Source organism: Aulonocara sp. 'chitande type north' Nkhata Bay, linkage group LG15 (assembly GCF_057382095.1).
Source record: "Aulonocara sp. 'chitande type north' Nkhata Bay isolate Kocher_YH1m ecotype deep benthic linkage group LG15, A_spYH_male_GT1.1, whole genome shotgun sequence".
NCBI lineage: Eukaryota > Metazoa > Chordata > Actinopteri > Cichliformes > Cichlidae > Aulonocara > Aulonocara sp. 'chitande type north' Nkhata Bay.
In genome coordinates, this window is record NC_141358.1 from 2,164,442 (window position 1) to 2,308,620 (window position 144,179).

At 42.6% G+C, this 144,179-nt stretch overlaps 1 protein-coding gene across 2 annotated transcripts; it reads left to right on the forward strand.

Moving 5' to 3' along the window:
* Window positions 1–34,416: 34,416 nt before the first annotated feature.
* flrt2 (fibronectin leucine rich transmembrane protein 2) lies at window positions 34,417–83,903 on the forward strand. 2 transcript variants are annotated; one of them, XM_086263620.1, is made up of 2 exons: window positions 34,417–34,700; window positions 76,537–83,903. In XM_086263620.1, the coding sequence occupies exon 2, from the start codon at window positions 76,991–76,993 to the stop codon at window positions 78,971–78,973; it is 1,983 nt and encodes a 660-aa protein (XP_086119746.1). In that variant the 5' UTR covers window positions 34,417–34,700; window positions 76,537–76,990; the 3' UTR covers window positions 78,974–83,903. The 2 variants fall into 2 exon arrangements, with proteins under 2 accessions (XP_086119746.1, XP_086119745.1); XM_086263619.1 differs by lacking the exon at window positions 34,417–34,700 and adding an exon at window positions 73,606–74,222.
* Window positions 83,904–144,179: the final 60,276 nt, after the last annotated feature.

Genomic DNA, 144,179 nt, shown 5'->3' on the forward strand with positions numbered 1-144,179 from the left:
ACATGAGCTGCCATCATCATACCTCTGCAAACATCTCGATCCCCATCCCCTCTAGAATGCATTTTAATTAGATGTAGTTATTAATTACTCCCATCCATGAAGACTTCCGTGTAACTGCAAAATGCTGATATGTTCATTCCTGCAGAGGAATGGTTAATAGACACATAAAGTTTAAAAGTGATAGAAGTCAAACTGGGGGAGGCCGGGCTCGTTAAAAGGAGCTAACATTAGCCTGATTGGGGGAAAGCTTGAACCTTATCTGGAAACTTCTGCAGTGAAAAAAAAAAGGGGGGGGGGGGGGGGGGGGGATAATCAAAAAGAAAAAAGAGCTCTGTGTCTGTGCCCCTTGTAGCAATCAAGTCAGTCAGACATGAATAATTCATGCATTTGTTTGAGAGTCAGCTGTAAGATTTAATAAAGGTCATAAGGATCTGCAGATGTGTTCACTTCGATTTACTTTGGTTCTTTATTTTTTTCCTAAAGTGAGATTTAAACTCTTTCACGTCGTCAGTGCCAACACGCAAATAGCAGGAAGAGGTTGTTTCAGGGAGAAGAATAAAGCGTCTCGCTCGCAGATTCACCAAATAAACAAATCTATTTCTGCTGTGAACAGAAAAAAATAGCTTTTATCAGCTGAAACACGGCGTTGTGAGTTTCCCTCCTCAGGAAACTAAATTCATTAAAAATATATATTCCTATCCAATCTCATTTTCATTCCTAAACCTCTTTTTTTTATTTCTATTACAAATGCCTGGAGATAATTACCATTTATTAAATCAGGGCTACTAAAGACAAAAGGAAATTGTAGCTGTGCTAATTTACACAGTAATGAGTACATTTGTAGGAATGTAATTCTCCAATAACTACTCGTACAGAAATATGTGCATGCAGACAGAAAAAAGCCGAGCCGAAACACGTTTTTCCTCCTGGTAGATGAAAATCCATCAACTCATGTGAGTCAGGAAGAGAAAACTGCTCCCGTCTCGATTTCAGCAGCAGTCTAACAGCATGTGAGGAGGATGTGCGTACATCATTCAAGCTCCGGGGATATACATTTTTGAACAGTAGAGTCCGAACAGACAAGTGTTTTCGTTTGTGCGTGACTGGCGAGACAGTGTTGTTGTTTTTTTCCCCTCTCGATGCTTTCATTTTACCCGACCTCACCGAGCTCAGACAAAAGCTACAAAGAAACAAAAAATGTCACAATCAAAGGTGCCGCTGTTTAGATTGTAGCCGGGGTGCTGACAGCAGCGCTGTGTGACTGCAGTCGGATGCACTTTCAGGTTTTCCTTCTGCTGGTGCTTCCTGTCAGTCTGGCCCCGTCATCCCGCCTCTGTCTCTCAGCATGTCGGTTTCATGGCTCCTCTTCTCTCACCATCATTTTTTCCCCTCTTACTGGGTCTCCTGGTCCTCTCGCTGTGTCAGGTTCTTCCTCTTCACACACAGATAATCCTTTATTCCAGTGCAGCCGCCGATTCTTTGAATAGCAGTGGGCGTGCTATTAGGCCCATTAGTCCAATATTCCGGTGCTGAGAGAGGAAGATGAGAAATGAAATAGCAGCAATGCGGGTTGCGTGTACTGATCTCAGGTGTGTGTGTGTGTGGGCTGTGATGAATGTGATGACTGTGTGGTTTAATGGATGGCTTTGAAACCTGTGTGGTGAGAGGAAGAAAGAACAAGATAACAGATATGTCAGTGTTTGTCCAACATACACTAACGTGTACGGTCATGTGGGAAACCCAAGCATCTCCTCGGTGCTTCCAGAGAATGAAGAGGGTAAGTAGCAGCCAGGTGCTGCCAATCAAATACACTTGATTAACTGATTGTCAGCAAGTGTGAGCACCGTTATAAAAGAAGAAATTTGGGCAGTTTGCCCCATTTCAGGCATACGTGTTAGTACAGTCTATCCAGGTGTGTTTCAGCCCGAGGTCAGACTGTGCAGTGCTCAGAGAAAAAGCAGGAAGCCCACGAGCTGCATCTGTGAGCCTCTAGAGGCCTCAGTGAGGAGCTTACATGCTAACGTTCACAACATAAGAATTAGAAAAAGGCTGAATAAGAATGTCTTGTTTGGAAAGGCTGAAGAGACCATAACAGCACAGTCTAGGTGTGCAAAGCTGAAGGTATATCCCCATCGTGTTGTGATCTGTGTTGGGGTCATTGTTCAGAAAAGTACTGTATTATACATATTACATGTTTAATATGTACTTGAACACTGAGTAATGCAGTACAAGTGAGTACTTTACCAGGAGAAAGTAATTCGTTAGAATCGTTCTCTTAGTATTTCTGTATGAACACAAAGCTGACATCAGAAAGCGAAGATGAAAATGAGCTTCTACACCGGAGGCTGCAGCTCAGGGCCCGGCTGCTGTGTTCATGCAATGTATGACAAAACCTCATGGCATCATTGTGACATCATAGGAATCGTACTGAAAAAATAAAAAGCATGTTGGGCATATCTGCCCATGCCCTTACAGTCCTGTGAGTGAGCTGTAAAACAGCCTTGTTTTGTCTCTTGCTCATGTTGAAGCTCGACTTGGAACCTTGTCAAGATCCAACCATGCAAAATAGGATTTTCCGAGTGGTCTTAAACTTTTGATGGGGACTGTATCTGCAGCTGTGGTTTATATAAATGCTTCAAAATGGCTGCTTCACAGCAAACAAGCTAGCTGTACTTACTCGGCAGCATATTTTGCCAGGACGAGAAATTATTCTTGTTAATGTGAGGACAGTTTATTAGAGACCCCTGTGAGGTTATTTCCCCAGTTTCTATCTTACAAAAACAAAAACGTGCTAGAGCCCTTCCTCTTTGATGAGCTTAGCTAAACAGAGTTTGGCTTAACCACACATCATCTTGAATAACTCAGCAGTTATTTGCTGTTTCTGGGTCTAAATGCTCTTTTAGTCCCCAAAGACCAATAAGTACATGATATTGGTATTTAGGGCGCAGTAAGCCACAGTGTACTTAAAGCTTAAAGGTGTGATTCGCATGAATAGTGCTAATAAAAAGCTTTAGGTGCCTAGAATGACAGCTGGATAGGTTTGGGAGGTTCGTGTCTATTCCAAAAACTCTGCAACACATTAAAAGAGATGAGATTCAGCCAACACAGAAGACGCTTGAACATGGAAACACGTATGTTATCACTCAAAAAGCACAGAGTGCTTATAAAAGATGAAACAGTCGCCCAGATGTCACCCATGAGATAATTTGTGGACTTGAAGCCTTGAGTGTGAAATCTTGGCTGATATGATCAAGCCTGGACAGAAACAGAGGAGCTTACACGAGTGCTAGCTGGGTTTAGCTAATGAAGTTCATCTGTAATTCACTGTCACACTAACAGAATGGAGTTTTCAATAACAAAAACATGCTTGATGTGTACTGAAGAACTAAAGTAACGACTCTTTAAACTGTCTTTTAGTAACAAGCTGAAACAGCGTGCATCAACTATTCTCTTTAAATGTGTGAGTAAAGACATATTTAAAACCTGAACAGACACATCTTTACCTAACAAATGAAAATATTACTAGTCATACACCAAGGTTTGGTCACCGCCTTAGTTAGCACGTAAGCATGATAATATTTAATGAGCATTGAATGCAAAGATTAGCTTCTGTTGGTTGGCGGTTACCATGACTTATCACCAGGGTGACTGGGATACATAGTAACATAAGTCTCTATATTTATGCCAGTCAGTCAGACCATGAATGTTGGTAAAAATGCTCATAATTGGTCCTTTAAAAAATAATAAGACAATTTGAACGTGAGCCGGAGAAGCTGGCTGACTGGTGAGCGGCGCCCTCCTTTGAGCCTCGTCTAGTTTAGCTACTAAACAAATCTGACAAAGCGCTGCGAGACAAAGAACGCAGTTTGGTTGGGAGAAACCAAACTAGAATAACTGAACTAAACACCAGAGAAAATATAAGATCTCACAAACGCTGTACCAGCACAAAGAGAGAAACTGGAAGGAAAACTCCACTAACAGGAAGGAATGTGTGTGCAAAATGATAGCGTCTTCATCATCATCATTAGAAAACCAAGATGAAAATCAGCATTTTCCTCAGATGAAAAACACTGAAGAGTATTTCAGATGCATCATCATCAATCACTTATTGCTACAAGCAGCAGAAAAACACTTTGCTTCTAACATTAGCAGCTTCTTACTTGTTTGAAATGGAGTGCAGAGCTGCTGATTTATTCCTTCCCCCATTCCTCATTTATTAAATAAATGCAGTGCCTAAAAGAACAATAATAAAACTTGGGGGCTTGGGAAGACTTTTTGCTAGCACACTCATCAATGCTAACAAGGTTTTTTTTTACAGGAGAAAAAACTCATTTGTTACTGATCTACACGGGAGGTTGTTTGTAGTGAGGGGTGATTATTGTTAACAAGGTGTGGAGGTTCTCATAACAGACCTTATGATACAAAATGTCCTAAGAGAAACAAATGTATCGATAAAAAGCTTTAAACATTTCTGTGTTTGGTTTCAGTAGTTTGCTGTTGGATAATTGTTGGAATTACATGAAAACACACATTTGCTTTATATGGACTGAGACAACATGGCAGATGGCCCCGCCCCTCCCTGAGCCTGGTTCTGCTTGAGGTTTCTTCCTGTAAAAAGGGAGTTTTTCCTTCCCACTGTCGCCATGTATGATCTTTAAAGGGCCTTGAGGCAACTGTTACTGTGATCCGCTGCTATATAAAAAGAATTGAACTAATTTATGAGAAAAAAAACAGTCTGCATATAATACATATTCACATATGTGTAGCACCACTCCTCAGTTGTGTTCAGATGTAGCACTGAGGTAAATATTCATGGAGTCACTTCCTGATATGTTACAGCACCGTCTGATACATCATCCAACCATTTCTGCCACGTATCCAGGTCCTGGTCATACATATATGCCCTGACTCTCCCCCCAGCTACCTGCTCTGGATCTTTTAGGGGAGAAACACCTCACATAGGTGGCATCAAAGAGGCATCCTACTGCAAATCCTGAACCACCCCAGCTGGCTTTCAGTGTAGTGGACTAGTGTCTCTTCTTAGGCTCTTCCTGGCTGACCAAGCTCCTCCCCCTGTCTCTAAGGCTGAGCTCAGCCACCCTTTAGGAAGATGCTAATTTCCACTGCTTCTATCCGTGATCTCTTTTGGTCACTACCCAGAGCCCATGGCTGTAGGCGAGGTGAGAATGTGGATCGACTGGTCAATTGACGGCTTCACTTTTACGCTTAGCTCCCTCTTTATGTCAACAGACTGGTGCAGTGTCCGCATCGCTGCAGATGCTGCAACAATCTCGTTTTAATAAGCTTAGCTTCTTTATTGTCTTCCTCAGTGATAGAAAAATGTGTAAATTTGCTACTTTAATGATGTTTCTCTTTGAAATTCACCCCCCCCACCTAGTCCCTTATTTATTTTTGTCTTTTACCTTCAGTGACCTCAGTAAGCTGCTGTATGGACAGCTGTATTTATCTTACCTGCAGCAGCTGCAAGCGTGAAAAGAAAATGTACTTTTTTAACATGTGAAGGATTGTTGTTACAGCAGAAGAAAAGCAGCTTTGTTACAGCTTTTCTTAAAACTGACCAGTTTTCATGCTGGTGTAAGTATATATGTATGGGGTGGGAAAACATGGCACTGAGGTGACGGCACATGTCGGCCTCCCTGGCCTCTCCAGTGAGCGACTGTGGCATCTCTGTCGGAGTTAGGAGCTCGTACTCCTCACTTCTCCCTAATTTATCACTCCTTACAGCAGTGGAATCTTCCCTCCATGTTCAGACGCATCCTGCAGCTCCATAACTCACTGAGCTGACGCTTTGACAGCTCCGTGCACACAAATATGTGCGTCTCATTGAGTTTTTGGTGAATTTGTGTGGGCCAGCTCTCAGCTGCCTATGGATGCAGGCACTTCTGATTCAGTGTGAATGTCTGCGCGCACACACACACACACACACACACACACACACACACACACACACACACACACACACACAAAGGCCTTTCTGTTCTACTCTGAAAATGTATCACAGTTTCCTTTCCGTGGACGTGACGGGACAGGTGTGAAAGGCTGGTGGCAGCGTCTGGCATGGGGGGGTAACGTAAACACCCAGGAATGTGATCTACATCAGAGCAACTGATTTAGGGGGCGGTTCGGAGGGGTGAGAGGTCGCTCACCGCGCCGCAACAAAAGAAATGAAACATTATCCCCCCGTGACAATCAAACTCTGCCGCTTGCTGCTTTTTCAGCCAAATGCCATTGTCTGTCAACTTTCCAGGCGAGTAATGGGTGCTTTTAGCTTCACTGGATATTTATGTAGACTGACTAAACAGCTACATGAGAGCGAGAGCAAGTACAGAACATAGATGCCCTCGTCAGACACAAATAAAACGCAGCCTAACAGTAACAAAAGCGTATCATGTAGCTATCTCTGCCTGAACTAGTCGTGCTTATATTAGTTTCATTCTGTTTCCTTCACAATGGATCTAAATGGAACTTCATTTTAGTCCTCGGAGTATTGAATGGCTCCGTAATAAAAATGTTCTGCTGTACACAAAATCAAACCAACAATGAGGATTTGGACAATGGCACAACTTTTTCGCAATCTTGCCTTTGCACACCAACAGAATGGATTTTAAATCAATCGAGATGTGATAGAAGGACGGCCTTTAAGCTGCGTTTCAAGGGCTTTAACAAAAGCGCTGTATTAACTGTCTGGGAGTGAAAGCCATAGGAATAGTTGCACCTTTTGAAATGTGTCGTACTCAAAAACATACTTGGTCCTTATGCAGCGGGGGAAATAATTATCCGATCCCCTGCTTAATTTGTAAGTTTGCTCACTTACAAAGAAACTAAGAGTCTCTACGTTTTAGGGGTAGAGAGACTCAAAAATCCAGAAAATAAAGATTACAAAAGCACGTTTCATAAAAGTTAGAAATTGATTTGCGTGTCATTGAGTGAACTCTTCATTTGATCACCCACAAACCAGCAGGAATGATTGAATGAAGCAGATGTGCCACACTGATTACAATCAGTTACACATCTGTTCTATATATTCTGTCATCATAGGGCTGTGCTGTAGGGTCTTTACCTTACTATACAAAGCCTTGAAGGGGCTGTTGTTGTGGTTAGCACTCTATAAATAAAACTAAACTGAATTGAATAAATACTCCTGATCTCAACTCGTTATGTGTATAAAGCACATCTGTCCACCGAATCAGCGTCTTCCATTCCAGCCTCTCCACCACCAAAGCTGTGAAAGGACATCAGGGAAAAGACTGTAGACACGAGGCAGGAATGGGCTACAAGGCCGTCAGAAAGAGGCTCGATGAGAAGGTGACAACTGTTGGTGCAGAAGAAATACACAGTGATCATCAGTCGTCCTCAGTCTTTGAGGAAGATAAATGCTGAGTAGACCCTGATAAAGGCCACAGGCTGAAACACGTTGGTCACTTAGTAAAGTTATTCCCTATTATTTTAAGTGTTGCTGTCATCAGATCTTTGTCTTCTTCATGCACCTTGAAACAGGTGAAGTTGTGCCAGAAAAATGTGTTGCTATGACCTAAGGAAGCCCTTGCTGCTACGGGTACAGGACGACTTCACTGAAGGGCCAATGGACGGAGCCGTGCATCGTAAATTCTTGGGGGGGGACCTCTTTCTGCAGATTGATGGACCGCGTGGGTCGTGAACGGGTCTTCCAGTGTGACACTGAAACAAAACATAGCATCAAGGAAACAAAGGAGTGGCTAAAGAAGAAGCACATCAAGGTCGCGGTGTGGCCTGGCCGATCTCTGCAGTTTGAATCGCACTTTTTAAAAGTTTAAGTTCCTCTTGGAGCGTTAGCTGGTCATTGTTTACATACAAGTCTGTGTCTTCCATGCAAACGACTGACGAACGCAGAAAACGTTAGCGACCAAAGCAATCACGAGGAGGACTTTAGTGACGCATCTTCTTTGCGACTGAGTTCACCTGGATACAACCTGCAAAAGATGCTTGCCACTACAGGGGCTTTTGCCAAAGGTCAAAAACCAGTCTGTTGCCACCGTGCACCACCTCTCTGCAGTGTTTGCTTTCATTTGATCAGCTGTGAATGCAGAGCATTGGTTACAACAACTTCAGTGGTAACATTTTCCCAGTTAGCCCAGTTAACTCTGCACACATAGATTGCTAGGAGAGAATGACTTTAGCTGAACCAGAGTGATTAACAGAGACCGTAGCTTGATGAGTTTCCCTGACCTCATCCGTTTGAACTGACAGACCAAAAGGGCAGCGGCATTCGTTGCTTATGAAGCAACAAATCACTCTGATCTCTGATCCCTGGAGCTGTTTAAGAAACAGAAAAGTGTCCTTATCCCTGCCCCGGCCTACAAAGTGTCGAAATGATCAAATTTCACAAAATCCATTTTTTAAAAAGGAAACTTCAGATGAAGAATTCTTGCTCACTGGTTTTTCAGTCAAATGAGTCTTTGAAGAACAACCGAACGCTCCAGAGAAAAGGACACAAGGAAAACGTAAAGAAGCAAGATCTAATGAGATTAAACACATGAGATATCTTATTAAAAACGTTTTGTTATTGACACATCTGATTCTAGACATGCTTACTAAAACAGATGTTGGGAACTAAGTATAAATGATTATGAGCTTCAGCTAAAGCAACACAAACACCAGACTGTACCAGTGAATTACATGCATTAGAAAGGAAAAGGTTGGGAGAAGAGAAAACTATGAAAAGCGTCCTGTGTTTGTCTCTTAGAAAAGTAGATGAAATATACTATAATGTTTTTTTTTAATGTAATAAGTCAATTAATCCAAAAATATGGCAGATTTATTTTTGGAGAACTGAAGAATAGTGGATATCACCAAAACATAACACAGTTCATTAATTTTAATTTGTTGCATAGATGCAAAAACTGAAAACAATAAATATATATATATATATATATATATATATATATATATATATATATATATATATTATTAAAGTGTTTTACTATTCTCTAGTGTCGCTGCAACCCAGTCTTTAAGAGCAGAAAGGACAGCAATGCCACCCTTACAATTAATTACAATTAATTATCAATGGGGGAAAAGGCATCTCCATGGTGACCTGGTTTGGCACATTTTGCACATTAACTGCTCTGTGCTCAGCTGCAATACCTCATGGTCTATTTATGCTTGTTGTCATAATTCACTTGACAAGTTTGTCATTATTCTTAAATCCTGAGATGTTTTTCTACAACATTTAACATTCTCTGTGCAAGTAATTAGTGACAGCCATCTGGATGCAACTTAACTTAGACTAATCACAGAGGAGCGTGCAGCAGGATGTTTGCTCTGCAGCATCTGCAGCAGTTTGCTAAACTTCCAGAAAGTTACGTGATGACGATTGAATGAATTTTCCTTGATTTCTCATTTGGTTTAAATCGTTTGCATTGTCAGTAGATTACTTCAGAGAGAAAGGTCAAGAAGTGCGATGAGTTTACTCGGGGTTTTAAAAAATTTCATGAGTCGCATGAACGATGTATCAGTCAGTAAAGAAACTTGCTTATGTCATAGACAACAGGATGTGTCTAAATCTTTGCTGAACTTAGATCAGATTTACCCACTTCATGATACACTACATATACCAACATGGTGTATGCGATTCTTCACACTTTGAGGGTTGGGAGTATAGACATAGGCAAAAATATTGAAGGTAGTGCACTCATTAAAACCAGGAACACAACAGGTAACACAACACTCATCACAAAGCTGCAGGGAGGACACCAATATTGTGATATCCTATTGTGCCATGAATATAACCATGCATTCATTTCTGGACTTTTGTTTTGAAGCATTAACTCTAGTTTTTATGGCTGTTACCCAGAAATGGGACAGAAAAACTCCCTTTGAGCAGGAGGAAACCTCCTACAGAACCAGGCTCGGAGAGGGGCGGGGCCATCTGCCACCAAAGAGCGCCAAATCACAACAACAGTCGCCTCAAGGACCTTTATATTGTAAGGTAGACCCTACAATAATACATACAGAGAAAAACCCAACAATCATATGACCCCCTATGAGCAGCACTTTGGCGACAGTGGGAAGGAAAAACTCCCTTTTAACAGGAAGAAACCTCCAGCAGAACCAGGCTCAGGGAGGGGCGGGGCCATCTGCTGCGATTGGTTGGGGTGAGAGAAGGAAGACAGGATAAAGACATGCTGTGGAAGAGAGACAGAGGTTAATAACAGATATGATTCAATGCAGAGAGGTCTGTGAACACATAGTGAGTGAAGAAGAAACACCCAGTGCATCATGGGAATCCCTACGTCTATTGCATCATAACTAAGGGAGGATTCAGGGTCACCTGGTCCAGCCCTAACTATATGCTTTAGCAAAAAGGAAAGTTTGAAGCCTAATCTTGAAAGTAGAGATAGTGTCTGTCTCCTGAATCCAAACTGGAAGCTGGTTCCACAGAAGAGGGACCTGAAAACTGAAGGCTCTGCCTCCCATTCTACTTTTAAATACTCTAGGAACAACAAGTAGGCCTGCAGAGCGAGAGCGAAGTGCTCTAATAGGGTGATATGGTACTACAAGGTCATTAAGATAAGATGGGGCCTGATTATTTAAGACCTTGTATGTGAGGAGCAGTACAGTGACATGAAACAAAGTAACACACGGGGCTCATTTTGAGAACATGTATGTATTCTAGTTTTTGGCGCTGGCTGCTTCTCGATCAGACCAAGTAAGGCTCCAGTAACAAAATCCATAGATGTTTTGCCGAGAAAGGAGTCTGATATATTGTATTGCTTATGCTTTTTATTCATAGACGTAATTCTACACTGTTAACTCTTCGAAAGTTTCACAATCTCGCCCCAAAGGAAGCTGACAAACTAAACTATTAGCAGGAGAATGTGTGGACAGCTCTCAGTGGCATTCTTTGTCTGCCAAATGATTCATAACAGGAGAAACCGCATCCAAGTTCTTTAAAAAACAACAAAAAAAACAAAGACAAAGGTGTGCAGCAGTGGAATTAACATGACAACTTGACAGCTCTTTACTTGCTAAGTTCTTGAGAACTGTGAAACCTATAGAAACAAGGTCAAGGGCCAGAAATAGCTGAGAAATCTCACACTACTCTCATGAACAGTGCAAGCTCAGGTTTTAGGTGTCAGAGCGAACTGCGGCAGGTAGGTCGACGTTGGGGCTAAGTCAAGTTACAACAGATCTTTGCACGGTGGGACTGTATCGTCACTCGTCACTGATGAGAACAGATTGTGCTCGGTTTGGACTGCAACAGCATCCGGCCGGCAGTTTAAGACTTCAAAACACTGATTTTTACGTGAAACTAAAACCGCAGCGCGAGTCTCTGCTTGCTGCTCGATGACTAAGCTCAGCCAGCCATCAGCCTTGACATTTATCTGACAAACTCCTCCTCCGTTTGCCTCTGAGAATGTGGCACAATTGGGAAAAAAAAAGGAAAAAGAAAGAAAGTGTGTTTATCCAAAGCTTTTTGAGTCTTGGCTTTCAGGGCTTTTCGCTGGCCGCACAGTACGGCTGCTTTACCAACACAGCCAGAGGAAGATGGAGGCGAGGACATCATAGAGCAGGTGGAGTGTGAGCAACATAGGGGCAGAGTGGAAAGAAGGTATCACATCAACAGAGATATGAGGCCAGACATCTCGCGCACACCAAAACAATCGCGCCGCACCACCAGGACCCCAACATCTTTCACCTGTTGCGTGTCGAACTTCAAAAGGTTTCGTTTTATCTTTTGTCTACAAAGTGTCGGGTAGTTTGGAGTGTGGAGGGATGTGCGCCGTTTGCAAGCGAGTGTGTGCTTTTCAACCGACTAGATAAAACAAGAGAGACGAAAAGAAAAAAGCCAAGCAGAGGAAAAATAAGGACTGAGCTGGTGTTCCCGCTGAATAATCTAAGCAGAATCTCATTCGCCGCTGGGGCATATGCTGATACTCTCTGCTTTCTGAAGCTCTCTCCCTCTTATTTGAGGTGACTCTGGTGCTCAGAAGCCTTTGAGGCCTGACAAAAGCAACCATCACACAAACAGGATAAGCTTAAAGCTGTGTGTAACCAGATTTGATCCCACGGCTTTGTCGGAGATGCTCGACTTTGTAGGGCGGCCTGAGAGACGCCGTTTTTAGCGTTCTTATGCAAACACTTTGATGTTAAGCGGAGCGGTGTAACAGAATGCTTTGGATCATTTGGAATTCTGACCCAGACTCTTCACGGGTTCATACGTTTGTAGTGGACTAAGCTGATGCTCTCACCTCTCCTCAATCATTAATCACTCCGAGCCTTGCCAGGGAAGATAGCTCAATCTCAAAATGTATTAAGGCTAAAGCCCGGCCTGGCAGCTTGATGAATTAATAATAATGTTCACATGAAGGTCTATTCAAAGTGGGGAGAATCAAGGTCTCCTCGCTGCTAAGACTCATGAGATTTGTGGAAATGAAACATTACTTTGGGAATATTTAGCGAGGACTGCTTATGTAAAAACTGGCTGGAGACACATCAAACATATGGTACTCGAATGCATTTTCAGAGTGTTTCAAGGGTCGTTTCACGTGATTGGAACAACTGCTGCGTTTAAAAAAATGCATCAAATCACAAAGTTTGAAGAGTGTAACTGTGAAAGAATTTTTTATGTTGCAGTGTTTAAACCATCTGTTACTTTTTACCCATCAGCTTTTACCACAACATGATTTTACTAATTGTTTTGTAAGACCAAATTAAAAAAAGAGTTTTAAAAAATGTACATTGCAATATTTTGTTTTTTAATATCATTTGCTCGTATAACTTGAACGTATTAGTACTTTGTTGGGAAGCTGTTAACACAGTGATCATATGCAGAAGTCTGATTTCATTTTGGGAACAGACACAACCTCAAAGAGTCTGAAGTTAGTAAACTTCACAAGCTTAAATGAAAAGGTTGTGTCAGGAACTCAACTTGGCATCAAATCTGTGCCACATCAAACATGTGGATCCAGCTGGTAGGTCAGCAGAGGTGATAAAGTGTGCAGAAGGAAGTTGGTAAAACAAACATGGTGGCATTGCTTTAAATCACTTTAGATTCGGGTGCTGGTTTAGCTCAGTTGGATGAGAAAGCGACCAGATGCCGTATGGCTGAGAGCAGCTGGCCCGGGTTTCAATCTGACCCGTGGCCGTTTGTCTCCACCTCTCGCTTTCCTGTGAGTGTTCACTGTATCTGTCCAATAAAGCCACAAAAAGGCCAAAAACTATATTCTAAAAATCAAATATCTAATTTTTTTGCATTTTTTTTAACAATGATGGGACAAATCAGATACAGTGGATGCAAAAGTTTTTGGCCCCTTGAACTTTCCCACATTTTGTCACATTACAGCCACAAACATGAATCAATGTTATTGGACTTCCACGTGAAAGACCAACACAAAGTGGTGCACACGTGAGAAGTGGAACCAAAATCATTCATGATTCCAAACATTTTTTACAAATAAATAACTGCAAAGTGGGGTGTGTGTAATTATTCAGCCCCTGAGTCAATACTTTGTAGAACCAGCTTTTGCTGCAGTTCCAGCTGCCAGTCTTTTAGGGTCTGTCTCTACCAGCTGTGCACATCTACAGACTGAAATCTTTGCCCATTCTTCTTTGAAACAGCTCCAGCTCAGTCAGATTAGATGGACAGCGTTTGTGAACAGCAGTTTTCAGATCTTGCCACAGATTCTGGATTGGATTTAGATCTGGACTTTGACTGGGCCAGTCTAACACATGGATATGTTTTGTTTTAAACCATCCCATTGTTGCCCTGGCTTTATGTTTAGGGTCGTTGTCCTGCTGGAAGGTGAACCTCCGCCCCAGTCTCAAGTCTTTTGCAGACTCCAAGAGGTTTTCTTCCAAGATTGCCCTGTATTTGGCTCCATCCATCTTCCCATCAACTCAGACCAGCTTCCCTGTCCCTGCTGAAGAGAAGCAGCCACCACCATGTCTGACAGTGGGGATGGTGTGTTCAGAGTGATGTGCAGTGTTAGTTTTCCACACATAGAGTTTTGCATTTTGGTCTCATCTGAGCAGAGCAGCTTCTTCCACATGTTTGCTGTGTCCCCACATGGCTTGTGGCAAACTGCAAACAGGACTTCTTATGGTTTCCTGTTAACAATGGCTTTCTTCTTGCCACTCTTCCATAAAGGCCAACTTTGTGCAGTGCACGACTAATAGTTGTCCTATGGACAGATTCCCCCACCTGAGCTGTAGATCTCTGCAGCTCGTCCAGAGTCACCATGGGCCTCTTGGCTGCATTTCTGATGTAGATATGATGTGTGGTTTGCAAGGACGCCTGAGATAATGTTAGCTATGGAAGCTAACCTTAAATGAACGCAACTGAAAAACCAACAAACACTGGAGACACTTAGCTTGACAAAGCTACCTGACAGTTAAGAGTGAGCTAAGAAAATAGTACAATCTATCATCTTCTTCATATGAAATGACCCGTGTCTATACAACTTGGTGGAAATCAAGGGCTTCTGTTACTCAAGACACTGGAACCCTGTTACTTGATACTTTTACTGCAGTTTTTTGCAGAGACCCCGACTCTAGAGAAAGGTGACGAGTTACATGTGTGGGTATCACAGGCTGTGAATTCATATGTGATTATAACAGCTATTTACTTCATACAGGACGAGAGGAGCCTGCTGTCTCACGGTCACAGTGCAGCAGTACACAGAGTACATGTACCGCTGTTACGTATTTAAAATACAAAATATGAGTAACTATATTCCGTTACAGTTACCGTTTAAAAAGGTGGTATTCAGAATACAGTTACTTTGTTGAAATGGATTACATGGCGGTCTTTTCCTGTTTCATATGTTAGGCTGTCCCCTCTCTAATTTTGGTGATTCCAAACAAACACAAACAAAACACACATTCAGAGGCTCTCATGTCTGTGTCTCAATCTCGCGGCCCATGTTGCCCCTACTTGCGGCCACATAATGACGTGAAGAAATATTTTTAAAAATTATTGTTCAAAATATGATTTAATATGAAGGCAATAGCAGAGTGTTATAGGCATCGCCCTAAAGCATGCAGCCTGATGGGCAGTGTAGTCCGTGCTGCAGGGAGGATGGACTGCCATACCCGTGATGTGTCTGTGAGCGATGGAGGAGAAAAAGGAAAAGTACGAGCTGTCACGGAGCAGAAATGGGAGCTGGAAGCATGTAAATATAATAATAACCACTGCAGCCAAACAGAGAGCCTGACGAGCCCAGCTGTAAGTAAGCTATTAAGACTCGACTGTACGCCGTGTTCCCGTTTTCCTCTGAAACAATAAGCAGCCTTTCAACGCCTCTCTCTGTCTCTGCTAGCAAAGTTGACCCAGACAACAAAGTAAAGCTAGTTTTCAGCTACGAGCCCGACACGAACCCGACGTATTAGCCAGAGGTCCCTTTACTACGGTTCAGAGCCACAGACCTGTTTTATATACGCGTGGAATAGTTTTCTATGAGATCGCTGCAAAAAGTGCAGCCTTACCTAATGTCCACCTACTGTTACTCATTTATATCAAGATTTAAACATCTAGTTGGTGTTGGTGTGGAGAGTAACCTTCAGTAATAGTAATAAATCACACAGCAATAGGACATTCATGTGGTTGTAAAAAGCATGATAATATATTAAGTAATCCAAAGTATTCAGAATAGTTACTCTCATTGAGTAACGTAACAGAATACGTTACAAAATACATTTTGGGGCATGTAATCTGTAATCTGTAGTGGAATACATTTAAAAGTAACCTTCCCAACACTGGCAGTACAGTAGTCCACACATTTGTGCTTTCAGTTGACCTAGACTGTAATACAACTAACTTGGTTGTCATGTTCATGCACATACACAAGTTTTAATGACACTTGTGGTCAGTTTATCTGCTTCACAGTCCCGCTGTGCACCAACAAAAGCAACTGAACCAAATCAAATTAATTTATTGTATTACAGAAAGCAGATGATATAACTCGCAGTTTATTGCAATATAGTTTCGTGCAATTCACGGCACATCGCAAAATCGCTGTATCATTGTATCGTGATTAACGCATCGTGACAACATCTTCCTCGTCTTTTGTGGCAGCTGTGGTAACAGCTCTGTGAAGAGCCTGGTGTTGCTCCTAAAGCTATATATTAATTATAATCAGCACTGTAGGCAGAGCCAGTGTAACATTTTTCTCTCCCTGAGCTGGTCTCTTCCTGTTAAACGGGACTTCTTCACTGCCACAGTCACAAAGTCATTACTTCCAGGGGATTGATTGTTGAGGTTCTCTTGATAACATTGTTGGGATTTAAAATGGGTTGCTTTGAGATACTTGGGCACACCAGAATACTAAGACATATATGCTAACATACTCACATAAGCATGCTAATGTTTAGCATGTATAAGGTAGATGATGTTAATTACTGTTTTTTTTTGTGCGCGTGTGTTAACATTCTAACATTTTCTCAGCAGAACAAAACACAAAAAGACTACAGCTAAAATCAAACTCGTCATCAAGCAGAGGATTCAACGTTTGGCTTGTCAGCACTGGATGAAATCAACTTGTATGGCAATCTACTCAGGAGTTGTCAGTACTGCTAAATACAACTTTCTAAAAATATGTAATTGGGAATAGTACTGCTGAACGTTGTGCCAGTCCATCGAGCAGATGAAGATGACTGAATGTGATTCATCTTCTTGGAACCCTGAATGTGTACGAAATTTCACTGGAGCTCACGGAAGAATTGGCGGAACATATTAAAGCCCAAATGACCAGCTGTCATCCTGCCAAAGCAGCTAAAAATGTGTAGCATTTTTGCCTCCTCTTCTCTTTTTCCCTGATTTTCTTACTCTGCTAGCAGGAAACATCAACATCCTACAGGCTATTAAAGGATATGACTTTGCCCGACTAAAGTTCATGAAGAGGGACACTCGGCGCAGTGGAGCTCTTGCCCTTTAACTTTGTGTCTGTCAAGTTTTTGTACAAACTCGGCTGCGTGTCCATTACTGCAGCTACGGTGCATTCACTCCCTGCCCGGCTCTGAGGCGCTGAACGGTTTGATTCGGCCTCACTGCTTTGTTCAGCAGCAGGTACAGGAGACACAGGGCATGTCTGCTAAACGGTGGGTGACTGACTGTAATGATGCTGCTTTCGGTTTTGCTCTGTGGCCCCCAGCTGCTAAGGCCTGTCTCAGCATTTCTTCTCCATCTGTGGGAGATGGCACTACCTGGCGGGTAAGAGCGAGTTGGCCAGGAAGAGGTAAGTTAAAAGGTCAGGAGAAAAGCATTAGTGTTTATGCCCAAGCTCACAGGATTGCTGGAACAGGTTTGCTGCGTTTTCTTCTTTTTTTTTTTAGCTCCTGGAAAGAAATATGATGATGTCACACTGTCTGATATCATATACTTTTCTTCTTCATTTCCTTCAGGCCTTCTTATTTTTCTCTCTCACTGTCCAGTCAAACGCACAGGTGACAACCAGCACAGGATCTAAGCTATGACCCACGGACACGATGCTGCTGAAGAGATGGCGGCACGCAGCATAACCTGAACGTGAACAGACCTGCTATGTCCACGTTTTTTGGCAGCAAAGCAAAACATTGCCTGACTATATGCCCAAACTTTCAGAGCCATGTTAGGATTCATTTGGAGGAGGCCACCTCATAATTTTACTCTCTTTTTAGCTGTTTACTTCTCAAGAACATCAGACTCTTTAGCTACTATGCCGGGTGGGTTTCCTTCATTAATGCCTCCATGGCACTAATAATCACCAGTACACATACAGTAATGTCCAAAAATCTTGAGGTAGCCTCATTGCTTTATATTTTGTTTGAAAGTCAAATTTTCAACACGCCTGAGCTCTAAAACATCTGAACAAAGGACGCTTTCATCTCATTTCTTTAAGTAGTCTTCAGGAATAGTTCTCCAGGCTTCTTGGAGAAGGTTCAAAGATCTTCTTTAGATGTTTCAGGCTTTTGTTCTTTTCTCTGTCAAAATCGATCGCACACTGCCTCAAGACAATTGAGGTCTGAGCTCTGGGGAGGCCAATCCATGACCACGAGCTATTGCCCGTAGATAGATAGATCCCACAGGTGAAAACTACTGTGTTACAGCAGCAAGATTAAGAATAAAAAATAGTTCAGTCTACAATAAATACACTAAAGTTAAGGAAGAAGTGCCACAGGTACATCGTCAGGGCCTTTTACTGTTGCCACTGATCTTCAGTCCAGTTATTTTGTAATTCAGTTCAATTCAGTTTTATTTATACAGCACCAAATTACAACAACAGTCGGCTCAAGGTGCTTTATATTGTAAGATCGACCCTACAGTAATACATACAGAGAAAAACCCAACAATCCTATGACCCCCTATGAGCAAGCACTTTGGCGACAGTGGGAAGGAAAAACTCCCTTTTAACAGGAAGAAACCTCCAGCAGAACCAGGCTCAGGGAGGGGCGGGGCCATCTGCTGTGATTGGTTGGGGTGAGAGAAGGAAGACAGGATAAAGACATGCTGGGAAGAGAGACAGAGATTAATAACAGGTATGTAATGTGTATACCTTAAACAGGTAATGTGGCATATGTTAGCCTTTTCTCCCTGTTAACAACGACTTCTTCACAGCCACCCTCCAGGGAGACCAAACAGTAGATGGACCAACTGAAGGCCCTGTGTCAAGCCTTTGCTGGATTTCTTTCCCTATTTAAGGACGCGACCTTAGATAGTGTTCATCTACTGTAGATAGTTTTTAGGCCTGACTCTTCTTCTCTTGTCCCCCACTTGTCCAGTCTGCTGAGTGTTTGGCTAATCCCTCTCTGGGAATCATCTTGGTGAAAAAAATACTTTTCCATGTCTCTCATACTCTGTTATCATTGGCATTTTCAGTCTAACTGGTTTTTTGATGTTTGTGTAGATGCAACACTGGTTCATCTCTTGGGTTTGGTGCCTTCCTGCTTGAATGGTTCATAGATCAGCAATAACTGGCTTAACAAACAACAACCAGTCAGAAACAAGGACTTGACTGAAAGTGAAAAATATTAGCAGAAGCTTTGGCTCTTTTGAAGCAAATAATAAAGAAATGAGTGAAGTTATCTGACCACTTGTTCATATGTTGTCTTATGAGTCTTAAACACAAGTCCGTAGCTAATATCACATGACATGAACCAACTCTTCAGTTGACAGCACAAGCTAACTTTAGCTTGCCGTATCTTCCTGTAATAGCTAAATATCGATGTGGTCATGGTGATGTCACCCATTTGCTTCCTTTTTGAAGCCTCGAGTTCCTCGTTTCGGCCGTCTGTATCTGTTATGGTCATATAGCAGTTTGTGAGTCACATGCTAGCAGCACACAAAGTCATACCCGGTTTATATACAAAAGTCATGCTGTTCCAAAAGACTTAAAACCCAATAAAGTCATCAAGAAAATATTTACTGATGTCATACATAACATAAGAAGTTGGGCAATTTAACAAAGACTTCTACACAACTACGTCACCGGCAGGACTCGGTCCATGGGGCCATCGGAGGGGAAAAATGCAGGTTCAAGGCACTTCTGTATTGGCTTCTTTACTTTTAATAAATACAATGTTTTGGCTTTGGGCTCATTCATAGGCACTGATTCGATTGCTTTGGAACATGCATACTCATAACGAAAAACAGGATCCTTTTATTCCTTTAGCAAAGTAATGATTCCTAATGCAGAGCTCAGCAGCGCCATGGGGCTGAGCAAGAACTCAAGCTTTCTAGTTGTATTTGTCAATTATGTATGTACTGCAGACAGAAACTATGGGAGACGCACTGTTGTTCTACAAGTGTGCTGACAGCTTTCAGAACCTGCGGATATGTCCTCTTGTCAGCGATAGAGCCTGAGAAACTGCACACCCTGCTCACAGTTTGAGCTGTTGTGACTTCTTAGAGCTACTTCCGCCGGTAAAAGTGACGCCTGATGTTATTTTATTTTTTTTAAATGCAAGGCAAACACTTTTTGGAAAATTGCACATCAATTCCCAGCAGCAGATAAATAGATCCAACTCAGTTTTCATAATTGTGTTTACAATGAAAAAACTGTGCCATAATGGCTGCTTTTGCAGGAGCGTGCAAATACCCGGACCATGTAATTTGTTCCGATGTGTGTGTGGCACATCCGAGGTTTTTAAATTGTTTATCTGAGTACAAGAGGAAGGGGAGGGGAAAAAATGCTCGATGCAACTTGGGACTGCACGTTCAGTCAATGAAGCGTGATGATAATGCAAGAAAGTCAGCAGGAAGGAGTCGGTGGAAAGATTAAAAAAAAGCAACATGAGAAGCCCCAGAGAAGCCAAAATAAGCGGCTTGCGGCGAGTCTAATGCAGCCCTGCAATAAACAAAATTACAGATCAGCTTGGCTTCGTTTCACATTTGTGGAACCGCAAAAGCTGATTTCCTGTTTATCTAGATGGGGAAGGTAGAGGAGTCTTAAGGCGTAATTTGAATCCATATTTCAGCTGACTTTAACAAGAGACTTTTTACTGACTCTGCATCTTTGCGGTGACACACACCCACACGGCCGGTCGTATGACTCATTAGTGTGTGTTTGCTGGGTTAAAGGGTTACGGTGTGTGCTTGCTGACCTCATGAGCCAACTTCTGTCAGGGTGCGACGTGCGTGCGTCTGTCCACATTTTTGAACACTGGCTCTCAGGGTTTATTGCAGGAACACGTAGACAGGAAAACCTCCGGGGGCACTTTCTCATGCTTGATGAACTCTGTGGGTGTCATTTTAAAGGGGAAAAAGAAAAAAGTACATCCTAAAGGAAATGCCGAGCGCAAGTGTTGACTAAGGTCAAGGCAGCCATAACTAAACCGGGAGTCTCAGTGATGAGCAGGTTAGTGCAGAGGGATAAAACATTTATCGCTGACACCGCGACAGCAGCAGCAGAACTATTCACATCACTTTATTTACCTCCCACTCTCAAACTCGCCCTTGACTTTCAATCAGAGGTTATATTAAATTTCCTTTAAGTGAAACTGCTACCTGAAGCCGGTCTTTTGAAATCAGCGAAAACACCTGAATCGAGCCGAGCCATCCCTCTTTCTGGAAGCTGTTGGAACGACCTTAACAATGTTTATCCATTTTTCCTTGCTGGATGCTTTCAACAGAGTGCCATGTTGTGCAAATACGCATTTATAATTAATTATCTGTGTGCGCCACACCGCGGATTAATATTTGATACATTTGCTACCTTGAGGTTCGTGTAAAAGCAGTCCGCCGAGGCAGAGTCAGAGTTAATTACAGTGGCGGGGACCTCACAGAGCTGCTTTTGTTGTGTGACAGGAGTTTACGCAATCAGTCAGAAATGCAAAAGGTGAGCTTCCCTCAGGCAAAGCCTTTGACAGCTTCAGCTCTCACTGCTATCAAAATACATGGGCTCTCTCCTGAGTGCGGGCCGATGGCAAAACACAAGGCAAAGTCGCCCAGTCTCCCACGTGAAACATTATACAATAGCCAATAAATTTTGAACCTAAGCCTTGGCCTTAAAACCTTTACGCATAAATGTAAAACGACCTCACTTGTCAGGAAACACCCTTTTAGCACCGGCTAGATGGAGTAGGTGGGTGGGAAGGGGTTGTTTAAGTCAATCAAATGGACTTTCCAAGGATCGGGCCTTTCTCAGAAGGAAAGCCGTCGGTCTGCTTAGTGTTCGTTAATAAGTGGATCAGCCGGTCTAAAGCTCTCAGGGCCATTTGGATGTTAGCTGAGACCTTTTTTGTCTGACGTACCCGCCCAACACGTCTTTATCCAGTATTTGGGGCTAATTCTTTTTGGCTTTTTGTTAGTTGTGCTTTTCAGCTCAACTGTTCGTTCCATCATCTGTCCTTGACAGTCATAGCTGCTAGCTTAAATATGACATGCACCATCTACAAAAATCAGCATCACAGCGATTTGTAATCATGCTTGGATGCTGTCCCAAACACAGATACTGTATTTCCTGCTACAAGCTGGTAGCATGCCTGTATTTTATTTTGTTATTATTCTTATTTTGTTATGTTATTTTCTTATTATTATTATTTTGTGCCAGAGGCAGACCTTTGTTTTATAGCTCCCTTGGTTTGAATAGTATAAAAGGTGAAAGATAATCCACTGCTGAAATGCCAAAAAGTGCAGTTTAATCAGCTGCTGACTAAGAAAGTGAAACCTCATTGGCTCCCATGGTCAAATGTCCAACGTCATCTATGAAGGTAACATAGTTACAGCCGGCTACAAACAGCAGTTTCAGTCTCAGCTTATCACTCTTTTCAAGACAACTGTACAATGGGGGAATTTTTTTAATCACTTGTTCAAATTTGTTAGCGATTAAAGTTACAGGTGTGGACACTTTTACTAAGATCCCAGTCACACAGAGCTAGACACTGGTTGGTAACTGCCTGGCACTGGTCTCTAAGGATAAATTTGTATTCTCCCAACTGGTTTGGAGTAGTTGCTGGAAGCTGCTGGAAGTCGCTGTGAAACCGCTTTTACTAAAGCCCCAGTAACCCCAGTAGCACAGCTACAGACTGATTGGTGACCTGCTGGTAACCACCAGCTACTTGGGAAAAATGTGTGTTCTGCAAATGGTAACTTGAGGTTGCCAGCAGTTGCAGTTGCCGACAAAGTCTGCTCGCCTTAAGAGGAAACGGTGAGCCAAAGGACAGCTTTTACTTTGAAGGGGAAATTCTGCATTTCCAGTTTGCATCGCACTTTTTCAAGTTTTACTTCAACATACCGCTCCGTTTATATTTAGTTAAATTTCCTTTAGCAAGCTGAACCTTTACCAGAACTCACAGGTAGCCATCAGCAAGCATCTGGCATGATCCTGGCTGCCTACAAGTTTCACCTGTGTAGCTGCTGATTTCATTATTCCATCTCCTTTCCATCAAATGTACAAAACAGCCAGAGAGCTTGATGCCACCACCGTGTTTGACACTTTCTTTGAAAGCCTCACATGTGTGAGTGCTATAAAAATGTTTATTGATATTATTATTATTCTCAGGTTTTAGCCCAAACACTAATGTGAGGAAAGCAGAACTCAGTGGGTTGGAGGCTGTTTGTTTTTCTCAACAGTGAGTTCAGTCAGACACAGTTTTTAATTAACTGTCATTCTTATTGTTTGAGAAAACATGGAGGGGTTTTTTTATTATTAAATGATATTTTCTCTTTTTATAAATTGAAGGAGTCCTTTCTGTGCCCTCCGTCTGCTGCAGGAGTAGCCGACCCCCTGAGGGGCGCCGCCCCCTCGCTGTGAACTATTAATCCATCCACCAACTGAGCAAACTGAACCCGACTCGGAGCTTCGCCCTCTGGGAGTATTGGCAAAGAGCAGATGACATGAAACCGCTTCATGCCACATGTTCCATGAACTTGACACCGCCGGCTGCTTTATTAGACACAGCCGTCTTTTAAGACCCTAATGTGGGAGTGGTGCCCCCGTATACTGCCACAGGGCCGCGTTCGCTGCGTGTCAACGCCAACAGTAAATCAGCTGCCCGCTCTTTATCTCACCACTGACACGGCAGTTAACGAGATTGGAGAGTGACAAATCCTATGGAGCATAATTACATCAATCTGATTACAAATGATGCTAATCCTATTACAAAAAGTGGTAACTGAGTAAAGAGGAGATACTTAGAGCAGTCAGTGACTCATATTTGGAGCCACAGGCACATTGATTGAGATGTTTCATGGATGCACGTATCGACAGTGTTACTCAGACCGCTGTGATGACTCTGCGTGCTTCTTTTGATAACTCTCAGTTGAATTTGTCCGGCTCTCGAGCTGGATTGATTCAATAACACGGTACCAAATAGTGTTTGAGCAGGTACTAAAGCTACATTTCATTCTGAGAGTGACCTTACCAGATTTGAGCCCAGCAGCTGCAGCCTGTCTGGCTTTTTTTCTCTCTCCTGCTCTGTACCACAGCAGCAGCTGAGGAGCCATTTTGGGGCCTTGATGCATTCAACAGCTGGTGGTGCCAAGCCCGGGGTGGGCGTAGAAGAGAGAAGGAGGAGGAGAGAGAAGAAGAGGGGGAGAGCGAGGTCACCTGCCCACCGAGCCGTGGAAGCACGGGCCTCGGAGCATGTCGGTCGGCAGGCGAGCCGCCAAATGGCAAAACAAGGTTTGCAGGAGGAACAGCGACACCACTTTACCCGCGTCGCTCCTCCTCGGATCCAGCGCCGACCTAAAATCACATTTGTAAGCGTCCCATCACTCAAACGTCTGTGTAATGCATTCCAGGAGAACACTGTGTAACTCGCCCATATGCCGCATGTTTTAGGAACCAAACCCCAGAGCTGGTCTCGGTTCATCGCTCTGTTCCTGGGCCAGGTGTGTGTGTGTGTGTGTGTGTGTGTGTGTGTGTGTGTGGACACAGTGAGACAATGCACTGCTTGTGGATTTTTTTTCTCTTTTTTTTCCAGACTTGAGCTTCACTTAAGAGCAGTGTAAAGAAATCCAAAGTGGATGGTATCCCCCTCTTCCTACAGTCCCAGGATGTGCTTCCATAAATCAGCCCTGGTGGTGTCAAGTACTGGAAAAATCTCCACTGGGCTGAATGTTTACATGCACTGAGGAGAGATACTAGAGAGGTACGACCTCTGTTTTGAAATATCTCAAACCTCTTCACTAGACTGACAGTGTTTCTCCTTCTTCTTATTTCCTTCAACTATTTCGAGTGTGGTGGCGTGCAGAGAGCGCTGGTGCGGTTAGAATGAAGCAGACAGGATGCCACGTGAAGGTCGAGTCTTACTGTTAAGTTGTTTTTTCCTCAAATAAAGATCATTCCTGTGTCCCTGCTGACACCCGAGCAAGATTTTCACTCTTTTTATGTTTTGTTCAATCACACGACCTGCTGTGTATCTTAGAGATTCTCTCCGTCCTCAGAAACAATGAGGTGTGTGTGTGTGTGTGTGTGTGTGTGTGTGTGTGTGTGTGTGTGTGTGTGTGTGTGTGTGTGTGTGTGTGTGTGTGTGTGTGTGGTGAAGCGACTGTGGAGATGAGAGGACAGCTGAACAAATGAAGGAAGAGATAAACATTTGGACAGGACACACCAGGTGGATGATGAGCAGAGTCCAGACGGCACTGTGACAAATCACGGTGCTACAGTTTGATGCATTTCTCAGCATTCAAATTCAGAAAAGCGCTCCAGAGTTTTTCGCGTTTCATCGCAAACTCCAAAACGTCCTGTGTGATTGCTCGGATTCAGGCCTCCCAATCAAAACCTGCGATACGATTACTCGAGCTCACCCCATAAACAGGCGCACGCTCAGCCGTCGCTCATCATTTCTATCTGGTGGAATAACCGTGAAGATCAGGGCAACACTGTGACGAGTACCACGAGCTGTCGGGTGGACGGGTTTAAACAAGCTAGCAGTGTAATCATATATTCGATACCACTTTATAAGGGTCGTAAAATTAAAATGAGCACACCCACAAAGATGGAAATGAAAGGCTTGTTTTTTTGTTGTAGGACAAACACAGGTGCAGTGTTATTTATGGTTCTGTTCAAGCTGTGACTCCATAGTTTTTATTATGGTTGTTGTCATTTTCTTTTCTTTTGTTCTACGAGTTCGTCTTTAATCTGGTTTGGTTTCCACAGTGACTTTCACTCTAATTTTCACTGACTCCAAACGTTCAGTTTGAGCCTAGTTGTTATTATTATAATGATACATGTGAGGTTTAACAACTTCAAGACAGCACAATAATATAATAGGAACACATTCACACGGGTGCTCCACTTTCATTAAAGCAGATGTGCCAGTGTTTCCTTGAGCTGTGGAAAACTGGACCAAACATTCATTCTTCCTCTCCTTCACCCCCCAGATGAGACCCCCTCCCTGAGCCTGGTTCTTTCTTCCTGTTAAAAGGGAGTTTTTCCTCCCCACTGTTGCCAAGCTCACAGGGTTTATTCTGTGTTGTTTGAGGGTCTTTACTTTACTATGTAAAATAAACTGAACTGAAAAAGACTGAAAGTAGAATAATGTGTTATTTATATTTAATATAATCTGTTTGTTTGCTTTACTAAAACATCCTTTGAAACGTTGTATCGTTTTATTTAAACAATAATCTTGTGTGACACTTGAAGGTGTTTTTGACCTTTAACTTCTGCCGGCAGAGGTGGAAACACTGGCGTGTGTGCAGAGCCAGACTATTTTTATAAGAGTTGTTACGATACATAAGTGACTTCATGGTGGCCTTTCTTTCTTATTCTTTTTTATTTTTGCAATGCAAATTGCTACAGTCGAAATATTACATTTTTATAGGTCACTTACTTTATTTCTGCATTTTTAGGAATGACTGCAGAAATACACCAAGAAGACACATGTGGTATATACTATATATACGTTTTTCAGATGAATCCTCTGTAATAGTAGCTAACAGATTATTATTTAATTGTTGATAAAGATATCTCTGTATGGGAAATGTAACCGTGATCTCCTAGAAAATCAGTTGTCAGAAAATGTAACTGTACTTCTGTGTGCTAAGCACACAATCGGGCTTCACCATCAGGTATGCCACAATTTAGTATCTGGCTCCACCCCTTTATTTATAAGTAAATATAAATTAAATCTAACAAAGTGCAGTCGAGACATGAATGCTGCTTCAACATCCACAAAAGCTTCTGCCTCACTGCTGGGATGAAGAATTTTGGCACACACGGAGATGTGGAGATGTGTGGAGCGATGAGAGGAGCACAACTTTCCTCAGATGAAACAAATCGAAATATTTTCGTCATATTTTTTTCTCCATCCTTTGAGGTCTAGCTTTTTTTTTATTGTGTCATCTAATTACGTCTTCTTCTCCTGCTGTGGTTTAATGCCACCAAACTGAAGCATTAGCACTGTTGTTTATCAGTCCAGTCTATTTGCATAGCAGTGAATGAAAAGGTAGATTCTCTGTAGATTGCATTTCAGTTTGCAGTACAGAGTTGGACGGAAACTTACCCTTTGCAATATGACTGGAGGACCTTTGGTCCGGTGTAACCCCGGTGTACGACCCCTTGACTTCTTCAGACTTTCTTCATCTTTTAGTTCTCTGCCCTTGGGCAGCAATTAATTTGGTGAATATAGAGAAGAAGGATTGCAAACAATGCAAATCAGAGATTTTCCTTCAAACGATTCTCAGGTGATTAACTCATGGTTGGTACTTGAAAGCTAATATTAGCTACTTTAGTGAGTAAGGGTAAAATCCACTCTGGCTCTGTTGTACATCAGGCAGCCAAAAGATTAAAACCACTGCTATTAATCATTTTGTTACCTTGAAAAGCACTTTGGCTCCTGGCATGTGAAAGCTACACAGATACCTAAACACTGATGCAGACCTAATACAGCCACAATAGGATAAGACCCCTCGGACGCTAAGTCTCACCCCCAACCAGCCACTGCAGATGGCAGGAAGTTTCTTCCTGTTAAAAGGGAGTTTTTCCTTCCCACTGTCACCAAGTGCTTCGTGCCCTTTTCTCTGTATTATTGTAGGGTCTGACTGCTGCTGTGAGTTGGTGCTATATAATTTAAATCGGTTTGAATCTTTCCTGGCATCGATGTAATATTTGACAGGTGGTCTTAATGTTGTGGCTGATTGCTGTCTACTACTGTGACTAGTTTTTGTCACAGCTGCTTTTACATGGAGGAAAAAAGCCACTAAGTCAGAGTAAATAGTGGCTGTTGGCTTCTAGAAAATACATACCTGTTTCAGTTCCTGCCATAATGTATCCTGTATGAACCCTTTAAGTTGCTCCTGAAAGCGGTGACTAAAAACATAAATGTGAAAGGTATTTTTCACAAAATGCGTCAAACAGATTTCCCTCCATCCTGCTATCACATTCAAAGTCCAATTTTATGATGATTCACCGTGATTAGCCTGCATTTCCACAGGGTTAGATGAACACTGCTGCCATATCCTTATTTGACCCACTATACACCTCCTCCGGTACACCCGAGGTGTGCCAATGAATATTTCAGCAAGTCAAAATGGATATTACTCCTGAGTCAGACCTGCTGGCACAGACTGCAGCGCTACAGGTGGGGCATTATGGTGCCAGGCACGCTCAGAGTGCAGGGCTAATGTATCAAGACATTATGGGCCTGGGTCACTGCAGTTTCTCTTTTATTCACCACACTTGGAGACTTGAGAAAGATTAGGAATTGCTGTCAGAAGCATATTCAGTTCTAATGGATGCAGCAACATACGTTTGGACTTCCATCACTTGGAACGCAAACATCCTGCTAATCTTCGCCTAACATAAGCACATGCTGCTCTGCATTTCCAAGCATGTGCGTGTCCCTCTCGATGACTTTACAAATCGTAGTTGCTTTGCTCAATGTTTATTTAATTGTGTTGTTTTACTCGTTCGACAAAACACTGAAAAGCACATCCATGCATCCACCTGCTTATGTGTGATTAAAATGCGATACAACGGGCATGTTAATGCTAGATTTCAGGTTACTCGGATTCTGGCTTTCAGCTTCATTTATGTGTCATCCAGATGGTTTTGGGCAATAGAGTTCTCACATGGCTCATCAAAAGATAAGCTCCTCTTACAATTGTTGCATTTCAGCTGAGAGCGCGCTTCCCACTGCACAGGAATTGCCTTAAACCAGTCACTGTACAAATACTTTGACGTAAACCATCCATGAAAGAGCCTCATTCGCCCAGCAGCGTTTAAAGAAAGAGAATGCACGAGGAGGAAACATGACACTTTGCTTTTATATAAAACCATATGAAATGTATGCAGGTTTAACAGGCGATAACATTGGACTTGGTGAAACGTGTAGTCAGATTCTTATAAGGAAAGCAAAGCACGGCAGCCATTATTTGGACACGAGAAGCACATTATCATCGGCTCTGAATTTGCAAGAGGCACTTTGACTGCAGCTACAAAGGGGCTACGAGCCCTATTCAGGGTTTTGCTCTCATTCATGACAATACATCTTATCGTCGAGTATCCATCTCCTTTCATGTCTCTCCTCGGGCACCATAAGCGCTGTGCCATGATTCAAGTGTGCTTCTGCCAATTTATTTTTCCATAAGACTATGTCAGTCAGGCTCAAAAGTAATAAACCAGCGCCTCTGGTAAAGACATTTGCAAAGTAAATAGGGCCTCCTTTCTGACAGCAAATGTGTGCCTATAACTGCCGTCGCCATGGTACCGACTGTCAGCATCACTGTCGTCGTGGCGCTATGGGCTGATGTTAATCTTTTCTGCGGGTGTGACACTTTGCGTGGTCAGAGAGGGAGCTCCAGAAGCAGGGATGTGGTAAATGTGTCAGCTACTGTCCAGGCAAAGGACCAAGACAAAGCTGAGGGGGAAGCATGTTTACAAAAAACACTTTTAATGATGCTAAAATGTCAACAACACTGTACTCATGCTCCACAGAGGGTAAATCTTCCTTTAGCACCAGCCAGAGCTGATCCACACGTTCAGAAAGCCGTTCATGGTTGCCTGAGGATACGTCCAGACTCTTCCTGTATTGATTATGTCAACGCACAGAGTGTGCGCTCAACCCACCAATCAGCCAAAGCGTCAAAAGGTAACAAAAGCGGAGACGAACAGGTTCCCCTCACAGCCCAGCTGGCTGAGGCTGGTTCAGATTTCTTCCTGTTAAAAGGGAGTTTTTCCTTCCCACTATCACCAAGTGCTTGCTCATAAGGGCCATCTGATTGGTTGGATTTTTGCTCTATAGTTGTAGGGTCTTTACAAAATAAAGAGGCTGTGCTGTTGTTGTGATTTATTTAAAAATATATGCAATATATATATATAAAACCTGAACTAAACTCATTGTTACAGTCACACTGCTGTCACCGCAGCTTTTGTGCTTTATGGTCTTTCAGTTTTGTGGTAATACACTGTGTGTACAAAGGTACTGGGCCATCTACACCTTACACCTATGGGAGCTGCTGCCATGGAAACTCACGCCAAAAAGCATGAGACTGCAAACACCTGCATTCAAAGTTTAAGTTTGGCCCTGAGGTTTTGTCCATACGATGTACTTTAGCAGGCTATAAATAAACGCTCTTGTAAGTGTGCTTTTTAGAAAAGGGTGCAGACACAACGAGTTTATTGCTCTATTTTTACCCGGCAATCACACAGGCCATGATGGCATGTAACACAAAAGTAAAGAGTAGTGTATTACTTTGTTCAGGGAGTAGATAAAACTAACAACTCTAAAAATGGTGCCGAGCAGCCAAAGTTAGCATGCTCCAATGTTCACAGTAAGAGTATGTCAGACAGCTTGTAGCTGCAAACCACAGCAAACGCCCAAAGCCCCGAGCACGGTGTGGTTGTGGACTGCAGATAAAAGCATGGCTTGTGTAACGATGAAAGAGCCTTGAAATAATTCTGTTCATCTAAAGAGGTGACAAGGTTTATAAGACAAGAGTCCCTTGTAAAGCACCGAGTGTGGTCTGTTCTGGTCTGGAGGAGCGGCGGTGGAATATGAAAGACATTTTTCTTTTCTCCACCTCTCTGTTTGTTCAGTTTCGCTCTCGTGGGGGAAACAGATCAGAGCATGAAACACATCTGGGACTGGCCTGGTGCAGACTGTGTGTGTGTTGGATGGAGGTACCTACTGTAGACTGGGTGCTGGAGAGAATCACCACTGTTTTCTTTCTCAGTAGCGTGCCCCACGCAGATTTACACTGTAGCCCTGCCATACGCTCTACCCAGGAAATGGGCTTTATTAATACATTTAAAAGCACGTCAGGCTTTGGTGACTTATGGTCTATATAAGCCAATGTGAAGGTGCATTGTCGGCACCTTTTCACCAATAACGACAGCGTGAGAGACGGAAAGAAAAACATTCTCTGGGGGCCCGACCGGTTTGGGCCTTGCATGGGGGGAGGAGGCTGTTTTAGCTGAGTGTTCCAGGTGTTGCTTTTTAATTGGCAATTCCACAAGCAATAAAGCATTTCACTTACTTTCGCTTGTAAAGTGCTTTCATTCCATCTCCAAATGATGTAATTACCCAGCCGTCCCAGGCGAGAGGGAGGAAGGAGAGGAGAGGAAGGTCTGCTGGCCTCTGTGCCGCTCGCTCTCTCAGCGAGAACCCTGGCGAAGAGTTTCTGGGAGAATGTTTTCATTTAGGAATCCAAATACCGTAGAGCGAGGTAGTCATTTGCACAATAAACATACGGCGCTTTAATTTCATTTCAAGCTCAGTGTGGGTCTTCTATTAGAGAAAACACATCAAAACAAAAGCAAAAAAAGCCTGAGTATAGGTTTGCAGTTGTGTTTGATGTATGAAGGTCAGCGGGGGATGCTTGTTCTTTGTTCCTGGACACAGATGGCGAGTGATTTTTCTGTGTAGCCAACACTGATTTCTTTTTATTGCTGTTCATAAACCTACAGAAGCGTTTTTTCCCATCACAGTTACAGTTTGACTTCTTAAGTCGGTACGTGGGCACCGCCACGCTCGCCAAATTCAGTGCTGAGATGCAAATGAACCTGTCCACTTCTTCACCCTTTTTCTTCTGCTTCTTCCTGAAAAGGCTTCAGATTACAAATATGCTAATGAAGTCAGCTAACCCATGCGGCGATGTTATCGTTTGAAATTTTATGTGATTTTAAAAAAAAAACCCAAAACACATTTTCCTGTTCAGCTTGTGTGGAATTCCCTCCGAGACACAGAAAGGTCAGAAGCGAAGCCAAGTGTCTGTCGGCCAAGCGTGCAGAGACGTGTAACACTAACCTGAAGTCATTTGACTAAAACCGATCTCGCATCCACCTTGAGGGGGGGATTGTGAACCCTCAACAACAAGTTCAGTCTGTCAGCTTGTGGCGTGGAGCGAGCTCTGAAACACAAGCGCCGTTTGATCAACGATAGGTGGAAGGAAAAAAAACAAGGAAAAAAGTGGAATTCCACCGAAGCCGTGTGACCGAATAGCTCAGCGTGGCTTTAGAAACACAGAGGAGAAAGTCAAAGAGAAAACATTCTTTTCACATAAAGCCTACCTGGCAGAGATTTTGCATATCAGACCTCCCCAGCGCCTGTCAGTATTCCAGCAGTGGCAACACTGCCAAAAACCACAAAAACAAGCTGTTCGCTATCACTGCTGTTCCCATGGGAACAGGCCCGCAGAGGGTGTGCCCGCTCCGACACTCATCTGCACAAACAGTATATGAGCTCAGTCCTCAGCATGTTACACAGACCGGGAGGGGTGTGTGTGTGTCCCGTCAGCCTGTTTCTCTGAGACGCGGGGCCTCACACACAAACTTGCTATCAGTATAAGCGATTAGCTGGACCCCGCTTGTGAAAAGTGCCACAAGGGGGAAAAGGATCAAGACTCCTGAGATTTTGGGCTCATTCGCACACTTCCTCTCCTTAATAAAGACCACACATTCCCGGCGACTGGAGCGGCTTCCAGGGCTGCAGTTCAAAGTTAGCTGGGCCGGCAGAAGAGGGGGGAAAGAGTAAACAGCAGGAAAAACACGCCAGGCTGCATCTGTGATTCACCGTCATTATGATTGTTTTTGTTTTACACAGGAATATAGTTTGATCCTCTCTGAGAGAATTACTTTGCTCTCTCTCTCTCTTTTTTTTTCTGGTGTGTTGTCCATTTAGCTATCAGTGCAACCCCTGCTCACACCGCTGCAGCATCACCGCAGGTGCAGCAAACTGCATGTAATTAGCACAAAGTGTAACGTGCCACCAAACAGGTGCCGGTGATCGTCAGCAGCTCTGCATTTGCATATGAAACTGCACCAATATGGCCAAAGCTTTCACCCTCAAGTTGGCCACAAGCTAAAAGTGGCCTTTTTGTTTTTTATGGCAGCCGAAGAATATGAAATCCTGACAACAGAAAAATCTATTCATTGGCATATTATTGGCATTTACTTACAATATGAGAGAGTTTAAACAGAACATTTCAATTCAGTTCTATTTATATAGCAGCAAATCACAACAACAGTTACCTCAAAGTGCTTTACAATATGATATCAGGGGGTCCTTTGTTTGTTAAGAAAGAATAAAAAAAGGTTAAAAATAGAGTTTTTATGATCATTATGCGAGAGGTGAAAATCAATTCAGGCTCTGTAATTACAAGACAGATTTCATCCACTTGCTAAATATTTCTCACTTTGATTACAGCTTTAATAATTTATTCCCCATTAATTTATTAATGTACCCGGGCACAATATCAGGGACCTCACAGGATGTCAGCTCAGAGGCTTTCACAGAGACGTACACGACTGCATGGCAGCAGCACAGCCAAGAAATCAGGATTATACGTGTGCTTCCTGTAGGAATGGGCAGGGCAGTGGTCCACCTCAGCTGCCTTGTGGATCACCTTAATGTGGCGAGATTCATACCTGCAGCCACGACAGTTCTATCAAAGCTGCAGGTGGATCGATACTCTGGACACATGTGGGTAAGATTTCTCAAACACACGACCGAGTGCACTCTGAACGTGTCAAGGGGGAATTTCAGCCTCCAGGGGTTTGTAAATTAGTCCCATTATGGAGTTTGAAAATAGGGTTTGACCTGATTTCTTACCACGCTCTTAAGTACTCATCAAGACCCAGTGGTTGCATATTTTCAGAAACAAAGTGAATTATTGAGTCTGTAACAATCCCACACCTGACTGTTGTAAAGCCATGTGTGAAAAACAGCATTAACGGGGTTTAGTTCACATCTGGTTAAGAAAATCCAGGGCAGGGACAGAACTGCTTTCTATTTAACCGCACAACATCATTGTGAATTATGGTGGAGTCTTTACAAGCACTGATATGCATTTTGGGCTTATTGGCTAAGCCACGGTGATATTTTACCTGTTCTTCTTAATCTTCGGTGTAGCTGCCTGATCTAGGGGGCACTAGGCGCCATTAAACAAATCCCTGCTCCTCATAATCCTTGCTAAAGTTGCACTATGCAAATGACCGTATTATTCTCCTGATTGTGGTCACACTCGTGCCTCTGACCCAAATCAAAATATGAAAACAGCAGAAGAAACAAAGTGTTTGTCCCGGAGGAAAACACCAGACCCCCTAAGTGAGCAATAAATCTGGCACTTAGACATGAATATGTGTGTATGTGAGCGTGTAAATGTACTCGGTGTTCCTGAAGTCTGTAGCCTCCAGAGATGTCAAATGTTTCAACATCCGTAACCCATGACCCCTGAGACTCCTGTTTTGTTCTCGGCTCTCCGGGGCCCCCCTCTCGAGATATCCATCCGCTGGAACTCCCCGGGATGACGGACTCCCCTGTCATCCCCATTCCTCCGCACTGCAGCCCGGTAGCCTTTGACCTCCCCGCCACCTCTCGCCTCTTCCAGACTGCCCTCGCATTCCAGCAAAAGGCGCTGAAACCTGAGCCCGCGGTGAGCTCATCGAAAATCAAGAGTTAAATGATACCAAAAAACCCTGAGAAATGTGAGAGGGAGAAAAGGGGAGAGGCACGCCGCCGGAGCAGGACAGGTCTGGAACTGGTTGTGTGTGTCTGCTCGCCGGAGCTCCTCGGGGGGGTTAAGTTACAGCAGAGAAAGCGAGGAAGAAGAAACTGCTGGCGTCTTTGAATTCTCTCCGCTTTGTGTCTGCCTCGTTTGCCTGCTCCTCGCCGGCCTGACCGACTTGTGCCTGCAGTTTCCTCTTGACACACTTCAGCGAGCTCTCAAGTTAACGAGCCCGTCGGTGTCTGTGAGCCGGGCTGACATGAGAGCGTAACGCCGTGAGGGCTCCTCGCCTCTGTTCTCCTTTGACCCCGCTACGACCACCGAGTGCTTAGAGACGGTAAGTGTGTGTGTGTGTGTGTGTGTGTGTGTGTGTTTTAAATTGCCCGCTGTGTTCGGATGTGTTTTAGTGTCTGTAAACAAAAAAGAAAAGAAGAAAAATAGCAGATTTCTTCCCAAAGCTTTATCGCAAATGTCACAGCTCTAAATCATTGTAAGTCATGTCTCATATTGGGATGAGTACCATTAAGATGCCTAATCACGGCACACATAATTAAACTAATCAGTGTCTATCTCAAGCTGAGCTCGGAGTACGACTGCATAGAAGTTGGCAAAAAGGCGCTTTTTTCCTTTCATGTGAGAGCATCTTCAGCTGAAAGCAAAATGAACTTTCAGAAGTTGTTGTTGGTTTTTCCACGCATGCATTATTCACGGCTGCCTGTTTCTCACTGGCCGTTGTTCACTGTGCTTCTTCCTGACCTGCTGCACTTGTCTTGTCAACCTTTGGGATGACGAATGGTTTCTGAAGCAAAGTTTTAAACAGGGCTGATGAATGTAATGGGTGGCCTACAGGAGACGCTAAATAAAAGGTTGAGTACACGTTATTACTGTCTTTAAAGAGCGTGATGAAAAGAGTGCACCCACAGCCTCTGCAGGGGTGGCTGAAAAAGAAGAAAGCATTCAGAACAGGGTAAGGGCCGGTTTACGTTGTGTAACCTCACCAGCTCTTCTTCCTTTTCCAGCAGAAAGCGATTGAAAATAATTGTGAGCATACCAGCAATAACTTTTAAAATGTCTGAGGTGAAATAGAAACAATTATCTCTAACATCTTTCGCGATGGTCTCATTATTTAAATGGGTGTGAAGTCCTCCTCTGCCTCTCACAGGTAAACACTCCACGCTTCTTTGGAAATAATGACATCTCTATGATCAAAAGCTTTTCTCCTCTTCTTTACTGGGGAAAGCTGCCCTGATTACACTCCATTTACAAAGCTGTTTTATTCACCGGCTTTTACTTAACAAACCTCCAGAACGCCAAGTCCCAGACCACACCTGCCAATGAACGTGATTAATGAGGAAACATAAGGCTACAGCATACAGAGAGTAGTGACACACACCTCTCCAGCATCCACATATGACCTCTAATATTTCATTTTCCTAACATGTTCACAGTTGTTCCATATTGTGTAGCAGTAGCCTGGATATGTCTGCTGTTTTTGTCCCTGTAGATTTTATTTTCAGAATCATATTGTTCATACAGAGTCATCAAACAGCTCGCAGGAAACACTCCACATATATGCATTTTAACTCACTGCAAAGTAATGCTTTAAAGACAGTCACTGGGTCAAGTTTGCTGCTGAGAGGCTGCGTCTGATTTGGAGCTTTTATTCATCACGCTACTTTTTGCTGTTTTAACTTTTTATCTGTTGGGTTTAAGTGACTATTTTAGAAAGTGTCTGTTTAAAATGCAAATCCTCTCTTAACTGTTTGAACTTGGAGTCTTTACCAGCTCTGATCTGTTATTTTGGGTTAACCATTTAAAACGTCATGTATTACACCAAGTGTTTGAAACGTGAATGCTTTCTTAGCTTACCATTTCAATTATTGTATTTAGCCTATTTTTAGCTAATTATTTGAACTAAATATGAGCTTTAGTGCTCTGTTTATTTTTACAGTTCTATTTAAATTTTTAACTACTTTTACATAAACAATTAAAATTCTTTGCTAATTATTTCAGCAGTTTTTATATATTACCTCTTGTTGTTACATTTAGCTAACGTTTTGTTTCTGGTTTACTAACAATCTTTGAGCCAAACAAAGACGGCACATCTGAAAATACATTTCAGAGAAATCTTATTTCTTTATGATTTATGACGTTTTAACAGTACATGGAGAAAAAAAATCCCTCGAAAAACAAAAATCAAGTAAATAGAATCAAACTTCAAGAAGACAGTTGAGTGTTATTGAGTATTTTATACAGAGAATCAGCTATAACAGAATTGTCTGTCCTTCTGTAGTTTATACAGATTATTATTGAGTTATTACAGATGGCTTCACATGTAACCATGAGTTTCATATTTTACTGGTCAAGGTGGTGTTAGTTCAACATTTTTTCCTTTTTTTTTTTTTTTTTTTTACAAAACATCATTTTTGAGGCTCCATCATTTTTCCATATCATCTTTACACTGTAAAATAACTTGTACGTGATGTCTTTGTTAAATGCAATGAAGCGCAAGTGTAAAGTGTCCGTCTAAAGCAGGGGTGTCAAACTCAAATACACAGTGGGCCAAAATTCAAAACTGGAACAAAGTCGCGGGCTAACATTAATATTTATTGAAATATATTTATTCCTCCAGATATGAGAATGAATCTCTTCTTATGGACTCAAACACGTTTTGCTGAAAAACTGAATATGGAACAAGCAAAGCTTAATACTAAACAATATATATATTAGCTGTATAATACCAGTAGGCCAGCTCTAATAATAATTTGGCATGGCTTCGCGGGCCAAATGTAATTAGGCTGCGGGCCAAATTTGGCCCACGGGCCAGAGTTTGACACCTATGGTCTAAAGGCTCATTTCTGCATCAGTTCTTTAAAGTATGCATTGTGTAATGTGTCAGTTGACAGCTCAGCAGGCACCTTTCTGGAGCTCAGGTTAAAGTGAGAGCTTTCACCTCCACCTATCATTGCTTTGGGGCACAGGCAGAAGGGTTTTACACACCAGTATAGAAATGAACACATTCGACAGCTGCAGTGTGTTTTCTACAACATGGGGGATAAAAGACGCATAGATTCAACCTTTTTTATTTTATTTCTTTAAACATTTTGATACAATTAGTTGCAAAAAAAATAATTTCACATGACTTTGGCATTAGGAATGTCTCACCGTGTCTGAGACTGTTAGAAATGACAGTGAAGAAAAACAGTTTGATCTTTTTTTTGTCTTGAATTACTTTATTTAGACTCTCGTTTATTAACATCCTGACAGAAGACTGAATCCTATACAAGCCCAAACCTGTAGCACTGAAGAGTCAGCTGACGGCAGCGGCCGACTGCTGGACGCAGCCTGAGGGCAGAGCTCAGATATGCAGTGATGGAAGAGCAGGAAAGGACGAAGACGAGAGCGAGAAAGAGAGGGAGGGAGAAGGAAGACCGTAGGCTGCTTCTATGGCCGACTGGGAGATCGGACACAAGGAGAAGCTTGTTCTCGCTCCGTCTCACTGTTCTGGGCATGTAGCAGGAGGACATGGCCTCTCCTGAACGAAAGGAAAATAGAGTCAAATACCAGAGGATAATGTGATTATAGGCAAATAGGAGAACGAAGGTTAATTAGAGTTAAGTGTCTATAAAAAACGTCTCTGTGTATACATCTGCATTTCAGCCTCCGTCCCATCGACGGGCTCGAATTCTTTCTGCCTCCATTAAAACAAACATAACTCGGTAGTTCAGAAAGAATGTTGTGAATGTATATTTTTGGAAGATAATACCTGCGCGCAGTCATTAGGTTATAGTCGACGGCTTAGACATTAACATACCATAAAGACCGATGTACCTGAAAAAAGCCCCAAAAACACAAAGCTGCAACAGTGACCTCACGCACACGTCTGGAGGTCGAACTGAGTCAACATCAGCCATGATGAATCCCACCAATAGCTGTTTTCATCAAACACTCATAATCTCCCACTTGTGACCGCTGGCGCCCCATTAATGTGGGACCTGTCGTTCAGAGAGAGACGCGCTGCAGCCGTGACCTCTGAAAGATTCGACCAGAACTGAACCAATCAGGGAACAGCAGCTGATTTTCTTTTCTTTCTTTGGTGGTGGGGGGCGCTAACATTCGCCATGTTGCATCAAATGTATCTGACGATTAGAGGTGACCAACGCGGGTTGTTTTCTTCACAAAGTGAGCGACTCAACATTTAGCTGCACCTTTGATTGTTCTTTACGGAGCAGTTTAAAGGGAAAATCACAGCTTTGCTTGCTGCAGTAACAATGTCCTGAAAAACAACTCAAACCACTTACGGACAAAGAAACCCCGTAAACACCCAGAAGAGTCAGTTCAGTCTGGCCCTTCTTCCTTCTCTCTCTGTGGCTGAGACCCAGGAGCCGCCACGCTGTAAAAGGCATTTTGAATATTAGTTGTGGAAAATGTGACCATGGATTCTGGATTAAAGCTGATTGGTCACACGCTGTAGTTAGCAAGGAAAAGAAAGACTTATTTTTGTAAGTCCTTCGTTCTATAACCGGCTTTGTTAGTTTTCTTCAAGAGCTGCGATTTTTGGTTGTTGGCTCGTTACCGCCCCTGATGTCTTAATGTGTCTGAGGATACATGTGCCATGCTTAGCGTAGCCCTGAGGGACTGTGGGCTTCCTCGTGCCTTCTTCTTGGACCTAAATCCATCCACCAGCTGACTGTTATTACTGCATAAATCTAATTCTGATGAGTCAGTTTTGGTGGTTTGAACTGAAAAATGTAATTACCATTATACATCCTCACAATGACTTTTTGCGTACATCGTGTAATGCATAACTAGAGTTCAGCCAGAATATGAAAACCTCCCGAGGACTCAGCAAATGCTGCTTTGTTTAAAGCTGGAACCTTCGAGCGTATAGACCAAAGCAGCTCGGACACATCAGGACGGGCCCTTTGGGGGTATCGTGTGGTGGCAATGATACACTGGCAGCAGATCCTGTGGGGCTACAGACCTCTGAGGTGAGACCTCCATTTATTCTGTGTTTTGTGCATCGTGCTGCCAATAGAAACCCAGCAATCTTTAAATGAACGGAGTAACAGAGTGAATGACAAAGCACGCATGTTGCAGCTGACGGCTGTAAGAAAAGCACAACATCTAACTGCAGTCATGGCGACCTTAAGCAAGATAAGCTAATGCTCCGTCTTTCTGAGTACAAACTAGTCTCATAGTTGTTGGAGCGACTCGTATATTTTGAGAGTGAAGTTGTTCACCACAAAATAAGTTTTGATCGGAAAAATTGGACGTTACATCAGTTTTTTCTTGTTCCTTTGCTTCCTTTGTAAAACACTTAACGATGGTTCTAAACTGCAGTATGAGTACAGAGAGTTGGCAGGAAGTCTTCAGACACTTGAAGCTAGTGATGGGACAACATGTGTGCCAGTGCATTCGGTACTTTTGTGGTGCTTACTGCTATATTGGCTTCTGAACAGGCAGTATAGCTATTATGGTATTATGCCACAGACATAAACAGCACAGATCGTATCCCCTGTCTTAACAACAATCTAGTATATTTGGTGCTACCATACCTGATGAATTTATTTTTAAATCACAGATAATGTATAATAATAATAATAATAATGATAATAATAATATATACAGCATTCGGAGTATTGCCTAAACCAGCATCATGATACCTCGTTATGGGCCAAAACAGATACTCCACATTTAAATGTAACTGATAGATTTTCAGCGTATTTGGAAGTTACTGAAGTACTTTGAACATTTTCTTACCCTGTGAGTACAGCGCTGCCTATAATTGAGGACAGGTTTTATGGCGCGTAAGCAGAGCCGTTCCTGTTTGCTTTGGAAACCTCTGAAAGTGGCCAAAAAAGCGCCGGCGAATGCCAGCCAGAAGGGCTGCCAGCAGGCGTACATAACGCAACTCGGAGCTGCACTCCTTGATTTTCTGCTCCAGTCACACTGAACTTTTAACAGGCTTCGTGCTGCTGGCGCATTCAGGACTCAGCCGCCCCCCCTCCACCCTCATGTCCCCCCCTTATCTTAGATTTTATGTTCACACCTCATAAAAACTCAATTTATTCCTCAAAGTTGAGCTTTAGTTGTGAAATCCTTGTTGTCATTTACAAGCGATGTTGCATTTGGTGTTCAGGCATCGCAGAGCTATCAGCATTATTTTTGTGGCAGCAGTGCTGCTACACACACACACACACACACACACACACTGAACAAGTGTGAGAGTAGGGTATTTCTCTCAAATGTAACCAAAACAGAAGGCTGCAGATTAGATGAATACGGGCGATGAATCGTCTCACACCACAGTAGTCGTGGTGATGCGGGTCGTATCAGACACCAGGAATGTTTGTCTCCGTTTCTGCTTCTTTCAACGCCGAGTTCATTTCATTCCATGAAATCTTTTTGCTCAGCTTCATGCAATGGCGTTGGTTCTTTTTCACATTTACTGGGTTGTTTCAGCAGACCTCTTCCCAGAAGGCTTTAAAAATAACTGTTTACATTAGACTCCAAAAATGGACTCACATTTATGCGGCAAAACTTCCTTTTTTGATGACAAAAAATAAAAAATGTTTATATTTCCAAAGAATGTGGTTAAAATCGTCATTCTCCTTCATTCAAACCTCTCTCCTCTGATCTAACAGCAGTGATCCTGCTACAGCTCAAGGCTTTATATTTAAAGTTGTAATAACAAGTTTCAACTGAAACTCGCAAAATGTAGGTTCGTGCTTTGTGGAGAAACTGTTGTTGGCAAGTACAGCAGCAAGATGTTTCTTGTACCTGGTCGACAGTTTTGCACACATATTATGAAGGTTTGGTTCACTAATCTTTACAAACTCTCTAAAGTCTCCAGCTTAAACTCTCTACACAGGTTTTCTACAGCAGCGGTCTCCAACCTTTTTTGCACCTCGGACCGGTTTATGCCCGACAATATTTTCACGGATCGGCCTTTAAGGTATCATGGATAAATACAACAAAATAAAACTAGTACCGGTACTGAAAAAAAGAAGATTTATTCATAACACACGTGAAAAGACCCAGGAAAACAGAGTTAACGATAAAAACGATAACAAAATAACGCTGAAAACGATAAAAACCCTGAAAACCAGACATTTCACACCTGAGCCTCAACTCTCGCGGCCCGGTACCAAACGACTCACGGACCGGTACCGGTCCGAGGCCCGGGGGTTGGGGACCGCTGTTCTATAGGATTAAGGTCTGGAGACTTGTTGGGCCGCTCTATGAGCTCAATGTTCTTCTTCTTTAGCCACTTCATTTTTGCCTGGGCCTCATGATTCGGGTCTTGATGGAAGATCCATCCATGACCCATCTTCATTGCTCTGTCCAAGATTTTACGGTTCATGGCCTCCTTGTTGTGTTTAAGTTGTCCTGTGCCCTCAGTCCTGAAGCATAATAGTTCCACCTTCATGCTTGATTGTGTGGACGTTTGGGCGGGGCCAGTCTCTAACTGGTACTAATGCCATACCAGTTAGAGGCTGTTCATTTCTTTGTAAGTCAGCAAACTTACAAATTCACTCCCAAAATCTCATCGACATCCCATCAGCTCTGGTCGCCACATCGCCGTTTGGCGTTGACGCCTCTTTATCAAAGATAAAGTTGCCCCAAAGTCGATGCCATTGTAACTTTGAGGCTGTTTAGCATCGGCTGAAACCAATTGCATTTCTGGCAGCGTTTTCCAGGGTGTATCCTGTTGATAACCTAAAGACTATTTGCCACTTCACTGCATCATTTGTTTAAAGCTGTTCAAATTGGCTCCATTTCCACCAGTAACATGCTAACGGTAACACTGAGGCACCACTAATAACAATAACACAGGCCCCACTCTGCTTTTTCCTCGATCAAGGAGGCGATTTTACCTGAAGCTGCATGAGCGGGCGAGAACTATAGTGCGCCGTATATCTTAACATCTGGCCAAAACATCACCGCGTCCAAAAAGCTCAACATCTCAGCACAGCAGGGGTCTATTTTGTTGTGTGTATGGACACAGTACACCAAAGGCAGTAGGTGGTTTCCAAGACTTATAGAGATGTATTTTTACTTAAATAAAAGACTCACAGACCTCCTTGGTCTCCAGCAGTGGCAGCCAGGTGTGATGTTACCGTCATGTGTTCTGTGTTAGGCGCTGGCAGTGACGTAAAGGACAGTTGGAAATGTGATTTGAGTGGCTCTGGGCACGATGTCGTTTAAAATTTGATTTGAATCAGATTCCTAACCACCGACAGCGTGACTTTTACAATCTGCAATCTGATTCCAATTTGGATATGCCAAAAAACAAACATAACCAAATCCACGTCTTCACCCGTTTTCTTCACCTCCCACATTTTTATCACCTCTGCCCCCCCCCCCCACCCCCTCCCCCTCATTCTTCCTCCTTACCAGTCAACATGACATCATGTTGTTGTTGCAGCACCCAAACCCTCGACTGGGCGATGCGGGTGAGAACAAAGGTCCAGTTGACACAATACGCCGTCTATCTTTCCAAACTCAACAGCTCACAGGCGTCGCGTCACCACCTTTCTGTTATTACTCACCTTAAAGTTTTGTCTTTATTAAACTTTGTGACCTATGACGACGCTGCAACTTAACACGGCAAACTGAAGCAACCCTGTCGTGTGGGAAAAACACTGAATCATTTTCTTTATATGCAGGAATCACTCTCAATGAAACCAAACCTAGTCTGAGACGCCCCCACCTCCAGCCCTGCTTTCAGTCATGTTCACTTCTCTTTAGATGTGTCTCGATGTTTGCACGTGCGTCTACATAAATTGCTTTTTCCTGTTCGTGCGCAGCCTTCATGTCTGCCGTGTGTCTCTGCGTTGGACCGACGCTCTTCACTTCTGGCACTCTACGCCATTATTTTCCTATTTTGCATGTCGCTTGCTGAGTTAGCGCACGCTGTCAGCTGCCTGCTGAGCGATGCATTCCTCTCTATCTCAAAAGCTTCGCAGTAATTGCTAGGTAATTGTTTGTCCAGTTATGCAGCGTGCAAAAGCCCAGCCTCACATTATGTCAGTTAAACTCTGTCGAAACAATGCACTGCCAAATAAAAAAACCAAACAAAGCATAAAACACTGAGATCTTTGCCCCGTGGCGATGTAGCCTCGCATGCTTCAGAAACTCAATTATTCAAATAAACCTGGACAACAGTGAGGAATAATCTCTCCCAGGTGGCATACAGTTTTCACTTTGTTTTAAAAAAATAAGCTTTTCTGACTGAACGCAGCCTCTGGCGAGCAACCGACCCCGCCGCATTCCACTTTCACATGACCTTCTCGACAGACCTGGCCCGGAGCGAGAGCCGCGCAGCCCACCCCTCGCCACGCCTCCCGTTCGACTGGCCTAGATAGGACGAGGACCTGCTCGTCTTTTCTCCTCCTTCTCTGTGTTTATTAGCTTGACTCAAGTCCAAGGAGGCAATTGGCTTGTAAATTTCATCTATGTATATTTACAGTTGTGTTTTACAAGGACAGATTCATATCCCTCTCAGAGGATGGGAGAGTGTAAAATTGGGCCTGGTGCAGGCGGTTTTCAGCCCGTTTGTGTACATGCATGTTTGGAGAGTATGAGTGCTGCAAAGTGGCCGAGCAGTTTAATTGATTAGATAATATTTAGGGAATGCAGTCGTGTCAGGGGTGATTTGTGACAGAAGGGTAACAGCGAGCGTGAAAGGGAAGGTTTACAAGAGGCTAGTGAGACCTGCTGTGATTTATGGTTTGGCTAAGATGGCAAGTCAGAGCTGAAGATGCTGACTGGGAGGGGACCAGAATGGACATGACTGGGAATGAATACATCAGAGGGACGGCTCAGGTCGAGTGGTTTGGAGACAAAGTTGGAGAGACAAGGCTAAGATGATTCGGACGTGGGAGAAAGAATATATTGGACAAAGGATGTTGAAGATGGAGCTGGCAGGCAGGAGGGAAAGAGGAAGACTACAGAGAAGAAGGACATGCAGATGTGACAGAGGAGGGTGCTGGGATAGGATGAGATGGATGCAGACGATTCGCTGTGGTGACCCCTAAAGGCAGCAGCTGAAAGATCAAGATCGTTTTGTTTGCTTTCGTTCTTTAAGCTCGAAAAATACACGAAAACACTCGGCTAATGAAAAAAGGTAGAAAACCTAAAAGATGGAATAAAAATTCACCAAAGACTTTAAACTGATTTATTAAATCTCTAATTAATCAGTGCAGTTGTGCATGGCAGCGGGATTGTCTCTTTAGATGATTTAACATATCAGTGATAACCAGTGTTGGTCAAGTTACTTGAAAAAAGTAATCAGTAACTAATTACTGATTACTTACCCCAAAAAGTAATCCCGTTACTTTACTGATTACTTATTTTCAAAAGTAATTAATTACTTAGTTACTTAGTTACTTTTTAAAAACACGATTTACAACCTGAAGAGGTGATAAAGTGATAGATCTTTCAGCCAATTCTACTTTTTCTGCATAATCCATCATACAAAATGTAATCAGATGGAAAAGTCTCTTTTTAAAACTTGTTTTATTAGTTTTAATCTTTTAACTTTATGCATCAAGCAAAGATTTAATTATCTGCAACATTCTCTGACTGGAAGAAATTTTTTTAATATTTAAACCTATTTTCTGCACATTCCAGCTCATAAAATTAAATATTTTTTGTGTTTACACTCAGTCTTTCAAATAGATGCAAGTAAACACAGCAGAAAATAAATAAAGTCAAAGACTCAGCGGTCCTGTTGCTCTATTTTCGCCTGTAAAGCAGGAGTGGGGGCAGGCGGAGGGTTACCCTGGTGCAGGTGTGCCGCAGTCAGTGGAAGAATCCGCGAGTTTCTCTGTGAGTTTCCCATTAAAGTTTAGGGGTTTTTTCGCTGTAAAAAGAAGTTTTCTTCCCACGCACAGCGGACACTAATGTTTTTGTCACTTTTTATGGAATCAAACTCAAAGTAAGGTCAGTACTTCCACGCTTTAAACTCTGCACGCTCATACTCTCTCCCGCACTCGATATGTGATCCATTGTTGATCTGCACACAGCTGCTGTCACGAACGTCGCACTCGCTTACGTCACTGTCATGAGACATTCTCGCAAAAAAAATCACAGTTTTAGTAACGCAGTAACGCAGCGTTCCTACGGGAAAGTAACGGTAATCTAATTACCGTTTTTGCAACAGTAATCCCTTACTTTACTCGTTACTTGAAAAAAGTAATCGGATTACCCCATCCCTGGTGATAACCAGCGATTTTATCACCGTGAGGAATCAGTTTAAAGTCTTAACGCTAAGTTAGCTTTCATTTTAGTAAAAACCAGCTAGTTAACTCATCATGTGACATACAAACATCAGTTAAATTATTAGGGCCATGTTAATATCTAATCAGCCAATAAAGTGGCAGGAACACAGCGTCCGAACCGAGCGTCAGAATGTGGAAAAAGTGGGATTTAAGTGACTTTGAACGCAGCATGGTTGTTGGTGCCAGACAACTGAGTATTTCAGAAACTGCTGACCTGCTGGGATTTTCCCACACAACCATCAGTGAGCATTGTTTGAACACCATAGCCTTCCCGAGTGTTGCTGCTGACTCAGATGACCTACACAGTCACCTGATCTCAGTCCTGTACAGCACCTTCGGGATGTGGTGGACTGGGAGATTTGCATCATGGATGTGCAGCTGCTATCGTGTCAACATCGTCCACAGTCTTTGCTGCACTGAGAAGGTGTTCCTGCCTTTGGTTCTCTGGTTCCATATGTGATACCAAGGGATGGGCTAGATATGTTTTGGCACTTTTGAACCCTATTTTGAGGACACGTGTTAAGTATATAATTGTTATTTACTACTATACATGCAGCAGATGCAGCTCCTTGCATGATTGGCAGTTTGCTTGGCTGTGTTGGTGGGGAGGCCACAGGGTTACAGCCCAGTGCAGAGCTGTTTCCTCACTTGTTTCACTTTGACTTTGTTCACCGCTGTTTCTTGGCTCGACTTTGTCTTCAGTAGAGGCCAAACTGGCCCACACTGTAAACATCCTGCACTGAGCCGCTGCTGTAAAGAAGGAAGTGCTTTCTCTCAGCTGACCCTCACATTTACTAACATGATATAACTTCAGAGGCACCAGTGAGCACCGCTCGCTGTTTCTGTCATTCAGTCAAATTTGTAAAACTAGCCCATGAAGCTGTTGGAGTATAATTAGCGAAGCTTTGGAGGTTCTCGGAGGCTGAAGTTGCTCGCTCTTTCTAATCTTCATGCTGTGGCCTTTCATCCAACTCGCTCCAAAGTCTGAAACTTTTCTCCTCAGGCATTCATTAAGAAAAAATAAATAAAAGTAAAACTTGCTAATTCAGCTTCTTAAATGAGAGGATGTTCAGCTTTCTGTAAATGTTACACCTCACGATCTTGGTTAGAAAACAAGAAGCCGTTCCTTTATTCCCTGAAAAAGCGACATGTTATTATTAGCAATAAAATCATCATTATCTGCAGGCCCGCAAACTGCGCTGCGAGTCTCTCACATAATCGAGAAGTTCCTGTCAAAAGTCCCAGTTTATATTTGTTTCTCCCCCCCCCCAAAAAAAAAAAAAAACCAGGAGAAAGCTCCAAAGCCGGTTTCTAAAACAGGAAATGGAATTGGCTTTTTTTTTTTTTTTTGCAAACGACGGCTCGAGTGTTTGTGTTAAGGAGTCAGAGAGACAAAGAGAGAGAGGCAGCACTTTAATATCCTCAATAATGACGCACGGGGGGGGCATCTGTTTGCGAATCCCACATCAAAGCAGGCGCCGTGTCAGCGGAGGGTTATGCATATATTTCCCTCGTTCTTCCCGTGCAGCAGGAGCGAGCGCAGAAGCTGATGACTGGAAGGAGACGCTGTTGTGATCGGGGCTGGAGCGCGAGGACAGGAGAAACCAAACAGAGTAAACACGCGGACGCAGAGTCAAAACAGCTACAAGAGAAAACTTGCAAATCCATTACATTATCAAGGTCTGGCTCTTGTTTTTGCTGCGTTGCGGGGCGGGGGGGCTGTTTCCCCCCCGCGAGGGCATCTGGAGGAGATTACGCTCCAAACTGAAACTGCAGGCCCCGTGAAACATGACTCAGGGATGAATGGAGGCTTTTAGACCGGTGTCTGCCTTCCCACACGCCGCTCTGCTATTCTTTATTTGTCCGTCACCCAATAAAACACGCACGGCATTATCTGATACCCGCACGCTGCATGAGCAAGCAAGGGTCTTTTATTAAGCAAGCCTTTATTGATGCAAGTTGTTTTTGTGAGAGAGACGCAAAAATATGATATAGCTTCCCCTCTGAAGAACAAGATGTTACTGACGGTGTTATTAATCTCGAATCAGCTCTCAGCTCAGACCGTGCCTTATTGTGACAGATTGTGATTTGTAAGGTCGCAAACGCCTGTTTTTGTCTCGTAAAAGCGGCGAACCAGAGCGTAAAAGAGAGCGCGTGGACGGGGAGCGTGAGGGAACGGACAACAACACGAGTTTGGGCCCATCGGAGGCCAAAGTATCTGCGAGAACAGACGGAGCTCCTGGTCAGGGCGCTACGTGGCAGCGGATTGGACGCTTATTATATTCGATCCACGTTTTTACTTGTAGCTCAGAAGAAGCCTGAGGGGGGGGGGGGGGGGGGGGTTGCGCTCACATTTGCTCCTCCATTCTGGGGGCAGGGGGGAACTAATGCATGTCACCGATGCCACCTGCAGTTAGAGTAAACAGAGCTGACCACCACTCAGCCGGGCACTAATGCGCCACACAAAGAAGGCGAGGTTGGAACAGGAGCAAGTCCAATATTAGCTCCACATTACTACGTCAACTGACCCGGGCCACGTCGATGAAAGGGTACATGTATAGAAATGCGAGGCACGTGTGCACATTCATGCATGTTTCAAGTATCGCACGGATTTTATCCAGCAGCCTCCACCCGAAGCCGTTTTGTTGCCTCTATAATTGCCAGACTTGCTGCTGCCGCTGTCAGCTGTATTATTTATTTATTTATTTATTTATTTTTTGCAAGAAAATATGCAAGCCGAGGTAGCGACTTGACACGTTAATCAGTCGGCGATCGTGCTCAGCCTAACAAACATTTTTTTTCGTGGCCCGGAGAATACGCATATTCTCAAGAGGGAGAGATGCAGGGATTCAGGAATTGTTTCCATTTCTTCAACTAGTCAAAGCCAAGACTACATGGCTCTGCTCTCTTTGAGAGTGTGCTGCTGTCCCTGCATAGGTTTCAATTTCAACCCTCTCAGCACATCGGCGATGTGATTGCTTCCTACTGCAATTTATTGCAGGCAAATTGAAAGATTCCAAGGCGCGAGTGGGCTTGCGTTGCTCCGGGCGCGCTGGGCCGGTTGCTTACACCTTTACTCCGTCTCCTCACACACAGACAGAGCTCCCTCCCATCTGGGTTCGTCAGAGTTGGAGTTATTGTAACCAAGTCTTCAGGAAAGAAGGCGGGTTGGGGGAGGAGGGGGGAGGTTTTCCACAGCCTAGAGGCAGGATGGCAGTGGTCCCATTAGCTGACCCCCAGGCAGGCCCTCTGGAGGCAGATAGACTTACCAGCGTCAGAGCGTAATACGCGCTGGGCGGCATCAAAGTGCTGCACCGTGGCAGCTGATAGCTTGTGGTGACATCGTGCCGTGGGACAGAACACTCTCCGCCATCATTACCGTGGATCCCTCACATCAGCTATTTATAATCAATTTTCCATCCCGAGCATATGGTGTTGAGAAAAAAAAAAAGGGGGGGGGGGGGGGCAACGAACAATAAAGGAGAGGGAACAACTGGAAAAATTACACAACAGGGACCGTTCGTATAAATGGACCCAGACATGTAAAAGTAACGAGCGGTTTAGGGAAGCTGTTTCTTTAAAAGCAGCTCTGACAGGAATAAAACCACTCGTTCCTAGTGGGTCGTGCTTCACAATAGTCTTTTTCAAATTTGCCTGTAAACTGTGGAAAGCCGCATCGTTATTCGCAACAAAACGGCCTCATTTTCAGGCACACACATCAGCAGCCGCGGGAGAAGCATTGTTCTGCTGCTCCCATCCTGCCTGTATTTATTATCAGGGGACTTTTTACACTCACATTACTCCGGGTATCACTTTACACTTTTTTTTCCATGTGTACTGAAAACGCACTCATGAGTGGAATTTGTTTTGCTTTGGTTAAATGTCAGTGGAGCCAAACTGTCAAGGGATGAATGCTGTAGAGACCATGTACATCTTAGTATGCCCAGATGACAAACTGAGATGTGTGTGTGTGTTCACTCCCTCCCTGAAAGGATGAGCTGCAGCATTCTTGATCGAGGTGATGAACCCACATCACAGTGACATTCTGTCTAAGTGTGTGTGTGTTTGTGCGTGCCTGCGGTGTGATGTTTTGACTCTGACATGTTGATGTGGTAAAGGAAGGAGTTCAGCTCGGGCTGTGACTGTGACGGGGAAATATGACTAAACCCAGAGACGACGGAGGGTCAAGTGCTGCTCTTCTTTCCCCTACCACTCGACACTTATTCATGCACACAAGCTGAGGTCTGTGGCCCCGTGTGTCACAATAATAAGCCTGGAAGTGTAACTAGGTTCACAACTGATGCAGGTTAGGAGAAACAAATGGTGGTGCTGACCTTTGTGTTAATCTCTCTCATTTTTCAGCTCCGTCAGGCCCATCAGCACCATCAGATACGTGGTCTACAGCCACATTGTTGGGCCTCCTCGTAGATTCCTCGTTGCTCACTGTCATTCATGGGAGCACTGTGCCCGCCCCATCTCATGCTGAGTTTTTCTGCTTGTTTAGTTTGTTTGCCCCACGTGTCATTGATCCAAGGGGTTTGGTTACGTAAAGTGCAGATTTTCACACAAATTTTGTTTTGTTTTTTTTGGTGAGGCTGCACATAGAGGGGTTCGACCTCCAGCTACTCCCGTCTATCTGTTGAGGTGTCCTTGTGAAAGGAGTGCTTAATAAAAGTATAAAAACACTGTGTAAGCACCATTTAATTCATACAGAGTGCCATGTATGAATTATAATGTATATATAATAAACGCCTTCTTTTTTTTAATTGAATTGTAAAAACTTTTCATTCGTTGCCTACATGTTAGAAACGTCACTGCACTGTAACATTATGGTATCAAATTGTATCCATGTGATGGCTTCTTCTTCTTTGTAAAGCAGTGCAAGGCTGAAGTTTCACTCAGTTACACGTGTTTGATACTGCGCTCTTTTTTTCAAAGTTACTAAGTATCAAATATGTGAAAACTGACTAAAAGTATTTCTGGGGAAAAGAACTGAGTTTCCCTTTGCTACATTCTACACACACACACACACACACACACACACACACACACACACACACACACGTATATATTAGGGGTGCAACGATACTCATATCGATATTGAACCGTTCGATACAGTGCTTTCGGTTCGGTACGCATATGTATCGAACAATACAAAATTTGTAATTTATTTTATCAACTTTCCTTCTGACGATGCTGTCTGTGTTGAGCGCTCAGTGGATCTGCGCTCAACTACTCCGCCTAGGCTGCACTGTCGAGCGCAGATCTGCTGAGCGCTCAACACAGACAGCATCGTCAGAAGGAAGAGCGCAGGGCAAGCTAGCGAGACAGAAGTTAAGCTCTCCTTACAACATGAACCTCCCCCACCCTCATTCAGATCTGGCGTTTGGAACTATTTTGGTTTTCATGTGACGTATGACCCTGAAGGTAAGCGAGTCATGGACTAAAGTAAAACAGTATGTTGGATGTGCCACGCAATGCTCAATTACATGGTAGGAGCTAGTGTGTTAGCGCAGTTAGCTCATTAACGTGTTGGCCGTCCAGCCCCACGCACGGGGCGATCCGCGGTAGCTCGTTAACGGAGATTTGCCGTGTTGTGGCGTTAACGTCATTTCAGATTAACGCTGACAGCACTAGTGGGAACACAACGAATATGACTGCACATTTACTCCGACACCATCCTAGTGCAAAGACAAGTGGAAGCAGACAAAACAACAAGTACGCATGCTACAAACTTTACCCGAGTCATTTAGACAGCCGTTAGCACAGGATTCTCCTTATGGGGACCTGATATGTTTAATATGCTGCTGAGAATATAGCCCAGAAGAAGCGTATAGTATAGCTTTTATTTTGAAAGAGCCATTTCTCTGTAATAAACACTCTTTTCCAAAGATGAGAGATTTCTCCATCAGATAGATTTGTTTTTTTATTACTTTGTTGTTTCAGCAACATTCAATTTAAAAACTGTACTTTTGAGTTAAAATATATATTTATAATTTTAATAAATACCAAACTAAAAAGGCATGAACATTTTTTTTTGTATCGAAAAAATATCGAACCGTGACACCAAAGTATCGAACCGAACCGTGAATTTTGTGTATCGTTGCACCCCTAATATATTCTGATTAATTTGTGATGAATTCATTTCACCTTATTTATATGGAATTAAACTATAATTATAAAATTTACATTTTATAAAAAAAAGCTTGTTTGAAAAACTAAGTTTGTGGTTTCCTGTGATCAGAGCAGCTGGTCGGTATGACAGGATGAGCTAACTGCATTATTATATGAAAACAATTTGAAGAGCAATTACTGGAAAAATGATCAGCAACTTTGTAAATGACTATTTTCACATTTATGAGTGTTAATCAGACGTAAGAGACACATTATTTTTTCCCACCTTCTATAATTCAGTAGCTGGGACGATCTGATTAACAGCAAAACTGACAGTAAATTTTCTGCATGGGAAAAATAAAAATAACCATTAATTTGATACAAAGGCAAAATCTGAACCTTTGACTCTGCTTCACGTTGTATCAGTGAAAGTTCAGGTTTTTGCTTAAACAGTGGAAAAATAGCTGTTTATGCACAAGTGCTAAAAACGAGTCTGTTGAACATTACGTCAGCGTGTGAGTGTGAATGAAGCTGGAAGTGTCGGGTGTTTGAATCCTAAATGAAATGATGTCAGTTTGAGGGCAAAAACTGAAAGATGTCCGCTGATTTATAAACACAGCTGTAAAATGAGTGTGATCAGTGAAAAGCAGCTGAAGATGGTGAAAATGTTGGAAATGTAACTGACAGTGCAACAAAAATGATCCTTTAAAACGACAAATTGTTGGACAGTGGTGCAAATAATGATCATTACAATGCAAAAGAAAATAAAGTCGTAGAAACAAAGTCATCAGTGACAGGTGCAGCACAACAGCAGCTGACCTTCAACGACACGGCACCAAACACGCAAATGAGGAAATTAATAAAAAACCAAGAAAAACAAACTAATAAAAAATCTTTTAAGCTTCTTGCAGAAAGACAGAGATGTGAGTGGAACCGCAGCTAATCAATTAAAATCCTGATACATCAGGTTTTTAGACCAAAACAAACTAAAATGAAATAAAAGTTTAAAAAGTGAACTTCACCAGGAATGCAGTGAAAGAAATCACACAAAAACAGCTCTGCTGACCTCTTTTGTATTTTAAAGAATCAAAACAACAGAGAAAAGATGAGAATCGTGAAATTAAACACCAACAAGGATTCCAGTTTACGGTGAATCTTTCCACGTCACGCAGGATTGTTTCAGGTGTTTTTACAAATACTGATTTTTTTTTTTTGCAAAACTCTGCAAAACTGAAATCTTGCAAAGTTTATAACTGAATCTGACAACCTTAAGCAAACAGAGAAAAAGCATCCACCCTCCTCTACCACTGTGGACAGCCATTGCAACCTCAGTGTTACTTAAAACGACAGGACAGTGTCAAAGTTAATATTTGGGACACAGTCCTCAGTATTCATGGATTACATTTGCAATAAGAAGTTAAGTCCCCGCTAAATTAAAAGAAAAGGTTTTTTGTCTTTTGAATAGGACATTATGGAATAAAAAGTTCCAAAAATATTCAGACATTTAAACAACGAGGTTTTTTTAAAAAAAAAAAGCCATTGAGAGAAGCAGCCTGGGATCATTATACGACCCCAACTCTCATCGAGGCTGAGCTTCCAGGACTCAGAGCCCTCCCTGTGCTCTGCCTACACTCTGGAGTTATGCGACCAGTTGATGAGTAGCTGTGTCAAGTTGGAAGGTCCTTGGCAAGAGGCCTTGGGCACCACTGGAAGACTATCAGAGTGCAGAGTCATTAGAAATCCCTCATTCTCGCCCCTGTGTGTAAACGGCCCCGCGGCCTCCATCTGAACGAGCCCCGAGGAAGGATCTCCTCCGTCGGGCTGAAATTGGATCGTGCAGAGAGGAGGGAGCTCTGGGAGCCGAGAGTTAGCGAGAGAGAGAAAGTAATATGCTCCTATTTATTGACTCGGCTGCAGAGATCACTGCACTAAACTGTTTCAAAGGAGGTGTAGTTTGGGGAGTTTGTCCCATAAGCACTGCAGGCATTAGAGGCATGACAAGTTGCCTTCATAAAAGCCTTAAGTGGCTTTTCAGAAGGAAAACTCAATTGGAAATGTACTTAAACAAATACCAGGTCAGCTATATGTTTTTGGTTTGTTTTTCCCGGAAATCGTATAACACGAGCAAAATGTGTCCCCAGGCAGAAACTGTGTGCACGCTGGGCTCTTGGAATAATGATTAAATATATATGTTTAATAAATATCACCTAAATGTCTAATACGAAACCGAAAGAATGAAATCCCAACAACTTCCTCATCGTATTTTATAGAGGTGGGAATCACCATACATCCCACGATACGATATTATCACAATACTTAACTCACGATACGATATTATTGCAATTTTTAAAAATATTTTGCGATATTCAGATTCTGTACATAAAGGTAAACTTTATCAATATTAATTTTATCTAATATCAAAGTCCACACTCAGTCTTTCTCTCATTTCAGTTTTATTGTTGACAAGCTGAACGGTTTGTATTAGTCGAGCTATTCTGAACTATGCAATTTATGATAACTATGCAGCCCCTTCAGCAACTGAAGAATTTGAAAGTAAATTAAAACAAAATATAATTTTACATTAAATAAAAAAGTTTTAAACTTAATTAAAATAAAACATGTCTTAAATTAAAATAAGTAAACTGTCATGTTTATTGCTGCCAAAAAAAAAGTTAAACACATTTGGACAGTGAAGGAATGTCAGGGTTCTTGCTCAGAAAAAGGATCAACATGCTCTGAAGTCAGAGCACAAAAACCTTTTTGTAACAAAATATCGATTTCTGCTGTCCCTGCATCGATACATTATTAGCAAACAAAATATCACGATACTACACAGTATCGATTTTTTCCCCCACCCCTAGTATTTTATCTTGTAAAGGGGATACAACTTCAGAGAGAGAGAACCCCAGCCATCAGATGATCCCTGTGAGCAGGACTTGGTGACAATGGGAAGGGAATAGACCTCTCCCAGAACCAAGCTCAGGGAGGGGAAGCCATCAACCACAGCGGGGGACCAAAAGAAAAAAAAGAAACCACATCAAAGCCGGTGTTCTTATTTCCTCTGAAATATATAAAAATAACACTTTGTGGGTGAAAATGGATCTGAACATGTACTGTTTAAAATCATGCAGAACCAAGACCAATGCTGTCAAACGACTCTTATCGACATCGTGACATCAGACTGAGGGGTTATTTGTCCCCTGCAGATGCAGATATAAGCTAGCTTTGCAGTGGCTGCAGATGGCAGGATGTTCCCTGCAGCAACGCCACTGCTGCTAACATCACACTGACACTCGGAGACGTCCCCACGTTTTGTGCTTATGTTGCCAGTTGGCTGTAAGAACTCCGGCTTCAGGCATTACTGGGGCTGTGGGCATGGTTTGAATGAATGCAGAACCACGCTGGTCCTCCACCACACCAGTGCAGCTTCAGGAAATTCTGGAGGGCAAAAGCCATCAAGAGAGGCCTTTGGCAGAAGTGCCACTCTGTGTCCCTCTCCATTGTTCTCTGACCAGGGGAGGCACAAAGTAACCACCTCACAGATACATTTGAGGTAAATTAGTTTTAGCATTTTTCACTTTTTTCCAGTGAGTTGAGTTGAGTTGGCGCACGGTGCTGCCTTTACATGTTTCCATTAAATCTCAGCTGATTGAAACCAAAGGCCGTCCATCTCGTATAGTGTAAAACATGGACCTGTCTGCTGCAGCATCAGCCACTGATTTGTGTTATGAAACTGGATGTGAGGTGAGTCCGACTATGAAACAAGATACTGATTGGCTAAAGATGTTTAATAAGCAGCTAACAAAAAGTTAGCTTACATGTTTGGTAGCATATACTGAACAACAGATGCTCCTTTAGTTTAAAAAATGTGAAGGTACCCAAACCCTCCACTCTTTCTAATCGACATAATCCCTGAAGGACTCTTAATTAGTAGCTAAAGTTAGCATGTCACTTAAAAGCGTCCGGCGTTTTGTTGTTAGCAAGTCAGCTGAAATGCTCCAGTTGCCGACGCTGACTAAAAGGGAACATTGAAAATTTTGGTAAGGGAACTAACAGTCCAGACTTTAACAAAGGTGATTCATAAATTAAGTCTTCTTGGGGCTAATCAAAGTCCACAAGCATGTGCTCAATGCTGGCACGTGTTTCATTTAGAATTTTGTGGATTGGGCGAGCCTCATCATAGTCACTTCACTCTGACACAAAGCTAACCTGACCCAGACTCTCACTGAACTTTTCATTTTATATCACCTCTTAAAATCAGGATAATCTTGAAATTAAGGTGAAGTGAAGGAACATATTTGGACTAACGAGCGTAATGTCACCACTGGTCCTTAACACTTAAAAATGTTGTTAAGGACAGCAAGTATACCACACCATAATGAGGCGACCTATCTTTGTTGCCATGGCAGTAGTTATAATGTAGCTTACGCTTGATTGTCAAAAGAAATAACGATTTTTGCACAGAGACACGAAAGTGAAAATCTGATTCCCACTTGTGTTTTTATGTATTCTTTCATGAGTGAAGAAAGAGCGGCAGCCGTGTGTGTGTGTGTGTGTGTGTGTGTGTGTGTGTGTGTGTGTGTGTGTGTAATCAGTTCATTTAATTAATTGTTGCAGAGGGATACATGTGGACATTGGCAGAATATCATCTAGACGGTCAAGGACCTGAACATTATGTCTAAGTGCTCAAACAGAAGCACATCAGTTAGAAAGTCTCGTGTGGGTCGTCGTACCTCCCAGAAAACAGGCTCCTGTTCAAAAACTGTTCTGGCCATAAATGTCTAATTTAATCCGTCATTTACAGCATCACATGTACTGTGTGCTGGTGTGGCTTCACAGCACCACAACTGCTGCGCTGAGTTTGCATATCAAACCCACGTCTGTGCTGCAACAATAGAAGTGGAACGAGACGATGCAGAGATTGTGTGCAATCGCCAAACGCTTTATGTTCACCAGACGAACTGAAAGTATGTGCGTCGTAAAAGTGCTCCGCAACGGAACGAGTGAAAACAGTCCGCATTAAATACGATAATGAGCCGTGCGATTAAGTCACATAAAGAAAGGAAAATAGGATACACGTGTTGTTTAAAGAAACGATGGCGTGCGTGAGTGATGGCGGGCGGTTTCTAAACGCTTTCTGAAAACAAAAAGAAACGTGACATCCGGGGTGGAAGGCGCCGAGCGGAACAGATAAAAGACCAAAAGGTTTCTTACAGCAGAGCAGCACCTTTACACGTTTTCCAGCAAAAATAGAGCAGGAAAAGGTATTAGCACCTTTCCTCCACACACACCTGTACTCTTCATTAAGTGCCAGAGTGTGAGTAATGCAGCGTTTGGCCTTGGTGCTTGAGAGTGGTAGCTTTATTTTACACCAGTGTACTTGTGTTTGTGCTGCACGTGGGCAGCAGTCCGAGCTGTGGAAAAAGAAAAATTTTTTTTATTGGCATGAATAAAGAAGGCTGATTGCAGAGGAAGAGGAAGTATGAGAGGTCGGCCGCCAAACAAGTGAGAGAGGAAGAAAAAACAGAGGTTTATAATTAAATTCTGAGAGGAAGCCTTGTCATTGAGGTAGGCCATGTCGAGACATTAGCAGGGCAGCGGATGGCTGCGCACTTTTTCACCTTAAAGGCAGCGGCAGCCAAGGAGGTGACGGAGATGTGCACTCTCCCTGCTTTTACTCCTATTACTCCCGGCAACAGCAGACAAATGTGCAAATGCCATTTGCTTTCCAAGGGTATTATCAATGTGCAAGGACCTTAATGCCTCTGGACACAGCTGGATAGACCAGCTCCGACCAGCCAAGAGCAACAAAGCACTGCGGCTACCTCCACACGCACACGGCTTTTTTTTTCTAAACCAGAATTTTATTTTTTCCGGTTGTTTTTGAAAACACAAAATGACGTCAAGAGCACCAAAATCAGTTTTTCCTTGTCAACATATAAATGCAAAATTTTATGAAAGTTTTCACTTTGGAAGGATTTTCTGAAAAGCTCCGTTTTCACTGGTGTAAAATGGCGTTGACGTTTACACAACAGAGCCACAACACGTAAAAACATAGTGGGGTGCATGTGGACAGCATCACGTCCATCACGTGTATGGTTAATATATAAGCGTGACCTGATCTGTTTCCTTTCTTTCACTTTCACATTAAATATCAACAGTCTCATGGAAAAATGTGAAATAGTCACAAAAAGCAATTATTTGTTTGTGTTGTCGAGAGTCAGCAAGACTTTGAACCTAATTTATTTCAACAGGAAGAATGATTCATGTCATGGCAATGATCATATTTCTTTATTTAACTGAGTCTCTTTCAGTCACAACTAATAACACACTTGAATTATAAAAATTTTATGGAACGGCTGTGTGCAGGCAGGAAAAGGACCCAAAGTGCAGACTCCGGAGACAGACGTGAACTCAAAAAACAGCTTTAATGTTGAACTCAAAGTAACAAACTTCCAAAGTACAAACATTAACGCAGGCAGGGAACCCCAAAACACACAGCATAAGGGAGGGTAGATAAGAGTAGATCACAACACTGACAAACTGAAACACAGGGCTTAAATACACAGAGGGAGCAATCAGGGAATGGGCAACAGGAGGGAGACACAGCTGGGGCAAATCAGGCCTGACGAGACAAAGGAAGCAAAACCAGACACATTAACGTGAGACATGGACTTTCAAAGTAAAACAGGAAACATAACACAGACTCACAGGCAAGCACTATAACAAAGGGACCAGAGACGTGGGACCAGGGCAGACACAGACACTGACTGGACGTGGGGATACAGCAGACAGGGGAGACAGCAACTATGGAACACAGACAGAAAAGCAGAACACTAAAACTCTAACCAAACCCCACCCAGAGAACCTAAACTAAGAATAATCCTAAAACCCGTAAAGCAAAGCTAGATTATAATGAAATAACAAAATCAAAGAACCAAAAACACAAAACACTGGGTCGACGACCCAGGGACCCTAACAAAAAATCTGTCTGTGGGATTCAAACTGAGGTAAACGGCCAACTTAATTCATACAAATCACAAAGCTCGCTCTCTTGTCTCAAACTGTGGATGTTTTTGCCATTTAAAAGTGAAAACCTTTATTTTGTGTGCATTGACACAATTGATTTCTACCAGACTGACAGATACAAACACAGAGGTCGAAGTCAGACGTAGCTCTGTCACAAAGAATCATCCGACTTCAAAAGGTTACATTTTTTTAAGTAAAAAATACTGCAAGCTTCTATGCAGTATTATATAAAGTTGAATATAAAGTTTTACATACAAAACAATATTCACATCTGGGTGCACAGTAAACATCCATGGCTGGAATCACTGAGGCCGTCGATGTTGTGATGCTAGCTCGTCTTTCTAACAGTACATGTTTTAATCTTTGCCGAATTACAACATATGAAAGACATCAATAACTTTTCAACCTTTTTCCCCTAAAAAGTCCTTTTTTTGCCCAAAGCATGAGGTTGTGTTTAGGGTTGGGCACTTTGGTCTCATGGGGTTAATTGTTTGTTCCATCAAGCCCGTCAAGGGTTGTTTTCCCAGGAGAGGAACAGCCAGCTTGTTCTTTGTTCCTCGTGTTATAGTCTTTGAAAAACAGCGGAGGATGGATCAACATTGAAAGTTTCAAGATGACTAAAGTCTCGTTTTAGTATTGACACCATCATTAGGGTAAATAGCAGAAAATGGATCGATCTAAGGCTGTGTCCACCAACAGTACAGCGCATTAGCTACAAACAAAATAACATTATCGGTGGAATTATTTGGCGTTCTGGCTCTGCTATTGCACACTGACCCAAACACTACGACTCCGCTGGTGTAAACTGATGCAAATCTGCACTTTTTGTTACCATTTTGTCTTTTTTGCATATTTTTTTCTAGTTGAAAGATTCAGTTTCACCTCACTGTGTGTGTGTGTGTGTGTGTGTGTGTGTGTGTGTGTGTGTGTGAGAGAGGTGCTGTGATAAAGGGCATTCCTGATGTCCCCACTGTTTCTGTACTGGCAGACTGTGTGTTTGTGTGTCCGTCTGTCCGTGTGTGTGTTTATCAGTCTGAGACCAGTTTATGTGCTCTACTGTCTGTTTGTCTGCGAGTGTATCAGTCAGCTGGGTGTATTTGTTGTGTGTGTGTGTCTTTATTGGAATGTTTGATGTTTGCATTTCTGTGTGTGTTGATCAGGGAGGACGCACATGTGTGTGTGTGTGTGTACAGCAGGAATAAAGCGCCCCATTGATAAGAACAAGTTCTTCTTGTTAATGTATCAGTAGAGCTGGACCCACGCCAGAGCTGAAGTCCCAGGGGAGTATTTCTGCACAGCCCCCGCTGTGACACGGCAGTTACTGTTCACACACACACACACACACACACACACACACACACACACACACACACACACACACACACACACACACGGCTAGATAGCCCAGGAACCAAACATGTGTTAACACTCTTTCCAAGAGATACATTGAAGAGGATATTGAGCAATGTTTCGTCTTACATCTCTCCGGTGGACGCCTGCTCTGCAGCCGTCTAAAATGCTTCCATGTGCAGTCCCTGCATTCCGCCTACCTTTCTGGATCATTCCGAGACTATGCCTGAAGATACCCGATACCCGGGGGAAAGCAGATAGTCATGAGAAATACCTGCTAGCTCTTAACAGTTTTAAATAACACGGGGGGAATTTTTGCCTTCCTTGTTTTTTTGGTCAGGCACATGTGCCAGCTATTGTTTTTCCTCCCTTATACACCAGGGAGATGGAGCCAAGGCTGTTTTATGACAGTCATAATCACCACCCCTGGCAGCTGCATAGGGACATCAGCTCCAATCGGCTGTTGCGGGGCACACCTTGTTGTCAAATAAAAGTGTCTGGATGAAGGTCGGCGGGAGAACAAAGAAGTTCAGTGTGCAGAATAAGCACCTACAAACTCCCACCGGTGCACAGCGAGCATGCTCTGCCTCGCGGCCATTTGTTTAACCGTTCCAGGCCACTGTGGATGTTGTAGAGACGTCCGTGCACGCGGTCTGTGACAGCAGGGGCTATCAGTGTAAATCTGTGCAGAGACACACAATTAATCACATCGGCGTGTTGAACAAGTGGCTCGCCCTGACAAATGCATGCGGGCAGCGGCCGCTGGGAGCGAAACATAGTATTTAGTGTACAAATGACATTCCATCAAGGTGGCGTTTAATAAAAAACAGGCACGCTCTCATACAGGACACAGGGGAGCGTATTCAAAAGAGGCCTGTTGTTTGGTGCGCACACAAGGGTTTAGTGTACTGCAGCCCAAATTTAGCTCGTTAGCATCATCCTCGTATCGTTTGAAATTGTAAATACATTTACACTTTTGTTAACTTGCCCGTTTATCACAAGATAAGTATTTACTGAGCACAAAACGCACTTTTAAAGGCAAGCGGGCAAGTTTTATTTTCCAGATGGCTTTGATATAGATCATAGCGGTGTCACCGCCGAAGCATGCTTTCCATTATTGGGAGCATTTAAAAGCTTTACCTCTTAAGGCTAATGCAAAGTGACAAATCCAAAGGGGTTCAAACAAAGAAAGGCAGCAGATCTTACAAATGGAATTGTCCCCATGGGCAAACCACATAATATTCATATCAAACCCGATACATCCACCATTTGAATTTCTAACCATGCAATCAGGGGCTTTGCCAAGTTAGTGAATACGCCGTGATGAGTGTGACGATAAGAGGGGACCAACGGGGCACTGTGGCTTTTGTGAAAGACTGCGCTCTCATTAGCCATCAAACATCTCGAGTCGGTATAAAATATTAGCTCACAGGCAGTAAACACTTCCTGTGCTGCAGAGCCTGGAAATCTAATTTGATAAGTGGGAATGGTGGTTTTTTTAAACTGTTCGCAAGAGCAGCTTTTCACTGGTGACAGGATGTACATCGCAGTCACACTGAGACCTTACAATTATAAAATATTATCTATCTCAAATAAATGCACTTTACAGTCGAGGCATTTGATGCATTCTGGAATTTTCTTTGGGCGTTCCCATATGGAAAAGATAAATAGAAATCTTATAAAGTTTGTGTCTGTTTTGTGTGAAACTTGTATGAAAAGCATACAAGAGTGAAAACAGATATAAGATCCATTGAAAAATTATATAATGAAACTTGTATGTTTTGGATACTTAGTAAAACAATGTATGAAAGTAATGAGAAAGTGGCCACTTTCATGAGTAAATCATATACGTTTTTACTAGTTCTCTTCCATATGGGTTGACTGCCCGTTTTTGCTCTACATGTTGAGGCCTGGGCTCTGGGGAGGCCGATCCATGACTGAGTTGTTTTTACTCATGTTTTCTGATTATTATTTTTTTAGTTTTAAAGTCCTAAGATTCAGTTTTCAGTAAACATTTTATAAAAATGTGTTTTTCTGTTTTATGTAATTATCTTATTAAAACCACAGCCAATACAGCCTTCGTTCTCACAATATCATATAATTGATTGTCCCAAGAATCAGAACAGAATTGGGGGAAAAGGCTTTTTTCTGCCCCTTTAATGTTGCTCCTAATTTGATCTGTTATTGTTTACAACTCTCAGGATGTTTGTTACATATGAACAGATAGATAATAATACACGTTACAGTATTACTGCCGACAGCAACTTAAAAAACAAACTTACTCGTGTCTGCAGACAAATGAATCCTGTCACCTCGCCTCGATGACGCCTGACGTTTACGTGATCCACCGTGTCGACACGAGTCCGACGCAGCCAGCTGGCAGGACGCTGTGGCCGATGTCACTGTGGTCAACGCTTTCGTATTACTTAAAAAAGGCCGTTGGCGCCTGTTCGCTCCGTCCCTTTCCTTTAGCGCTGTTATTCTGGGCAGTGGGTCTTATAAATAACTAATAAAGACAAATCCGTGATGTATTCATCTTAATGCACAGTGGCAACAGGGGCAGGTGTGCTGGCTTATTTCTACCTTTTGTAGGACAGCGCAATTAATCTGCTTTGTGCCAGGTTAAGAGCAGCGAGAGGGATGTGGAAAGAGACAAATGAAAAACCAAAAGGGAAAGTCATGAATTTTACAGTGAACTCAACCCAACGAGCACCTGACCTCGGTTACCTTTACACTCACACCTCCATCGAGAATCACTTCCTTAGAAAATAAGAGGCACCGGTGAAGTCGCCTGTTCCCGAAATAGAAAAACAATGAAGATAGGTGACGCTAGGCGTGTGTGTGTCGGAGAGAGGGTAAAGTGGGGAGATATTAGCCATGTGTGATTCATTTACAACAGCATGCTTCAATTAATCTGGGCAGGGTGGCAGCACCGGGGTTGGGCCCCGTGCCACCTGAGCGAGAAAGGAGGAGTGATCTGTTGCTCAGCGAGGGATGAGCGATGAAAACAGATCCCTTCGAATCGATCGCTCTGCTCTTCCTCTCTCGCTGAGCCTCTTTGTTCTCCCTCTTCACGGGACGCGAGGCCAGAAGAGGCTCGATGAGACGCTCTGAATCACCGGGCGTCCCTGAAGCACCCTGAGAGGAGTGCTAATTCTCGTGTAGGCGTTCACCTCTAGAGACGCCCTCGGGATGTTTCATGAGAGTGAGGTGGGCAGGCTGCGGCAGTTAGTGGAAGCAGAGCAGGGAGGCAGGGAGAGGAGGCAACCAGACCAAGGGGCAAAAACCACAGCGACCAGATGGAAGTGCAGATTGTTTTAAGGGGCTACTGCCTCAGCAAAACCACGTTTACTGAAATCTCATGTTTGTGTTTTAGGACATAGTGAGCAGCACTTTGGGATCCTGCAAAGAAGAAGATTTAAAAAAGCGGTCATGTGCACATCTCATGTTGTTTAATTTCAACTCCAAAATAAGAGCAAAAGAACACTCGCCAGGCTTTTTAATACCATAACGCATGAGGTTACACTGAAGCTCGCCAAGTCCAATAGTGTGATTGTTGCAAGAATAAATAAAGTGGAACAAAAAAAATGTGATGATGATGAATTAACCAGAGGAAAGAAACGTATATTAAGACACAGGATAAGGATATTAAATTACGGCACTTGATGGGAAAAGACAAGCAAACGGCATCGGCGTGGCAGAGGATTACCGGCTGTAGCTTAGTGGTGTCTGACAGCGTAATTATATTTTTAGCTGACTGTTTTGTGAGCCGTTTCACCTGCCTTCTGATGTAATCTGGATTTATCCAAAGTCCTGCCTCACGCATCGGGGGATTTTTCACACCCAAAGGGCGAGAGGAGGGCTAAAACGGATAATAGGAGCCTTTCGCACATCCACCGCAATGCCTACTTTTTGGACGTACCGCAGGCTGAAGTGTCTCCTCGCTTCCCAGGCAATTAAACATTTCCACGAGGAATAGAGATTGGCAGAGTGTTTAATCTGAAAGTGAAGACGTGGGAGCACATAAGCAAAGAGGAAGTGAAGAACAGCCTTAGCGTGTGCGTCTGTGCCTGGCGTGCGCGACTGTTTGGATAATTTAAGCTGCTGAATTAAAAAAAAAGGAAGCAATGATCGTAATAAGGACGACAACAACAATTATCTCTTCATTTTACTCAGGGTTATTTAAATAAAGAAGGTTTACAATGAAACCCCCATTATATGCTTAGGTAGTGTAATTATCTTTAATTAAAATATAGCAATTAATAAGTGTCTCAGGTCGTGCGAGCATAAATTGTCTCGAGACGTCCTCCACTTGGCTCTAATTTGAAATGGTGCATTAATAAATCAGCTGTCAGAAGAGGAAAAGGTTCAGGGGACTGTGGTGTTTTGGTGTTCCGGGGATTTAGTTAATTAGTTGGAGGGGAAAGCCAAAGATAAACACAGATTGTCATTCAGCACAGGCAGAGCCTTTAAGCAGCTGCTGAGACCTGATCAAATCAAGTTGGTGGTCAGAGCAGTGCAGCGCTGCAGCGCATACTCATCTTCTTAGGTTGCTACCGATCCAGTTTGGCAAAACAGTGTTTTATTGCCGAGTTCCTCGTTTTCAGACACTGAAAGTTTCATTTTATTCACGTGCAACATGAAAAAGAGAAATATGTGCGGGGCTCATTGGATGCGTAGCAGTCCTTGTGTTTCACGACATAAAGTATTTGTCATCTTTACTGTAAACCAAGCTTGTAATTGTGTTTTGGCAGCTCGATGAACTTGTTCATTGGCTTTGCACTCATTTACCGTTGCTGATATCAAAGTCTAGATTCTCTAACTTTTATGAGTCAGCCAAAAAAATTCCTACATTTCCCATAATGCAACCCAATAATATCATTGGTATGTCCACTTCTTTAAAAAACAAAGAGTATGTTTTGGGCGAAGGCCGAGGCGACCCTGAAAGACACCACCCAAGTGTTTTCTCTTATAAAATCAGTGGAGTGGCCTTAACTGTTTTTAATTTTATTGCACTTCTACAAAGTTATTTCTCCGCTCACGTGGGCATGTGTCTGGCTGAAACTGAATCACTAGCAGGCTTTCAGTCCTTAGTATGAAATGAACCTACATTTCCCATAATGCAGTTAAATATTACCTCACAGAGAAGCAGCTCAAACTGTTTCATCAGTGTTGCAACCCTTTGTGTACAGAATAATGTGCACGTGACTTCCTCCTCGCAGGCAGTAAGGCCGTCATGACCCGTGTGATGAAATAAGTCACGAGTTGTACCTTGTCTCTGGTGTGGTAACTGTTGTGATCTTTTGAACCTGTTGAACTGATTGCATCTGTCTTCAGTCAAAACAGGCGTTTGCTAACGTGTCACATGAGTGACCAGCCTGCATCAGTCATCATGGAGTGATGAGCACTGATTCAGGGTCTGGCTATGGGATTGTGCAGTGCCTGGTTCAGTGACTCATAGATGTACGGTACTTAGAAGTGTTTAGCCTGGGAGGCAGGAGCGGCCCTGAGACCCTTTTCCACCCACCCAGAAGACTTCCTCTATGCTCCGTGCAGAAGGGGAAATTTAGCCCAGATGTGACTTCAAACAAAAGAAAAGCTGCAGGGATTGGAGGTGGGATCAGGCCCATCTTTCGCGTGACCCCGAGACCTGCTCCTTCCTGGCATCTGTCTATTTTTCTCCTCTACTGTTCTTTCTCTGCTGATCTCTTGTAAGTTTCTCTCTCGCGGGTCTTTTTACTTTTACTCCTAAACATCCTGGCTGTTTTTAACAAGCCTGCGCTGTGTCAAGGAAATCCTGCGAGGAAGCACATTTTTCACCAAATAAAGTGAAATTCCAGGATTTGTAAAGTTGAACACACTTCAAGCCTTTTAGCTAAAAACAGCTACATGAAGTTGGCCTGCTTTACGCTTTTCAGCCGGGTATTTTATTTCTTCTCAGAAATATCAAACGAGCTGTGGGGGTGTTTAAGAAAAGGTTCAAACGTGAAGATAAAACATATGTAGTCATGAAATATCAGAATAAAAATTCTGCAGTCGTTCTTCTTTATTTCCCTTGTGAAGAAAAAAAGAAACTTTTTTTTTTTACATTAAAATGACAGTTTTTGGCTTTAAATGTGTTTTGAACGCTCTGGTATGACAGTGCACTGTTCTCCTGCCAGTTTCAATTCTTAGTAACTTCCTTACTCCATGAGAGCCTGACGTCATCTTTAAAAATGCAAATACTAGCAGCTCCGTGAGGCTCCGCCTAAACACGAAATGCTAATAAGGCAAAGTTCACATGCGTCACAGTGACAAAGCTAACGTACTCGTGATTACTGTTCTGTTGTTCACACCGTGGATCTGTAGTTTCACAGGGATCGTTCAGAATACATGGAAATGTGACGCATTTTTTTATAAACAGGGTTGAGATGATAAAGTTTAATTTTAATTTTTTTTTATTTCATATTTTTAACAGGTTGTGAAAAAAAAACTAATGATCGGAGCATCAGAATTTCAGGCAGCAGCAACCTGACAGCAATCACCTTTGACCGCTGCAGTCATCTTCTTATACAAAGTTTCTCTGGCTGAACTTCCAACAACTAGTTCTGATTTACAAACGAGTGCCATTAAGGGAGCCGTGTCATAAATCCTTAACTGACCTGTTAGCATAGATTAGCAGAACACTCGCCTTTCAGGCACGTTTTGCCCTGCAAAAAAATGATTGAATATAATTTAGTTTTGTTTCAGTTTTTAAGGAATTACTGGAATAGCTCTCCTAGTTTGGCTTTTAATATGTTCATGGCAATTACAAATGTTTACCTGGAAGTTGAGTGTCCGACACACTCCACCCCTGGCAACTCTGGCTGATTGGGACCCACACCCAGTTTCACACCTTGGCTCAGGCGATTAGAGGATCATCAGGGGGTCCTTTTGTCCCTCTGTGGGGGGAAACTCCCACTGGGTTTAAATCTGGGACTCCCCACCATTTGACCTTAGAACTGAAGAAGCTTCTCAGATGAGAGGTGAAACGTCTTCAAGCAACTTAAAGGAGTCCAGACGCTTTTCTTTGCAAGCTCCTTTGACTCCACCCCTAGGGCGACTTTTGATCTCGAGCTGATTGAAAAGGTCAACCGGTCTCCAAACAATCACGGTCTGACTTGGATTCAATGCTGACACTCTTAGACAGTTTCGTAATAGTTTGCAAATAACTGCAGACATATTGCCAGCCCGTTGCAGTCAATTGGAGTGAGTCTGTGCCGATGAGCCCGAGTCAGCTATATGAATATGATTAATCTTCTAAGGACCATTAAAGTTTGATTGTTTGCTCCAGACAAAAATATGTCAGCAGCTATCAAAGTGCTGGAGCAACAAGGCCATAGCAAGGCCAAAAAAGCAGCAATGATTGGAAAACTACTTATGTCTTTATTGCTCAACAGAATATTTTTAATCGGGATGGTCTTGAAGGCTTTGGAGGATTGAAGAAATAAAGAAAAGTATTTTCACTCTGTGAGCAGATTGCACTGCTGTAGTGCTTTGAGACGCACTGACTGCAACATACTGGCAGAGATAAATATCACAGAACTGTTGTGTAAACTAAAGTAAAGATTTCCCAGGGTGGACGGCACCTTTTAAGATATTTTTCACAGCAGCGAGCAGCACACGTCAGCAAAAAGGCCGCCACTCATCTTCACAATTAGACACTGCACGGCACTCGTCAGTGGTATTAAATCGTAGAAGGGCAGCGATGACATGGCAGCCACATATCAAGAACCAGTCCTCTTTTGACCTCCTTTGATTTCAAACCACTCTGCCCCTTTTCTCCCCCTACACCCCCTCCGCTCCCCCTTCCTCTGCTGCTCTCTCCCCCATCCCTCCCTCAGCAGAACTACAGGGGCTTGCTTGTTGTCAAGTCAGTGTTTTTACAGCCTGGCATTAGCACAGGGCAGCATTCAGTCAGGACCCTGCATTCACTCTGGCTCCCCTATAATTCACATGCTCACGTTGGAGCGCGCTGCCTTCGGTGCTACTCGTGAAACGACCCTGATTGAGCCGCGACAGTTCCGCTGACCATTTTGCTCATTTTATTAAAGCAACTTTTATTCCTCGCCGATAAATCTTTTTACATTTTAAATGCCAACACGAAACAGCCCCCATGACATTATAGAGGCAGATGGAGTGGAGCTGGATTCGTACAGGACGCTGTGCGCTTGACTTTTTCCTCCGCTTTTAAAGAGGGCCTGTTATTATGCTCGTTTCCAGCTCCATAGTTTCATTCTTGGACTGCACCAGAGTAGCTTTGCATGATTCATAGTTAAAAATAATCCTCTTTTTTTCACCTTTTGTTTTTATGATGGGTGCCTGTGGCTAATCGGAAGGTTGGCGGTTCAATTGCTGATCCGGTCTGCATGCCAAAGTATCCTTAGCCAAGATGCTGAGCCCTGATGAGTTCATCCTAGTATGAATGAGTGCGAATGTCATTGATACAAAAAAATACTTGTATGAGTGTGTGTGTGAATTATTGACTGGATAAAGTAGAAACGCTTTATATGAGAAGAAGTCCCATTACCTTATACGAGACCTTGGTGCGCCCCAACATCTGCTATTTAAAAAACAAGCTTTTTTGGTTTCCTAATCTTTCCTTTAATCTTCCAACCTTTGTTCTGATTGGCTGCTCCTGGCAAAGAGAAACCCATGTTTCAGATGTCAGGATGCTCTAAATGACATAATCCAAGGCACAAATTTAAAAAAAAATTTTTTTTGTGTTTGTGCCTGTTAAAAAATCGAAAGATCAAAAAGTTAAAAGTGGTAAAAAAAAGCACTAAATCTGGAGGGGTTAAAGAGTTTGTTCACAGCCCCCTGCCTCCTCTCAGCTCACTCCTTGGCGATATAATATACATCGTGTTGTCGGCCAAGTTATTTCCCTTGGCTGTGAAAAAGCGGCCCTTCTAGGAGTCGCGCCGTGCTGTTAGATGCATGTGGATTGATAATCGACGAGGGCAAACATAATTACATTGCCTGAGAAATTAATGAACGCATTGATCTCCCACTCTAAACCTAATCAGCATATTTTTCTTTAAGCCACTGGAATCTGGAGCGGCGGGCCCCCGATTGCATCACAGCTCGCAATATTACTGTGGTTTCCCACAGTTAGTGCTTTTCAGAGATCCTGCCAATACGTGCACGGAGGTTTTTAAACACTGATGTTGTTGCCACCTTTGAAGTGCCTTTCGGTGTCCAGATGTAAATTCATGCAGGGAGAAATGTGATAAGCTAATGATGTCTCTCGGGGACTGCAGCTAACATAACCGTGGGATAAACATATCTGCATATCTAAGTGGACTTTCCCCCCACGCTTCTCCTTCCTCTGCCCTCCTTTAACACTGTTTGGGGCCCTGAACAGGAGCAGATGGACAGAGCAGGCTTTGATGTGCGCTCGGGTCATGTGTGTATCTGCAGTTTTATCAAGGTACACAAGCGTGCAGAGTAAATACACCACACCAAAAAAACTAAAATCCCTGGGAAGGTCTCTGGGCAAGTGAAGGGGAATTTCCACTTCCAGTATGTTCCTGCATTTGTCCGATATAGTTTCAAACACATGCAGAAGGAATCCTGATGAATTTGATCTGCTGCGACTCTTATTTATTTATTTTGCAGGTAATTTTACATCTGACCTCTGCTCTGTTATTTTGCTTGACAACAATGAGCAAAACCAAATTAACAAGCCAGATAATGGCTTCAGCGTATTTGCCCATAGCCCCCCCCCCCCCCCCCCCCCACCTTCCTTTGCTCATCTAAATGTCTGTCATTTCATCCCCATTTGTGTGCTCGAGAGAGAACGAGACATACCGCCGCGCTGCAGCGACCGTGAACGTAGCACACTGCTGCAAAACACGTCCATCAAGGAGAAAATAAAAATAGGCTGTTTCCTCTAAATTCACTTTATCAATAATTCATGGCGTGCGGAGACGCTTGATTTATGAAGGAATTAAATGTTGTGGACTGGGCCTCGCAACGGCCGCCCATCTGTCTCGGGGACGCGGCGGACAAAATTAAACGTGAAAGGCAAACGCGAGAACAACCGAATCATCTCGTGGAAGGACTGTAGCTTTTAGAAGACTTGAGCGACACGTGCTCACCGGACAGGCCTGACTGGACGATATGACGGGGGTGATTAAGCGGGAGCTGCCCGATTTGTTGGAAAGGTTGTTCATGACTTATGTGCGTTGTTGAAATGGGTCACTGCAAGTCCATCATTAATGCTCTCTGGCAAATGGAGGCAAAGATCAAAGGCAGGCGCACCTGCTGACCTGAACGGCTTCCTGACCCCGGCTCCGCCTCACGCAGCACACAGATCATGACAGCTTTTAGTATTTCTAAGGCAAAAGCTGACATTTAAATGCCTCCTCTTTTGTTAGTAATTTATATTTCTTTCCTGTGAAAGCTAATATAAATTAGAATGACATCCTAGCAGGATCAGACCGGTTTTGCCTCTGACATGTTTGCTAGCCCTCCGAGGCGACGCACTGCAAACCTCTGCCGTTCATGAAAGACACACATCATAGCCTACAAATGCTGTTTGCATGTTTCCCTACCATCTCAGGCACAAATCAGCTGTCAAACCTTTTACGACTTTCAGCGCTCTGCTGTTTAGACTGCAGTTCACTGAGGACGGGGAAACTAGCAAACTACTGCTAGTCAGCCTGCCTTTGCACGGTTGGAGAACACAGAGTTGACACTACAGGATAAATTCCAGTAGATAAATAATTGGAATGTAACATATTATGGTTTTGTATATGTGGCTCAATACTTACATGGGCAAAAGGAGAGTTATAAGCAGGTGTTCCCATCTTACCATCACATGGTAACATAGTAACAATTGTAACAATGTCAGACTGCTGGTTTACTTAGAATATTTCATTCAGAACGGGAGGCCGAGCCCTTGGCTTTCAGGTCCTTCTTCTTTTAATAATAGACTTCAAACTTTCCTTTTTGATAAAGCGCATAGTTATGGCTGGATCAGGTGACCCTGAGTCCTCCCGTAGTTACGATGCAATAGCTGTAGGCTGCTGGGAGCTTCCCATGAAGTACTGACTGCTTCTTCTTCACTCACCTCGTTTCACTCTCTCTGTGTTTAGACACCACTCTGCAGGTAATCATTAGTTATTATAAATCTCTGGCTCCCTTCCTCGGTGTGTCTTTTGTCCTGTCTCGTTGCCCTCATCCCCAACCGTCGATGGCTGCGCCTCATTTTCTTCTTTTTAAAAAGGTGTTTTTCCTTCCTACAGTCTAGAAAGTGTTACCTCACAGGGGGTCGTCTGATTGTTAGAGTCTTTATCTTACCTTGGGATGACTGTTGTTGGGATTTATGTATAAAACTGAATGGAATTCAACTAAAAATTATACCACATATATGCATGTAGTTATATTTTTGTTTAGCTGCAGCCATGTTGGCAGTTGTGAATGCCTAGCATTGTGGCGTTTGCTAACAGTAGCGCAGAGTCATAAAGTCAGCAAATTATTTGGGAGGTTATACAAAGAGGATTGGAGTTGTCTGCGCTTCCTAAGATCAAAACCATTATTGGAGCCTGTCTACGATTATGTTGTCTATGTTTTACGACGCCGTGGAACTCGAGTACATCACAGTTGCCTGTATGCTGCTGCTGAGTGACCGTCTCTGTAAAGTTTCCCATTGGTTGGTTTTTATCTGTACATCTTTGCTGGGGCTGGTTCGTCCTTATCTCTGCATATATGTGTACAAAAACATAAACGGTATAGCCTGCACTCTCCCAGTATTACACAAACATTTGTCCCCAGAGTCAGAATTAGGGAAGAAAAAAAGCTTTTAAATGTGCTGCTGCTGTTTCCTGGAAGGATTTACAGAATGAGCTGAAAGGTCGGATTCCATGACAAAATTCGTATCTTGTACTTACATAAACTACTGTTTAAATATTATTGTTGCTGCTTTTCTTGTCTTCTGTTGACTTAAAGTTACTCCCAACACGTCTGTGAGTTGCCTAACCCGTCCTGTCAAAGCTGACTTGAAGCGAGAGTTGACATGATTCATTTAGTGGCTTCTCCTCGTTTCTGCCGTCCATTATCGTCTTCTGACTTTATCTTTTGGCATCTAACCACAAACCCGAACCATTTAAAGAGCGTTTTGCAGCTTTGCATGTTTTCCTAGCTTCAGGTGCACAACTGAAAAATATATTTGAAACACAGGTAAATCAGGCCTTCTTACGACAATAACACGTGGAGTGATACAAGCTGACTGACACATTTAAATCGTTGCTATTTGTGATACCTTTATTAGTTATCATTAATAATAATAATGATTGACATGGTAGTTGGCTTATTTTCATGTCAATCACTTCACACTGAGTTAGCTTTAAACATATTATGCTAAGTCACATGTCACACATTTGAAGCAGAAAAACATGGAATCGTTTCATGTCTGTGGAAGGTTATTCCCTCTGGTAGCTTTGACATTTCTTTCATCCGAACATAAAAACAGTACAAAAGTTGGCCTTTCACAGGAGAATGAGTCACAACCCTGAATCAGACCTCTTCAGCAAAATGGCGTCAGAAGCTCATCTCACAACAGGACCTGAGTGTGGCAACAGCAGGCCAGCTGTTTGCTAACATTAGCCACTTTAAGCTGTTAGTCATTAACAGCTAGCCAGGCTGCAACACACTCACTGTACTTATGAGTGTGACGTATGAATTTCATATACTTTAAACGTCACGTGAGCAATTAGGCAAAGTTTGGCGCACTGATACACGAGGAGCGTTAGCGCACGCCGGGGACGTGCGCGGGCACGGCAGCAGTGCGCCGGTGAGCCGGTATTAACGCCAGGGTGCAATGTAGTCTGATGAAATTACCGTGGCTGTCAGCGCCTGTCTGGAAGCTTTGAGGCAGTACAAGAGAGTGGCTGCGGGCAAAGATGAAGCCGTACTTTTGGGCTTAATTATCCAGCTTTAAGCTAATTAGAGGAACACTTCACAAAAAGAACAGGGGTTAAAGAAGCCTAAGACATTACAGCGGGCCAACAGAACAGCACAGAAGCACCGTAGCTAAAGAGAAAGCCCCATTTGCCTGACACTGGAAATTAAAATCCAGGATGATATAGAAGGAAAGGCAGATTTTTTTCCTTTTGCTTTTATTTAGCGGGAATGTGACTTCAGGACTAATTTCGGAATTTTGTGATTAAAATGAAAGTGTGTGTGTGTGTGTGTGTGTGTGTGTGTGTGTGTGTGTGGGTGGTTGGGGAGCTCGGATCTGACATCAGTGGCGAGGGTTAAGGTAGGCCGGGCAAAATAGCGTGTGTGGGGATAGAGTGTGTTTGAGAGACAAACTATTTTCTGCAGTGTGAGGGCAGCGGGGAGGATCTGTGGCTTAAAGCCATCACGGAGCCGCTCTGGAGGAGATGCATTCTTTATTCTGAGGAGGGGAGGAGGGACAGGAGAGAGAGAGGGGGGGGAGAGAGAGAGAGAGGTGAGCGGAGAAGGCACGTCGCACTATCAGCTGAATCCATCTAAGAAAACAACTCGCAGGGAGTCCGGGTCTGAGCTGCGCCAGGCACTGAAAGGCAAGTCTGACCTCCCCACCAAAAACAGCGCACAGGACGGACGCAGCTGGCCGTCATGGCCCGTGGCGGATCAGGCGGCGGACAGTTCGGCGAGTGCGTCCTCACCGTTCGGCCAGAGTGTGGAAGGCGAGAGAAGTGCCCCCTGCCGCTGTCTCCGGTGCTTTTGCGCCGCTCACGGTGTTGAGTCGAAGCGGAGGGAGCGCTCCTTTTAGAAGCTGGGAAAACGCAGGAGAGAAAAAAAAAGTACCGACGGCAGTGCGGACGGACTCGCAGCCACATCCGAGAGACACACACGGGGAGGCAGAAGGGGACATAACCCATGCGGGCAAATATGCTCCTCCGTAGAGTCGCCGGGTTCGAGCTGCTCGTAGGAACCGACTCGCACAAACGTCGCCGAACAGAGCTTTACGCACGGGTTTGCAGCAGGACCGCATGAAGGACGGAGGCGTAAAGACGGGGGAAAAGTTGACTGCGGTTGCGGGGTTTGCGATGGATAAAGGCTCAGCAAAGGTACGATGGATGCTTTTCGGTCAATAATGAAAGTGTGTGTTAAAATGCAGCTTTACATCGGGCCCGGGCTGCGTTTAAACGAACCACTTTTCACTCGAAATTCATTATTCCAGCGCAGAAAGCGTAACCGAACCCACATCCAGCAGAACTACGTATGGTAAGGAAAGGCGTTCGGGTTCCCAGACACTTTTAGAGAGAAAAAGCAAAGGAAAACGGTTGTTCAGTTTATATTTGTGCGGTTCATGAGACATTTCATCGAGTTTTTGGCGCTAACAAAACACGCAGCTCCACATTTTTCCCACTCGAGTGAAAACCTGAGTTTTTTTTTTTCTTCTTTTCCTCTTTCTTTTTGTAGAGGGGCTTTCACCCTCTGTGCACTGCACGGTTTTCGACCCCCCCCCCCCCCCCGTTCCCCGCTTTGAAATAATTCATTCAAATGAACACCGCTCACTGGGCAGCCTTTGAAGTGTACCTGATCCGCCTCTTATCGCCTCTTAAATACCTTATCCATTTTTAAACTTTTAATTGCGTTTCTGGGGTTAAATCCAGTTCTAATCGGATTGTCCTGGCCACATATCACAGCGTTCATCTGGTGGTGAGAAACTGTGCTCCCTGGGCTGAAAATTAAATTAAAAAGAAAATCAAGCCGGAAAAAAAGCAGAGTGTTGGTGGGGTAGTTTTTTCTCTCCTTTTTTATCAAGCCACTGCAGCTCATTGATCTGTGTTTCTTTGGTGGTGTTAAGTAAACTCGACACTGTGCTTCTTTGAATCTGGATTCTTGGTGACATTTTATTTATGCACCTATCGTAATCTTGATGCTGCTGCCTTCTGCTGTTGATTCTGTCGCTGTGGCAGCACATTTTATCACCTCATGTGGTTGCTTATCCCCACCACCACAAGCTTATTTGATTAAATTTAGCTCTTTCAATTTAGAAAAGTAGATCACAGATGTGTGTCAGAGGATTGTTTCTCCATCCCTGCCACAAAGAGCCCATGCGGGCTTCCATCTAGTCAACAAACAAATGGAGGAATTTAAGGAAGCGGAGCCATGAAGGCGTATAGATTTCTTCTTCTTTCTTTCCCCCCTCCTTCTACTAAATATAGCTGCTTGTCTGATATACCAAGTCTGGATTTAGTTGTTTAACACGGCCCCTAAACTGAACAGATTCCTCTGAGCTCGCTGAATGATGAGGGGCCCCATAACCCTGCAAGGCTCCTTAATCCACAGTCACGGCCGTTGCAGTGCTTAACATTCAACCAGTCGTTCCCACCGTCGTGTGTCATCCAATGCTGACTTCGGGTGGAGCTGCAGTTAAGCTGAAAGCTCCCTATGGTAAGGAAAGAGGGGGGGGGGCAGGGAAATATTTGATGGCTCATAAAAGTTGGAATAATGGATTTTAGGGAGGGGTGGTCTACTGTAATCCAGTGGCCTTGTGCTTCACTGCAAACCTCTCCGAGGTGGAAAAACAGCCTGTATCGATCATTTGTTGCAGGTGGAGGGGCTAAATTATTTTTCAATCCCATTTCTTTTGACAGCTTGTGCTTGTCACTCCATCCGGGGCGCGAGGGGAGCTGATATGCAGCGCCTCTGTTCCTCGATTGCCTCGTCTTTGTTTTCCAAACATCCACAGCCTCAAAATCTCCAGTTTGGCCACGTTAGGTTCAGGCCTTGCACGTAATAACGAGCTCTTCCTCGGGCCACCGGCAAAAACAATTGGCTGTGTTTACTGTAAGCACTTGTGTGTTTACCCGTGTACCTCTGCTCGAGAATCTGCTCAGGCAGCTGGGAAGCAGAAAAGAGGCTGTTGCAGCTTGTTTTCTGTTCGGCATTGTTTTCTTTTCCCAGGAAATATCCTCCGTGTCCATGTTGGCACACAGACAGCTCATATCTTTATTAACCTCGCCTCTTTTTAGCATGTTTTCCATTAAGCAGCGGTGATGTTGCTGAGAAACCCTGTGAATCCACGAGTGTGTGTCCTTGCAGTGCTCTATTACCGCCTTTGATGGAGCGCACGGGATAAAAGCCTTCTTTATGTCTGTGAAACCGGATGTGCAGGAGCTGTTCAGAATATTTATCAGACTCTTTTTTTTTTTACATAGTCAGTGCATAATTCCACAGTGCAATGTTTTGTGCCTCTGTCTGTCTTGGGAAAGAAGGGAAGAGTGGGAGCAAAATGGAAGTCAGTTGGTATGTGTTTGTATTTTAAATAAAGAGACAGAGGGAAAAGGGAGGCCCCGTATTTTTCTTTTCTTTTTTTCCGAGAACAGGCCACCTCTGAAAATACTCATCTAGCTTCTCTTTGTTTTCCCGCAGGTCTCTGGATCCAAATGTCACCCCCCTTGGACTCTGCCCTGGTCTGGGACCAGCAGTGTGTGACGGACAGGCGAGCGGAGCCTGCGGTGGCACTCAAATTGGCCCTGGCTGAGCTCTGCATGGAGCAGCGAGAGAAGAGTCCTGCTATGGTCTGATGTCTCAGCATGGATGGAGTCAGTCGGAGGCCTGGCCACCACTAATGAGACCATCGCTCTTCGGCTGAGGACTAGCATTTACAGGATTACTCCCACAGTTTCCTGCTCTTTTCCCAGCTAACTGCATCATTACTTAACAATCTTAGTTGGACTTTTTTATATATTTTCATGGGTCTGGTTTTTGGTGGATATATACGTCATTTGCCTCTCTGATTTTCATTTTTTTATTCCCTCCTGCCAGTTTTTTTTTTTTTTTAATTGTTGGTTTGCCTTTTTTCCCCCCTGTTTGTTTTTCCACTATGGAGTTTCTGGCTGGACCCTGGAATAAAGATTGGGCTTCGTTCTTGCAATTTTGGTTGACTGTCATCCTAAGCCTCCAAATGCAATTCAGCCCAGGTGCCTCTTGTCCGCAAGAGTGTCGTTGTGACAAAGGGTTTGTGTACTGCAACGAACGCAGCCTGACATCAGTGCCTCTGGGGATACAGGAGGGCTACAAGGTCCTCTACCTCCACAACAACCAGATCAACAATGCTGGTTTCCCTGTGGAACTTCACAATCTGGTCTCCGTAGAAACTGTGTACCTGTACGGCAACCAGCTGGACGAATTCCCTGTGAATCTGCCCAAAAACACCAAGGTCCTGCACCTCCAGGAGAACAATATCCAAACAATCTCCAAGGCAGCTCTTGCCCAATTGACTAAACTAGAGGAGCTACACCTTGACGATAACTCCATCTCCACAGTAGGGGTGGAAGAAGGGGCCTTCAGGGAGGCGGTAAGCCTCAAACTCCTCTTCCTCACCAAGAACCACTTAAGCAGCGTTCCCATTGGTCTTCCCGAAGACCTGAAGGAGCTGCGGTTAGATGAGAACCGCATTGCTGTCATTGCAGAGGAGGCCTTCCAGAATGTGACACGTCTACAGCGCCTCCTGCTGGACGGGAACCTGCTGACAGATGAGGGCATCGCACCAGGGACCTTCCAGGACCTGGCCACCCTCCGTGAGTTGGCTCTGGCCCGCAATTCACTAACTTTCCCCCCTCCTCTCTTGCCCAGCCAGTCGCTGGTCAAACTTAGCCTACAGGAGAACCAGATCGACCAGATCCCCGTGGCGGCGTTTGCGGGTCTAAACAGGCTGGAAAGACTGGATATCTCCAGCAACCAGCTTCAAACTCTAACACAAGGTGTGTTCGATGGCCTGTCCAGCCTGAGGCACCTCATAGTGCGAAACAACCCGTGGCGCTGTGACTGCACCGTAAAATGGGTGGTGGTGTGGCTCAAATCGCTGCCTTCCTCTGTCAACGCCCGCGGGTTTACGTGCTCGAGTCCGGAGAAGGTGCGTGGCATGACAATCAGAGAGCTCACGCTGGATATTATTGAGTGCCCCATTCAACCCGACCAGCCGCCCTGGCCCACCCTCCGCTCCACACCCCCTCCCCCACCCACCACCACCCCTGTCACCACCATGATTTCCACCCTCATCACTTCATCCATCCCTTACTACTTTGACTCCCCCTCCCCCACGCTGCCCCCCTTACTTAACAACCCTGCCGGACCCCTGCCTCCTTACGAGGACCCTCTTCAGATCTCCTTCCACGTGGTCAACTCCACCAACATCGACGTGAGCTGGGCTTCCTACTTTACTGTCACCGCCTACAAGGTCACTTGGGTCAAAAGGGGCCAAAGCCAAATCAACGAAGGAATGCAGGAGAGGACGGTGAGCGGGGACCTGCGGCGCATCAGCCTCACCAACCTGGATCCCCGGTCTGTGTATCGGATCTGCGTGCACGTCCTGGACACCCTTAATTCCTATAGGCCTGGGGAGGATACTATATGCTCCGAGGCCAGGACCAAGCCGCCAGTGACCACCAAGCCTCCGGGCAGAGAGGAGGCTCCTCAGGACAGCATCAGCTCCACGCTGCTAATGGCTGGGATCATAGGAGGGGCTGTTCTTATCGTCCTGGTTACGCTGCTCAGCTTGTTCTGCTGGCACATGCACAGGAAGAACCGGTCGTCTTCGACCAAGTGGAAATACAACCGCGGCAGGAGAAAAGACGACTACTGCGAGGCTGGAACCAAGAAGGATAACTCCATTCTGGAGATGACTGAGACCAGTTTCCAGATAGTGGCGCTGAACAATGAGCAGCTGCTCAAGGGAGATTTCCGCATCCAGCCCATCTACACTCCCAACGGGGGCATTGGATTTAGAGACTGTCACCTCAGTAACAACAGCATAGCCTACTGCAAGAGCAGCAACGTGCCCAGTACAGAGTTCTGCCACACGTGATGCTGCAGACACTCAGTACAGCAGCATACACACACACACACACACACACACACACACACACACACACACACACACACACACACACACACACACACACACACACACAAAGCAAAGCAAAAAGACTTGCATAAACACACACACACTGTTTGTCTAGACATTGAAAAATATAAAAAATTATAGTGAAATATAACTGTATTATATATATTTCCAAGTTCTGTCTACGATGTAATTTATACTGTGGATAATAATGTGGGATTCTCTGCTATCTTTTTTATTCCTAGAAAAACAGATACAAGTGTTTCTTTTTTTTTTATAACCAGCAGGGTTTTGGAAGTTGTTTTAACGGTCAGTACTGTACATGAACATGGATTTGTACAATCACGGCACCCTGGGTGTAGCTTCTGACAAAAAAAAAATTTGCTGTCAGCCTTGGAAATGTTTTTTGGGGGAGGGGGCGCTTTAGCAGGGCTGGGATCCTTTGCTAACCACAGAAGCAAAAATAGGACCTTTTCACACTTTGAAACCCTGCAAAAAAATCAAAAGAATAATAAAAACACCCTCCCCAGAACAACACAGCAGACGGGGAAATCCAAACACTGCTGATTAGAGGAAATATGGCGCTGGTTCAGTGACGGTGTGTTTAAAAAGGAAAAAAAGAAAACGTGAGAATTGAAGTGCACGTTCTTATTAATGGCAGCAAGGCAGGAAATGAGCAGAGGTAGGCGGTGGTGGCGTGTGACGGGGGTTGTGCACGGCCATGCAGGTTGGGAATATCATCGGTGTTGTTGAAAAGCCTGGGCTGAAAGTTCCTTGACACTAAAAGCATCTTTGTTCTGTTTGTTTCCAGGTAGAATTGGTGGGTTTTGGACAGCTCTGGAAAAATTATTGTTTCTAAAATCATGCTTGAATGTGCTGATTCTTGCTGATCCTTTCCTTTCGAAGAAACATTCGTTCGCTCAGCTTCTTTCCCCCCCAAATGTTTTGGCCAGTGAGGCCACAAGGGGGCAGTTTTCCTCAGCGTTTTGTGTGTGTGTGTGTGTGTGTGTGTGTGTGTGTGTGTGTGTGTGTGGTACATAGACAGGCCAGAGAGATCACTTTACCTCCACCATTTCCCCCGAGCCCATTACCCAGACAACATTACTCATGCTTGAACAGCATTGTGTCGAGTATTTTTGCTCATTGGGCTACTTAATGATGTGGAATCATTTAAAACTAACAGTGTTTCTGTGTTTGCTGGCTAAATGATATGGATTTTCACCACTCCGGTCCATTATGAGATGATTTGTGTGTGTGTGTGTGTGTGTGGAGAGCATGATGAATTTTGATATGGCTCACACATAACACTAATTATACAGCCACTTATCTCAACCTTGTCCCATCGTCCATTAGACTTTGTGATAAATTAGGAAATTACAACAATGGACTCGCACCCCGCCCATCATCGCACACTGCGCTGCGACCGAGCGCTTCATCTACCTTCTCATTATTTATCCTTTTGTCCGCACTTATAGTGTGGCCTTTTTCATTCACGCTTTGCTCAGCCAAAACAATGCAGCTGCTCACTTCACAACAGCATCTCTGAGAGGATGATTGCCACTCTGTCTGCCTTCCCGTGTCAGCGTCCAACTCTTCGCTCCGATCTGTGCACGGCTCAGTTAAAACGCTTTCCCTGCCCTTCAGCTTGTAAGCGTTGGTGGCTTCTCTTTGCATCGAATGTGAGGGTGCCAGTGTGAGGTCTTCATTATGCACCTCTTAAGGAAGCTTTATTTGATTTGACAAGATTTTATTTTGAGGGGCCAGGCTTAAAGAGCTGCTTCCCTTTTCTTTCCCCCCTTCCCATAATCCTCAACCAAAAAAGGGAGAGAAATATGTAGGCCTTATTTTCACATGGCTGCCCGAAGCTCATGCTGAGAGGTAGTTTTTAACTCTTTGCGAGGCACACAGATTCAGCTGTTCAAATGCACTGTACCCGACAGAGTCGGCACAACCTAAGATCACTTTTTACAATTCAGAGATTTTTTTAAGGGCTCGTGCGAAGCGTTGAGATTAAAAGTAAGCGCTCTTCCTATGACTCCAGCAATAGCTCAGTTTGTGATAAATTGGCCTGTTTGCAATTCCAGTGCTTAAAATCTGTTCAACCTTTAATTGAATACTTTAATGAATTAAATCATCCATCTTAAAATGTAATTTAAGGTCACCCTAAAATTATTTTTACGTATTGAAAATTCATTTGTTTTTTAGATGGAAGTGGTAATTTCTTTTTCAAAGATAAAATCTCTGTCATTAATTTTTTTTTAATGACAGAGATTTTAATGACATTTTTTTTCTGAGTGTTTAGCTGAAAAAAAATCTACTAGAGTTTCATCATAAAAACTTTTTGTAACATTTCAGAATATTGTATATTATCATGTAGCCTAATTGTTCTTTGCTGTACAGTTGTTGTGTGTTTAGGTCACAGATTTACTCTTTGCAGCTCTTTGTTCATTTGCACAAAAAAAAGAAACAAAAACCGAAGATATATAATTTGTTTTCTCAGAAAAGCGTTTTAGCTAGCATAGCAATATTTGAACAAGGACCAATAGCAGATATGTTATAGCTATCACAACATTATTTTTGTCAGATCTGTTTTTTTGGTCATGATAGTTGTGCAGTAAAATCTATTAAAAACATCTAATTAACACCACTTTACTGTTAGCATGCTAAAAAAAGGTGCTAGCACCAGCAGCCAGCTAGCCTAACCTAGCTTGGAAAGTAAAAACATGAAAACAGCTTGTAAACAGCTTGTTTGCACTCGCAAACAAGTCTATGAAGTCTTCTACGCTGTAAAACCACAAGGTCATTTTTAGACTTCTAATTTTTGTACAGATTGAACAAATGTGATCTAATGTAGATATTGGACATAGCGAGATTAGCCATAGCCCTGTCTGTTTCAAGCTAAGCTCATCTGCTCTTGACTACGACTTCGTGTCTATGGCATCAATCTTCTCCTTACTTTAGTAAGAAACCACCTATTATTCCCCAACTTCTCAATTAATATGCAGGTGGTTTAGATAATTTATTTAAAGCTAAGGATGATTGATAGCGATGATTGATTTGTCGGGTTTTTTAATTTCTTTTTTGCCATCATATCCAAATGTATTTTTTTTTTGTGAATATTTTTAACCAAAATAATCACAATATCAATCATGTGAAAAAGGAACAATCATACTACTCTGCTCACTATAAGGGACACTGTCACTGGCTGCCTATTATCCTAGTTGAGCTTCAAGTCTGAAAACTGGAAAATAGCTAGTGTGCTCAGGCTAATGCTAAAAAACTTTACTATAAAATGTTGTTTTTAGACTTCATATTTTTGCACAGATTAAAAACAAATGTGAACTAATGTGCTCATTAGTGGTGTTGGCATTGGTGCTGGTAAATGGTGAGTTGAACATAACAGTTTTAGCTTATCACTGAATTAAGCTATACAGACATGAAAGTGATGTGAGTCTTCTCATTAATCTCAGCAAAAAAAAGTGAACTTTGTAAAACGGCAAACCCCATCTTTCACTCCTCAGCTCCTATTCAAGTATGTAAATCATTTTTAAAAATTATCTCAAGTTGTTCTACATCTTCTGTGGTTATCAAAGTATCTCTACTTTTTGTTTAATTCTTTTTCTACTAATACACATATCAGCCAACCCAATACATGCTGTCCATCGAGACACACCAGGCTGCCCTGACCTGTGCTCGGCTTTCCCCTGCTGGGTACCTAACCGACAGTTCACCATGTACTGTTCGCTACATGCTTTAACAGCTGACCATAATCCCACGCAGCACTTGAACATGCTACCACTGGGATTTTTTTTTCTTTCATTTTAGATATAAAGCCCTATTTTAGTCCCACGATCAAGCAAGCCAGGTGAATCCATTGCAACATTTAGCATCTCCCCCTGTCTGTGAATGTGTAACGGAGACAGATATTTGCCTTACCTTTTATGCAGGAATGAATAATTAACGAGAGGGAGAGAGAGCGAGGGAGTTAAGTGGGAGGAAGAAAGGGGAGTAGAAAACATGAGACATAAAGAGACGGCAGCAAGAACAGAAAGCACATTTCTCCGATCGACTGCAGTAACAATAACGGCGTTAACAGGAAGCGTGACACACACACTAGCTAACGAAGAGACTGTTCATCCATAGTGCCAGAAATTAAGCGGTGCACTGCTAATGATTCAGCCAGACTGGGAAGAGGCTTTGGTGGTTGTTTTGCAGCATACATTACTCTTAATTTCGATCAAGAGACTGCAGTGCCATAGCCAATGGAATTTACACACGGCTGCGAATGTCGTCTTATTACAGTTTCAGGGTGCCGAGAAGCTCATTGATTCACGTTGGAATAATTATGTTTAATCATTGAGAGGTCACCTCAGACAGAACACGTGAAATTGAAAAGGTGGAAAGTCGCCCGTTTCTTCCTGCAGGCAGAACCTTTGCTGCAAATATCTATTAGCCAGTGATGTTCATTCAAGAATTTTTTGCATGTACTGTATTTAGCTTGTTATCACACCGAGGTTTGGACTTTCAAATATTTCTTCTTCCCAGTCGATCGCCACACGCGGTTGAGATGCAGCACGCAGAGATTTTCTTTGGTGTAGAGGAAGTAGGCTGGAAACTTACAGTGCATGTAAAATGGCTATGTTGGGATACGTCGCCATCCTGGCTTCTGGCTTCTCATCCAAGACACAGTGTTACGTTAGCCATCCACACCGAGACGTTTTCTTAGGAACCAAAGTTAAATTTCTGTTCTCATGATGAAATATTGATGTTGTTCCATGTATGTGCCTTGAGGTTGAACTTACAATGTAAAGTCCTTGAAACCTTTAAATGTTTTTGCACAAACTGTAAATACTTAAGTGAAGCTTTTTGAAAATAAAAGAGCCATTGGATTTGAGCGATCACTCGTTTCCTTGTATCCAGCAAAGAAGTGAATGTGTTCTTTGGAGTGATCCTGCATTCTTGTTGCTCTACATGTTCCCCAAAAACACACTCGGAGCGAAATCTATTTTGGGTCAGACACTGGCAATACTGTGTCAAAGATTTGTGCCGTGCACAACATGCCAAGTTATCCTCTTATTTCTATATGGGAAGCTTGTGCCGTCTTAGCGTAGCCACTGCAGCTTAGCATTCAGCTGGGGAGAATCCAGGAGACTCTCTTATTCTGCTTGTATGGCACAACTAAACCCCAGGATGGGCTCGATCTCGAAGTCCAACTTTTTTCCCTCCACGTGACCGCATCCCAGAGTGGCCTCTGTAACCTCCAGCCTGCTAAGAAGCCCACGTTAGCAGAGTCTTAATTCACTATGACAATTAACCACAGCTGAAACAAAAGGGTGTGCCACTCTGGTATTTTGAGCTGGAAATGGGTATATTTCTTAAAATCCCCAAATGTCAAAATGTGATTTGTTATTGCGGAATTGTCGGCTTTACGTGGAGGCCAAGTGGTTAAAAGAACCGCTGTCTGTTCCTCCCTCTTTCTGTGTTGTGCAACTCTTGCTTTGAAAGATTTAGTGTATAATCTCCCCCCTGTGCATTTTCCAGGACTGGCTTCTTCACTGAGGTGAAGCTAGTCATAAAGAAATTATTCACGCAGCTTGGATTAATCATTAAAATCTTTAGTGATGTGTACAAATGTTTGCAAGAAAATCAGAACTGCCATCAAGAAATGTAGCAAACTGTAGCAAATGTTTAAAAGTACAATTTCAGGAGGGAAAATTATATGTTAACAGAAACGTCCAAACCATGTAAAGTATTCAAAGTTAAGAAACAGCTTTTCAGAATAAATAAAAATGGAACCGAGAACTGTCAAATTTTGCTAAGCTAATTAATTTTGGCTAATTTTATTGTTATATATCTTAAAACAGTTTACAGTTGTTACAGTGGTCTGGTTATGACATTAAATGTCAGGTTCCAGACGCATCAACCACATGACCTTAAATTTGAACCTGGTCAAATTAGCTAACGATACTTTAGCTAGTTCGTTGTGTTAGTTACACGTTACTCGGTGCTTCATCCGTTGTCAGTGTTGGAGCTTAAAACCTACATTTAATCGAGCAGGTATATTTGAAGTATTGACTTTATTGTTTTCTTGCTGCTTTATATTTTACATTGAAGTATAAAATAGATGCTGCTAAAATTAGCAACACACATAATTAAGTGTAGAAATTAATCTGATTTTTAACCACACGATTATCACGTTAGGCTATGCAAATGAGAACAACAATATCCTGAATCTGTTAAATTCGCTAACTTAATTATATGATCTCTTATTTCCCTTAGCTGTCAGCTAATTTCAGTATTGCTCTGCATTATAGAGGGACGTTTATATGCATAAACCTATAACATGTATTATTATGATAAAGTGCTGCTTAACCATTAGTTATAATAATTAGTTTATAGGGTTGTAACACTTGAATTTTTTAATATTAGTGCTGCTTAAGAAGCATTTCACTGTTATATATTTCTTTTATGCTCCTATGTATTGTAAGTAAAGGACAGACTATTCTGCGTACAGTCTGGTGAAAACTAATCTCTTGTTAAAAACTCTTATTTGTGCTACAACCCATCTTATCTATTGATTTGGTAAGCTCTGCTGAGTAGTCACCTACCCAGTGAGTACTTATCTGAAAACTCAGAGATAAGTCCTCACTAAGAACAGAGTTGGTACGCTCAGTTTTCTAGAACATGTTTTTTGTGAATGCTGTAAATCATTTCAAAGAAAGTGGTTTGTCATATTCCATATGGCTGCAACTAATCAAATGTGAATTTCCGCCTTTGAATCGTTCCGTGAACAGGTGTTAGCGCCGAGTAGCTTTATTTTTTTCGCTCCCCTAAAGGAATTTTCAATTTTGTGCCTTGTAAAAGCTCTATAACAGCCTTACTTTGTGATCCACATTTAAGCATCTTCTAATCAGCCTCAATATGGTGGAAAAGTCATTAAAGCAATCTTATTCCAGGTATTACAAACGTCGACATCTGGCAGAATTAACATTGAACTGATTGGTTTAAAGCTGCGTTCCAGCGTTATCCCGTCTTTCATTGCCCTCAGTAGTGTTTAATTAAAGCCTGAATGCAGGTGAAGCCTTTGCCTCTTTCACAATATGTCGGGCTAATTGTGTGTCACAATGGGTCACTGGACTCCGCCTATTGGTTGCCAAGAGTGGACACAATGAACATTAAGTAAAAACCACCCAAATCAATTTAGGATCACCTTGCTGTGTGATGAAATTATATGGAAAGTAAATGAATGGAAAATTGGTCTGAACAGGCAGCACTGTGTGTGATTATTCCTGCGTGAAGGTGAAGGAGGAAAAAAGGCCCGGCGACTTTTCCCTTTCACGAAGTGACACTGTTTGCTGAAGGTGCTCGCCCTTTTTGATGCCGGCCATTAAAATGTGATGTTCTGAGTTTAAAGCAAACACAGCACTGACACTGCAGGAATTCCTCTGGCAGTGTTTAAGGGTTGAACGCGGGGTGGTCTTTTCAGCGGTTGTCGATCAGTGGACCGTTTTGAAATGTAAATTCAATTTGTCCTTCTGAATTTAGATTTTTCGGCGACAGATTGCCATGTGAGCTGCGAACAGCCTTTTTTTTCTTTCTCTGTATCTCAGCACAGAAAATGTGCTCGGCACCATTAAAATAAGAAAGATATTTTCAGCACTGAAATGAGTGCATTAAATCAGGCCTGACAAGCTGTTTAGTGTCTGTGAGGAGACTTGCCTTTAAAAACTGCAGCACTCTCCATAATATGAACTGTTTTCTTCCCTTTTACAACTTATGAAAAGTTGCCCACCAGCTATACTGAGCACTGTAATTGGTGACAAGATAAGGGGTTACACTGAAAACTGCTGTGTGGCTGCCTGACCTGGGTGGTGTTTACAGGTGCAGACACACTAAAAAGCAGCCCCCGCTGTTTACAGTGTGATGCAACCCACAACCAGACAACAATTGCAACAAATGGTGCAATTGTGAAGCTTATAATGGTCAGCTTGTGTTGCGGCAGTTTCCTGGAGGCAATAATAGAGCTGACCGGCCAATGGTAGCAGATTGCAGTGAACTGTATCTAAGGTATGAATCAAGATGGTTAGTAATCATTTTAATAGGTTTTGCCATCTACTAATATTATTTGTCTTATTTTGGCCTCGTGTTAAATCTACTGTTGCCATAATCTGGACACTTTGTGCATCAATAGAAAGTATAATGTTGCACATTTTACAAACGTAGGCCCACTTTATCCAACCCCGTCTTTTAAAGTGGAAGTATTAATGATGCATATTGTGTGCTGAGAGGTTTGAATGCACTTTTAACTCACAGTCTCAACTTTCTATAGCCAACTCACTTGCACCCCCCTCAGGATGTGCGCCTCACATGAAAGAAAAACATGTATATTTATTGAGATCTATGAAGTGTAGCATGTTGGTTTTAATGTTTCATAGAAAGATAAGTAACCTGCCATGCTAGCTCAATGAGTTTACAGAGATTATTACAAACTGCAGCATCCACAGTATTTGAAACGCTGCCTAAACTGCTTTTGATTGGACGCCTGTAACAGCACAGCTCTGTGTCGTACTGCCAGGTAAAAACTCTCACGTTGACCTGCTAATTTAGCTTGTTTTTCAAGCTCACAATATATGTACATGTCCTCACTGTCTTTTTTCCATGAAGCTGTGCAGAGTGGAACTTGTGCGCATTTGTATGCTAATTGGTGATTTCTCTGTCTAGCTTACATTGCGGTGTTGGCTTCCTCGGGGAGCCTGTTATCATAAGAAAGGTGATGTCTTCTAACACAAGTATAGAGGAATAATTGGCTTGGACCTGAACAGCACTTCGTCTCTGTCTGGTTTGCTTGATTGAAAGGAATTGTGCGTCTGGCACGCTTGAAATAAAAAAAAAAAAAATACAATATTAATGATGTTGAGCTGGATGAGTTTTTTTTAATAGAGAAGATGTTTATGCATGCGCAGCAATCACAACAAGGAGGAAGGGCGAAATGGAATAAATTGGTCGTTCTGGCTTCGAGTTGTTGTTCTTCAGAAGTCATTTGTGGCAAGACTACTAAATGTGAACATTTTAAATAATTAAAACGCCACCTGCCAAGGAAACTTTGAGCAAATTCCCCAGTAGCCAGCCAGATTAAAGTTTAACTTTCTCTCCTGGAGCACACGGAGCAAGATAGCACTTCCATATGCCGGGCCAGTGGGTCAGAGGAGTAGCCGTTCCAGGTGGGACGGAGCAGCTGTGACCTTGAGCGCTACTCGCCGTCTGGTAGTGCCCATAATGAATGGAGACTGTGATGAATAGTGAAAGCAAAGTTCTCCCAGCTTTCTGGAGGTGACCAGGAGGAAATGGTCTCTCTCTCTTTGTTTTCATGTTAGATCTAAGTTCAGCATGTGCAAGGTCTCAGCCCAGAGAGGTTCACCGACATCACTGAAGCTCTGCTGAGACGATTGGGTGAAGTTTTGCTTTAGAGAAAGCAAAAGAAAATGTGTTATAATTATTCTTTTGCTTACATTTAGAAACATCTAAAAAGAAGCAGAAAATCTAACCTCTGTAGGGTTGAAGCGTCTATGAGGGTGAATATCACCAATGGAAGGAAATCCTGAGACTAAACTGGCTGTTCTTTGAGTTTCACCTCAGCTGTGTTTATCTGACCAATCAAAAGACAAAGAAATAATATTAGCCAGTTTGCGCCTTTCTGGAGCTATAATAGGTTCCTCAGAACAAGATTTAAAATATGATAATTATCCATCGTCCCCAGCCGAGTGTGACGTGGGTCAAACCTCACCACTGCTTTGAAATGGTCCAATAGTGATATATAAAACGTCAGCAACCAAACTGATTTAACTGGCAATTAAGCTTGGTGAATGACTAGCAACCTGTGCTGGTTGTGTTTCATTTCATCTTGTCAGCTTTCTACTTTTCTACGTACTTTATCGAATAAGCAAATGTAGGTTTGCATACAAAGCTGCCTCCAAGTTTCACCACAGCGACATGAGAAAGTGCTCAACTGCGATGCGAGACCGCAGCGAGGATCGTTGCGAGTCACGTAATCTCCCCGAGTCATGAACTCCTTGTTCACAGCTGCATTCTTCAGGCCGAAGTCATAAATACCCTCCTTGGAGAAAGTAAAACCCGTGGTGCTGCAGTACTGCTGGCCCAGAAACACGGCTTTGATGAGCAAAACATTCCCCCATTTGTGATGGAAAGAGTGCTGAGTGGTTGTCGCCAGGCAAACATCTGCAGTCGATGTAACGCAGGAAAGTTGCTTTTGATGTGCGCTCATTTACAGTCTGTTAGAAATCACGAGTTGCTGTGCACGTCCTTAATCGACTTCACTGAATTGATCCAAAACTGCATCCAAAGAAGGGATTCTTAAATAAATACAGTTCACTTGATTTACCTTTGAGAAATTCTATTTATGTTTAGCTGCGAGAGTGCTGTCATCGCTGACGCTCTCTGTGGGATGGCAGCTTGGTTCTGACTGGCAGGGTTTGTTTTCAGTATATAAAAAAATGATGAATCATTAAGGAGAACATGTGGAATATGTTGTGCAGGAGTCTATAGGTCTTGACCTCTCTATGCACTGTCTTGTGGAGGTTATGGGCTCAGTCTCTCATTTTGGGTTCTACTGAATAAAAAAAGTAAATCTCTTTTGTAAATCTTGATCATGCCGTGTTTCAGATTGGAGGATTATCTGTGGTATAAAGACGAACATTATTGGCTAACAGTTTGTAACACCTGTCCGCATCACGTCCACTCTCGACGCTCTACTCCTATCGGCAGCAGTAGCAGTTAATGATGCAAGCTCGCGCTCTCTGACTCCTTCATGACACCCTTGCTGTTTGTGAATCAAATTGTGGATATGAACAAAAGGTCATGGTTACACTTCTTAGCCTTTCCTGTCAGCTTGGACAATGCAGTCACTGAGCTTACAGTAAACATTACATCACACCCAGGATATTTATGCTAACACCTTGCAAGTGGGCGCTAGGTAGCCAAAAGCGCACAAGCTTATAAATACATTCATCTTGTTGAAATACACCTGTAGGTTACGTACAGGAAAACGCACTACAGCTAGCTTTCTTAATGTAGACAGTAAAAACTATGGACGGCGCCACCATGATCTCACGCACTGGTTACTGACGACCCAGTTTGAAGCGTGTTCTCCATTCCCATTGGGCGCTGATCTGATCTAAAATCAAAGTGTACACTGGATAGCCCTCCTTTCTGATTCTAAAATGACGCTAATTTAAAAAAATGACACTCAGGTTTTATTCAGGATTACCTGGAAACTAGGTGTTGAGCCCATAAAGCTGTAAAGGAAGTCACAGAGCAGGGGGCGGAGTTCCGTTTGTCCATATACTTCTAAACAATCAGAAGTCTTTTTTAATGCCCCCTGCTGACCATTTCAAAGAATGCAGGCTTAGACACCTATACTTTTATGTCTCTTAACATTCATAGCATGAACAATACAAATATATGAGTCTCTCCAATATTCAACATTATCATGTAAATCTCTATAAGACACATCTCCAACTTTAGGCAGTTTTTTGGGGGAGGGTCTTAGGGTAATCCAGCAATCCTGGCATGTAACACTGTTGCCACAAATACTCTGTATCCCTAATTTGACCTCATACTCTTTTGAATACCAGAGTTTATATTTTCTTCCCAAAGCAGAGGGAAAAAGGGAAAAATCCAGACACTTGTTTCCAAATATTTATCTCTTCGTGATCATGTTGATTCTAAATCATGTGGAAAATTTTGGTTTCCACATAATTGAAGAATATTATTTTTGTTCATTTCCTGTCATGCAATAGTTGTTTTCTTTTTCCCCGGAGCTTGCAGTACCTAATGAGCTCTAAGCTCTTCACATGATTTTTAACAAAGTATGTGTGTCGCTGTGTGCGTGTTAGCTACAGTGCATGTTTTTATTGATGATTCCTGTAGCATTCGCTTTACTTTGAGGAATACAGTAAATGTCCTGCTGAGGTTTCCACCACTCTTTAACTACCTGCACACACAAAATATCTAAACCTGTTGGGAATTAAAGTGCCTGTTTTATTCTCTTAAACGCCTTTTTATTTATTTTTTGGTCTTTTCCCTGAACCTGCCTACTTCCTCTCAAATTTTTCCAGCCCCAAACAAACATTTCAGTCTAAATTGGGAGCTCATTAGGGTCTCACACATCCACTCAAAGCACAGAACAGCGAGATATTATGAATTGATTTTCTCTATATCTGGACTATAAAAGCTGAGTGCATTAGCATTAGAGAAGACAAACGCTGCATTTGAGGCCGGCCGAGGGGTGAGAGTGGTGTTGAATTAAACAGACATGTTTAACAAGCTGTTAACAACTCTGGCTGTTCCCCATCCTCTCTCTTTCCTCTCCCTTTTTTGCTGTAAATAGCAGAGACAAAAAACAGCCGTGGCCCGAACGGGAGTGCGATCCCACGAGAAAACGCAGTGAAAGGAGGCTTTCGCTGGGGGAGAGGTGGTGACAGTTCACACGGCGATACTGGCGAGGAGACTGCACGACAAAAAGCAGAAGCTCTTTGTCTCACAGCTGGGGGAAGTGCGCCTCAAAACTGTTTAAATGTTATGGCGACTAGGAATGGTTCTTACGAGCCCCGGGTCCGGAGTGCACATTACATGTTAATGACTTGGAACACACAGCAGAGCAGAGGCTCAAACTGCCAATTAAGCATATGCTACAGACGCCACTGGTGTTCACACACAAGCATCTGATAGCGTTCAAGCTTGGCCTGCAGATCTGAATCTCTCCATGGGACGTGGAGGCACTCCAATGGTGAGTCATTAGCCACAGACAACCCCTGAAAACCACAGAGGAATAAAAGCAGCTGCTGATTGGATACCGCTCAATCAGCGCCGTCCTTTTATGACGGGCTCACTGTTCGTCACTCATCTGCTTAGTCAAACACTTGGTGGTGATGATGATGGTGTTTGCCTGTAAACATGTAAGCAAACAACACTCCAGCGCCTTACCTCTTCAATTGCTCTGCAAAGTGCTGAGTGGCTTGTGATTAAAGAGGTGTTAATACTGATGTGGAGGGAAAATACTGCACTCTAATATGGATTACCTTTAGAAACATTGATACTCTTTCAGAGTTTTCTTGTGTGTTTTTGCAGCTCATGTATACAATCAGAGTAGATTTAGAAACTTTTGAATTGAGGTTTCAGCCTGAGGCACCGTTTTAACGAAGAGCTGTCGATTTATAAACTGCATACGAGATAAGCGGCGGTTATAGCTAAATGCTGTATTATTAATAAATACATTGCATATAAAATGAAATATACAGCTTCAGTTATTCTACTGTCACAGTTTAGGCAATACAGAAAAACATAAACCTGTTTTGGTCCTCAGCTCTGGTATGACAGTTATTAGATTAAATGATGTGCTATTAATACAAATATCTCACAGCCACGAACAGATTATCCAATTAGGTGCTCCAGGCCACAGGCTTCCAAAGGGTCCTCGCCCATCTTAGGATCAATGTGAGGCTGTATACCCCCTCCAAGCACCAAACTTCCACTAGCACAATGCATGAATTGAGTGCCTGGATCCAGACAGATATCTAAATTTGGAGCAGTTTTTGGTATTTTTCTTAAGAAGATGAAAACAGTGGGGCTCATTCACTAATACCGTGTTTGCCCCCGCTTCATTTCCTATTTGTTTGGTATGTTTTTCACACTTAAATGTTTTAGATCATCAAAAAAATCACATCTTCACACAGGACATTGTAGGTTTGGATCTTTGTCACATCAGTGTATATGTATAGATATGCTCATATCTTGTGCAGAAAATAAGGACATAAAACAGCTTAGTTCTTATCTTTGTGTAGCTGTTAGTGAATCACAATCATTCTAAATGGATTGTGGACAGCAAGTATCAATCAAAAGCCGGAACATTTTATGAGTGAAGAAACTGAAACGACAGCGTCTGAGGTGAAATCCTAAAAAGGCAAATAGAGCAAATACTCCATTTGATCAGTTAAAACAAGGAAGTGTTGACGTCTAATAATGTTAAAACGTAATACCAGTCAAGTCACGTGGCTTTGTTGTCATTCAAACCATGTGCAGTGGCACAGTACACAGTAAAATGAGACCATGGTGCTACATATGAAATATAACAGACAATCAACACAGGACTACTGAAGTGCAAGTGTGCAAAAAGTGCAAAACAAACAAAGACAGTGCAACAGCAGACAGAACAGAACGATACAGACACAACAGTGCAATAGAAATGTGCAAAACACTGAGCGTTGTGCACCATTTTGGTCCAGAGCACCGCCGCCGTGCCGCCTGAGACATACGCCTACTAGTAATAATAATAATAATAACGAAGTTTCATTATTTCTGGTCACATTTTCTACGACAGGACTTCATCATCTGTAGGGACACATAGTAGTATTTGTTGGTATTTGATCAGGGAGCCATTGTGGTTGCTTAGATCTCCTTTTGATGTTATTTAGTGCCTCTTTGTGGTCATTTAGAGTTTTATTATTGCTATTTAGTGCATTTTCTGTGTTTGTTTAGCAAGTCGTACCAAGGCACGTGGTTGTTTTGATCTCTTCTGGTATTTATTGTATCTTTTAGTTGTTTAATGCATTTTCTGGTGTTTAGTTTGTCTCTGTGGCTGTTTTGAGCTCTTTGTAGCTATTTAGTGTGTCTTTTGGGGTTGTTTAGAGTATCCTCGTTGCTGTTTACTGGATCTTTGTGTCTATTTACAAAGTCTGGAGTTTTGATCCCTTTGTAGTTCCTTTGTAGTTTAGTATCTTTGTTGTTTAGTGTCTCTTTGTGGTTGTTTTGATTTGTTTGTGGTTGTTTAGTGTCTCTTTGTTTTTGTTTAGTGTCTCTTTGTGGTTGTTTTGATTTGTTTGTGGTTGTTTAGTGTCTCTTTGTGGTTGTTTAGTGCATCTTTGTGGTTGTTTAGTGCATCTTTGTGGTTGTTTAGTGTCTCTTTGTGGTTGTTTAGTGCATCTTTGTGGTTGTTTAGTGTCTCTTTGTGGTTGTTTAGTGCATCTTTTTGGTTGTTTAGTGTCTCTTTGTGGTTGTTTAGTGCATCTTTGTGGTTGTTTAGTGTCTCTTTGTGGTTGTTTAGTGCATCTTTGTGGTTGTTTAGTGTCTCTTTGTGGTTGTTTAGTGCATCTTTTTGGTTGTTTAGTGTCTCTTTTTTTTGTTTAGTGCATCTTTTTGGTTGTTTAGTGTCTCTTTTTTTTGTTTAGTGCATCTTTGTGGTTGTTTAGTACATCTTTGTGTATGTGTGTGCGCATGTGCGCATCCAAGAAATTGTTACACTGTCTTGCATGGCAGGAGAGATAGGACCGGTGGTGTGCCACTGAGCAGTGTTTACTACATTGACTCAGAGTATGTTTAATTAAGCTTTATTCTAAAAAATTGAAAAAATATCAAAGTGAAAAGAAATCTCTACAAATTGATCTAAATTAAGCCCAAGGAAAAAACACAAAACAATTGATTGCATAATTCACCCACTTTATATCAATACTCAGTCGAGGCGTCTTTGGCAGCAGTTGTAGGCCTGCCTCTGTGCGTATCAGTCTGTCTCAGGTTTTAGCCAAGACGCTGCAGAATTTCCACATTTTTCTTTGCCAAACTGTTCCAGCTCTGTGAAGCTGCGTGAGGCAGTCCATCTGCATTCTTGTGTGCCTGTGTCATGACAGTCGGTGTGATAATGTTTTGCTGTTACTTGACCTTAATTTTTTTTATCTTTTTAGAGACCGATTTGCACACTTTATTATTATTTGTTTTTTAGATGACCTTTTCTTTCACAAGTTGTTCAGAACAAGCTGCAGAGACGCTTCCCCTGCAGCATAATGACTGCCACCAGACTTTGGGGATAGTGTTTTTGCTTATGTAGCAGTCAGTGTGCTATTATCACACAATTCTATTGCTACAATATCTCAACATGGCCTCTTTTAATCGTGCCTTTCTCATATAGACTTTTAACCATGAAAACTTAATCTTAAAACGTGATGACTACTGAAATGTACAGAAAAGAAAAAAACAGACTTTAATTAACTTAAATAAATATAATATATTTAAATACATTAATAAATTTGTTTTTGGTTAGACATTTAGAATTGTGTTCTGTGATCTTGTTACACAGTTTTTTAACAGGGACCGAATGAAGCAACAGTCTCTCAAATGATGTTCGCTCATGTGGTGTTTTGATGTTGAAGAGCGTATTCCTCTGAATTCTTATGTAGGAGTTTAATTGGATTCTGGGAGATTGGGTGACTTTGAAGGCTATAGCATACAGCATGTTTCAGATCTTTTAGCACTCATTAAACCACTCAGTGACACTGTGTACCCTGCATGGAAGCATCTGTGTTCACCACACAAGATAAATAATGCAATATGCTGTACACTAAATTGGTGTATAGGTATAAGAACATATGGGCTATAGAATGAGTTCATTTCTGAACCTTCAGGTGGAATCGTCACTAGAGTGAGGAAGGTGAGACAGTCTGTGGTGCCCCCCTCGCTGAAAAGGAAGAAATCCATATGAATGTCAATTTTACATTTAGATATTCTTCATCTAAATTAAATGAAAAGCAGTGAATACTTTGAGACTTGTTTTCTTCTGTATATGTTTACATGTCATCAGCGTGATGATGAAGAGGTTCATCATCAGACGAAAACAAAGTGGTATACAAATACAAATCTAAAGCTAGCTACTTAATAGCTAATTAAATAAATAAAAAAAATAAATACTGTACTCAAACTTTTTTTTTACTGTTACATTAAGGCACAAATTTGTTATTACAGGTAGTAATTATTGGACTTATTTAGTATTGTTGCAATTATAATAGCCAGCTCGATCACAGTAAGAAACACAGAAAAGGGTTTGCATTTATGAGGCCACAGAGAGGACAGACAAACAATAACTGTGCCGCCACTTCTTGTGTCAACACCACAAGAAGCCGAGCCACAGGAGAGGTCCTCAAACAAGGCAGTTATTCCTGGTAAACAAGCAAATATGAACGAGGTGGACGAGTAATCAAATGCATTAAGGGAGCTTGCTTCAGCGATAGCATTTCCCCCCCCCTGTTTTATCTTTCCACCAGACAGAAAACCTTTTGTATCGATTTTGCTTTTTTCTGAAGGCTCCGTTCGCCGCCACACTCGAATCAGCAACATCATTTTAGCCAAGGTTTTAGAGTCGGGGGAAAATTCTCTCAGGGAAGTGATCAAGAGTCACCACAAGTCTCTGAATGTGAGACTTTGTGGTCCTGCCAACACTCACTTCACTGAGAGGAAATTCTACAGTAAGCACTCTTTCTGCACAAGGGAGCTGCTGAACCTTTCGCCCTTTAGTGGCCACAGATGCCTTTCAAAGCCTTGATGGAGAATTCTACAATGCATGTTTAATGCTATGTTAAGAAAGAGACAAACCGCCGATGCTGCCGGCACTGCTGAGCACTGCTGTGCACTGTGTTACATTGTGTTTCTTTTTTAATTCGACATCCAGATGAAAAGCAAGCTTCAGATTTTTACGTCTTATTTAAAAAAATCATTATTGTTATAAAAGCAAAGCAAAAACATGTACCTGCTCTCAAGCGTACAATGGCAGCGTTAGAGGGTAGCCCCCCAGTGACAAGCTATTGTACCCTAAGAGGTTATTTATTTTCTGAGTATTCTGCAGAATAATTTTAATGTTAATGTTAAGAATAATAACTCCAAAAATGATTCCACTTTCAGGTTTGTTGGTCTGACAATAATTTTGCAGCATTACCTGCCTGACGGTGTAATGGGATGGAAAAGAATCACAGTACTCTGAATAGTACTGGTCGACGTATATACGTGTGATATTTAATTTAAATCCCTCGAATGGTTTTGATTTTTGGTGGCATACAAAACAGCTCTTTGTCTCTTTAACTTTCCAATCAATTTGTTAACGTTATGACTCACTATATGCTACTGTTAGAATAGCTTAACAAAAATATAGCTACACTACAGCTTTCAATACAATTTTATTCATATAGCACCAAATAGTGGTGCAACGGATCACGGTTGATACGTAATCCGAACCGATCCCACTCCACGGTTCGGTACGCACGTGATCCGAAGATTCGAAAAAAAAGAAAAAAAGTACGTGTATGGTATCGTATTGGGTCAGTCCAGCGATAGTTATGGCCAGCGCTAGCGGTCCAAGCAGAGGAGCAGAGGAGTTTGTGGTATTTAAGCAGCCCTTTGCTGCCCAGTCCGACCGGGCTAAAGCTATTACAGAAGCTGCTGGGGTGTTTAGCTGCAGACGGGAGGCCGTATTCTGCTGTGCAAAACAAGCGGTTTAAACTACGATGAACGTGCTTGAGCCACGCTATGATATCTTGTTGCGCGTCCACTTTAGTGGCAAGATCGTTCCAAGCATGTATGAGCAGGAAAAGATTTAAGTTATGGCTGAACTGTCCCAGGCATCTTCTGTTGCCCAACTACTACAAATGGATGGAGCTCCAGGTCAACGGAAAGCTACGTGACCGCTCGTTGTATCACAGCGGAGTGCGATATAATGAGCGGTATGTATTATTGTAGGGTCGACCTTACAATATAAAGCGCCTTGAGGCGACTGTTGTTGTGATTTTTGCGCTATATAAATAAAATTGAATTGAATTGAGTGGTAGATACAAAGACCTATACTGCCCTATATTGTATCATCATTCTTTTTTAATAATTGCATGGAATGAGTCTAGAGTTGAATGTTTTTAACAGGCAAAAAATACTTCAATAAGTAAATAAGTAAATGTTACATTTTTGACTTTTTTTTTTTTTTTTGCTGATCCGAAAATTGATCCGATCCGTGACTTAAAACCGTGATCCGATCCGATCCAAACCGAACCGTGACATTTTTGATCCGTTGCACCACTAGCACCAAATAACAACAAGAGTCATCTCGAGGTGCTTTATGATGTAAGGTACAATAGTACAGAGAAAGACCAACAATAAGGCAACAGAGCAGTTGGCAACAGTGAGGAGGAAAAACTCCCTTTAAACAGGAAGACACCTCTGGTAGATTCAAGCTGCAGGAAACCTTTTCATCTCCCATGAATGGTTGGAGCTGAATGCAGGGAGACAGGACAAAAGACGCACGGTGTAAGAAACCAAAAAAAGAAACAAAACCAACAACAACCAAAAACACTCGACTGAATCTCACTGATACAGGCAGGGCCCATTCTCTCGCTCGTCTTTGTCATCCAAAGTGCAGACCAGGACCTCATATTGTGCTATTGTTGAAAGTTCATTTTCTCCCTGATATGCAAGCAGCAAAATCAACAGTGACAATTCAATTTTCCACAATCCACGAGTGTTCAGCCACTCCCGAAACCAAACCACACACATCTGCTGATAAGCGTCTCCGCACACCGAGGAAAGTTGGTGCCAAAAGCAGTTTGCACAGCATCTCTTTGACCTTGGCATGATTGCCTGTGAGGCACTTTAATTTAATCAGCTTCCCCAAGCTTGAAGCTGTGCTCATTGTTAAGGAGAGCAGGACCAGGGAACACTGTCCACACACACACACACACACACACACACACACACACACACACACAGGCACATGAAGGCATAGTCCTCTTTGTGCTGAGGCAAGGTTAGCGACACACCAAAGCTCTGGGGACCTGGGCCTCACAACCTCACAAAGGCCAACAGACAGAGGAGTTTGCCAGGCATCTCCATCAAACAGGCCCGTCTCTAATTATGTCATCAATCAGGGACAAGATGACGGGCAGGTACTCAATTAATGGCCATTGGAATGCAGTAAAGGGTCTTCGGGCACCGTGCCATCTCTGTCATCTTAGACAGGCAGCAGGACATACACATCAATGCACTTGGAGAATGTGCGAGGTTGGGGCTAGGACAAACACATGGAGCCATTGTACCGGACCCAAAGATTGTTAAGGCTGCATTCTTGGTGCACTGCAGAACTGATCAGCTGCTTCTGAGAGAATTCACATCTTAAAGGTTGTTATGCCTCTTAGCTAGACACAACTGCAATAGCATCTTTCTTTTGTTGTTACTCCAGTTAATATTTGATGGCTTTGGTTACATCTGCATGTTTTTCAAACTCTTTGAAAGACTGCCCTAATATCAGTGCTGTATAATACTCACTACCTGGTGCAGTGTGGGACTGTGCTTTGTTAACACCAACTGCTTCTACTGGGTTGCTAAAGTTAAACAGTTAAAGTCAAAGCTTTGTAGAGTTCTACACCTGACTAGTAACCTGACTAAACACTTTCATGATGTGAGACTCCATATTTATCCTAATGTTTGTTCAAGTACCCTGAACACCAGCTATTAAGGGAACTGGATGTGCCCCAAGGTTGTTCGCCATTGTTTCCAGTATAATTTGCTGACTGCTCACAGGCTTATTTGGTTCCACTGAACTGACACACTTCTTGCTGACTCCTCACACACACAAATGCCTGTACTGATGGCAAACTTTTTAGCTAGGGCAGTTACTCCCAAATGATAATATTATGGCCCCTTTCCACCTTTAAGAAAAGCTCATTCTTTGACATATATCAGTGACATTTTATAATTTAGAATGATTTATTCCCTTTGCTTCAGTCCAATTTTCCTCTTTGCTGTTTACATAGAATTTGCTCTAATGTTTTCCCCTGGGTGCCCCGGCTTCCACCCTGAGTCCAGTGCTTGTTAAGTTATCTGATGGTACTGCATGGTTGTCTGTCTCCATCAGTGTTGGTCAAGTTACTTGAAAAAAGTAATCAGTAACTAATTACTGATTACTTCCCCCCAAAAGTAATCCTGTTACTTTACTGATTACTTATTTTCAAAAGTAATTAATTACTTAGTTAGTTACTTTTTAAAAACACGACTTACAACCTGAATAGGTGATAAAGTGATAGATCTTTCAGCCCAATTCTTCTTTTTCTGCATAATCCATCATACAAAATGTAATCAAATGGAAAAGTCTCTTTTTAAAACTTGTTTTATTAGTTTTAATCTTTTAACTTTAAGCAAACATTTTATTATCTGCAACATTCTCTGACTGGAAGAAATTAGTTTAACATTTAAACCTATTTTCTGCACATTTCAGCACATAATTTTTTTTTTTGTGTGTGTTTACACTCAGTCTTTCAAATAGATGCAAGTAAAACACAGCAGAAAATAAATAAAGTCAAAGACTCAGCGGTGCTGTTGCTCTATTTTCACCTGTAAAGCAGGAGTGGGGTAGGCGGAGGTTTACCCTGGTGCAGGTGTGCCGCGGTCAGTGGAAGAATCCGCGAGTTTCTCTGTGAGTTTCCCATTACGTCGTAGCTACTCGGTGCTTGTTGGAAGTTTAGGGGTTTTTTTTCGCTGTAAAAAGAAGTTTTCTTCCCACGCACAGCGGACACTAATGTTTTTGTCACTTTTTATGGAATCAAACTCAAAGTAAGGTCAGTACTTCCACGCTTTAAATGCTGCACGCTCATACTCTCTCTCCCACAATCGATATGTAATCCACTGTTGATCTGCACACAGCTGTTGTCACGAACGTCGCACTCGCTTACGTCACTGTCGTGAGACATTCTCGCAAAAAATCACGGTTTTAGTAACGCAGTAATGCAGCGTTCCTACGGGAATGTAACGGTGATCTAATTACCGTTTTTGCAATAGTAATCCCTTACTTTACTCGTTACTTGAAAAAAGTAATCAGATGGAGCCCATCTCTGGTCTCCATGTGTTGGTGACCCATCCGGGTTACCTGGCCTGTCACAGCCACACCCTGACCTCAAGTTCGGTGTAGGGTGAGAAAAAACATGGATGTAGGGATGTATGGTTCTGGGGATGTCCCTAGGAAGAAGTTGCTGTTGCTGAGCTGAGATTGCTGTGACATGCTGCTTGATGAGAATAAGGTAGCTCATTCCTGGTGTAATGTTCCTCCTCTTAAAGTCTTTGCAAACACTCTGCTGACTGACCAGCAGTAGCACACTTCTAAAACCATGCTTTATGCGTTGGCACCTCGGCTAGCTCCAAGGCAAACTTAAAAAGAAGTTAGTTATGCAGGCTGGGGTGGACTTCCTAAAGTGATATAGGGGAAATCGTGGCAGTTGGCAGTTCATCTTGTAATCGGAAGGTTGCTGGGTGGAGACAGACAGTCTCGGCCGTTGTGTCCTTGGGCAAGACACTTCACCTGTTGCCTACTGGTGGTGGTCAGAGGGCCCGGTGGTGCCAGTGTCCGGCAGCCTCGCCTCTGTCAGTGCGCCCCAGGGTGGCTGTGGCTACAAGGTAGCTGCCATCACCAGTGTGTGAATGTGTGGATGACTGGATGTAGCGTAAAGCGCTATACAAATACAGGCCATGTAAAGCTTCCTTAAATATTTGGTTTGACTTTGGCATATATCTTTTGTCTTAACACTTTCAGTCTGTTTTTGCTCCATCATGTTCTCAACCAAATGAACAAAAACGTGAAAGTGGCTTATAATGCCCACCGGTAGAGTTTTCATTGATGCAGGCATACTAGACACTTTATAGTGCCTCATCATTTTATTGTTATAATTACTGCTATAAAAGAAGGCTCAGAGGTGGGAGCATCTTGTAAACTCTGCATGAGGATGAAATGGAATAATTGCATTTTCCCATAAGTGCTACAGCTAAGCGTAACCCGCTGCATGTTGTGCAGCATAGCATAGTGCTGAAGTGACTCAGGATGGCAAATGAGGAGGAGGGAATGACAATTTCCAAGAAAATCTTGAACAAACCATTTCATGTTTAATTGCAAATGAATGAGTGCGCAGTTCGCTGAAAACATTCAATGGATGCAATAAAAAACAAGAAAGAAAGCAAACTGCAAAAAGTGGTGAACAGGAAACAACATAAACAAGTGATGAACAAGGTTAGTTTTGTTTAAAAGCGTTTGCACTGGTTTAGCAAAAAAACCCATCTGTGTGTCAGGTGATTGAATTTCTCGCTTGTATAACTTTGTTGGCGTTAAAAAACCCAACACATAAAATAATTCTGTAGTACTTAAGAAACCTGTCCAAAGGCCTGTCTCACCACACTCCCTGTCGGTAACTGATGCCCTCAGGGGTCGGTGCGTTGGTGGTTCTTGGTGTCTGGGGCTGGGCGCTCAGGTATGTACCAGCTCACTCCCGGTGACTACTTGGCGGGGCCTGGTGCCTCTTGCTCGGTCAGGCCTCTTCCGGGGCGTAGGGGGCCTTCGGGCCTCCGGCCTCTGGGCCTGCGGCTCGGTTCACTCTGGCACAGCTGGCTGCCGGCAGAGCCCTCCGGTGGTCCTCCTTGGGCTCTCGCACTCTGGGGCCTCTGGATGTCTGGGGCCTGGATCTCCTCCATGCCTGCTTCATGCCCTGGGGGACGGGGCTATGGCTCTCTACATCCTCTAGCACAGCGGTCTCCAACCTTTGTTGCACCACGGACCGGTTTATGCCCGACAATATTTTTACAGACCGGCCTTTAAGGTGTCGCGGAAAAATACAACAAAATAAAACCAGTACCGCTACTGAAAAATAGAAGAGTTATTCATAACACACGTGAAAAGACCCAGGAAAACCGAGTTAACGATAAAAACGCTAACAAAATAATGCTGAAAACCTGAGCCTCAACTCTCGTGGCCAAACGACTTACGGACCGGTACCGGTCCGAGGCCCGGGGGTTGGGGACCGCTGCTCTAGCAGACCATTACATGGGGAAACCTTTTGAATACAAGCGCGCTGATCCACACAGGTGTGCACACAGGTGTTCACTGTTCATAGACATAAACTACACTTCTATTGGCTGCTACCTCAAAGCACATTGTGCGCTGTCGGCCCTGCTTGCTACACAACAACATTCAATATTTAGTATTTACTGCTGTTTACACTCAGCTAGATTAACGTGATGGTGTTGTGTTTAGTATGTTGCTCTGTTTTTTTGCTTGTTTTCTCTTCTTTTTCTCTCAACAGGTGATCCAGGAGATTTGTTTTTCTCTTCTTTCTCACTGTCCCTCTTCCCTTCTGTTTTTCTTTCCCTTCATCTTTCTCTCTCACTTTCCTGTCCCTCAGTCATGTCTGTCCCGTCTGTAACAACTGAAAATAAAATAAAATAAATAATGACAACAAAGGTCGATCAAATAGACCAATATGGCAAGACCGTGATGATCCATTTGGCAAAGTAAATCCATCGGGTCTCCTTGTTGGTGTTCAGACAACAATTCTGACGGCTGAAGAACCAAATGGGACAGGCAAAAAAAAAGAAAAGAAACCTGTCCATTTATGGACTATAAAGTCAGATTTGGGGTCGGGGGTGGGCGACAACTGATAGGTAAGTGTGTGTACAGTACAGTAATGGACACAAGCTTACGGTACTAGTTCATAATATTCATGGTTGAGTATAAAGTGTTACATATAAAACTGACTGTGGTCACAAGTGTTCAGTTTGTCCCCCTCCACACGTACGACACATGTCCAAACAATAGTCAGACATGTACTTGCGAACCAGCCCGTTCTCACTCCCGAGGGGTAACATCCTGACGATTTGTCAAATCCAGAGGCGTTCCTGAGGAATGTGAAATGTGACCTTCAGCGTTCTTATGCTACGCGCCGCGTTATGGATGAAATCCAGCAGAATGACGCTCCCGCAGTAATACACGTTCCAGCATTGTATTCCAACCCTGACCTTATCTCTAACCCTAACCAGCACTTTAATGACATTAGATCGTTTTTTCCGAAGTGATTTAAGTAAAACGAACATGCATGTGTAGATTCATTCCAAACGGTTCTCATGTTTCCTCATTTTTTCGTTATCGTAATATAGGGACATGTCGGGTGCCCGGAAGCGTAATATGTTGACGATTTATCACCTAGCATAAAATGTTACGCTTTGGGAGTGAGAACGTGCTGTACCAGCACGTAACAGTGGCTACCGCGAAACTCACGAATCCGTTATTTCTAGCAGTCCACGTTTTTATTGTTAGCGGCGAACGGCTGTGGAATTACAGCACTTTGAAATCCTGTCATTATTTTTGATACACGCTGTTTATAATTATGAATTATTATTTCAATTATGAATTGGGAATTTGTGATCATTTCACTTCAGCTGATACTAAAGAAAACAGTTCACAATAAAATTTGCAGCATTTATTCTTCTCTGCACTTCTGCCCAAATGCTTTCCTTTATTCTCCATCTGCGAATGTAATTGAACGCATTAATTTTAAGTAAGGCAAAATCTAAAGTACAATATTCATTTAAACATTTAGGGAATAACAGGCTCCTGCTCCAATTTTCTTTCTTTAAAAGAAACTCGACACCACTCATTTTGATTAATACATATGATGATGGCTTTTAAGGCAAAAACACACCTCCTTCAGTCTTGCTGATGAAGGAGGTGTCATCATTAGTGACCCTGCTATCTGCTCCATGGGAAGCCTTTGTGATAGATTACACATGAAATTGAGTCTTCTGCTTTTTTAGGGTCTTCTGTGTACGACTCTTCATTCTTGGGTTGTTTTCCTTTGCTGCATATTTTTAGTATGTTTCAGCTGTAAGATGGAAACCTGGAGGTTTTGACCAGTAGTTGCTGGACCGTGCTCGCAGATGGGAATATTTACCAGGTCAACTAAGCATAGGGGGCTTTGCAGAGAGCTGGGTGACGATACCCAGGAATCTCAAAGCTGTTATGAAAGGGGAAGAAAACAGATCTTGTGCTGCTCTTGAACTCTGCTTGTGCATTCTGTGGTCCTGCGGGCCTTTAAGAGCAGAGGTAGAAAGATGGGTTTTTGTAGCTTCCTTCTATTGTTCTCCTCCTTCCAGTCTGTTCCAATTGTGCTTCAAGCTGTTGACAATTGCCCTGCCAAATACTTGAGCATTTAAAGTGTAGGAGACAACTACACAATTGTTGCCTCTCAATAGAGTAAGAAACTCAGTGTTAAAAATGTGGCTTCTCAAACCTCAAACAAGAGGTGGAATGGAGCGCTTTAGCAACTGCTTACTTATTCATGCTTGTCACTACCCAAAAATGTAAAAGTGTGACACATAGATATATTTATATACACCCATCTCTTGCTCCTAATAGATTACTCATGAATTAGCTATATTTTTTTCATAGATTTTTTAAAGTTAACAAGTCCAGCATAATAATCCAAACACAGTAACATTATGTAGCATCACATGAAACTGACTCTATGTAACCAAACTGCTCCTACATAAAAACCCGCTGTGCCTTAACACACTGATTTATATCTGTTAGTTATGAGCCATTCTCTTGATAACCTGAAACTAATAATAATAATTTCAACTAAAACTAGTGAATGAGCCCATAAAGTAGTTTTTTTAAACCTACTGAAGTCACAGAACAAAGGAGGCTTCTTTACAGCCTGGGCAGAGCAAGTCCTTTCAGAGCCAGAGTAGTCGCCCCCTGCTGGCCATTAAAAAGAAGGCGAGTTTAAAGCAATTCTACATTAGTATCACTTTTGAGACCCCGAGGGGTACGTCCATTTTTTATACTCCCTATGGCACAGGCACATGTACCTGCAAATTAGTAACAACAATATGCTTTTATGTTTTTAATGCTGGTAACATTGGCTGGTTACATTTTAACATGCTTAGAGAATCTGCCTCATGTGGTCACTATAGGAACTACAGCTTTTGAGATTTCTGTATTGGGATTTTATACAGTGAATACAGCGGCGCATTCTCACCAGCTAGACTTGTAACCTACAAAGCTGACTTAAAAACACTATGACAACAGCGCGTATTGTTATCAGCGGTGGGTGTGCGCATCTGCCAGTGACGATAATCATATGAAGGTCAGCTTAGAGGATAAATGTTCGTATGGTTCCTGTTTTTATTTGGTGGCGTCCGTTCTCTTGAGTTTCTAAGGGTTTAACTTTCCGTTTCATGTCTTTTTTTGGAGTTTCTTGCTTTATTTTGCTAATCAGCTGCCTTCCTGTCTTTGCCTTTTTTATTTCCTCTGCCTTTGTAATTGTCTTCTCCCAGTCCAATTAGGTGGGTCTCTATCTTGTTTTCCAAATTAGCCCTAGTCTCTACTTTCTCCTCTGCCTTGTTTTCTTCTTCTGAATTCCTTTTTCCCATTTTGTTCTGTAATTAGACTTTCTTCTATCGAGCATTTGTTGTTTCCTGCTTGCACAATGCAGGGATTTTTGCTCTTTGAGGAAGCTTCATTAAACATTACTGTCATGTCTTACCCACCTGTCTGAAGAATGAATTTGGATTGTCATTATGAAAGACATACATCATCTATAAAATTAAGAGGAGTTATGTGGACTACTGAAGGGGGAGTATCTTGATAAATATGCCTTCAGTGCATCATCAAAGCATGACTTCTGCAAATGAATGTCAAACGTTATGAAAAACTATTTAATGTCCTGGTGCCACAAGAAACTTTTAATGTTTTCACAACTTAATCACTTCTAACACTTTTTATATATTTAGAAACAAACCAGAATTTTCTTGACGTGTTTCTTTTTAATTTTCAGAGAGAACTTTTAGTAAAACTGACTGAAAGACTCTGGCATCCGAGTCGGATCCCCGGATGACGGGAAGCGATTTAAGCTAATCAAAAATCATTTTGCTCAAAGATGAAAACTAATATTGAACCTCAGATGTAATCATTGCATTTAATCAAGGATGCCGACACGTATGGAATCCACGTAATTTGTTTACTGATATGCAGAGACCTGACATTAATACATCTATTTTTTTCCACGGGCACTATTAGAGCAGGCTGAAATGGACTTTGATCAGTGATTTGGTTACAAAATGAATCGCACTAGAATTAATGATGTTCGATTACTGTGCAGGCCCACTTGTGAGATGCTAACTGCACTCATTAGCCCCTGAACTGGGCAGGCGTGAAATGGGCGCCCACTGTGTGTCGATACGAGCCCCTGCCTCAATGTGCACCGCACAGCATTATCAGCGGCTGTTTAGACAGAGCCAGCTGATAAATAGGAGGGCAGAAATGCACTTAAACTGATTCATTTGATTAGCATTGGATGTGATTTTTTTTTCCACTGGAGACAACCTGTTCATTTCTGTGAGGGCGTTGAATCTATGCGCCTGCTCGTGTGTGTGTTTGTGTGTGCTGGCTGACAGATGTTCTTCTAGTCAAACCGTGAAAATACCTCCACAACAAGTGAATTTAGGTGAAGCCAATACTTGTGCCCAGAAAAACAGATTCTTTATACCAGATGGATCAATAGTTTTCTGCAGTGGAGAGATATCCTGGGAACATTCGGCTGGCCATTCCTTTGAGCCTCTGCAGCTCGCTCTCTATATATACTCCAGCATTAGAATTAAAATGAATGCTCGCAAAAAAAAGAAAAATGGAGGCAGTCCAGATGCCACAGAGCTGCTGTGCAGAGAGGGAAAGTGAAATCAGGGTAAGTTGCTGCTGCTTCTACCACTGTGACAGCTTCACGCTGAATGCACATTAATATTCCTGTTTTGAGTTTTATCCGGGTTTTGATCGTTTTCTGAATATGACTTTTTTATTGAAAAAATGAGGAGCCTGATTATTTACGTCCCCCGAATGCATGATCATTGCAGCATTCGGGTTTCTGGTCACTGGTGTGCAGCAATCAGAGTAAAATGTTTCCATGTCCAACAGGCAACAATCAGGACGTCGGTAGAGCAGATCGTCTGCTTATCGTGTTCAGTCCCCGGCTCGTCTACACGTCAAAGTGTCCTCGATGATCATAGTGAACCCTGAGTCGGCCTCAGAGTGGCTGAATGTTGGTTAAAAGAGCTTAGGAACAGGAAGTGTGTGAATGGGTGAGCGAGGTTTGTAGAAAGAAATCACTCCATAACATTCAGTCTGCTATAAACGTTTGGCTGGTTTGTGTTGATGTGTTTCCATCTGGAAATACACTCACTGTAAATAAAGGATGGAACTATCTTGCAAATTTGAAAATCAAAGCGCCTTTAACCTGCACTCTGTCTGCAGTTTAGATTTTTAAGCTAGAAACAATTTAATCAACAAAGGGCCCACTGTAAGAATTTACCCAATAAATCTGAGGTAACAATTTGCATGGACTTTTCTGGGGTAGATTTAAGTCAATATATTGTGTATAAAATAGCTTCAATAAAAAGCTATGAAATACTTAAAATTTACCCCATATTTACGTATATATTCAACAGCTACTTACTCATTGAAATTAGGTAAAATTAATTTTATAATTACTAATAAAATTTAATTGTCAGTTGATAAACATCACCTATTCATATAAGGTAAAATGCACCCCCCAAAAAAGACATTCAGATGGTTCATCATCTCAATGTTTTTATTCCATAAAATCACAGAATAAAGTGCAACACAACAGCTAATGCGGACAAAAAAGGCCACTTAGTCCATTTTAAAAGCCAAAAGCACAGAAACTCTACAAGGTTGCTTCTGTGCATGTACGTTATCAAAAATGTGGATACATATACAGAACACTAACACCAACATTAAATCTGTGCTTGCTGTCAAAAGAAAAATTACAGCTCCATCAAGCTATGTCTGGACAAAAGATCCTCTGGGAACAGGAGGGGAAACGTGTGTGTGTTGCACAAGCTTATTTTTGACCTTTTTCAGTAGTTTGGCCCCGTCAAGCTCCAAAAAAAGTTTTTGAAAAGTATCAAATGTGTTCTTCAGCTCCTTCAGATATTCGAGGTTGAGGGCATATATCAGTCCCATCAGCATTACACATGCCTTTGTTCGGCTTCCACATCCCTCCATCACTTGGTTTCCCTCAATCACAACGGTCACATCTGATGGATCCTCCTCAGCCATGATGTTGTGGATCACGATCACCTTCATCATATTGTCTGTGTAATCCTCACATTCCTACGTGTTAAAAAGAAAGAAACAAAAAGCATGCACACGTTTTATTTTATTTAAGATGCTTTTTCAATACATTTCAGTTGATCTAAAGAGGGGAGTGGACAGAAGATGAATGGAGAAGGGGAGAACAGGGGATAGGAGAGGACAGGAGAGAAGAACATTAGGATCCCTTGAGTTAATAAGTAATCTGTTATCAATATGACAAACCTGGCAGTCATGAAAAAGATCTTCTTGTCTTTCCCCGAGGTAGCTAATGAGACAGCAGATAAGGAGATCCCTTTTCTTCTCAATGCTCTGTGTCTGTAGGGAGATACAATTTAGTGAAAAGACTAAGTCGAGTGATTTACTTACATTAAGACTGAATTAAAAACAAAAACGTGGCTGATGCCTCTCTCCAGCTTTCAACAGGTGAGAGGCTGGGTACCCCCTGGACAGTCAATCACAAGGCAACACAGAGACAGACAGGATAAACAACCATGCACGCACACACTCAAACCTAAGGACAGTTTGGAGAGACCAATTAACCTAACAGCCATGCTCTCTGACTGTGGGAGGAAGCTGGAGTACCCGGGGGAACCCACACATGCACAGGGAGAACATGCAAACTCCATGCATAAAGACCCTGGGCCAGGATTCGAACCCAGGACCTTCTTGCTACCCACTGCAGCCCTCCATAATTACATATTTGTGAATTTAGTCAAATAACATGCGTCATTCAAAGTGTCCAGCAGAGGTCTCATCTTGGAACCAGCAGCTCCTCCTTTAGCAGGCATAAGCTGCAAAAGACCTGGTGTGTACTCAGCAAGTTTCAGCATGAATGTCTCCACCAACGAAACTGGTGATGCATCTGAACTCTTCGATGATCTAAGAAGGGGACAAAAAAAAATACATTTTAAATGACAGACCAGATCTCATATTTATAACATGAATGTTTTTTTATTTATTTGTTTTCCTTCTGAAAAATCTCTCTATAGCTGGAGTTCATGATGCTGCTGTGTTTCCACGCAGTGCGATCATCTGAGCGGATAATGAAGCAGATACGTGAGCAAAGCTGTGTCTGCATGACAGAACAAGCGACTACTGCCGCGCACATTTTTAAATACAAGCAAGCATGCTTCAGAGCTTTTCAGAAAGTTCTGGTGCTGCTATACCAAAGCCGCCAGTTACAGCTGAGAGAAAGCTTTCCGTGAACTCTCCGCGATGATGAGGAGCTACAGATCAATGGGGAGACGCAGACAGAAACAACAGCTGATTTTTAAGAGTTTAAAACACGACTGCTGGGAATGATCTGCCCAATGTTCATAGAATCTCAAAGACATACAGGATTTAAGTTTGTTTACCTGTTTTATGTGTTGACCCAGAAGCAGAGCCAACACAACTTAAGGATTGCGCCTCTCATTTCTCAAAAAAATCGTCTGATGTCCATTTTGTTTTCTATCAAAGCAGGAAAGTAGTTTGCAAAGACTGTGATTCAAATTCATGGGCTGCATCCTCCCAAGGCCGCATTTGTAGACCGATTACGCCACAGCGAAGGCTGTCCAAATTCGTGGACTCCTCCGAATGCAGCCGACAAATGCGTCCTCCTTTTCCTCGAATTTGAAGGAAGGATGGGTCGGGTGTGTCCTTCGTGACCCACTATATCCCAGAATTCATATTGCGGCCCAGCCAAACTCCAGTTTCCGGCAATGGCGGCCGCTACTAAGTTTTAAAATTACTCTTATTAATCTTTCTGGGTCACAAAATAAACTTTTAACATATTTTCAGGCGAGAATGTGGGTGTGTAAACTTCAAATATCTGCTCCGTTTATCGAGACATCGCATATTTGCAAAAGTGCTCCAACATTTTCGGAGACGTCTGTTACCCACCAGCTCGATAGCTAGCCGAGAGCTCGAGGGTCACTAGAGCCGCCGAGAACGCCACAATCCCGGCACATCATTTTCAGATCACCACAGTCTTTCGCTGAACACATTTCATTGCAACTTACCGGCAGTTGTCTAGACGGTTAACAGACAGCAGCAGATTCAAAGTTTTATTTCAAGTAATGGTGCATTACACAGACGTAAGCAATACAAGTGAAGTGTAATAGCTCATCACATCAAAAATTACCATTTGCATACGCTATTATATATTATTCACCCTGTGTAAATAGATTACCTTCACTTCTGTGGTTCGATCGGGTTTGTTGGAAGCCGGAAAAAGGACCCAGAATTTGCTTCCTGTCCCGCTTGGTCAAAAAGCGCGGTCTGGCGCAATTAGGAACATAAGACTCATTGTTTTACTGTATTTTCTAATGTAATGTTGTTACTGTTAGGAAAAGGGTATAATTAACCCATTACTTTATAATTCCTTGGCTGAGTGCAATAATAGAGTAAATTTTACATGATTTGCATAATTATATATACCTCTCTCCAAAATAGCTTTTATCAGTGCATGTTGTAGTACATGTAGAATTACAATAAAGGGCTGTTCCATTCTAATTCTACTCTATTCTAATATTTTTCTCTGACAAATAAAAATGAGATGTAAATTTTATTTGTATACCTCCTAATCGCCCATCTCATGGGTGGGATGTGTCTGGCTCAGTTAGACAGATGGATACGTGCCATGTTCCTGAGTAGGTTAGGTCAGGTTAATAAAATGCTAGTATTTCATCATCAAAGCTGAAGTACACAACAGAGATTAAATTAATTGTCAGAAAATCACAAACAGCCTGCGTCAGGACACATTAGAAAAATATTCACCACCCTAAACTGTACACAGAGGCCGAGCCCACTGTATTTCATTCTTGGGTATAAACACACTTTGTAATGCTGTGAGTTGCACCGTGCGACTCTACAGGCACTGGCACTAGCTTCAAGTGGCCACAGGAGGAGCTGTGGTTTTTGGCACATGTGTGCTCTGGAGGCTGGCCATGGTCATTATCCTGGTCTTGGTCATTAACTCTAATGCAATTCTATTTTCACATGTATCTCACAGTGTGACAAACGCCTGAGACTGTAACTGAGGAAAAGCTCCCACACAGCTTTATTCACAGTGGCATGTCCACTGCATATCATTTTCTCACTTTTTTTTAAAGTAAGACTTTACCTGCTAACTCATTTCCTTATTGGCCAAAGTTGGTCCTGCATAGCCAACTAATGGGGAACTATTTAGCTTTGCTTTATTTTCTGTCATAGATACAGTAAACTTTTATAATAGCAGCTGCTCATATTAAAGAAAGTTTTAAATAATGAGATAATAATTAGGTACTGATCAGGGTGCTATAACTACTCCATTTGAGACCATTCTTTCTCCTTTTGACTCTCTGTCATGACCGTGAGAGCAAACATCTCATTTCCAGCAAAGAAGTCCAACCTGCTTGTGCACCAACACCATGCAGAGCTTCTCTTGTAGAGTCCAAAAAACAAATTATAGAGCTGTAAATATACATGCAGGCCACCTTGAAAGCATTTACTAGGAGAAAAAACCACACCTGCTATTTTATAGATTTTATATATGGATTTAAAGTGCAGCACTTTGATATAAAATGTGAATAGCTTGTTATTTACAAGAGAGAGAATAACTAGTTTAATGGTCACGATGGTTATAACATTACAAAGGAAGAATTGTGGCTCTCAAATATTTTAGTAAGCGAGGTGACATGACAGTGTGAGGAGCAGTAAGTGTGCTTTTCTCTGCTGGGCATTATGAAAGGGGCAGGTTTGGATAGATATTGTCAATTCTGTAAAGCACATTTCATTCAGCTCTGCATCTCGAACGCTCGGAACAATAGAGCAGCCAAGCACAATACTGCGTCTATGCAGGAATCTGTCTCAAACTCTTAACTTCATCCCTCTTGAAATCCTGTTGGCAGATAATGACATACTTACGTTTCGAGGGTTTAACAAGTGGAGGACTGATTCTCTCTGCTACTCTTTTCCTGTACTGAAAGCAGTGAGAAACAATAAAGTGTGAAGCTACAAAGTAAAGTCACACAGAAAGGAGTATTTTTCTTATCATGAGACTGATAAACAGCTCAAAGCAGCGACACTCTTCACTGTTCCTTAGTTTTGCTTGTAGGCTTTCTGTTTATCCATTCGGATAGTCATATGTCTGTGTTACAGCTGAACTTCCCGACGGTGTGATCAAGGCCATTTTTCATGCCATGTCAGTCAACATCCAGCATCCACTGCAGAGGATGACATGCAAAGGGTTGGGTTAACCTTTAATTACAGCCTATAGTACACAGTGTTGAAAGGCAAGTGATTCATAGACATTAATAAGTTGTGCATTAAAACGATGGCTTGGTATTCATGACATGCTCTAACAGAAGCATTGTGGAGGTTCAAAAGGAGATCACTTGATTGTCTGTATAACATCCAGCCTCAGCACAGATGACTTTTAGTCATTCTAAATGTTGTTATGACTGCGAGCTCTGCAGCTGAGGCCTACCTGATAGCATCACATTGTACACAAAGCGCACTTCCGTTGCCGGGCTTGGCGAGCGCACGTTGAATCCAAGGTTCACAGATCCTCTCCTATCAGTATGACTGATCGCCGGCATCTGTGCTGAGCTAGCACAAGCTAATGATGCATCGCATTGACTGCATTGATCCAAATGTCGCACTTCAGCCTTATAAAATCAGAGTGACTATAGAATAACGATGAGGTGAAAAGATAACTGAAAGACATTGCCCTACGATGGACGGGTGACCTCTCCATGGTTCAGCCCGCACGTCGCCCTGTGATGCTGTCTGTGGAAATGGTTATATGATAGTATATAGGGACACTTTTTAATCAGAGTAAGCATCGTCAGTTAAACCCCTGGGATATTGATCTGGTTGGTTAAGTAGAAGAGGGAGTTGTTAATCAGTTTCGGCTGCTTTGGTGTTATGTCCCAAAACAGGAATGGTTTTACAGGTGGAGGCTCCTCATGTTTGCTATTTTTTTCACTAGTTTTGCATTTGGCTAGTGTCAAAAGCAGAGATACTGGGAAACAGGCAGTTACTCTGGGAGAGCTAGACAGGGCCATAGAAGGCCCTCAACCATCACTGGGACCAGTATCTGCTCCTTTCTGCAAGCAGGACCAGGATGAGCACTGCCAGGACTACAATATAACTTCCAGCAGGCCACCGGTGTGAATGTCTTCGACCAAACAATCAGGAACAGACTATGGGGATGGCCCGAAGGCCTGACATCCTCTAGTGGGCTCTGTGCTCATTGCCTGTCACCATGGAGCCTGGGTGGCATTTACCATAGAATACCAGAATTGGCAGGTACAACAGTTGTGTCCTGTGCTTTTCACAGATGGAAACAAGTTTCCCTCAAGCACATGCAGATGTGAAAGGGTCTGGAGAAGGTTTAAGAATCTCATGCTGCCTGTAATATTGTTGAGCATGACTGATTTGGTGGGGGGTCAATATATCTACGGAGGGATGTCCTGACTCCTAATTATCAGGATGAAACTGTTGGACCCACTGTCAGCCATATGCTGGTGCAGTTGATCCTGGGTTTCCCCTTATGCACAACAGTGGCTGACTTCATGCACTGAAAGTATGCATACAGTTCCTGGAGGATGAAGGAATTGACACATTGACCGTCCTCCACGCTTGCCTGATCTAGATCCAATAGCGAAGCTCTGGGACTTTATGTTTGGGTCCATCTGACGCTGCCAGGTTGCTCCTCAAAATGTCCAGGAGCTCAGTGCTTCCCTGGTCCAGGTCTGGGAGGAGATCCCCCAGGACACCATCCGTCGTCTTATTAGGATCGCGCCCCAGTGTTGTCATAAAAACTAAAAGTACCATTTTGAGTTGCTGCAACGAAATCCCAACAGCATGGACCAGCCTGCTGCATTTTAACTTTGATTTTTGTCTTTGAATTTGTAGGTTGATCTAACAATGTGGCATCCTTTCATTCCTAACACGCTCCCCCTGCATATGGATATGCAGCATGAATTTTTCCCCATTGAGATTTGATGTGTTTTTAAAATGTTCCTTAAATTTTTTTTGAGCCGTGACTGTGTAATCTGAATAATCTGAGTAATTAGTGGCTATATCGGATACTCTGATATTTAGAAAAGGTACAGCAGGAAACACACTTGGTTAATTTCGACTGGCTGTGTTATGTTCATTACATTTTGATAAAATAAATATCCATAGCTGTTCTGATTCCAGAGATCTCATTTTGGTATGAGCACAACCGTATAATTATTACAGTAGCTCCTAGATATCAATGAAAACCACTCATTAAAACCAATCATCACTTAGTTATTTGCTGATTAGTCCCCGGAAGTTAAATTCCAATCATTTTTAGCAGTAGATAGCTATTATTATCTCATTAATAATTTGCCCCTCTTCATTTTTTAAACTAGCTCTGAATTTTTTCTGTAGCGTGTTCTACTGGTAGCACACGGACTCCATCATAAAGTCTGAATCTCCAGCAAAAGGAATGTTTAGGTGGAGGTTAATGAAGGCTGACTGGGTGAGAGAGCAGAATGGCGCCAGGGAGCTCGCCAGGCCTCAGCCCCTCCAGGGAATCACAAAAGACCTGCAAGTAGAGGAGATCATGGCCCTGCCAATCCTTGATACCCCTTGAAAAGGACAGACATTGTCTGGCCTGTGCTCTCATGCCTGAAAATAAGCATTCCTCTGGGCAATTTAAGCTGCTGTGGATGCCAAGAAGCAGAAAAAAAGGATCTGGTGATGCACGGTTAATGTTGGCAGATTAAAAAGAATCCTTGACAGCTGTGCACATTTGTGTAGGTAAATTCAACCTTATGGGTAAGGATTATTTCAAAATATGAATGTGCACTGTTAGACGACTTATAATCCTCAATTAAGTGCTATATGTGAATAATTAAAAATGACACTTTTTGTGGTTATATTTACACAGCAACTAAAATAATAGTCACGTTAGCAGCTGCTTTACCTTTTTTTACACAGCACATTGCTGTTAATGAGCAGCTTCAGAGCCGATACCACACATCACATGTTCTCCATATAATATGTAGAAATAGAAAATAATACACGATTTAGCTGTGAAAAATACTTTGATTTCCTTTTTTTGTCACACAACATTCAGATCATCGAAGAATGCAGTTTTCAAATGATGATGTCGTTCAAATCTACCTGGGCCTGCATGAAAACGTCATTGCCTCCTAAAACTTATAACTGGTTGTGCAGTGAGTCTTTCACATCGCTGGGGAGGACATGTGTCCGCTGTTCTTTGCAGAATAGTTTTAATTCAGTCACACCGGAGGGTGAACGGCATGCTTATAGTCATGCAAAGCATCACAGTTGGAATTGGTAATGGTAAATGGCCTGTATTTGTATAGTGCTTTTCTAGTCCTTAAGGACCCCAAAGCGCTTTACACAACCAGTCATTCACCCATTCACACACACATTCACACACTGGTGATGGCAGCTACATTGTAGCCACAGCCACCCTGGGGCGCACTGACAGAGGCGAGGCTGCCGGACACTGGCTCCACCGGGCCCTCTGACCACCACCAGTAGGCAACGGGTGAAGTGTCTTTCCCAAGGACACAACGACCGAGACCTGTCCAAGCCGGGGCTCAAACCGGCAACCTTCCAATTACAAGGCGAACTCCCAACTCTTGAGCCACGATCGCCCCTGGAATTAAGTCCAGACTTTGACTAGGCCACTCCAAAAACTGCATTTTGTTGTGTTGTATTAGACATTCAGACTTGTTGGTGTTTTTTGGATCAGTAAAATAACCCAAATGAGCTTTAACATCAGGGCATGACCAGTCTGCTTCAGGAATCTCTGCTGGAGACCAAGACGTCCAGAACCTGACGTCCAGAACCTGAACCAGCAAAGCAGCCCCAAATCATCAGACTCGCACCACATTGTTTGGCTGTTGGTATCATGTTCTTTTTATGAAACGCTGTGTTAGTTTTATCCCAGATATAAGAAATACCAGATGCAACTTTTGTCTCATCGGTGCACACAGTGTTTCCCAGTGTTGGGATCATTGAGATGTTTTTTGGCACATGTGAGATGAGCCTTTGTTCTTTTTGGTCAGAAGAACTCGTCTGTTGGTGCCATTTTTGCCCAATAACTGAGGCCTGGAGGTTTTTAGGTGGTGTTCTGGGTTCTTTTTTGACCTCTGGGTGAATCTCACCGGTTGATGCGCTCTTGGGCTAATTTTGGTGATGAAAGTTCACACTGTTCAAGGTTTTCAGCTCTCACTGTGGTTCAGCCCCAAAGCCTTATAAATAGCTTTATAGCCATTTCCAGACTGATAGATGTCACTGACTTTGTTTCTCAGCTGTGATGTGACGTGTTGCTTTGTGACATCTTTTAGCTTACTTCACTTTGTCAGACAGGCTCTATTACAGCAGGTCCGGCAGTGATCAGCTAATTTATGATTCAACAAGGTTGGTTTGCAGCTCCTTCCTCATAAAAAATAAAATATTCATTTTATTATCTTTAAGGTTAGAATTTGTTTGATGATCTGAAACCTATAAATGTGACAAACAAATAAGAAATCAGAAAAAGGGCAAATACTGATCTGCGATGTAGACAATTCAAGGCACTAATGCTGCTGTAGTGCTCAGAGGCAAACATCACTGTAGATTAAAATGTTGAAGCTCTTTCAGCTTCAGTAAAGTGAACTCACTATTCTCCCACGTGTTACAATCAAGCACAGTATCCGTATTAAACAGAGTAGAAAATGAAAGATAGATTATTAATATGTTCAATACACCGTTAAATAAGAAAATTCATTATTCAACTAAAATCCGGTTTGGAATAATTAGTATTTGGTGTAATGGCTGCCATTTATCAGAGATGACAGGACTTCACATATTCAGACCAGTCATTTGAAGCCAGAGCTTTTCAGTATTGGCACCTTGACGCAATTCCACATTCAGGGAAGTGGACCAAATGGGCCAGCTGGAGGAAGTACGACTACAGGAGTGGTTCGCTGAATGCCATAATCACAGAGAACACGTTTCAATCAGCGAGAGTACCTGACTCAGAAGCTTGACCAAAACGGTTAGCAGGTTAGAACAGCTGGCCCGGTCCTGAATGCAGCAGCTGAAAGGATCTACGTGCAGAAGATAAAAACACTGCAGATGCCCAACCACATATCAATCACATGCAGACGCGAGGGGAGGACGATGAGCCAAGATGTCAGAGGAAATTGTCCAGGCGTAGGAGAGTGAAAGCACTCAGACGTCTGAAAAAAATGGAATAATTTCATAAAGAACATCAGGATTATATATTTAACACAACGCTTGAATGTTATCTCTTTTGCCTGTTCTGTAAACTGACAGTGAAGAGCATAAATCAGAATAAAGATATAGATTTACGAGTTTACGGCTCCTTATTTTTCCTCATTTTTCCTCTCAGCCATATTGTCCCATAGATCTACAAGGCCTGACACTTCGATGAGCCTATTCCAAGCGAGTGATATTGCACCATAGATTTTAACAACGTGACAGAAACACCAATACAGTGCTGAACAAAGAGGCATTAAGGCAAAGATAAACCTCTCTGAAAAGGACATAAATCTGCAAGGGCCTGGTTTAAGATGGAGCCCAGAAGGGTGATGGCCATCCTTAATCAATAAGAAGCTCATCAAGAAAGGTTTCTGCTACTCTGCTGAAACTTATACCGTGACTGGAAGGAGCATCTGCTTTTAGAGCACACTTAGCTTTGCTGGTCCAATTAGTTACCGATTGTGCTGTGACAGTATTCTTACATCCCAGGCAAAACCATCTGGTTGGGAATTTGGAAAGTTTCTTTAAAGTAAGTAATTTTAGACACGTTTCATCGTTTGGTTTGTTTGTCTCATTAAATCCAGTGGAGGTTAAACTGAAATACTGACAAATACGGCAGATGGACACGGGGGAAATTAGTCTCCTGGTATACATGAATGTGCTGACAAGTTTCAGCTAAACAGGCACACGACAAAGTCTCACTGGGGTTTTGATAAAAGGTCATCTCAAGTGTTAATCCCCAGAGTCCATCAGTTACATGGACAGTGACTGGCCAATAAGCTTAAAGTTCACTGTGGGTTCAGTATGGAGAAACCTGAGATCGAGTTCTTTTCACTCAGTGTGAGGTCAGCTGTGGCTGCATTTGTTGTCTAATGTACTGGAAACCAGGATTTTGTGTTTCCTTATTGCCCAGTAAAGTCTTATTCAATTCAATTCAATTCAATTTTATTTATACAGCACCAAATCCCAACAACAGTTGCCTCAAGGTGCTTTATATTGTAAGGTCGACCCTACAATAATAGATACAGAGAAAAACCCAACAATCCTATGACCCCCTATGAGCAGCACTTTGGTGACAGTGGGAAGGAAAAACTCCCTTTTAACAGGAAGAAACCTCCGGCAGAACCAGGGTCAGGGAGAGGCGGAGCCATCTGCTGTGATTGGTTGGGGAGAGAGAAGGAAGACAGGATAAAGACATGCTGTGGAAGAGAGACAGAGATTAATAACAAGTATGATTCAGTGCAGAGAGGTCTGTTAACACATAGTGAGCGAAGTGCATCATGGGAATCCCCCAGCAGCCTACACCTATCGCAGCATAACTAAGGGAGGATCCAGGGTCACCTGGTCCAGCCCTAACTATATGCTTCAGCAAAAAGGAAAGTTTGAAGCCTAATCTTAAAAGTAGAGATAGTGTCTGTCTTATTTATTTTAAACATTAAAAGTTGGTAAGTATTAAGTCTGACTTAATGTAAATTAATGTAAATTTAATTTTCTTCATCAGTCCTTGTAAGTGTGGTTGCTACAGTTTTGGTGGTGCCACAGTCTACAGCCACTATCCGGTTGTTCAGTCTGGCGTCACTAGCCGTGTCTGGGTCTAAACTCCGCTGCAGGTCCATATATCAAACGATCACTGTGGCATTACTGAGAGTTGAAAAACTGTCTAAAGTCTTTCATCTTTAATAAAATGATCAGCGTTCTGCTCTACCAGGTGTAACAATTGGGCAGGGATAGCTCAGTAGGTAGAGTGGTGGCCCCATGGTCGGAAGGTCGGGGGTTCGATTCCCCTGAACAGCTACCCTGAGGTACCCCTGAGCAAGGTACCGTCCCTACACACTGCTCCCCGGGCGCCCAATGGCTGCCCACTGCTTCACAGAGTGAATGGGTTAAATGCAGAGAGGGATTTTCCCCACGGGGACCAATAAAGTACACACTTTCTTCTTCTTCTAAAATTGAGTTTAACATCCAGGCATCCATGAAAACGGAATTTATGACATTTAACGGAGTTAGAAGTTAGCAGGAAGTTAGCTCGCTAGCTTCTATCTAAATACAATATAGCATGTCCTGACTGCGGGGTTTTGGAAACAAATTAAAACGTACAGCTCTGCTATCACTTCCAGCATAAATGAAGACAGGAAACTAAACAGCAGTGATGTTTGTAGGGTTACTGAAGTTTGGCTAGCTGGTATATAACGATGTGCTACGTGACCGCTAGCGACACAGCTATGTTAGCATAATATAAACAAGCTAACTTTTTTTCCACTCGATAAAAGTTAACGTGAGTGTTCTCGGTGGATAGGAACAAATGTAATCGCATGGCAGGATGCTGTAAAAGGACCAAACTTCAGCCAGGAGAACAACTGAGATAATCCATCCACAATACGAGGTTAGTCATTCATATACTGCTGCATGGGCTGGGCTGTAGTTACACCCTAAGGTTTTAAAAACTGAGCTTAAATAAATGATTAGCGGTAATAAAAGCCGAGGGAGGTCAACAGTGATCACTGACTGTTTTAGGAGCTTTTTGAGATCAAATAGAAGAAAATACAAAACATTAAACATGTTAACAACACAAAAGCCATATTAAACGCAGACTACTTTAGGCCCGGAAGTAGGATTCGTCACGTCATCACTTAACAATCGGAGTGTCCATAGTGTGACTGTAGCATTACTGAAGCTTCTCCCAACTTTACCCATCAATTTAAATTCCTACAAACATCCATGCTTCCCTTATAATTATTTAATAATTAATATTTAATCTTGGCAGCCGGGGATCAGTCCGCTAGGGCCTCCGCTCATGGCCGCCACCTGGCACACAATGCACCTGACCCCTATGGCGCCTCCTGTGGGTGGTGGGTCTGCGGGAGGATGGGCCCATGTCTCCTCTTCGGGCTGTGCCGGGCCCCATGGACTAAGGCCCGGCCACCAGACGCTCGCCCTCGGGCACCCTCCCCGGGCCTGGCTCCAGGGCGAGGCCCCGGTAACCCTATCCCGGGCTGGGTAAACTGTTCCCTCGATGTTCTCTTCATAAGGGTCTTCTGAATCGCTCTTTGTCAATTTGCCATGGGAGATCCTACCAGGGGGCAAAAGCCCCCAGACAACATAGCCCCTGGGATCCCTGGGACACACAAACCCCTCCATCATGATAAGGTAGTGATTCACGGAGAAGCACGGGAGGAGGCCCCGGGGCAGACCCAGGACACGCTGGAGAGATTATATCTCTCGGCTGGCCTGGGAACGCCTTGATGTTCCCCCAGATAAGCTGGAGGAGGTGGCTGGGGAGAGGGAGGTCTGGGCTTCTCTGTTTAGGCTGCTGCCCCCGCGACCCGGCCTCGGATAAAGCGGATGAAGATGGATGGATGGATGGATATTTAATCACACCATGAGCATGAGGCTGCCGTGTTATTTAGTGAAGCGTCTTGGTAGATATGGCATAGTTCTAATGCAATTATTTAAATGCTAATTAATAACTGTTAGCAACTATAGATCTGGTGCTAAGATGGTAAGACTGATGCAATTCTACGTTCTCAACAGCTGCAAAAAAGTTTAACATTTTGTTTATGTTTTATAGCTTTTTTGTATAAAAACCCATTTACACATTCCAAAGTCAATGCCGACATCGACTGTTATCTTAACCAAGGGCAAAGCATGTCAAAGGCAGTGAGGAAGTGAAGACCTTTAATTTTGAAGCCAGTACGAAGGATGATAGGAAAATCCTTGACAGCTGCTGGTTAACGGTTAATGTGACATTAGCTTTGATTGCATGTACACAGGCCAGAGGTGTGCTAGAAATGCTAACGCTGTAGCACACTCAGTTTGTTTTCAAGTCTGTCATGAAATTTTCACAACTCTCTGTGTTTAATGGTAACTTTTTTGCTCGCAAGCTAAACTCTGCTGGCTCTCCAGTTAGCATATTATACATCAGCTTCAAAGACACAGTTGTACTCTGGGTTATGTTACCAGCTGACAGCTACTTTATATTTATAGAATCTGGGGTTAAAGTACATAACCAATATTCTTTTGCCTTGCATTTGCAGGGGCTAAGTGACCTATCAAAGCTGACTGGAGACAGGGACGTCTTAAAGAGGCAGGAGATAAAACAGAGTGAAAAACGGCGCTGCAGCAGAATTCAGTCTGAGATACACAAAGTGTTTAAAATAAGAAGGTTATGAACAAATCATTAGAAGCTTCTTTAACGTTAACATTTTGACCATTTAGCGTGCGTCTTTGTGAAACAAAGATTTGGATTAAAGCTGATATTTTCTGATGCTTTCCACTTTAGTGTTGCCATTTAATAATCCAGCATGAAGTACTTCTGTGAATGAGTAGATTTAGGTTTACTGCTAATTTGCAACATGGCTGAACTTACTGAATATGGATCAACGCAGCAGCAAAGCATGTTCAACATTTTTGCCAGGCTGCTATTTATATATGTAGCTTATATTGGTATGAGCGCCTTTCAGGTGCTCCACTGTCTAATTGAAGTCCCCGTAGAATGGAGCCTGGACCTCCTGACCTCCTAACGTCCTTGACATTTTCTGTTACACCTGAAATAATTACACAGCTTCAAAGATCAAACCGAAATAAAGCAATGAAAGGGGAAAAAAGGTGGCATGTGATCTTGGATATGGGGAAAATGCTAAACTGTTTCTCAGTGCTGCCCTTGAGGTGCTGTAATATTTTGCCTTCCAAGAACAGTGCATCCCTTTGTTAAGAAATCTTTGCGTTTTGCCATTTCAAAGATCTTCATTCAAGTCTGGTTGAGCATCTGGCATTGTATTCAGGTTGCTCAAAAATATGCGTCTGTTTGGCAAGCTTGCTCCGCTTACAGCCATAAAAAATAAGTGAGAAAACAGAGCATTTAAAAGAGAAGTTTCAGATTGTGTTTCTATATCCTGGAAGGTTCCCGAGTTTAAACTGACAGAGAAATGGAGTCTTGTTTCCACTCACAAGGAGTACAAAACTAGGTAGATTCACCTGGAGAGTTTTAGGCCTTTGTACCCTGTGGTCAATTGTCATGTTATATTAAACACGTGAAAGATGTTTCCTCTAAAAGAATCATCTGAAGAAAGCCTCTGGAGACTCCCACAGATTCACCTCTGGGTGTGCTTTGATCTGTCAAAGCAAGCAAAGGCAGAGAGATCACAGATTCTCTAAGCTTAGAAACAGACTTTTTACCCATACAACAATCCATCGCTGTGATCACGCAGTAATTACACTGCTTATACCAACAGCAATCTATAATAGCACATCTATCAGCTACATATGCATAAACAATATACGGTTTTTCATCTATGGTGCTCAGTTTGCTCAGATCAGCCTCCTTCATTTGGAGTGAACAACTAATAGAAGCAAAACTGCATCAACTCTCTGCCTTATGTTCATGCATGACTAAAGGCAGAGTTATTATGTCTACACGGGCAGTTCAGCTCTGTTGGCTGAACCAAAATGAACCAAAGTACAGCTGCTTTTAGTTTGTGTCCTGCTCCATTTTTACACTGGCTTTATATCAAGGACTCGCAAAGTGTCGATGATCAGCCTCCAGTCTAGGAAGTCCAGCCATGATCGCACGAGAAAAATGCTGACATCAAACACAACGAGTGAGTGTGTCTGTTTAGGAAAAGTTAGGCCTACGAGTATTTGGACAAGGACACCATTTTTCTAATTTTTCTCCTTTAAGTTGGACGATCAATATGAGGTTGAAGTGCAGTCTTACAGCTTTATTTCCAGGGTTTAACAAAAATATTGCATTAGGCCTCCAGAGACTGGTTGGTGAGCACCATAGCAACCTCTGGCTAGGTGAAAGTTGCACCTTGGTGCTGAAACCACCAGACAGCTGTTACTTTGAAGGCACATTTTTTTGACAGTTTAACTACCACTTGGTGAGGAGTTTGCAAGTGTCTGCAGCAAAGTCGGCACCTTCACTGCAAAGTACTGACCAAGGCAACACACTAGCATCTAAAGCAGTTAGCAGCTTGTAGCAACAAATTAAGTTCAATTTTTAAAAGCTCATGATGTGACTTCAGTCCGCGGGCTCAGCTTTTCTAGACCCCAAATATTTTTCTAATGCTCAGTGATGCCAAAGTTTGGAAGCCAAAGAAGAGTTAATGCCAGGAAATGGTTAACGACGGCAGTCTGTAGAGCCGGACGGGTTGTACTGATGTCATGACCTGCCTCCATATTACCATTAGAATAAAATGTAACTCATCAGTAGTATTACTACCACAGGGTCACTTGTCAACCAAAAAATACTGCCATTATCAACACCGCTATATTATTTTATTGAACATCTTAGGAGAGGATGTACTGATGCTATTAATCCTGGAAATGATATATCCGATCGTTCAGTCTGACGTCCCTAGCCGTGTCTGGGCCTAAACTCCGCTGCAGGTCCATATATCAAACGATCACTATGGCATTACTGAGAGTTAAAACACTGTCTTAAGTCTTTCATCTTAAAATGATCAGCGTTCTGCTCTACCAGGTGTAACAACTGAGTTTAACATCCAGGCATCCATGAAAACGGAATTTATGACATTTAACGGAGTTAGAAGTTAGCAGGGAGTTAGCTCGCTAGCTTCTATCTAAATACAATATAGCATGTCCTGACTGCGGGGTTTTGGAAACAAATTAAAACGTACAGCTCTGTTATCACTTCCAACATAAATGAAGACAGAAAACTAAACAGCAGTGACGTTTGTAGGGTTACTGAAGTTTGGCTAGCTGGTATATAATGATGTGCTACGTGACCGCTAGCGACACAGCTATGTTAGCATAATATAAACAAGCTAACTTTTTTTCCACTCGATAAAAGTTAACGTGAGTGTTCTCGGTGGTCAGGAACAAATGTAATCGCATGGCAGGATGCTGTAAAAGGACCAAACTTCAGCCAGGAGAACAACTGAGATAATCCATCCACAATACGAGGTTAGTCATTCATATACTGCTGCATGGGCTGGGCTGTAGTTACATCCTAGGGTTTTAAAAACTGAGCTTAAATAAATGATTAGTGGTAATAAAAGCCGAGGGAGGTCAACAGTGATCACTGACTGTTTTAGGAGCTTTTTGAGATTAAATAGAAGAAAATACAAAACATTAAACATGTTAACAACACAAAAGCCATATTAAACGCAGACTACTTTAGGATTCGTCACGTCATCACTTAATAATCGGATTACAAAATCCTTGTGGTCGGTCGTTGCCAGTCAGCACTACGGTTTGTAATGGGCAGTGTCTGGGTAATTAATTCAGGCTAACGAGGGCAGGCCTTATCTTAATTAATAAGAAGATGCCAAGGATGGCCACCAGGACATGAAACATGTTCATGGCATCTACAGCTTATCGAACCAGCACCTTAGTTGGAGAGTTGATTGAGAAAATGAATAAATTATCACCAACACAGACAAAAGTGGCTTTTTTATTAGGAAGAGGCCAAAAGACAAAAACAGTGGCAGTATGAGAAATGAGGCTGTGGAGATCATGTCGAGATAAGAGCTCCAAGCAGTCAAGAGCCTGGTCAATATTGTTCTCTGTTGTTTTAATGAAAGCACGTTGTTCTTCAGTGGTTACTGATTATGTCTTACAGGAAGAGGAACTGGACAAAGGAACGTGGCAAACCAACAACTTCCACATAGATTCATCAAACTCTGAATAAGAAAGAAGGTTACAGTGACCCAGAGGAGCCACCAAACAGACAGACAGAACATTAGGAATGCAGTGACATGCCCTCACCTTCATACGCTGTTACTTATTCCACACAGACGGCTCTGCTGTAGCACCGAGAATCACCATAAATCCAATTTAACATAAAGTCACTTAAAAACTGAAACTCATCGCAGGCTAAATCTTGAAGGGGAGCACTGACTTTTATTCTTTTTAATCAACAGCTTCTTTGTGGGCCCGGCTTTCTATCTAAGGGTTTATGAAAAATCAAGACAAAGACTTAATGTTGTAAGAAGGCATGGAAGTGCCACCTTCTTGATTTTAACAGGAGGAATGATTCACAGTCTTACACCCGAGCGCTCCCAAACTCTGCAGGCCATAACGACCACGGCTTGGGCAGAAATGAAAAAAGGAAGGACGCAGAACAGGTTTGATGTTTATTGTTCCAAACTACAGAAGCATATCTGCACGTCCATACATGAAGTAGAGCGACTCTGTAATACAAATGTCACAGTTCCATCATCCCGGAAAACTTTTGTCCTCTGAAGGATCGTGATACCCAGTGATCAGCTGTTTCAGAGGCGACTGCCATTAAACTGAGAGAAGCAGCCATGATCCGCCTTTAATAATCAGACAACTTAAAAACAAACAAACAATGTGTTCATGTGCCATCCATTACTCTCTTCAGATTAAACAAACTGGTTTTAAAAGATTGCTTTATTTCTTGACTCGAAAAAATAACTAACCAATCAGGAGTCGGCATAAGTAAGTAAGCATATACAGGTCAGCCACGCACCTGGAAAGCACAAGGAAAGACTAACAGCACTGTGTAAGTCACACACAGCTATGCTTTTATTACTGCGACTGCGTTCATTTTGCAACTTGGAATGCTGGGAGATCCGCAAATTGGAAAAGAGGGAAAATTTGACATTAAACATGACGTCTCTGGTGAAAATGCTCTGACACGACCGGCGTCGGCTAGAAAAGTGGTCCTAGAAGTGCAGCAGGAGCAGACCTGGGATCAGCTGGATCGAAAGGATTCATGGCTGTGTGTACAGGAAAATATGTATCTGCATATCCCCTCCTAAAGCCATACATACATCTGATCATAGTGTATAAGAGTCCTTAAAAATCATTGACACATACTGGAAGTGTTTTGCAAGATGATGAGAGTAGCAGCAATGCCTCCAATGTGAATAAAAGGGTAAATCAATTGGCTCATGATATAGAATTATTTGAGTGAAAAGATGATGTTTTACTACAAGGTTGCATCTCTTACCTTGTTTCACATGCATATATTTCACCCATTGCCATCTCTTCAAAAGCTGTGTGTATGCCTAGTCTGATTTGAAGTTTAGTCTTTGTGCAGCGTGTTAAAAGCATTTGAGAACATCACGAGCTGACGGCATGAAATCCATGAATGATGGGCATCCGTTTGTAACTATTAGGGCATCACTGATGATGACATTGAAACATCTGCAGACCACTGTGTCCCCTGTGAACTCTTAGAGGTGACTTACAGTATCACATTGCCAAATACACAAAGGACATCCTCAACTGCACGTTGAACCAAATGCATGTGAACAAACTCCGCCTCTAACCTCCGTGTTGGGCCATTTGATTCCTGCGTTTGGGTCCACTGGCTCTCACTTCTGCAGGAGCACAAGACAGCAAATGGAAGGAGAGACCTCCAGAACGCCATCATTTTGATAAAAAACCCAGAAAATCAGGGTGAATTCTTTTTTCTTCAGTCCTGTCAGTCTGTATCACATCAGGCTTCCGTAATCTTGGTCCCTCTGTGTTTGTATGAATTCAGCAGCAATGCTACATGGATTTGAATGAAGGGCGATAATTTATCAGTGATCAACTGAGATCAGCTGAGATGAGGAGAAACTGCATGCTTCCCATTCATAGAAACTGTTAATCACAGCTATCTGCAAAGTGCAAAAGCTCCAGACAGTAATAAAGGGACCGACTGGATGGAATAACAGGCAGAAAAAGCCGAGGAACAGTCAAAACAATATCCCACATCTCTTCTCCCTGTTTCAATCTTAATTAACTCCCACAGCAGAGTTATTGCAGAAATGTCATACTTGCTGTAGATGACATTTAATTTTTGGGGGGAAACGAAGTTTGAGGTTTTTGCACATTTTTGCACAAATGTATCCAATTCAAAGGTTGTTTGTCTGATAGAGGATTTTTTCCTGTTTCTAATGTTTTACAGCAAACCTTCCCCCAAACCCCACATATCTAAGCCCCCAGAAGCCCACAACACACAGACTGGAAACTCTTTGCTGCTGAGGTGACCTTATCCCCTGGCTTCAAAGGGGATGCGGTCACGAGAGGCTGATAAATCTGAGATGCTGGAAATGACAAGGACCTGCCAGCTGAAGAGCCTTGTAATGTTATGACGAGAATGATGAGGATAAGACAAGAAACCAAAACATTTTTGTAATCTCTCCGGTCGGATTAGGTTTCGAAGAGCGATAGCGGGTTTGCGAATGGTAGCTGACGAATGTTTCAGCATCTCTATGATAAAAAAAAATGGTGTCAATGCACACTTTTGCTTCTCATCATCACTTGTTACAGTAACACCCACCACGTCTTGTCTGGGAACACTGCCTGCTGTCGTAAGTCTATAAACTAGAGGACAGTGAACACGAAGGGAGCAAGATCTTTTGGACACATGTTGAAGGATCTGTGACAGCAGCAGGTGGCTTTGGAGCAAACTCACACAATTCGACTAATAGCCTCAGTATGGCCCCCAAATCCACTGACAGGATGGTGCTGGGGAAAAACAAGACATTAGCATTCCTTTTCATATTCATTATGAGCTTAACTGCATCTCTAATTTATAAGCCGTTGTCTAAAGAAAATAATTGGAACATTTTTTTGATGAATACTCGGTGGCATTGTGATAGAAATGAAAAAAGAAGCAGCGGTTGATATTTACCATAGCGCTGGAACAAGTGGGGGATGGAGCCGTGCAGCAGAAATCTGACGGTGTGTAATTATCAGCATGCAAATATCACCCATCTGTGCTTTAATGTGGACTTGAATTTTCCGTTTTTTTCCTGCACCAAAGGGCAACATTTCTAAAAAGCCAGTAATTACTCAGCTGAGAACGTGGGCCCCATTAATTTCTGCTTTGGCACAAATACTGCAAGTACATCTTATACCTACTCAGAGCTGCAGCTGAGATTTATTAAAGATCAGCATGTGCTGTTCCATGATGAGTATTATATTAAACTGTGTGCTGTCGGTGGGTTTTTCGAAATAATCATCGCATCTATTGGTAAACAGTTTTAGAGCATATGGTGACCATAACAGAGATACTTGAGTTAGCTGATGTAAGTGTGGGAGCTTTACTGCATCACTATAAACGCTGTTGAACAGCATGTTTCCTTTATCAAGCACTCTAAGCCTCAAGCTCTTTTCACTTTGACTGTTTAATGTTTCCTGTATTTCAGCAATAATATTGTAAAAAGAGCATCAATATGCAGACTGTTGCAGTACAGGGAATTAATATTAGAGACATACGATTTTACTGCAACGAGTCACTTTTCCCTTACGCTTCACTTACATCTCTTAACCTTTGAATTCAGGTGTTTTTAGTCCCATTGAAACAGGCATATAAAATCAAGCACGTAGTTATACCGTGTGCCTTTACAAGTGAATCGGTTGTTCCGAAGAGATCAGCGAACGTGATCGGTGCTGTAATCCGGTCGTTAAGTGATGACGTGACGAATCCTACTTCCGGGCCTAAAGTAGTCTGCGTTTAATATGGCTTTTGTGTTGTTAACATGTTTAATGTTTTGTATTTTCTTCTATTTAATCTCAAAAAGCTCCTAAAACAGTCAGTGATCACTGTTGACCTCCCTCGGCTTTTATTACCGCTAATCATTTATTTAAGCTCAGTTTTTAAAACCTTAGGATGTAACTACAGCCCAGCCCATGCAGCAGTATATGAATGACTAACCTCGTATTGTGGATGGATTATCTCAGTTGTTCTCCTGGCTGAAGTTTGGTCCTTTTACAGCATCCTGCCATGCGATTACATTTGTTCCTGACCACCGAGAACACTCACGTTAACTTTTATCCAGTGGAAAAAAAGTTAGCTTGTTTATATTATGCTAACATAGCTGTGTCGCTAGCGGTCACGTAGCACATCATTATATACCAGCTAGCCAAACTTCAGTAACCCTACAAACGTCACTGCTGTTTAGTTTTCTGTCTTCATTTATGCTGGAAGTGATAACAGAGCTGTACATTTTAATTTGTTTCCAAAACCCCGCAGTCAGGACATGCTGTATTTAGATGGAAGCTAGCGAGCTAACTCCCTGCTAACTTCTAACTCCGTTAAATGTCATAAATTCCATTTTCATGGATGCCTGGATGTTAAACTCAATTGTTACACCTGGTAGAGCAGAACGCTGATCATTTTATTAAAGATGAAAGACTTTAGACAGTTTTTCAACTCTCAGTAATGCCATAGTGATCGTTTGATATATGGACCTGCAGCGGAGTTTAGGCCCAGACACAGCTAGTGACGTCAGACTTAACGACCGGATAGGATGCCATTGTTGCAGCGAGTTATTCCACCATCAACTTTTAGTGGATGTTTTGTAAAGTGCAGGTGTTGGAAATGACCGTGCTGAGGTGCACAGTGCCAACTCTCTGCTTACTGAGGCTACGTCCACACTATTGCGTTTTTCGTTTGAAACATCTTTTTCTCTCCGTTTTGGCCTCCCGTCCACGCTGAGACGCCGTTTTCGGTCAAGGAAAACGCAGCGTTTTGAAAACGCTCTCCAAAGCGAATACGTTTGAAAATGCCGTTTTCACGTTGCAACTTTGTACTTTTGTGTTACTCGCAGCAACAACTCCACCTCATTGTTAGTCCATTTAAAAAACTCGGTGCTTTTCCTCGATATTTTGGCACGACATTTCAAAGAGCCGGAAAGTAAATAAACTGCAGACAGAAATGAGGCAGGTAGAATGTGATTCACGCATGCGCAGGACTGGAACGTAAGCGTTTTTGGCCGTTTCAATGTGGACGCACAACTCTGTGAAAACGACTGAAAACGATAGTGACGCGAAGCGTTTTCAGACGAAAACGATGTTTTCAAATTTATCCGGGCTAGTGTGGACGTAGCCTCAGTAACTGCAAAGAATTGTGGATGCTGCTCAGTGGCTCAGGATGCTGCAGCTTCCATTATACTCAGAAAAGTGTTTCACTACAGTCAAAACCTGTGAACAATTATAGAAATGCTCTGAATAAAAATGTGGGCTGCAGTTCCATAGAGCCCTACTTATTCTTGACTGTTTTGCAAGTGGCCACTGTGAAACTGAAGTCCAGAGACTGTGAGCTGTTTATTATATCAGAAGTTCTCTGATACGTGTGCAGTGAGCGAGATACCTGCATTTATTAATAATTCAGCTTACTTTACAGTCTTTGATTTTGTTTCTCGGTGCTTCGTATGCAGAGTGTCATTACAAGCCTTCAAGCGTTTAGCCTCGAGCTCCAACAGCAAAGTCAGTTCAACAAAGAGAAGGGGATTATTGACAGCAGCTAAAGTTGCTCCTCGCGTTACTTTGTGCACCTCACTGTGTTTGCGTGCGTCTTTCCTGCTTTGCCTGTGAGCTGGTTACCGCTTCAAAACGCACTATTATGTCTGCTGTAAGAGTTGAAAGTATTAGAACTAATCTAGGAACACACAACACAATCAGCCACTCATTTCCAACTGTCTGTCATGCACGATTTAGCCTCGGTGCAATAAATCATTCACTGACACACAATGTAATTGGCCATGTGATGCAATGAAGTATGCTTGAGTATCTGATGGCCAGAGGGCCAGTTCTTTAGACAGCTCTCACTTGGTTGCCCAGCATATCATAATTACTCTCTTTCCCCACTGGCTTGCAATCCGTCTCCATAGTGATCCATCTTTTATATTCAGGTCTTGTAGGTCCAAGCATGTAGGTATGCATGCACACATACATACACACCTCCCTTAGCGTTCCTCCAAGCCCCCAATTAATCTCTGCAGCAGACCTCTCACGTTCGTTTTTCGCACATGTTTGCATTGGTGTATTTATTACAACAGTAAATGAGTATCGACAGCATGTTCTGCTCGTGTAAATGAAACACGGGAGGACTGGAAGTGGCAACAATTGAGTGTAATTCATTACGAAAGGCTTTAGACCGTCACGCTCCATCCCAACTCCAACAGGAACTCGCGAATCCTCCCGGCAACCTCGAACGTTGCCGCTGCTGCGTTTTAATCAATAATGCATCGCGGTGTATGTCCTGGTCCCAGCGATCGCATTAGATCCCATCATTTCCACTTGACACATTTTGAATATTCAAGGGACAGAAACAGTGTAATCATAACCTCATGAATAAAAGAGCGCGCCATTACAACCTTATGAAGACTGTAATTTACATTTCATGGTGAGATGACTTAAACGATAGCCCAGGGAGAAAGCTCAGTACTTGTAGTCATCATTTATAAGACTATATAGACTTTTAAGAGAAACTTTTTGGGGTAATTTTGTTCATCATCAGCTCTGTTAAAAATTATTCCTTAAGGCTTTTCCCATTACATCGTTTCATCATTGCCTTTTTGTGTGTGTGTGTAGGCTCTCTTTAATAATAGGTCATTTACTTGTGGTATCCTGAGGTTGTGGATGCCGAGAGGACAAGCAGTCATTTCAATGACGGTCTCAGTGAACCCAGTAAAATGACTGCCAGTTAAGTAATAAGAGAGTATTAACAAAAGGCAGCAGCAATTTGGCAGTAAGAGATATGGGCGGTTTAGTCGAGGGTTGTAAAGAAAGTTTGAATGCACTAATTTAATTCAGAAGTGTACAAACTTGTTAATCTTTAAACAAATATAAAACATACATTTGTGCAGCTTAAGTATGTCTTTGATGTGGTGGAGAAAAAACGAAAATTGAAAAGTTAAGTCACCATTTAAGGTTTTGCCAGTTAATAATACTAAAAAGATTAAAAGTAAAAAAAAAAAGAAGGAGAAGAAAAGGAACAGATTAAAAAAAGAAGCAGAACTATTTGCAGCCTGAAATGAACTCATAAACTTTGGTTTGGGGTTTAGAGACGCGCAGCATTTAATTCGCAAGACACACGACGGCGTCCCTGACTCACAGAGACTGCATGAAAAGACTGGGCTGATGCAAAACGGGTGCAAAGTGTCAGATTTTGCTCCTTACGCTGAAACATATCAAGTAATACCACTGCTGGGCCGTTTGTGTTATGTCACAACTTATATCCTGAGATAGAGGTCATGGCACAAAAAAATCACTAAAATAGAAACTGAAGACGAGGAGGATGTGTGGGGTTTGGCAAACATCAACAAATTCATTCTCCTTGTGAGGCCTTCGAGATGTGACAGTTTGACAAGAGAAACCTCTGGGGAGATGCTTCCTGTAACCCCCTGCAAATGAAATATAGATTGTCAGGAACTATTCATGAAGGACACCGATGGCCAGACAACACCGTGCTGTGTGTGTCTGAGCGTGTGCAAGAAATTATTTGCATTGCATTGCAGTAGCATATTTAAATCAGGCGTTTTGGTACAACCGTTGAGCGAAACATCTTTTACACTAAGCCAGTAGCAAATAAAACAGCTTATTCACTGAAGTTTTCACATGACATCACATCGTTCGAGGTGCGCCCCCCCAGAGGGAAGGTAGGGCTGTCGTTCACCTCTGTTGTTCCTGCGTCATCATAATAATGTTGGTAACACAACATCTGAACTATCACATCATTGTGACATCGTAGCCTTGGAATGTTTACGACAAAAAAAGCTTTTGTTTATATAAACTTCTCTTCTAGAATTAATAGTTAGCATTTCAGTTGTTTTCCTTATTATTTTATACAATAAAATAAACATCAAGTTAGCTTTCTAAGTTCTTGGCTAATGCTAACTGAATGGTCAGACAATATGATTGCTTAGCTGTAATGTTGATCTTGGACCAACACCAGTAAGACGCTATCAGATCATGTGTCTGAAAGCTGACACAATTATTTGTACCGTCTTTGGAAAGTTAAAATGCTGCTAGCAAAACTGCTGGCAATTATAAATAAACAACACGTTCTCACTCCTGAGGCGCAATATTTGACACTTGGTGACAAATCGTCAACATGTTACGCTTCCGGGCGCCCAACACGTTCCTAAATGATGAGATCGGAAAAATGAGGAAACGTGAGAACCGTTTGGAATCAATCCACACATGTTCGTTCATTTTCCTCAAATTTGGAAAACACTATTTCACGTCATTAAAGTGCTGGTTAGGTTTAGGGATAAGGTTATGGTTAGGGCTGGAAAACATGGCTGGAACGTGTTTTACTGCGGGACCGTCATTCTACTGGATTTCACCCATAACCCGGCGCCTACCTTAAGAATGCCGAAGGTCGCCTTTCGCGTTCCTCAGGAACGCCGCGGGAGGTGACAAATTGTCAGGATGTTACACCTCTGGAGTGAGAACAGGCTGATATAAAACACACACACAACAATTGTGGTATCACCTGTTAGTGCAGAGGTCCTCCACCTTTTTTGTGCCTCAATACGGGGAGCGCCGTATTGAGTATTCGAAGTCACCATCTTGGTTTTTAGAAATTAGATGTGACAATGAAGACAAGAAAGGACAAAATATTCATTACTTGTGACTGACAAGTTTTCAGGGGTTTTATTGAAGGTTTCAGCGCGTCACAGAAGAGCTTTTTCATTGCACCGCTCTCACATTTGGAAACTGTGGTGTATACATAATTTAAAAAACTAACATTAGCTAAACGTTTGTTTGCAGTTGGATATGAAATGTGTATAACAAATATTTAAAGCTTCTTCTTGGCTGCTGAGACTTCGCTGTCTGCAGTGTGTCTAAAGTTGCAGTTCTTTCTTTTTCCCCCTACACACCTTTCCATCACTTTAAAGAGCTGAAAAACTGACAGGTCTCTGCTGCAGGTCTACTGAGCTTCCAGTGTTGGCCTGCATACAAAAAGAGAAATATGACCTCAAGGGAGAAGTGAGTACGAGTACTCTCTGTGTGTGCATATTGTTTAAACTGCACATGGGTTAAATATGTTTTATCAAACATGACTTAACTTTGCTAGAAAGATGCTGATTAAGTAATGTAAAAGTGAGACAGGTCTTATTAATGTGCTGCAGTGTTTTTGTCCTTTGGTCTTTGAATAGAGATAATCCTCGAGAACTATTCAGTTATCATTTTTGGCCTCTCCAGCTTTTTATTAGCATTATTCATGTGTAGCATGTTCCTAAACTAAGGTGCAGTACGCCCCTGAGCAATATTCCTGACACGAATACTTTATTGCTTCTGAAGAGAATCAATGGCCACACTGAAAGTAAGATTTCACTGTGGCCGTTAAGCTTCGATCACAGCTGTCTCCAGAGAAGGCACAGCAACATTAATGACTGACCTGGTGGGTGGGGTAATCTCAGACATGCTCAAGTGTTTTCTGTTTTTAGTATCTTATTTCTGTGATGGTATCTACAGTGGATGCAAAAGTTTTCGGCCCCTTGAACTTTCCCACATTTTGTCACATTACAGCCACAAACATGAATCAATTTTATTGGACTTCCAGGTGAAAGACCAACACAAAGTGGTGCACACGTGAGAAGTGGAACCAAAATCATTCATGATTCCAACATTTGTTACAAATAAATAACTGCAAAGTGGGGTGTGTGTAATTATTCAGCCCCTGAGTCAATACTTTGTAGAACCAGCTTTTGCTGCAGTTCCAGCTGCCAGTCTTTTAGGGTCTGTCTCTACCAGCTTTGCACATCTACAGACTGAAATCTTTGCCCATTCTTCTTTGAAACAGCTCCAGCTCAGTCAGATTAGATGGACAGCGTTTGTGAACAGCAGTTTTCAGATCTTGCCACAGATTCTGGATTGGATTTAGATCTGGACTTTGACTGGGCCAGTCTAACACATGGATATGTTTTGTTTTAAACCATCCCATCGTTGCCCTGGCTTCATGTTTAGGGTCGTTGTCCTGCTGGAAGCTGAACCTCCGCCCCAGTCCCAAGTCTTTTGCAGACTCCAAGAGGTTTTCTTCCAAGACTGTCCTGTATTTGGCTCCATCCATCTTCCCATCAACTCTGACCAGCTTCCCCGTCCCTGCTGAAGAGAAGCCCCCCCAGAGCATGATGCTGCCACCACCATGTCTGACAGTGGGGATGGTGTGTTCAGAGTGATGTGCAGTGTTAGTTTTCCACACATAGCGTTTTGCATTTTGGTCTCATCTGACCAGAGCAGCTTCTTCCACATGTTTGCTGTGTCCCCCACATGGCTCGTGGCAAACTGCAAACGGGACTTCTTCTGGTTTTCTGTTAACAATGGCTTTCTTCTTGCCGCTCTTCCATGAAGGCCAACTTTGTGCAGTGCACGACTAATAGTTGTCCTGTGGACAGATTCCCCCACTTGAGCTGCAGATCTCTGCAGCTCGTCCAGAGTCACCATGGGCCTCTTGGCTGCATTTCTGATCAGCTCCTTGTTCGGCCTGTGAGTTTAGGTGGACGGCCTTGTCTTGGTAGCTTTACAGTTGTGCCATACTCCTTCCATTTCTGAATGATTGCTTGAACAGTGCTCCATGGGATGTTCAAGGCTTGGGAAATCTTTTTGTAGCCTCAGCCTGCTTTAAATGTCTCAATAACTTTATCCCTGACCTGTCTGCTGTGTTCTTTGGACTTCGTGGTGTTGTTGCTCCCAATATTCTCTTAGACAACCTCTGAGGCCGTCACAGAGCAGCTGTAGTTGTACTGACATTAGATTACTCACAGGTGCACTCTATTTAGTCATTAGCACTCATCAGGCAACGTGCATGTGCAACTGACTGCACTCAGACCAAAGGGGGCTGAATAATTACGCACACCCCACTTTGCAGTTATTTATTTGTAAAAAATGTTTGGAATCATGGATGATTTTGGTTCCACTTCTCACGTGTGCACCACTTTGTGTTGGTCTTTCATGTGGAATTCCAATAACATTGAATCATGTTTGTGGCTGTAATGTGACAAAATGTGGGAAAGTTCAAGGGGGCCGAATACTTTTGCAAACCACTGTATGTCTGCAATGACCAACACGCATTTATTTTCTGCAGGGTGTATCGTGCCTGTCGAAATAAGGCAGATATGTTTTTGTGCTTCGTATTGAAATAAACTGACTGCACCTGTTTTTAGAAAACTGTCCAAATGACCATAAAAATGAACCTCACCTCTGAGCTCCGTTTGGGGAGTGCGCTCATCAAAATGAGAGGACACAAGCAGTGTTGGTCAAATTAATTGAAAAAAGTAATTAGTTACTAATTACTGATTACTTCTCCAAAAAGTAATCCCATTACTTTACTGATTAATTACTTTCTAAAATAATTTGTTACTTTATTACTTTTTAAAAACATGATTTACAACCTGAATGTGAAATAAAGCAACAGACCTTTCAGCCCAATTCTATTTTTCTGCATAGTCCATCATATAAAACTGAGCCAATTGAAAAAGTCTCTTTTTAAAACTTGTTTTATTAGTTTTAATCTTTTAATTTTATACACAGTGCGTCAAGCAAAAATTATATGCAACAGTCTTTGAATGGAAGAAATTCTTTAACATTTAAAGTGTGAAGGTTCTCAGTCATCCAGGTCATCGTAGTCAAAGGAGCTTGCAAAGAAAAGCGTCTGGACTTCTTTAAGTTGCTTGAAGACGTTTCACCTCTCATCCGAGAAGCTTCTTCAGTTCTAAGGTCAAATGATGGAGAGTCCCAGATATAAACCTAGTGGGAGTTTCCCCCCAAAGAGGGTTTCGGGTGAGTTCATTGTGAAACCTGGCCCCACCTTATCATGCGATTTCCTGAGGTCAGATGGCCCAGGATGTGAGTGGGCGTTAAGGCGTCTGAGAAGGATCTCAAAACTGGATTATAGATGGCAGACAGTTGGTGTCGTAAGCCCCGCCTCCGTTCAAAGATGGTCGCTCACAGTGGACATAGATGGCTTCTTTCACTCCTCTTTCAAACCATCTGTCCTCTCTGTCCAAAATGTGAACATCGGCATCCTCTTTCAAATGGATACAAGTAAAACACAAAAACAATAAATAAAATCTTAGACTCAGCAGCTCTATAATCTATTTCCTGTTCAGCAGGTGTGGGGTGGGTGGAGGTTTGCCCGGTGCCACAGCGGTCATGTCAGCGGGGAGATTGATTGATTGATTGAATCTTTATTTTGAACATGTTGAAAAAGTATAAAAAAAAACAGAATTAAAAGAGACAAATGAACAAAGCAAACAAAAGGAAAACGAGCAACCACAACTCCAAATAACGTCCATGTTCAAAAAGGAGCAGGAAGAAGCATAAGCTTATTTAATCCCACCCCTTTTCCACTATCTAGTATCAATAGACTACAGAAATACCTCCTTGCAATTACATTATATGTTATGTGTAATTTTTTTTTTTTAATATATACACATATATGTTTCTATCTATCCATACCTACGTATATACACACATACGCACATATACACATTTTCAATAACCCCATTAACACCTGAAGGATACACAACCTACAATTATATATATATATATATATATATATATATATATATATATATATAGCAGCTGGATAGCGTAGTGGTTAGACTACACGCCTTTGGAACAGAGGATCGCAAGTTCGATTCCTGCCTGGGGCGTCTGTATCCAGTAAGGGTCCTAAGGCTAGACCCCCTATGCTAAGCAAGCCTACCGCAGACATGAGCGAGACAGATAAATATGAAGGCATGCCGGCTCGGACGTCGCCCGGATCAACAAGGTCCGCGTCAGGTGTTGAGGAACCAGGGCACCCTGACGAAAAGTGGGCTACTGGAACAAGAAGGCATCGGTGGGCAAGAGACGAAAACAGGGCGTTGTTGGAATGCTACTACGCAAGTAACCCTGGCGGAAGGGGCTACATGAATAGGCTGAGGGACCTATGGATTCTTCGATACCCAACATCCACAATGACGGCGAAACAACTAGTAGCTCAGTGTTCCAACATTCGAAAGAAGGGACTGCTCTCACAGCTAGAGATTGACAAGGTACAACACAAATGCTACGGCAAGGAGGAGTCAGGACGCCAGGTCAGGGGGGCGATATCATCACCCCCACCCGAGATTGGGTACATAGCCCCAAGTGCGATAGGAGAAGGATCGTTAAGTGCAAGAGGAACTGACCTGAAAGATAGGATCATGGCCAAGCTTGAAACCTGGATCCCCCGTAGCCGGTTACCAAGATTACGTGAAGTACCCTCAGAAGGTCTGCTAGATGATGTTAATGCAGCACTACGGACGATACCTACAACCACGATTACCGACACTAACAAGCTGATCTACAATACGGCAGCAGTGATCAGTGAGATGCTTGGCTACAAGTTGAAGGGGCAGTACCCTCCATGGAGAAGGAGGCTAGAGGGCAAGATCAAAGTAGCACGGAGGGAGGTTAGCCAACTAACGGAGTTGCAGAAAGGTGCGACAAAGAAGGTGCATAAGAAATACAGCAAGCTGTCCATACCTGAGGCCTTAGAAACTGCCAAGCAAAGACTCACAGCCTTGGCCAGCCGCTTGAGAAGGTACACCAGAGAGATAGAAGGCAGGAGAATAAACCAGCTGTTCTCCACAGAACCAGCAAAGGTGTACTCTCAGTGGCAAGGGAACAATAAGAGAACAGCACCACCAAGGCTGGAGACCGAGCAATACTGGAAGAGCATATGGGAGAAGGACGCAACCCATAACGGCAATGCTCAGTGGCTAGTGGATCTGAGGGCAGACCACAGCAACCTCCCCGAACAGGATCCAGTAACCATCACAGTGGCAGATATCCAAGAAAGGGTCTCCAGTATGAAGAGTTGGACAGCACCAGGGCCCGACATGGTTCACGCCTACTGGCTAAAGAAGCTGACTGCACTCCACGAGCGTCTGGCAGCACAAATGAACCAGCTGCTAGTTAACGAGAGACACCCGGAAGGGCTAACCGAAGGTCGGACGGTCCTGATCCCCAAGGACCCCAAGAAGGGACCGGTCCCCTCCAACTACCGACCAATAACCTGCCTCAGTACTACATGGAAGCTCCTGTCAGGCATCATATCGGCTAAGATGAACAGGCACATGGGTCAATACATGAGCGGGACACAGAAAGGAATTGGCAAGAATACCAGAGGCGCAAAACACCAGCTACTGGTAGACAGAACAGTCAGCCGAGACTGCAAGACCAGACTGACCAACCTGTGCACTGCCTGGATTGATTACAAGAAGGCCTATGACTCAATGCCCCACAGCTGGATACTGGAATGCCTAGAATTGTACAAGATCAATGGGACCCTAAGAGCCTTCATCAGGAACTCAATGGGGATGTGGCGTACAACACTAGAGGCCAACTCCAAGCCCATAGCACAAGTCACCATCAAGTGCGGGATCTACCAAGGAGATGCTCTGTCCCCACTGCTGTTCTGCATAGGCCTGAACCCCCTCAGTGAGATCATTAACAAGACTGGCTACGGATACCGACTACGGAACGGAGCAGTTGTCAGCCACCTCCTGTACATGGATGACATCAAGCTGTATGCCAAGAGTGAACGAGACATCGATTCACTGATCCACACTACCAGGCTATACAGCAATGACATTGGAATGTCGTTCGGACTGGAGAAGTGTAGTCGGATGGTAACAAAGAGAGGGAAGGTAGTCAGAACTAAGGGGATTGAACTACCAGAAGGCAACATTGCAGACATAGAGGACAGTTACAAGTACCTGGGGATCCCGCAGGCGAATGGGAACCATGAAGAGGCCGCTAGAAAAGCTGCAACCACCAAGTACCTGCAGAGGGTCAGGCAAGTCCTGAGGAGTCAGCTGAATGGTAAGAACAAGATCCGGGCCATCAACACCTATGCCCTGCCCGTGATCAGGTACCCTGCTGGGGTAATAGGCTGGCCAAAGGAGGAGATAGAAGCCACTGACATAAAGACAAGAAAGCTCCTTACCATGCATGGAGGGTTTCACCCCAAGTCCAGCACCCTGAGGCTGTACGCTAAGCGGAAGGAAGGGGGCCGGGGACTGGTGAGTGTCAGCACCACAGTCCAGGATGAGACAACGAACATCCAAGAATACATTGGGAAGATGGCCCCAACTGACCGAGTGCTCAGTGAATACCTCAGGCAGCAGAAACCCAAGAAAGAGGAGGGAGACGAGGAACCATCATGGAAGGACAGGCCCCTGCACGGTATGTACCACCGGCAGATAGAGGGGGTGGCTGATATCCAGAAATCCTACCAGTGGCTGGACAAAGCTGGACTGAAAGACAGCACAGAGGCACTAATCATGGCAGCACAAGAACAAGCTCTGAGCACAAGATCCATAGAGGCTGGGGTCTATCACACCAGGCAAGACCCCAGGTGCAGGCTGTGTAAAGATGCCCCAGAAACAATCCAGCACATAACAGCAGGGTGCAAGATGCTAGCAGGCAAGGCATACATGGAACGCCATAACCAAGTGGCCGGCATAGTGTACAGGAACATCTGTGCCGAGTATAACCTGGAAGTCCCGAGGTCAAAATGGGAGATGCCCCCAAGGGTGGTGGAGAATGACCGAGCTAAGATCCTGTGGGACTTCCAGATACAGACGGACAAAATGGTGGTGGCTAACCAACCGGACATAGTGGTGGTAGATAAACAGAAGAAGACGGCCGTAGTGATCGATGTAGCGGTTCCGAATGACAGCAATATCAGGAAGAAGGAACACGAGAAGCTGGAGAAATACCAAGGGCTCAGAGAAGAGCTCGAGAGGATGTGGAGGGTGAAGGTAACGGTGGTCCCCGTGGTAATCGGAGCACTAGGTGCGGTGACTCCCAAGCTAGGCGAGTGGCTCCAGCAGATCCCGGGAACAACATCGGAGATCTCTGTCCAGAAGAGCGCAGTCCTGGGAACAGCTAAGATACTGCGCAGGACCCTCAAGCTCCCAGGCCTCTGGTAGAGGACCCGAGCTTGAAGGATAAACCGCCCGCAGGGGCGTGCTGGGTGTTTTTTTGTTGTTTTATATATATATATACAGCTATATATATATATATATATATATATAGCTGTATATCCCAGATTCTGTAAAGTTATTTATTTCATATTATAACATACCATAATAGACCCATTTCTGTAATATACTCACATATCTATATTATTGCTAATATATATTGTAATATATCTATATCACTAAAGCACTTCTGGATGGATGCAAACTGCATTTCGTTGCCCTGTACCTGTGCATGTGCAATGACAATAAAGTTGAATTCTATTCTATTCTATATATATATATATATATATATATATATATATATATATATATACATACATACCCATACCAACAAACCCGTGCATGCGCACACACATGAAAATATTAGACAAGAACACCCTATCAAATCTCTACCTTTTCCCTGTACCCTGTAAAAACCATATCCTTAAACCGCTTTTTAAACTGCGCCATGCTCGGACTTTGCTTCATATCTTTACTTAGTCTGTTCCACAGCTTCACTCCACACACAGAGATGCAAAAACTTTTTAATGTTGTACGGATACGAGGATGTTTTAAATTTAATTCCCCCCTCAAATTGTATCCCCGTTCCCTTTTAGAAAACATTTTTAGAATATTGTCAGGAAGCAGGTTATTTATTGCTTTATATATAATTTGTGCTGTGAGAAAATGAACCAGATCTGTGAATTTTAGAATTTTTGATTTTAAGAATAGTGGATTTGTATGATCTCTGTAACCAGTTTTATGGATTATCCTTATGGCCCTTTTTTGTAATATAAAGATTGATGATAGTGAACATTTGTAAGTATTGCCCCAAACCTCTGCACAGTAATTCAAATACGGTGCAATCAGGGAACAATAGAGAATGTGGAGTGATTTGTGGTCCAGAATGTGTTTTACTTTACTCAAGATTGAGACACTTCTTGAAATTTTGTTATGTATATGATTTATATGAGACTTCCAGTTTAATTTATCATCTATAATCACACCAAGAAACTTATGTTCAAGTACTCCTTCAATTTCCACACCATCTACATGAATCTGCACTTGTGCATTTCTAAGGGAATTCCCAAATAAGATAATTTTAGTTTTACTTAGATTTAGCGATAGTTTGTTCCTGTTAAACCATTTTTTAATTTTGCACATTTCTGAAGTAATTGTATCCAGCAGCTCCTTTAGATTCCCCCCAGAACAAAAAATATTTGTGTCATCTGCAAATAATACTAATTTTAATATATCAGATGCCTTACAAATATCATTTATATAAATAATAAATAATTTTGGACCCAGTACAGAGCCTTGTGGAACACCACAAGCAATGTCCAAGCATGATGAGGAATGGACACCCAGCTTCACAAATTGTTTCCGGTCACTTAAATAATTTTTCACCCATTGCAGTACAACCCCCCTAATCCCATACCGTTCCAGTTTATTAATTAATATGTCATGATTGCTTGTGTCGAATGCTTTCTTGAGATCCAGAAATACTCCAGCTGCATACTGTTTCTGATCTATAGCATTCGTAATCTCCTCAATTGATTCGATTAATGCCAGAGATGTTGATCTTTTTGATCTGAATCCATATTGACTGTCAGAGAGTAATTTATATTTATCTAAGAATTTGTCTAATCGTTTATTAAACAGGTTTTCTAGGATTTTGGAGAATTGTGGTAGTAAAGAAACAGGCCTGTAATTTGTGAAGTGGCGTCTATCCCCGGTTTTACACAGCGGCACAACTTTAGCTATTTTCATTTTGTTTGGCACTTTTCCCGTCTGAAATGATAAGTTGCAAATATATGTTAGAGGTCCTACAATTCCTTCAATGACCTTCTTGACGATTTTCATGTCAATATCATTACAATCAGTAGATGTTTTATATTTACACATGTGTACAATGTCAATTATTTCTTTTTCCTCCACTGATGTGAGGAACATTGAGTTAGGGTTCCTATCAATCAGGTTTTCACTACATTCTACTGATGGCAGTGACTCAGGAATTTGTTCTGCCAGTTTTGGTCCAATATTTACAAAATAATGATTAAAGCTGTTGACCTTATCAGCCGTGTTTTCCATAATATTGCCATTATCGATAAAGTATTGTGGATAACTTTGTTGTCCAGAATTATTTTTAATGATGCCGTTTAAAACATCCCATATTCCTTTCATATTATGTTTATTGTTGTTCAATATTTTACTATAATACTCCTTTCTACATACACGTATAATATTGGTCAACTTATTTTTGTATCTGGAAGCTTTAAATGCTGCACGCTTCTACTCTCTCCAACACTCCATATTATCCGCTGTTGATCTGCACACGGCTGCCAAGGACGTTGCAGGCTTGTACATCATTGTCATGAGACACTCACAATCACGGTTTTGTAACGCAGCAATGCAGCGTGCT

Excerpts from the sequence above, each read along its gene's own strand:
- flrt2 (XM_086263620.1), top strand. The coding sequence starts at position 76,991 with ATGGAGTTTCTGGCTGGACCCTGGAATAAAGATTGGGCTTCGTTCTTG.